Source organism: Dendropsophus ebraccatus, chromosome 12, assembly GCF_027789765.1.
Source record: "Dendropsophus ebraccatus isolate aDenEbr1 chromosome 12, aDenEbr1.pat, whole genome shotgun sequence".
In the NCBI taxonomy this organism is placed as follows: Eukaryota; Metazoa; Chordata; class Amphibia; order Anura; family Hylidae; genus Dendropsophus; species Dendropsophus ebraccatus.
The window spans coordinates 66631177-66775355 of NC_091465.1; the positions used below are offsets into that span (position 1 = coordinate 66631177).

Consider the following 144179-nt stretch of genomic DNA (forward strand, 5'->3'; position numbering starts at 1 on the left):
TGAACCTGGAGTACAGACGGCACAGGGATTGTCAATGCCAACCACCCTCAGAGCCAGAGTCTTGAAGTCCAGGAAAGGCATTGTAGGGTTTTGGGCAGCTAGCATACGCAGTTGGCTCTGGATGAGTCTAGAGTCCACCTCCGTGGGTGACTGTACCTCAAATTCTTTACTCAGCCGGGCCAGGATGTGTTGTACATTAGCTTTCTCCGTAGCTGGCCATGACCGCACCTCCTCTGCAGCGGGACCCTCAAGTTGTCCTAGCAGCAACTGCACCTGCTGAGTGGGAGAGAGTGAGACAAGTTCAAGGGTGCGGGAAATTTTTTCCTTGAAAGCAGCCAACGTGTGGGGTTCCCCTTTATAGCTGGGGAGATTGTTGGGCCCAATGAAGAACGGAACCACTGCGGTAGCCATAGCAACGGGAGCCGCGGGTGACGCCCGGGCCATCGGCGGACTGCCGGACCCGTCAGAGTCACTGTGATGGCCGGTGGACATGATGAGGGGTTCCGGTGTAAGGCGCCTGGAAGAAAGCAGAGGCGAGGAGAGCTTGCGGGAACAGCAGGCACCGATAGGAAGTCAGCACCAACACTTCCGGCGGTCCGGGCACAATCTTCTTGCCTCCTGCAACAGAGGCTTGGGTACTGCAGGGCCGGGGCGGAGCTTGAGCGGAGCGCGCGCGCGAAGACAGTGCGTCACCAGCTGACTTGACCCCTTAGCAGGCCGCAGCACGGCAATAGCAGAGTCTCTGAGGATGATGAGGGGTAGCAAATATGAACACCGCGGGGTGTATGTGATCCTGTTCGTGACGCCAAAAATGCGATGCCCTGGCCCCTGGGGGCCACTTCCGCAGTGCTGGTGTTATGAGCGGGCAATGACCGGGGCAGCTGCAGGGTGTATACTTGTCACGGTATAGGCCTGAGGGTGGCACAGCTGTAGAGCCGGTCTGTGGAATCTGCGGGTGATGATGGGCATGCGATTCTTCGCTGCACTTAGTCAGGGCACCAGTTAGTGGACACCAATGCCGGGGTTCAGTAACAGCGGTTTTATTATAGATGAGGTAACTAGTAGCAACAGTTCTGTCCGGATGCAACCGGGTATATAGCAGGCTTTGACCAATAAAGCAGGAGTGGTGCTGCATAGGCTGTGAGAATACGTGCCGGATGATGGGAGTAGGAGTATGAGAGAAATAGCGTTGCTGGGTGGATTAGCTTGAGAATAATACTTGCTGTGAATCCTTGCAGCGATGAGGAGAGATAACGGAATGACACCCAGATGAGAGAAGGAACTCCGGACACTTGAGCAGGCAGATACAGCCGAAGACTTGAATATAGCAGAGCACCTGATCCACACTTCTAGTGGTGAAGTGGGAGCTGCAGAGAAGAAGCCCAACTCCTCTGAGGCAGGAGAGGGACGACACACATCCTCCTTGCTTGGAAGCAGGGGGAAGACTCACTTGTTAGGAGGAAGTGGGAGGTCACATGGTTGCTCCTGGCCAGAGCTAGTCGGCCATTGGAGGAACCATGGTTACAGGGCACGTGATCAACAGCCTTGCATACCACTGTACAATGTAATAATACACAGGAATACATGAGAATACACATGAGAATGCACATTACCAGAGAATACTAGGGGAAAACCAGCAGCAGTTGCAGTGCAAACACTTACCAGAACAGGCATTGACACAGCAAGAGAAATGGCCATAATAGGAGTAGTAGTCTGCATGTTCTGGGACACTGCACGTTCACCTTTTCTGTGTCACACACAGACACGGTGGTTGGAGCCAAAGATCTCAAGTTTGGACTCATCAGACCAAAGCACAGATTTTCAATGGTCTAATGTCCATTCCTTGTGTTCTTTAGCCGAGACAAGTCTCTTCTGCTTGTTGCCTGTGCTTAGCAGTGGTTTCCTAGCAGCTATTTTACCATGATGGCTGCTGCACAAAGTCTCCTCTTACCAGTTGTTGTAGAGATGTGTCTGCTGCTAGACCTCTGTGTGCCATTGACCTGGTCTCTAATCTGAGCTGCTGGTAACCTGCGATATCTGAAGCTGGTGGCTTGGAGGAACTTCTCCTCCGCAGCAGAGGTGACTCTTGGTCTTCCTTTCCTGGGGAGGTCCTCATGTCAGCCAGTTTCTTTGTAGCGCTTGATGGTTTTTGCAGCTGCACTTGGGGACACTTGCAAAGTTTTGGACTGACTGACCTTCATTTCTTAAAGTAATGATGGCCACTTGTTTTCCTTAGCTGCATTTTTCTTGCCATAATACAAATTTTGACATTCTATTTAGTAGAATTACCAGCTGTGTATCCACCTGACTTCTGCACAACACAACTGATGGTCCCAACCCCATTTATAAGGCAATAAATCCCACTTATTACACCTGACAGGGCACACCTGGGAAGTGACAACCATTTCAGGTGACTACTTCTTGAAGCTCATCAAGAGAATGCCAAGAGTGTACAAAGATGAAATCAAAGCAAAAGGTGGCTACTCTTGAGAACCTAGAATATAAGACATTTTCAGTTGTTTCACACTTTTTTGTTAAGTATATAATTCCACATATGTTAATTCATAGTTTTGATGCCTTCAGTGAGAACCTACAATTTTCCTAGTCATGAAAATACAGAAAACTCTTTGAATGAGGTGTGTCCAAACTTTTGGGTCTGTCCTGTATTTCAGTTTCTGAAAATATTATACTGTCAGTGGGATAAAGGCGCCAAGAGATGGTACGGCTTATCCCGCAAAAAACAAGCTCTCATGGGGCTATGTTGGTGGAAAAATAAAATGAAATAGTGACAATTATTTGTGTCCTTACAGCTATTGCTCCAGAGCACCGATCTGGACTCCTGGCTGGGTCACACCACTGATGTGATCATTAGGAGGGGCGGTCGGACCCAGATCAGTGCTCCTGGGCAGTAGTCCTACCCCCAGTCCTAAAAACAGCCATACTGAGGCATCACTTTCCCTTTTCCTCTCCATCTGGCCCCGGCCTGCAGGATGATTTCTTCCAGCAACAATTCATCTCTTCAGAATCTGGCAGACAGACATCTCAGGCTCCACACATTTCTAGCAACTTTCTTCTCTTTCTCCCTCCTATAGGCTCCCAAATTGTAGTAATTGCCCTGTTTGGTGTTATATGCAGTAAAGCGAGTAGGAATGTGGGTTGCCCCCTGTATGTAGGATCCCCTGCTGTGCCCTCATATAGTAATAATGTCCCCTGTTGTGCCCCCTTATACTAATAATGCCCCTGCTGTGTACCCCCATACAATAATATTTGCCCCCTGCTGTGCTCTCACATAGTAATAATGCCCCCTGCTGTGCCTTTGATATAGGAATAATGCCCTTCATTGTAATAATACCCCCATGCTGTTTCCCACAATAAAAATGCCCCTGTGGCCTCCATAGTAATAATGCCACCCATTCTGTGCCCTATCATAGTAATGATGTACCCCCTGTTCTGCCCCTCTTAGTAATAATGTCCTCCATGCTGTGTCTTACAGTAATAATGTCCCGCATTATGTGCCCCCATGCTACTAAGCCCCCCACCTGCTGTGCACCAATAATAATAATAAAAAAAAAAACCCATCATACTCCCCTAATCCGGGCTGTGTGGTTGCAGGGAGCAGATCTTCTTTTTCGCCTGGCTCCAACTTACGAGCCGTGGGGACGGATCCTCCGGCAGGCGTGATGACATCACATCATCATGCATCCTGGAGAAATCACCTCCTGGCTGCAGACATGAAGTGCCGGCGACCTAGGGGATTGAATGTAGGAGCAGGACGCTGACAGTTCCTGCTCCTACATTCTGCTCACTGTGCGGGCAGAACATCAAAGTGAACGGTGCATCTCCAGAAGCTGAGCGGCTGAGTGACATACAATTCCCACCAAGATCCCTGGTGGGTTCTCTCGGCACCCCGGTTGGGAACCACTGGTCTAGAAGGTCAATCGCACCATGCATACACCAGCCTGCTTACGACAGACCGCTCCAGCATTCCCTTCTTATATGTACATACTACTCTCTGATATTACTTACTGTGTTTTCAAAAATTACATTTGCTTATGCTGCTTATTACGTTAGGCCCCCCTGAGGTGTCATGGTGTTGGTATGTCTTTGATCTCTCCGACTATACTTATCTAGGTGTGCACTTTAACACTGGAGTATACGAGGGTTGACTCTTAGCTAATGTACCAGTGTTTCTGTGTTTGACTTTTGGGACTTTCTTCTCTTTCCTTCATCCTCAGCACCCCATGCGCTATATAAGCGGGTTCAATATGTCTAAGCTGCTGATAGTTTCCCTTTAAAGGGGTTGCTGATGTCTTCCAAAGTTATCCAAAGGATTATAGGATGATGGGTGGGGGTCAGGGCATCTCCCAAGAACCAAGGGAAACTGAACCCCTGAATGAATGGGACGCCCCGCACATATATGGCCAGAGCTCCATTCATTTTCTATAGGGCTTCATAACATTGCTGAGCCTCATGGAGCAGACAGTATCAGAGAGCAGGCAGTATTTTAGATTATAGGATTGGATTGACTGGGTGAGCAGATAGTATCACATGTGATAGGGTTAGATACACTGGCTGAACAGATAGCACATGATGATGATGAAGTTAGATACACTGGCTGAGAAGACAGTATCACTAGTGATAGGATTAGATACACTGATTTAACAGAGTATCACAGATTATGAGATTAGATACACTGTATGAGCAGATAGTATCACAGATGAAAGGTTAGATAAACTGAGCAGATACACTGATTTAACAGAGTATCACAGATTATGAGATTAGATACACTGTCTGAGCACATAGTATCACAGGTGATAAAGTTACATACACTGGTTGAGCAGATAGTATCACATGTGATAAGATTAGATACACTGCCTGGGCAGATAGTATCACACATTATGAGGTTAGATACACTGTATGAGCAGATAGTATCGCAGATGAAAGGTTAGATAAACTGGGCAGATAGTATCACAAATTATAGGATTAGATACACTGCCTGGGCAGGTAGTATCACAGGGGATAAGATTAGATGCACTGCCTGGGCAGATAGTATCACAGGTGATAAGGTTGGATACACTGTATGGGCAGATAGTATCACAGGGGATAAGGTTAGATACACTGCCTGGGCAGGTAGTATCACAGGGGATAAGATTAGATACACTGTATGGGCAGATAGTATCACATGTGAGAAGATTAGATACACTGACTGGGCAGATAGTATCACTGATGATAAGATTAGATACACTGTATGGGCAGATAGTATCACAGGGGATAAGATTAGATACACTGTATGGGCAGGTAGTATAACAGGGGATAAGATTAGATACACTGTATGGGCAGATAGTATCACAGGGGATAAGGTTAGATACACTGTATGGGCAGATAGTATCACATGTGATAAGATTAGATACACTGCATGGGCAGACAGTAACAGCGGATAAGATTAGATACACTGTATGGGCAGATAGTATCACAGGGGATAAGGTTAGATACACTGTATGGGCAGATAGTATCACAGGGGATAAGATTAGATACACTGTATGGGCAGATAGTATCACAGGGGATAAGATTAGATACACTGTATGGGCAGGTAGTATCACAGGTGATAAGATTAGATACACTGTATGGGCAGATAGTATCACAGGTGATAAGGTTAGATACACTGACTGGGTAGATAGTATCACTGATGATAAGATTAGATACACTGTATGGGCAGATAGTATCACAGGGGATAAGATTAGATACACTGTATGGGCAGGTAGTATCACAGGTGATAAGATTAGATACACTGTATGGGCAGATAGTATCACAGGTGATAAGGTTAGATACACTGCCTGGGCAGGTAGTATCACAGGGGATAAGATTAGATACACTGTATGGGCAGGTAGTATCACAGGTGATAAGATTAGATACACTGTATGGGCAGATAATATCACAGGGGATAAGATTAGATACACTGTATGGGCAGATAGTATCACAGGGGATAAGATTAGATACACTGTATGGGCAGGTAGTATCACAGTTGATAAGATTAGATACACTGTATGGGCAGATAGTATCACAGGGGATAAGATTAGATACACTGTATGGGCAGATAGTATCACAGGGGATAAGATTAGATACACTGTATGGGCAGATAGTATCACAGGGGATAAGATTAGATACACTGTATGGGCAGATAGTATCAAAGGGGATAAGATTAGATACACTGTATGGGCAGATAGTATCACAGGGGATAAGGTTAGATACACTGTATGGGCAGATAGTATCACAGGGGATAAGATTAGATACACTGTATGGGCAGATAGTATCACAGGTGATAAGGTTAGATACACTGCCTGGGTAGATAGTATCACAGTTGATAAGATTAGATACACTGTATGGGCAGATAGTATCACAGGGGATAAGATTAGATACACTGTATGGGCAGGTAGTATCACAGTTGATAAGATTAGATACACTGTATGGGCAGATAGTATCACAGGGGATAAGGTTAGATACACTGTATGGGCAGATAGTATCAAAGGGGATAAGATTAGATACACTGTATGGGCAGATAGTATCACAGGGGATAAGGTTAGATACACTGTATGGGCAGATAGTATCACAGGGGATAAGATTAGATACACTGTATGGGCAGATAGTATCACAGGGGATAAGATTAGATACACTGTATGGGCAGATAGTATCACAGGGGATAAGATAAGATACACTGTATGGGCAGATAGTATCACAGGGGATAAGATTAGATACACTGTATGGGCAGATAGTATCACAGGGGATAAGATTAGATACACTGTATGGGCAGATAGTATCACAGGGGAAAAGATTAGATACACTGTATGGGCAGGTAGTATCACAGGGGATAAGATTAGATAACTGTATGGGCAGATAGTATCACAGGGGATAAGATTAGATACACTGTATGGGCAGGTAGTATCACAGGGGATAAGATTAGATACACTGTATGGGCAGATAGTATCACAGGGGATAAGATTAGATACACTGTATGGGCAGGTAGTATCACAGGGGATAAGGTTAGATACACTGTATGGGCAGATAGTATCACAGGGGATAAGATTAGATACACTGTATGGGCAGATAGTATCACAGGTGATAAGATTAGATACACTGTATGGGCAGATAGTATCACAGGGGATAAGATTAGATACACTGTATGGGCAGGTAGTATCACAGGTGATAAGATTAGATACACTGTATGGGCAGATAGTATCACAGGGGATAAGGTTAGATACACTGTATGGGCAGATAGTATCACAGGGGATAAGGTTAGATACACTGTATGGGCAGGTAGTATCACAGGGGATAAGATTAGATACACTGTATGGGCAGATAGTATCACAGGGGATAAGATTAGATACACTGTATGGGCAGGTAGTATCACAGGGGATAAGATTAGATACACTGTATGGGCAGATAGTATCACAGTTGATAAGATTAGATACACTGTATGGGCAGGTAGTATCACAGTTGATAAGATTAGATACACTGTATGGGCAGATAGTATCACAGGGGATAAGATTAGATACACTGTATGGGCAGGTAGTATCACAGGTGATAAGATTAGATACACTGTATGGGCAGATAGTATCACAGGGGATAAGGTTAGATACACTGTATGGGCAGATAGTATCACAGGGGATAAGATTAGATACACTGTATGGGCAAATAATATCACAAGGGATAAGATTAGATACACTGTATGGGCAGATAGTATCACAGTTGATAAGATTAGATACACTGTATGGGCAGATAGTATCACAGGGGATAAGATTAGATACACTGTATGGGCAGATAGTATCACAGGGGATAAGATTAGATACACTGTATGGGCAGATAGTATCACAGGGGATAAGATTAGATACACTGTATGGGCAGATAGTATCACAGGGGATAAGATTAGATACACTGTATGGGCAGACAATATCACTAGTTGCCGCAGACATGTACTCCCCAATCTGTGTTGCTCTGTAGCTACTACAACTCCCATCATGCACCGAGCGCCATGGGTGTGAGTTGTGGCTGTAGCGCCGCCATACAGTGATGGAGGAGAATCCCGGGGGATCCCATTGGTTGGCAGGATTAATGTCCGGTGGTTCCTCCCTATCCGGGCGTTATACACGGTGCAGCCACTGATCATACACGCCGGTGATCGGTAGATGCTCTCATGCAGCCCCCGGTGCTATAACATGTCCGCCCCCAGCGCCTCCATTTACAACCCCGCGCATAGAGACAGCAGAGCGGCATCTGCCGAGGGGCGGGGCTTCTCCTACTTACACGCCCACATTTCCTAGCTTCAGCCAATCCGGCGGAAGAGGCGTAAATCAAGACGGGCGCCAGAGGATTGCAGCGTGGGCGGAGCCTGCTCTGCCTTTATATACGGACGGGCCTCGCCGCATGTCGCAGTTGTCTCCCAGGAAGCCGCGTCTCCATCTTTTGGGCTTCTGAGCAGTGACGTGTAGGAGGCAAGGGCAAGCATGGCGGAGGCGAGCACCTGCAGCATGGAGGTAACGGTCTGCGAGCGGGCGCGGAATGGCGGCCGGTCTCATTCATTGTGAGGGCGGGAGCGGAGGCGGCGGCCTCTGTAGGCTTCTATAGGGGGTAGCTCGGGGCTTGCCGCCATAATATACGCGCTTGGTATCATGTAGCGGGGCTGTAGGTGCTGACGTCATTACGTAGGGGATGTGGGGGTTCCTAGCAGCCCCCCATCATGTGCTGGCCCCGGCTGTGTCACCAGGCTGAGGCCCCGCCCACTCGCCGGCAACAAAGGGCGGCCTTGTGTGCGCCCCACGTGTGCGCCTCCATCACTGGCCCGGGCTCTGAGAGGAGCAGGCAGCATGGGGCCCCTACAATAACCGGGCCCACAACTAGGGCTCCGCCATGCCGGGCCTCGTGCTGTGTGTGCTCCCTGGTGTCAGCCAGCTCAGTGCAGGAAGTCAGTGATTATAGGTGGGGATCAGCCAGGGAGAGATACAGAGCCCCCTTACTTACAGTAGTCGGGTTGGTCATGTGACTTGCTACCCCCAGTTATAGTTGGGGTGTTCCATGTGTCTCCCTGGTGTATAGATCACATGGCTGTGAGTCACACTAGGGGTTTCCTATGCTGTATCACATCCTGTGCATCCTCCATAGGTGTGATATGGGGGTGAGCACACACATGGCCTAGGATGGCAAAGGGGCTCTATAAATCCCTATAAAGGACACAGGGTAACAAGTAGATCAGTATCAGCTGCCCTCCCACATGAATGGAGTATATGCTGCCTGCACAGTCACTGCTCCATTCATTCTCTGTAAGGCTGCTGAGTGTCCTCGGGGTAGGTGTGCCCTATGCTCTGTGGGTGTCCTGGTGATCACCCCTCCTGTGGCTATTAGACAATGTTTGGGGGTGAGAGTACCCCTTTAAAGAGGGGCAGCATTTTTCCCTTCAGAGGCCTTCCTTCTGTCTCTGAGGCTTGCCAGTCATTGGCTGTGTAGACACTTCCTTTGGTGGTTTATTTTAATTTATTTCCCCCCCCCCCCCACTGAGACCCCAAGTATATATGGAGCACTCTAGAAGACATATATTTTCACCTGTCCAAAGATAAGATGGGGCACCACCATAAATGTTTTGTAGATCATATTGTCCAATAGGACTTAGTGATCTGGACAGTAGTTGGGTCTCCCCATTCTTCCCTATACTTACCTGCTTTGCTAAGTGTCCATATACTGAAAGGGGGCTGGGCAGATGCTGATCATGAACAAAAGCATCAGGAGTTGAAGCGTAACAGTTTTTCTTCACTGGTATCTGGGGGGTAGGGGGGTACCATAGACATTAGTTGGCCAGTCCTGCCAGAATTGATAACTCTGGTCAACTTTCCCTGGTCAACTTTCCCTGGTGTATATATGAGGCTGAATGTGCATGATGGGTGATCTGCTAGTCTACTTGGCTCTGAGCAGGCTACATCTACAATGGGGTCTCTAAGCAAGCATCACACATCAGGCTGTTACCTGCCCATCTAATACTCCTACCATTTTTTTACCCATTGACGTTACAGACCGTGAGCACAGGATTTGAGGTTAATACAATGTCTTTCCTTGTCACTTTCTCCTAGAACTTTGTAGCCAAGTTGGCCAATGGAATGAACTTGTCGACTGCAGTAGAAGATGTAAATATCCTTTGCATGTGGCTGGTTAAACCTTGGCCAACAGGGCTATGGAAGCTGTGGAGTTTAGTTCTGAGTGCATCCCATATATCAAAGTTGGCAAATTAGGGGGTCAATTAACTTAACCCCTGCACTCCCAGAGCCAGGGGACCTTCTTATATGGCAATGACTAACTCTATGTGCCCAGTGGGTTAAGATCAGAACCCTGTAAGCTAGTTATAGGAGGTGGTGTGTGTATATATATAGTCTTGTGGTTCTGCACCATCTTGATGTCATTGCCCTTCTGGACAGCGAACATACCCAATGGCTAGTTGTAGGCAACTCCTGGGTTCATAGATCACCACTGCTGTCAGTTTGGGTCAATAGCAGGTAGAACCTATAATAAAGCTACAAAAACCTCCATATTACATATCTGAAACCTGCCTGATGCCAATACACTGCAGCTGTCCTAGTATGTGAGGATTCACTCTGTAGAGACAAATGCTTATGTTCCACCATCTTTCTGACTAGGTTTCCTGTACACAACCAGAGAGCAGCGTGAAGCCATCAGCAGAAGAAATGACCTCTAAAGATTACTATTTTGATTCGTATGCACACTTTGGTATCCATGAGGTAAGATTGGCTCCTTCTAAATGTGTGTTTTTTTTTTTTTTGTTTTTATTTTCTTACTGGTCTCTAATGGATCTTTGTGGTTTGATTTTTGCAGGAGATGTTAAAGGATGAAGTTCGGACATTGACCTATCGTAACTCCATGTTCCACAACAGACATTTGTTCAAGGATAAGGTTGTCCTGGATGTGGGCAGTGGGACAGGGATCCTCTGCATGTTTGCAGCTAAGGCTGGAGCCAAGAAAGTTATTGGGGTAAGGATCTTTTCCAGTAGTGTGCAGACTGAACTTTTTTTTTTTTTAGCCTGGTTCCTATAGAACTTTAAAGGGGGTAGTGTGGCAGTAAGCAATTCACTAAATAACACACATTACAAAGCTATACAACTTTGTAATGTATGTAATGTTAGTGAATGGCCCCCACCCACCCTAGACCCGGAAGTGTAGTGCTCTTTACTCGCCTGTTCAGTGTCGACCCCTGTCCGCCATCTTGTGACAATGATGTCTCAAGATGGCAGACGGGGGTCGACACAGATCAGGTGAGTATAGAGCACTACACTTCCGGGTCTAGTGTGGGTGGGGGGAAACACAGGGAAGGGGGCCATTCACTAACATAACATACATTACAAAGTTGTATAACTTTGTAATGTCTTTCGTGAATAATTTAGCGCCGCGCTACCCCTTTAATTGCTAAAACTGTTTCCTGCCCTAAAGTATTGGAATTTGTGCTTAAAACTGCCTAGGTGTTTTCTGTGCTAGTGTATTGCGTAGACTTGGGGTAGACCTTCAATCACTAATGCCTTTACTTGCTTCATCCCCTTTAAGGGTAGCAAAGCTGCAGTAACCATGTGTGGTTACTACTATACATTGAATGGAGCCAACTCATGGCTTGAGAACATCCTCCCGCTAAACAGACATACAGGCTGGTTCTATGTACATGGGCAACCCTCTAATGCTGTGTTGTGGTAGCTCTTGACATTAGATGAATCTTCTACAAACACTTAAAGGGGCTTAGAAAAACATGACATGTCTACGTTACAGAAACAAAACCACTTGTCTTCAGTTTGGGTGCAGATTTGGCAACTTGGTTCCACTGAAGTGAATGGAGCTGAATTGTAATACTACACACAACCCAGAGATGGGTGGTGTGTTTTTTTTTTAAGTAACTTTTTTTTTCCCCCCTCTTTTTAATCTGGAATGTAACAATTCAACTTTCACATGGGCATAATGGAAACCACACACTGGCTTTTGAATCAGTCCCTGTGGTTTCACCCAATCTTTGTTAAGTGGGCAATGTTGCTCCCTGCCAGTTTAAGACCTGCAGCACTAGGGCCTTGTTACTATTGGGCTTTAAAGGAAGATTGCAATCTCTACAGGTACTGCTGCAGGGCATCTGCACTTTACATCTGCAGCCTGTCACTTTACTGCTTGTAGTCAGTGCTGCCAGCAAATTCAATGTAAACTGCCATTGAAGAAACAGCTCTATCTAGTTATCTAATGCTTGGTGATCCTCCTCTTTACTACTAACTTCTCACTTTCTTACAGATCGAGTGCTCAAGTATCTCTGACTATGCCATCAAGATTGTGAAGGCAAATAAACTGGATCACGGTATGTTTCATGTATGTTGGTCGTCTTGCTATGTCCTTGGGACACAAAGCTGAACTCTTGCTGATATTACTTCTACAGTTGTAACAATCATCAAGGGGAAAGTGGAAGAAGTTGAATTGCCGGTTGAAAAAGTTGATATAATAATCAGTGAATGGATGGGGTATTGTCTATTCTACGAGTCCATGCTGAACACTGTAATCTATGCACGGGACAAGTGGCTGGTAAGTACTGACCCCAGGCAGGTTTCACGTGGGTGTACCTACTTCTAAGGAAAACTTCCAAGGTTTCACAGCATCCACTCTGTGCTAAACTACTTTTTCTCCTTCCAGACACCAGATGGTCTTATATTCCCTGATCGTGCAACTCTTTATGTAACTGCAATTGAAGACAGACAGTACAAAGACTACAAAATCCACTGTAAGTTCTCTCCATTCCTTCTGTGACAAATCTTAGTCTCCGGTTTTATTTTGGGCAGGGAAAAGGTATCCCAAGGCTGCACAATATCTTGATTGATCTGGAATCATGGATACAGGGCCAAGGTTCAGGTTCATACGAATCTGAACATCGGCATTTGACCCACTGCCTTCTGTTCTGTGGGGAGGGTGGAGACAGCCCGAGTACCGCCTGGAAAACAGGGATACAGTCTAGGTAATAGGCTGTATCCCTGTTTTCCAGGCGGTACTCGGGCTGTCTCCACCTTCCCCATGGAACGGGAAGGCAGTGGGAGTCATTGGGCCCTGTAAGATCATCTCTAATCATGGACTGTATAGTACATGGGTTCTGGCATGTGTAGGTGGCAAAACAAACTGTATTGTAGCTAGATTTAATGTGGTTGGCACTGTTCTACCACTAATCTGCATTAAGAGGGTTATCCAGTGCTACAAAAACATGGCCACTTTCCCCCTTGTCTCCACATTGGATGGGTTTTCAAACTCTGTTCCATTGAAGTAAATGGAGCTTAATTGTCTCCAGTTCAGCTGTGGTTTGCAGAGGGGGAAAAGTGACTGTTTTTATAGCACTGGATAACCCCTTAAGGTAGTTTAATTTGCATGAATGTAGGCTTGATGAAACTTCTATAAAATGGTACACACCTTGCAGTTGGTCAGTGAACCCAGTCTTATTCTGTAGATGGTACTATTAGTATAGTTGGGAAGTAGTTCTGGCTGATAAACCTCTTGTCACACCTATTGTGACTTATGGGTGAACTTGCACTAATGGTGACATAGCAGTGTAATATCCTGATTACCATGAGCACCTTTGTCTGATTCATAATCAAATGGGGGTATGTAAATGCTTTCACTGAGCAGTCTTACTTTAAAGAAATCTACAAAGTGATGTAAAGTCTTAACACAAGCTTTTCTTATTCAGGGTGGGAAAACGTCTATGGATTTGACATGTCCTGTATTAAAGACGTAGCCATTAAAGAACCACTGGTTGATGTTGTTGACCCCAAACAGTTGGTTACAAATTCATGTCTCATCAAGGTATGTGTATTGTATATGTGGCTGACTTAATGTACAGTGCAAAAGTCCTTGAAAGTGTCCTGCACGTGACACTGATCCTGTGCTCTCTAGCTGTCCAGTATTAACAGTAACTCTGATTGTAGGAAGTGGATATCTACACAGTAAAGGTGGACGACCTCAGCTTCACATCTCCATTCTGCCTCCAAGTAAAGAGAAATGACTACATCCATGCCCTCGTTGCTTATTTCAACATTGAGTTCACACGTTGTCATAAGAGGACAGGCTTCTCTACTAGTAAGTGTATTCTATTTGAAGCTGAAGATTTTCTTGTCATGAATACAGTTCTCTCCACAACATAAGACCCGCTTCAATGGCCTGGCTAATGTGTTATATTTATAGGCCCAGAGTCTCCCTACACTCACTGGAAGCAGACTGTGTTCTACATGGAAGACTACCTGACTGTTAAAACTGGGGAGGAGATATTTGGAACAATAGGCATGAAGCCAAATGCCAAGAATAATGTAAGTTTGGTTGAAATGGTTTGGGGGCGGGAATATCTGCACCAACTGTCTATTCTCACATACGGAGAGATAACATTTAAATAGTTATATCACAAACTAATATACTTTTACAAGCTCTTGTCGGTGGTAAGAGGGGTTGTACTGACCCCCTCTGCCGCCACCAATGTTGGTGTCCGGGATTGCAGGGTTGTCTCATGTGCTGCTACACAGCATTGTTAGAAGGATCCTGTCTTCCATGTACTGTATACATGTACCTAGGTGGAAGGCTGCCCTTCACTATATAGCATTACAGCTTGGCCTGCTAGAACCACTAGCAGAGGCTGCCATGCTCAGCAGTGGTGAGTTTATCCAGTATACTCCAAATCTAACCAGTCTCTAGCTTTGCAACTCAGTCCATTGTCCAATCCTAAACTGCCACAATGCATAGATGTCAGGTATGACCCTGAAGTCTCCTAGATCTTACATACTGTTCTACAAAAATAACTTCCATGCAGTCTTGGCTCTAAGGCTGCATTTACTCATACAGATTTATCCAACAGTTTTGAAGCCAAAGCCATGAACAGACTAAATCAGAACAGGTCATAAAGGAAAGACTGATTTCTCCTTGTTCCTGGCTTTGGCTTCAAAAATCCATCAGATCTGTGTACATGCAGCCTTAGACTGCTGAACATATCCCTCAAGTCATTGCAAGTTGTTGGCTTTAGGCAGAATCTGGATTTGCTCAGTCTATAAACTGCTTGAAGCCAGAGGAAGGGAAAGTCTGCGACAACCCACTGTATTAAATGCCGTTATGGAGTTCGTCTTAAAATCGACACTGCAGGTCTCTTCATACCTTGACAAATCCCACTATTTCTATATAAGACTGGGGGTTGTAGTGCAGATCTGCCACGCTTCCATCCGGTGTTAAACCTGCCATAAAATGGTTGCATCTACTGTAGAATTAAAGACCTGACTTTTATTTTTTTTTTCTTACAGCGAGACTTGGATTTTACCATGGACATTGACTTCAAAGGTCAGCTCTGCGAATTGTCATGTTCCACGGACTACAGAATGCGCTGAAACTAAGATGACTAAACCATTTGACCAGACAGAAGAGAAACAATACATCAAATATACATTTAGCTGTGTGGTTTTATTTACATATAGCATACACCTTTTTAACTCCTTGCTGTTCTCGGTGGGGAAGAAATATTTTAAAACCCCTGGACCAGTCTGTAAATTGGGGCCTTGCCCACCCTGATGACTTGGTCTTTACCTCCAAAATGGCCACATGGCTTGAGAGAATATCTAGCTTTAGAAGCTGGTATAACTTGTAAATAATAACCCTGAATGGGTTTTGACTGTTCTCAAACTGTTTCTAGGCTTTGCTAAGACAGCAGGCATCACTCTAACGGAGGCCTCTGAACCCCCTTCAGAGACGCCTGCCAACATTGGCAACGCCTAAAACAGTTTGAACCAAATGTCTGCCCCTCTTGTGCAGTAGCCCCAACATGTTACATCACACTTGTCTTCTACAGTACCACCTCTTAAGCATATCTTGACTTTTCCTTTCCAACCATCACACATGGTGAAAGCCATTTCACAATCTGGATGCTGCCGGAATGAAAGATACTATTGGAACCTGATGTGGACACTAAAATTGGTTACTCCTGGCTGCAAGCAGTATTTGTCTCTAGACACCCCCCCAACCTGCTCTAAAGTATGTGGGGCTCTTAATCTGCCATTTTGTACAGTTTTGTACATCCTTTTCAGACCCTGACTTGGAAAGGTGTTTTTTGTTTTACAGATCAAATTCCCATTGTGATTTTCATAAGTTATGGTTTTTATATGGTTACATTCATAATGAAATTAAAAAGTGAACTGTGACATGACTTGATTTGTCTCTTTACAGACTTTCTATGTATTAACATGTTAGAGGAAGTCTGGGCAAAATTTTAAGATGTTGCCCAACAAAAGTTATGAAAATTTCTAACAGACACTACTTATGGGAGATGCACCTATACTGCATTTTCCCTGCACTTACTACAGCATGGTATGTTCAGATCTCTGTAAAGTTGGTGATGTCACATAAACTGACTCCTGCTGTTCCAGTCTGTCCCTCTGCTGCAGCAGGAGTCGGCAGTTTGTGACATCACCAACTACAGAGATCTGAACACGCCATGCTGTAGTAAGTGCAGGGAAAATGCACTATAGGTGCATCTCCCATAAGTAGTGTCTTGTTAGTAATTTTCATAACTTTTGTTGGGCAATAACATCTTAAAATTATTTTGCCTGGACTCCACAGTAGCATAAATTACAAGGACTGCCATGTTCTGCTGCTGTTCTAGAGCAGTACTAAGGTCTTGGTCTTCAGTTCGCTACAGCCAAGGGGAATCTTACACAAAATATGGACCGATTTGGTTAGAGATGCTTTCCATAGTCCATGAGAACTAAGTGTATAACTTACTCCCTTCCCCTCTACTATATCTTTGTAAGGGTGTAAGGCTACTTTTCTCTCAAAGAATCCCCTTTAATTGACAAGCAAAATCATAACCAATTAAGGATTACTCAGAATTAGGAATAACTTTCACAAGTCTCCTATCTAACCATGGAAATTTTCCTATAAAGGGGCATTCTCATCTGCAGTAGTAAATGCTATATGCACGGAATGTGGCATAACTGAGCTTTGGGGTTTTGACTTGCTGGGGCTCCCACAATTTCACTTGGACCTCAAAATGCTCATGGAACTGCTCAGCTCTCGCCTGGCAGATGCGCTGGCAGCGCTAGTTTGCTCCTCGGTTGCCCCATGTTATAGGTGCTCTGTACATGTGCGTGAGACCTATTAAATCAGAATAGGGCTTGTGCACAGAACCAAGCAGGAGTGATGGCACACCCATCATAATGACTGGTACATGATAAGCGTGGTGTGTTTTTACTTTTTTTGTTAGGTCATCTCTCCTGGCATACTCTACCGATATTGTGAAATATTGGCATTGATGCTGGTCAAAAATGTCTTTGTGATGTCCATGTAAAAGCTGTATCACATGGCACAATAATGAGGGGGAAGTGAGCGCCAGTCAGGTTAGTGCTTACTGACTGCTATTATAGGGTCAGACAGCAGGAGGGGGTTGCCTATTGAAGTTAGTGGATTTTTTTTTTTTTATAAACATGTTGGACCATCGTCAGCTGATTTGCTGTCTTTTAACACGTACTAAAAAAAAAAACCCCAATAACTGTTGTAATAAGGTCTTTGGCCTTCCATGGCCAGAATTGCACTGTAAACAAGTGCTGATCTTTCAGATTGGTGCTTGATTACATAGCTTGGCAATCATAAAGGAAGACAGTTGTTAAACCTGCAGCCCTCCAGCTGTTGAACTACAGTTCCCATAATGCATTTTGTTGTGCAGGATTGATGGGACTTGTAGTTTTGCTGCAGGCAGGATGACCTGTAGCAGCCAGGCCTGTGAACTCTGTAATTTGCAGCTCTGACTCCAGGGAATTATTTATCACAATGGTGTAAAGTAGATCTGGCTCAGCCAGCTACTTGCTTATGTCCTACATGATCCTGGGGCAACTTCTGAGTGAATAAGGCAAAGATATAAAGTGGAGTTATAACTAGACTACATGAAGCATGTAGTCTTATCCTGCTGACAGTCTTCCATGTAACTAAATATTTACCATATGCAAAGAAAAGCTGCTAACAATGTCCGATATCTGATATTACAGGCTTGGGAGCTTAGCAGGGGAACCTTGAGCCATAGTGCTGCAAGGTGACAGGTAATTGGACTTCATTAGGATCCCACACCCCCTGGACTTTTCACTGTTGCCCAGAATAGCCCTTTAATTTCTGCCAGTAACACACACGCACAGTCTGTTGCAGCCATAGCGCGTGTGCACACACAGCCTGCTGCAGCCATAGCGCGTGTGCACACACAGCCTGCTGCAGCCATAGCACACTGAAGAAAAACACAATCTCCCAGAGAGAAAACGCCACATTGAGGTTACTGCTTAACTACTTATGGCTTTTTCTTTATATTACACAGGATATCTTCATATTACACTGCTGCTCATTTACAATAATCCAGGAAGAGAACGGCACAGATCTCCCCCCAGACATACAATGGACTCTTCCAGCTCAAAAACAAGCTGCCAAATAGTGATTGAAAACTTCTCCCTGACCGCCGCCCCCTCCCCTTACCTAATAGGGACAGTGCTTTATTGATATATGGATAAAGGTTTTTATAAATAAGGGGATAGAACATAAACTATAGTAATGAGGAACATTTAAAAAAAATGCATATAAAAATTGAATTATAAAATTTTGAATTTTTTTTTTTTTTTAAAGGTAGTCAGTACAGTTTTTCCGACTCCAGCTCCAACTAGCTGTGTCTCTGACTCCACAGCCCTGGTAGCAGCTGAGTTTAGGCAAGGTGAGAAACATGGCGAATAAATACTTTATTATATAATTCCTGGATTTATGGATGGGAATTATCAATATAACAGACCCCTAAATATATAACAGACAACCAACTGAAAAGAACAAATATAAGGACAAGACCAAGCGCTGTCTGGTCCCATGTTACTTCTCTAATGGAGCGTAGTTCAGCAGCTTCTCAATAAGGTCGACATGAGAGAGCAGCATCCGGCGGCAGCAGTAACGCTTCAGTCCCAGAGCGTCCAGGGCATCCCTTAGAATAAAGGAACATCACATCACTTGATGTCTCATAAATATACAGTAACAACTATACCCTGACACTGATAAAGGAGGTGTACTACAGGCAACACACACACATTGACAGTCCTATTACTGATCTAAAAAATGGATCCATAACTTCAATGAGGTGGAGATGCAAAGAAACCCTATGGTGGCATATGTCCAGCAGCACCAGGGTCCTAGATAATAGCTGCCATGCAGTGTGGTTACACTAGATCAGGGGTAAGGAACCTTGGCTCTCCAGATGTTGCAAAACTACAACTCTCATCATGCATGGACAGCCAAAGCTAAAGCGGGCTTACAGGGGAGATTCCTACATGGAAGAGGGGCTTACAGCTGAGATTCCTACATGGGAGTGGGCTTACAGGGGAGATCCCTACATGGGAGTGGGCTTACAGGGGAGATCCCTATATGGGAGGGGGCTTACAGGGGAGATTCCTATATGGGAGGGGGGCTTACAGGGGAGATTCCTACATGGGAGGGGGCTTACAGGGAAGATTCCTATATGGGAGGGGGGCTTACAGGGGAGATTCCTACATGGGAGTGGGCTTACAGGGGAGATCCCTATATGGGAGGGGGCCTACAGGGGAGATTCCTACATGGGAGTGGGCTTACAGGGGAGATTCCTACATGGGAGGGGGCTTACAGCTGAGATTCCTACATGGGAGGGGGCTTACAGGGGAGATTCCTATATGGGAGGGGGGCTTACAGGGGAGATTCCTACATGGGAGGGGGCTTACAGGGGAGATTCCTATATGGGAGGGGGCCTACAGGGGAGATTCCTACAGTGGGATCCCAACTACATATTACATACAAGGGGGGCTATAGGAATTAACTAATATATAGGCTCACAAAGCAGTCTAAAGTACTATATTGGGGCACAGAGGGGTGCTACTTTCTATATGGAGGCGGGGGGGAACTCCTATATGAGGGTACAGATGGGGGCCTAACTACTATGTGAGGCATAGAGGGGGACTAAGTACTATTTAAGGACCCAAACTGTGAATAAATTGTTCATGGGAGCTTAAAATGGGCGTGAATACAGTATAGAGCAATACAGAAGGGGACTTTGTATAGAGGTGAGGACAGTGCTGGAGTAGGGAGCCCAATATGTTTGGCAGATTCTGTGGAGATGGGGGTAGTCTTTGTAATATCCAGGCCAAATAGGAAAGAAGAGGAAAAGTGAGCAACTCCGCTTAGTGAAGACGTGCTCCTGTGAGTTAATGGATCTAACTGCACTTATCTTAATCATCTTCTCTATCCACATTACTGATTATCACTGCCAGCAAGCAGCTTCAAAGGTCATCCTCACTCTGCTTGCTGGCAGTGGTATAGAGAACAGTAGATGGGGGGAGGGATGAAAAGGATGATCTCTGAAGCTGTTTGCTGCCAGTGGCATACTGGGGTCTACAATATGCTGGAGGCCTGATACTGAGGTGTATAATATTCTGAAGACCTGATACTGGGGTCTGTAATATCCTGGAGACCTGATACTGGAGTATATAATATACTGGGGACCTAAAAGTGTGTTGTATAATATACTGGGGACCTGATAGTGAGGTGTATAATAGAGTATACTAGGACCTGATAGTGAGGTGTATAATATACTGGGGACCTGATAGTGAGGTGTATAATATACTAGGGACCTGATAGTGAGGTGTATAATATAATAGGGCATTGATAGTGGGGTGTATAATATAATGGGAACCTGATACTGGGATGTGTAATGCTCCCTTTGTGTTGTTCTGACTGGAAAATTCTGAAAAAAAACCTCACTGGTGACAAGCCACACCCACAAACAACGCCTAATGTAGACCACACAGACCACACCTACAATAAGCCACACCCCTTGTTGTCAACGCTAAAGTGTCCCTGGAAAAAAAAATCTAATGTTGGCAACTAAGGAGTTATAGTTGTGCAACAGCTGGAGAGCCAAGGTTCTCTACCCCAGCGGACTAGATCAGGTGTTACAATTCCAGATGTATGTGAACCAATCCAAATAAAACCTTTAAGATATGCTATAAATGTATATGCATTACTGTGAAATATATATGTATATGTATTTTCATAGAAAGCAAAAGTTCATGTACACAACAAAGCTCTACACCCTCTTTATTAGGCCTATAGGTCCATGTTCTAGAACCAAAGGCACACTGCTGCCTCATTCCCTCCCAGTTAGCAATGTCTGCTTGCTCTGAGGTTGCCATGGCAACATCTACAATCTGCCTATGGCTGTATCCATGTTTTACAGGACTCCCTAGGGCTACTTCCAACTTCTCCAGGCAGTGCGAGTCAAATGCAGAGCGTCTATATTCGGACAAAACCAAATGTTCGGCAAGTTCACTCACCACTATTCTTAGACATTCTGCAAATGAGAGTAGTGGTCACATGACATGACTGAATGTTGATGCTGTCATGGAAACCCTAGAGCAAGCGCAATGTCTACATTACCACAATCCTTCAGGAGTACAGATCCAGGGCCGTTTCTAGAGCCGGGCGACCACATGGGCACCCACAGCTAGGGGGCGCCCTGTGGCACCCGACAGTACCCGGCCCGCACTTCCCACATGCTCAGATCTTGCCCAGGGATCTGGAATCTAAGTTCCAGATCCCCTGGCCAGACCAACATTTAGCTGTGCGTACACACGCACAGCTAAAGGAAACAGCACCGGGCAGAGACATAGAGGCTTCCTGTGCAGGCGTCCTCTGTATGACAGGTGGGTGCCTGCACCGGAAGCCAGAAGAGGACGAACTCACCCAGAAGAGGAGCTGGAGGCAGAGTGACAGGTGAGTATCTGGTCAGGGGAATCCTGCACCGAGGGAGGCCCAGATATGTCCCGATAAACCAAAGTTTACAGGTCACCCAGCTTTCCCAGCATCCTTTATGTCAGTGTAATGGAGGTCACCTAGCTCTCCCAGCATTCTTTATGGCAGTGTATAATGGAGGTCACCCAGTTTTCCCAGCATCCTGTATGGCAGTGTATAATGGAGGTCACCCAGCTCTCCCAGCATTCTGTATGTCAGTGTAATGGAGGTCACCCAGCTTTCACAGCAGCCTGTATGTCAGTGTAATGGAGGTCACCCAGCTCTCCCAGCATCCTGAATGGCAGTGTATAATGGAGGTCACCCAGCTTTCCCAGCATCCTGTATGGCAGTGTAGAATGGAGTTCACCCAGCTTTCACAGCATCCTGTATGTCAGTGTATAATGGAGGTCACCCAGCTCTCCCAGCATCCTGAATGGCAGTGTATAATGGAGGTCACCCAGCTTTCCCAGCATCCTGTATGGCAGTGTAGAATGGAGTTCACCCAGCTTTCACAGCATCCTGTATGTCAGTGTATAATGGAGGTCACCCAGCTCTCCCAGCATTCTGTATGTCAGTGTAATGGAGGTCACCCAGCTTTCCCAGCATCCTGTATGTCAGTGTATAATGGAGGTCACCCAGCTCTCCCCTAATCCTGTATGTCAGTGTATAATGGAGGTCACACAGCTTTCCCAGCATCCTGTATGTCAGTTTAATGGAGGTCACACAGCTCTCCCAGCATACAGTTTGGGACCTTGTAGGTGGGAAAAGGGAAGGAAGTTGCTGGAAATGTGCAGAGCCTAAGATGTTTGTCTGGCAGGTCCTAAAGAGATGAATTGTAGCTGCAAGAAACCGTCATGGAGGCGGGGGCCGGATGGAGAGGAAAAGGAAAGTGACGCCTCAGATCAAAGAAGATGTCACCTGTGAGTCACTGTATAATAGAACATTATTTGGTAGGAGCACTGCTCTATGCCGCAATGCTGTTTCTTCCTAATAACCCGAATCTTAAAGGAGAAGTCCGGCGAAAATTATTTTTTTATATGTTATTACTTATGGAAAGTTATACAATTTTCTAATGTACATTAATTATGGGAAATGCTCATATACTGCTATTTCCCTTAATTTAGTGTATCAGGAAGTGTTAGAATTATCTCTGAAGCAGTGACGTCACGACCAACGGTGTAATTCCTATGGAGTGTCCAGCAGGGGGTGCTCTATATATAGAAGTCAATGAGTACCATTGACTTCTATATATAGTGCGCCCCTGCTGGACACTCCATAGGAATTACAGTGTATGTAATGTAATGTAATGCACTGTACTGTTGTGACTTGTATGAATACATTTATGGAATACTTTGGGGAGCAAGTGTCCTTGCTCCCCAAAGTATCCCACAAATGTATTCAATGAATACATTTGCAGGGCACCGAGCAGGGAGGGAGAGAGGTGCCATCTACCTCCCCCCTCCCTGCTCGGTGCTGGGAACATATACAAAGCACTACTCCCCCATTATCTGCAGATAATGGGGGAGTAGTACCTGTGCTATCCCTATCACCGCCCGCGCCGCCGCCGCCGCTCACACAGGGGCTGCTATTCATCGCGCCGCTGATTCCCCGCCGCCCGCGCCGCTCCTAACTACCCGCCGGCTCGCTCGCCCGCCCGCCCCGTTCCTGGCCGCCGCTCTCTGCTCATGCCGGCCGCGTCAGCCCACCCCCACCCCGGCCGGGAGCACGGCGCTTCCTGGTGTCCCCGGCCGGGGTGGGGGCGGGCTGACGCGGCCGGCATGAGCAGAGAGCGGCGGCCAGGAACGGGGCGGGCGAGCGAGTGGGCGGGTAGTTAGGAGCGGCGCGGGCGGCAGGGAATCAGCGGCGCGATGAATAGCAGCCCCTGTGTGAGCGGCGGCGGCGCGGGCGGTGATAGGGATAGCACAGGTACTACTCCCCCATTATCTGCAGATAATGGGGGAGTAGTGCTTTGTATATGTTCCCAGCACCGAGCAGGGAGGGGGGAGGTAGATGGCACCTCTCTCCCTCCCTGCTCGGTGCCCAGCAAATGTATTCATTGAATATATTTATGGGATACTTTGGGGAGCAAGGACACTTGCTCCCCAAAGTATTCCATAAATATATTCATAAAGTCACAACAGTACAGTGCATTGCATTACATTACATTACATTACATTACATTACATACACTGTAATTCCTATGGAGTGTCCAGCAGGGGCGCACTATATATAGAAGCCAATGGTACTCATTGACTTCTATATATAGAGCGCCCCCTGCTGGACACTCCATAGGAATTACACCGTTGGTCGTGACGTCACTGCTTCAGAGATAATTCTAACACTTCCTGATACACTAAATTAAGGGAAATAGCAGTATATAAGCATTTCCCATAATTAATGTACATTAGAAAATTGTATAACTTTCCATAAGTAATAACATATAAAAAAATTATTTTCGCCGGACTTCTCCTTTAATAAAAGCCCCCCTTCCCTCCCCAGGGCTGAAGTAAGTACACTCTATGCACGATATGGTCCCCCTGATGCAGGAATCTTCTGAGGTCACTGCCAGCATCTGTCATAGATAACACCAGGTTGGCTTCCATTGCCGTCCAAGTTACAGACAACTGACATCTTACCCTTCTGTATATTCGGCCTGTAGGAGGCCCAGGTACGCCTCCCATTTGTTTCCAACCACCTTGCCGCAGGTAAAGCATCTGACCGGTATTATCATGGTGCACTACGGAAGAAAAAGGACAAACAGATCACACAAGGAGCCTCCTATTACATGTCTATACATATTCGGTGTAATAAGGAGACTGATAAGAATGTACAGGGCACAGGCGTCAAACTCGCCAAAGATAAAGCCAGTTTGACACCCCTGGTATAGGGAGGATTACAGGCCAAGCAATGCTCTCTGGCAAAGCAGCCCAAAAATCTACGACTGCCACTATGATGCACCCCACCCATAATCCACGTGGATCCTAGTGTCCTGGGATTTCACTACAAGGGGTAACCTGTCCTGGTAATCTTCCTGGCACTGCATGCAGCACTATTTTGTTTAGTAAAATGCTGGCTGCCATGCTGGAAACCTGAAGGACCCCATCATACTCAATCAGGTCGGATGGGTGCCATCGGTGACTGGCATTCAGCAGATCTGGCACTGGTGTCATTTTCCATGTTCGGCTTCTATGAATGATCAGAGCAATGGGAATACATGAGACAGATGTGAACATAGCCGGACCACCATTAGCAGTGTGTACCGTTACATTATGTGGTTATTTTCCACAATGCACTGGGCCTATCACCTGCACCAAGTGTGAAATCTATATGCATAATATATGATAACATACTGCGAAGGTGCAAAGGGGGGGGGCTTATAACATTTTTATATACAGTATATATATATATATGAAAAATAGTGCATATATTTTGCAGCTGGAATCCATGAGAGACAACACATGTGGCTGCAGGATGTCCTGTACATATCACTGAGCTGTTAGTGTCCCTCGTATCACTACTAGGGACGACCGACTTTCATATATGATGCCTCCCCCCATCATCACACCAGCAGGGAGCAGTGTCCCCCCCCCACACACACACACATCATCACACCAGCAGGGGACAGTGTGTCTTCTTGAAATCAAGATAATCTGGTTGAATGTGACTGCAAACGTGTCATTTGTTAAAAAATATAATTGGCAGTGTATCCTCCCCATATGATCACACCAGCAGGGGGCAGTGTGCCCTCCACATGATCACACCGACAGGGGGCAGTGTGTCCTCCACATCATCACATCTGCAGGGGGTGGTGAGTTCTCCACATCATCACACCAGCTGGGGACAGTGCGCCTTCCACAATATCACACCAGCAATGGGCAGTGTATCCTCCACATCATCACATCAGCAGGGGGTAGTGTGTCCTCCACATCATCACACCTGCAGGGGGCAACAGTGTGTTGCTCCACAACAGAGGCAGGATTGAAGCGCTCACTGTGAGGCCTCAATACTCCAACCTGAAAATCGACTGTAAATTTCCTTCTGAGTGCCTGGAAATGGTCCAGACAGGGACAGGGGGTTTAATGAGTAGGCCATCTGTGTCCGGTTGGAGGACAAAGAAAATTATGGGAGCTGCTTATGTTTCTTTTCAGAACCTTTCTACTGGTGGTCTATCTAGGCCATACAAAGCCTCTTTACCATGTCTGTGTGACCTCGTATAACCACTGCTCGCAACACTTCCTAACAGCTTGGTCAGAATGGCCTAGGTGGGCGGCCATTTTTTCAGGACATGCTGCCTCTCAGTCCAATGATATGTCTCCTCTCAAAGTCTGTCAACTGGGCAAAATGCCTTTAAAGGGGTTGTACGCCAAAAAAATGTTTCTTTCAAATCAACTGCTGCCATAAAGTGCCAGAGAATTGTAATTTACTTCTATTAAAAAATTTCAAGCCTTCCAGTACTTATCAGCTGCTGTATGCCCAACAGGAAGTTGTATTGTTTCCAGTCTGGAGAGCAGGAGAGGTTTTCTATGGGGATTTGCTGCTGCTCTGGACAGTTCCTGACATGGACAGAGTAGGCAACAGAGAGCACTGTGTCAGACAGGAAAGAAAACACCACTTCCTGCAGGACACACAGCAGCTGATAAGTACTGGAAGACGTAAGATTTTTTAATAGAAGTGAATTACAAATCTCTGGCACTTTATGGCACCAGTTGATTTGAAAGAAAAAAAACATTGGTGAACAACCCCTTTAAATGCATCGTAGAGCCATATCTACCACTCACCATGAGGTACACTACCCAAAAGTAGCCTCTATGAGTTTTTTAATAGGGTGGGGGAGCACTTTGACGTCCTCTTGTGGTAAGACCCAGTGTCTAAACATCAGACCCCACCTGTTATCATGATATATCTGCGTGATATATACCAGTATGATAGTCCATATGACAGCATATCCATCTGGACGCAGTATTGTTCCATCAGTGAGTGTAGTTGTATATAAATGTATGTGTACATATTCTCTATTGCCACTTCTGCCCCACTGTTGTGTGGGAATTGTGATCAGTACCAAGAGATGTCCTACAAGTCCTAAGAGCCAGGACCTGTGCCAGCACCCCTTCCTTCCAGGCATCAGTGGGGTCCTAGTGATGTTGCCTAATATAAATAATGTAGGGGGGGGGGGGGGGTGACTTAGTATTGGTATATGTAAATCTGTCTTCTATACCTCTGCAGTCACTATCATACTTCCTATACTACTATACATGTATTGCACTGTATATAAACTATACAGCATTGCATTGCTAGTGGTCATGCTTTTGAATGCCTTCTTCTTGCACATTGTACACTCACCAGAAGAGGGTCTTCAGCTGCTTTCCTCTCCGATTATCCTTACACTGGATAAGATACACTCACCAGGCAGAGTAAGGAACTTTCTGGGCCAAGCAGGCTTCAGTGCGCATGTGCATCACGCTGCTCTGCGGCCAAGTGCTGCAACTTGTTTTTGCAGCTCCTTCAGATTGACGCTAGAGGGCGGCAAAGGACGCGGATTATTTGTGGCTGCGGTAGGATCAGTGCTGCGGATATAACGCTGAGTGTGCAGCTGGTGGGCAGACTACTACTGCACTACATGAATCATGGCAGATCAGTGCAGGATAGGAGCGAGCACTCAGCCATCTAATACTAAGAACCACCGGAGCTGGGCAAAGTGGGGGTGATTAATAATTCATGCCAGTCTATGCCCAGTGCGGAGAATAGGTAGGAAAATGATACTGATACTTACAGCTCTTATGCCTTCTATTCCTCCATAACAGTGCCAGCCAGGGCCCGGCCATAACGACCCCAGTGCCAGCCAGGGCCCAGCCATAATGACCCCAGTGCCAGCCAGGGCCCGGCCATAACGACCCCAGTGCCAGCCAGGGCCCGGCCATAACGACCCCAGTGCCAGCCAGGGCCCGGCCATAACAACCCCAGTGCCAGCCAGGGCCCGGCCATAATGACCCCAGTGCCAGCCAGGGCCCGGCCATAACGACCCCAGTGCCAGCCAGGGCCGGCCATAACAACCCCAGTGTCAGCCAGGGCCCGGCCATAACGACCCCAGTGCCAGCCAGGGCCCAGCCATAACGACCCCAGTGCCAGCGAGGGCCCGGCCATAACGACCCCAGTGCCAGCCAGGGCCCGGCCATAACGACCCCAGTGCCAGCGAGGGCCCGGCCATAACGACCCCAGTGCCAGCGAGGGCCCGGCCATAACGACCCCAGTGCCAGCCAGGGCCCGGCCATAACGACCCCAGTGCCAGCGAGGGCCCGGCCATAACGACCCCAGTGCCAGCCAGGGCCCAGCCATAACGACCCCAGTGCCAGCCAGGGCCCAGCCATAACGACCCCAGTGCCAGCCAGGGCCCAGCCATAATGACCCCAGTGCCAGATGTGGTGACCCCAGTAACAGGCACTGTGTGCTGACTGCAGTGTTTATAGTGACTCAGTGCACCCCCCCCCCCACAGCATCAGTGTACCCCCCCACCCCAGCATCAGTGCACCCCCCCACCCCAGCATCAGTGCACCCCCCCACCCCAGCATCAGTGTATCCCCCCAGCAGTAGTGTACCCCCCACCCCAGCATCAGTGTACCCCCCCACCCCAGCATCAGTGTACCCCCCCCACCCCAGCATCAGTGCACCCCCCCAGCATCAGTGTATCCCCCCAGCATCAGTGTATCCCCCCAGCAGTAGTGTACCCCCCACCCCAGCATCAGTGTACCCCCCACCCCAGCATCAGTGTACCCCCCCAGCATCAGTGCACCCCCCCTTGAGAATCAGTGTACCCCCCAGCATCAGTGTACCCCCCACCCCAGCATCAGTGTACCCCCCAGCATCAGTGCACCCCCCAGCATCAGTGTACCCCCCAGCATCAGTGCACCCCCCCAGCATTAGTGTGCCCCCCAGCATTAGTGTGCCCCCCAGCATCAGTGTACCCCCCAGCATCAGTGTACCTCCCCAGCATCAGTGTACCCCCCACCCTAGCATCAGTGCACCCCCCCAGCATCAGTGTACCCCCCCAGCATCAGTGCACCCCCCACCCTAGCATCAGTGTACCCCCCAGCATCAGTGTACACCCCCCCAGCATCAGTGTACCCCCCACAGCATCAGTGTACATCCCCCCAGCATCAGTGTACCCCCCCAGCATCAGTGCACCCCCCACCCCAGCATCAGTGTACACCCCCCCAGCATCAGTGTACCCCCCCAGCATCAGTGCACCCCCCACCCCAGCATCAGTGTACCCCCCCCAGCATCAGTGTACCCCCCCAGCATCAGTGTACACCCCTCCCCCAGCATCAGTGTACCCCCCCCAGCATCAGTGTACCCCCCCCTCAGCATCAGTGCACCCCCCCCAGGATCAGTGTACACCCCCCCCAGCATCAGTGTACCCCCCCAGCATCAGTGCACCCCCCACCCCAGCATCAGTGCACCCCCCACCCCAGCATCAGTGTACCCCCCGCCCCGAGAATCAGTGCCCCCCCAGCATCAGTGGTTTGGACTAGATTTGGCACTGATATTTGTGTACAGTTTGGGACACTTATGTGCACACATAATCGTATATACACTGTATGGCACTATTATTCGAGCAGAGTATGGTAAGTTTACGCGCATAAAGCAGTATTAGGCTAGGACAGGGGTGGGAAATTAATTTTCCCATGGGGCCACATGAGAACTTGGAATGGATTTTCGACGGCCACCCACCGCCGGGATGACACCTCAGAGGGACCGGTGTACAATACCCCCGTCTCCCCCCAGGCCCTCACCATGTCTTGGGGCGGCTTTTGTTGACTCCAATAGCACTGCCCCACCCCTGGTAAGTAGTGCTACAAGTACCCGGCCGTGCCTGCTGTCCTTATGTTTACCTGGCCTGCCATAGTGGGGTATGTGAGTGGGGCAGGTACTTCGGTGTACACTATGTCACCATGAATCCTGTACAGCGTAAACCTAATGGTCAGAGTGCTGCAGGCACTCGGGGAGATTTATGAAGGGGTGTAAATATACACCGGGTGTAAATTGCCTACAGCAACCAATCACAGCTCCTCTTATATTCTACCAGAGCTGAAAGCTGAGCTGTGATTGGCTGTTGTGGGCAGTTTACCCCAGGTGTATATTTACACCCTTTCATAACTCTCCCCTTCTGAGATTATCATTCAGCAGCACAGATGCTGTGACACTGGCGGGTACAATGCCCAGGTCTGGGCTAGGGCAACGTGGTGATCCCTGGTCACACAACCTGGAACCTCTGTGTTAGGGCCCTATTCCACGGGATGATTATCGTTCGCATAATCGTTAACGATAAACGATACAAACGACGGCTATTGCGAAAGACCTGAAATCGTTCACCCATTTACATGGAAAGATAATCGTTACTTATGATTGTTCTTGTGTTCGTCTTGTCGTCGCTATTGCGTTCGTCACTACTGCGAACGACCGAACGACATCTTATTCAATGCGAACGATTGGTGAACAGGCAACGATAAAAAAAGGTCCAGGTGTTAGTAAATGATCAACGATTTCTCGTTCGGTCGTTAATCGTTAACTGTTATTCAAACGAACGATTATCGTTTAGATTCAAACGATTTAACGATAATCTGACCGATAATCGTCCCGTGGAATAGGGCCCTTATGCTGCCTGCAATACTGCCATGCTGCAACTCCATTTAAGTGTACGGGATCATGTTGCTATCCACAAGCGTCCGTGATTGTGGGGTCATATCATGGCCACTTGTGCAACAGTTTTTCTCGGTTGCACGACTAGAAATTGCCCCTGTAGCACTAGCTTTATATGGAATTACATATCACTATATGGCACTGTTATTTGAGCACAGAATGGCTATTACTGTATGTGCACATAGTGGTATTGTACACACAATAAACAACACAGTTATTTGAATGTGTACACAGTGGTATATGGTATTACATATGCACTATATGGCACTATTATTTGAGCATGGTGTGGTACTATTACTGTATGTACAAATAGTAGTATTATGCAGTATTTCATACACACTATATGACGCTATTATTTGAGCACATTATAGTATTATTACTGTGGGGGAGATTTATCAAACACGGTGTAAAGTGAAACTGGCCCAGTTGCCCCTAGCAACCAATCAGATTCCACCTTCCATTTTCCAGAGAGTCTGTGAGGAATGAAAGGTGGAATCTGATTGGTTGCTAGGGGCAACTGAGCCAGTTTCACTTTACACCACATTTGATTAATCTCCCCCTATATGCTCATATAGTGGTATTACATACACCATATATGACATTATGATTTGAGCACAGGATGGTACTATATGTTCATATAGTAATAATATACAGTATTACTTACACACTATATGACATTATTATTTGAGCACAGTAAGGTACTATTACTACATGTGCACATAGAAGTGCTATGCAGTATTAGGCTATGTTCACACAACGTAAGCTACGTAATAATCACGGCCGTTGTTGCCGATTTGCAACAGCGGCCATGATTACTACGTAGCTTATGTAGTGCTGCCTTCAATGGAATCCCGTCCAGAGTTTATACACATAGTATACGCTACGGCCGGGATCCGTAGCACCGCCGCGAGAAACTGACATGTCAGTTTTCTGCAGACGCTATTCATTGAATAATGGGCGCAGAAAACCATGTCAGTGCTCACAACGGAGGGTGCAGCTCTGGCTGCATGCTTCATTGTGAGCAGTGGAGAATTCTGATGCGGCCGCGCACGGATACGCCAGCATCAGAATTCATTGGCGCTAAAGATCATCCGTCCCATACTGCAGTACTGGCCGGGATGATCTTATCTGACACTGGCCGTTCCGTGACCCGTCCAGGTCACGGAATGGCAGGTGTCATACAGAGTCTGAACATAGCCTTACACAGTATATGACACTATTATTTGAGCACAGTATTGTACTATTACTATACAGTATGTTCATATTGTAGTATTATGCCGTATTACATACGCACTATATGACACTATTATTTGAGCACAGTATTGTACTATTACTATACAGTACGTTCATATTGTAGTTTTATGCCATATTACATACGCACTATATGACACTATTATATGAGCACAGTATTGTACTATTATTATACAGTATGTTCATATTGTAGTATTATGCAGTATTACATATGCACCATATGGCACCATTATTTGAGCACAGTTTGGTACCATTACTGTATTTGCACACAGTATTATGTGGTATTGCATGTAGTATTGTGCGGTATTACATATGCATGTTTAGACACTAATAGTCGAGCAGTATTATTTTCCTTCCTGAACTTCCCTATATCCTCCTTTGTGTACATATGTCAGCCTTCTCATGTATTTAGGATCCCCAGCATCTACAGAGGTGCAGGTTAATCACTTAAAGGGTCATACCGAATCTCCCCAGATCCCTTATCCCATCTCTGGCGATTCTCTGAGCTATATAATATTGCTATGTACTCGTTGTAGTTAATGGCCGCTCATAACCATTAGCTACAAGGTCACAGCAGTATATCTGGCGTCTGACATTCATTTCTTCCCGATCATTTCCAGGCTGCACCTTCCTATAATAAGATGCAGTAAAAGGCCTCATCCATGTAATGAAGGAGATGCATTATAAATGGTGGTGGCAGGTTTCTGTATATGGGGTCTCCTAGGTCAGCACTATTTATTCCTGAGATGTTCTGCCCTTTACAACAACATCTGCAGGTTTATGAAATATGGAGCTATCCGAGCGGCTGAAAAATAGCTGTAATCCTCGGTATACATCGGTGACATGTGTGTGAACCCATAAGGCTGATGCCTCCTGTGCTCTTGCATGCTTTTTGCATGGAGAACACATCTCATCTAGCCAAAATATTAAAACCATCTGATTGTGGGGTTCCCTTAATGCCACAAGAACAGCCATTAAAAAAATCTCAATACTTCTGTACTTATCAGCTGCTGTATGTCCTGCAGGAAGTGCTGTATTCTTTCCAGTCTGACACAGTGCTCTCTGCTGCCACCTCTGTTTGTGTCAGGAACTGTCCAGAGCAGGAGGGGTTTTCTATGGGGATTTGCTACTACTCTGGACAGTTCCTGACATGGACAGAGGTGACAGCAGAGAGCATTGTGTCAGACTGGAAAGAATACACCACTTCCTGCCGTACATACAGCAGCTGATATAATGTATTTTCCCCAAGTTATCCCTTAAATCTCTTTGACATGTTCCCCCTTTCTGAACAGTTTCGGCAGAGTGGCCGGGACATTGTCCCCCTGATAGAAACCACTGTTATTAGGAGGTCCTGCTGCCAAGAAACGTGAATGGTTACGTAGGTGGTATGTGTCACAGTAACATTCACAGAACATTGGCCCAGCCATAGGTCCAGATTTATCAGCTCTCTGTCAGCGTCCATGCTCCCAAATCATCGCAGCCCCAGAGGAACTACCCACTCAGCCAGTCAGTGACTGCAGCTGTGTCCCGCCTCACTCACTGATTGGCTGAGCGGGCATTTGTGAGTGGGGCTGTGACAGTAGGGGACCATGAGCCATGATGCTGCACCAGGATGGGTAAATAGGACTTCTTTATTATCATCCCATTACCTCCTGCACCCCCTGGATTTTTCACTGTGGCCCAGAATACATCTTTAATTTCTGCCTCTCTCACCAACACACACACAGCCTGCTACAGCCATAACACACACACACACACACACCCTGCTGCATCTATAGCACACACATCCTACTGCAGCCATAGTGCACACACAAACACAGCCTGCTGCAGCCATAGTGCACACACACCCTGCTGCAGCCATAGCGCACACACCCTGCTGCAACCATAGCACACACAGCCTTTTGCAGCCATAGCACACACACACATACAGCCTGCTGCAGCGACAGCACGCACACACACAGCCTGCTGCAGCCATAGCACACACACACAGCTGCAGCCATAGCGCACACCAGGGGCGGAACTACCACCGTACCGCCTAGCATCGGTAGCCGAGCGGGCCTCCCGGGTGTTCAGTGTTCTGATTGACAGCGCGAGAAGCCATAGGCTTCCCGCCCTGTCAATCACTCTTGTGACCGCAAGCAGCATTTTGCTTGCGATCACAAGAGTGTTGCCCCCGCCCCCGATAGATCAGAAGCTTCCAGGCGAAGTCCCGGGCAGCGACATCACTGAGGCCAGTGTGCGTCGCGGCGGCTGGGACTTCCGGTACAGGAAGTGACGCGCACCTTGTAGCGGAAGTCCCAGCCGCCGCGGCGCACACTGAGCTCAGTGGTGGCGCTGCCCGGGACTTCGCCTGGAAGCTGCTGATCTGTCGGGTGCAGATGAAGAGAGAAGAAGAGACCTGCGACCGACGGGGGATCGTGTGGTTAGGTGAGTTGTGAGGTTTTTTTATTTTTATCACAGGGGAACACTGGGGGCTGTATATATATGGGGGATGCACAGCACTAGGGGCTGTATATATATATATATATATATATATATATATATATATATATATATATAGCCCCTAGTGCTGTGCATCCCCCATATATATATATATATATATATATATATATATATATATATATATATACAGCCCCTAGTGCTGTGCTTCCCCTATATATATATATATATATATATATATATACAGCCCCTAGTGCTGTGCATCCCCATATATATGGGATGCACAGCACTAGGGGCTGTATATATATATATATATATATATATATATATATGGGATGCACAGCACTAGGGGCTGTATATATGTATATATATATATATATATATATATATATGGAGGATGGACAATACTGGGGGCTGTATATATGTATATATATGGGGGAGGCACAGCACTGGGGGCTGTATATATATATATATATATATATATATGGGGGAGGCACAGCACTGGGGGCTGTATATATGGGGGAGGGACAGCACTGGGGGCTATATATATGGGGGAGGCACAGCACTGGGGGCTGTATATATGGGGGAGGGACAGCACTGGGGGCTGTATATATATGGGGGAGGCACAGCACTGGGGGCTGTATATATGGGGGAGGGACAGCACTGGGGGCTATATATATGGGGGAGGCACAGCACTGGGGGCTATATATATGGGGTAGGCACAGCACTGCGGGCTATATATATGGGGGATGCACAATACTGGGGGCTGTATATATATGGGGAGGCACAGCACTGGGGGCTATATATATGGGGGAGGCACAGCACTGGGGGCTATATATATGGGGGAGGCACAGCACTGGGGGCTATATATATGGGGGAGGCACAGCACTGGGGGCAATATATATGGGGGAGGCACAGAACTGGGGGTTATATATATGGGGGAGGGACAAAACTGGGGGCTATATGTGGGAGGCTCAACACTGGGGGCTACATATATGGGGGAGGCACAACACTGGGGGCTATATATGGGGGAGGCACAACACTGGGGGCTATATATATATGGGGAGGCACAACACTTGGGGCTATATATATATATGGGGGAGGGACAACACTTGGGGCTATATATATGGGGAGGGAAAACACTGGGGGCTATATATATGGGGGAGGGACAACACTGGGGGCTGCCTATGGGGGAGGGACAACACTGGGGGCTGCCTATGGGGGAGGAACAAAACTGGGGGCTGCCTATGGGGGAGGGAAAACACTGGGGGCTGCCTATGGGGGAGGGACAACACTGGAGACTGCCTATGGGGGATAGACAACACTGGAGACTGCCTATGGGGGAGGGAAAACACTGGGCGCTGCCTATGGGGGAGGGACAACACTGGGCGCTGCCTATGGGGGAGGGACAACACTGGGTGCTGCCTATGGGGGAGGCACAACACTGGGTGCTGCCTATGGGGGAGGCACAACACTGGGTGCTGCCTATGGGGGAGGCACAACACTGGGGGTTGCCTATGGGGGAGGGACAATACTGGGGGCCATTTATAAGGGGAACAACACAGGGGGCAATCTATAAGGAGGACGTCACAGAGGAGGCATCTATAAGGGTAACTACACTGCGGGATGTATATAATAGGGCATGCGCAGAGGGGGGGGGGGTATCTATTTTAGTGGACTAAACAGAGGGCTCATCTATAAGGGGACTACACAGAGGGGGCCATATACTACAGGGCAGGGATAGGGAACCTTGGCTCTCCAGCTGTTTAAAAACTACAGCTTTAGCTTTGACTGTCTACACAAGAGGTTGTCATCTACTATAAACACAGAGGGGCTCTCTACTATAGTAGATGCACACAGGGCCATCTATATGGAAGACTGAACAAGGGACCATCTATAAGGAGTCAGGGCTACTGACTGAAAGAGTGCTTAAAGGGGCCAAAACAGATGTGCAGTGTGTATAGAGATGAGGATGGTGCCAGAGTGAGGAGCCTAATATGTCTGTCTGGCAGATTCTGTGGATTCGTGGCTTGAAGAAGTTCTCATAATGGCCCAGGACAGATGGAGAAGAAGATGAAAAGGGAAGAACTCCGATCAGAGGAGAAGTCCCCTGTGAGTCACTAAATATATTTGCACTGTAATTTATATGTAGTACAGACCCTGTGTAGAGCTGGGTGTGTTGACGGCGTAGTGGTCGGTTGAGGGGGGGGCCGCAATTAAAAGTTGGCTAAAGGGCCCAGCCATTTCTAGTTACGCCCCTGGCGCACACACACAGTCTGCTGCAACCATAGCGCACACACACAAACACACACACACAGCCTGCTGCATCCATAGCACACACACACAGCCAGCTGCAGTTATAGCATACACACACACACACAGCCTGCTAAAGCCATAGCACACTGAGGAAAAAATCACACAATCTTCTCCCAGAGAGAAACCACCACGTTGAGGACAGAGGTTACTGCTACACTACTTATGGCTTCTCCTTCTCTATATTACACAGGATATCTTCATATTAAACTGCTGCCCATATACAATCATCCAGGAAGAGAACAGCACAGATCTCCCCGTACACAATGGACTCTTCTAGCTCAGAAACAAACTTCCAAATAGAGACCGACAACTTCTCCCTGACCACCCTCATCTAATAGGGCCAGGGCCTTTATTACTAATGTATGGAGGAAACTAAATGTATGGGAGAAAATGTTTTTGTTTTATAAATAAGGGGCTTGGATTGATAGAACATAAAATATATTAATGAGGAACATTTATAAAATTCATATCAAAACTCAATTATGTTTTGGAAATCTCTCTCTCTCTTTCTGATTGATAAAAGATAAACTATATTGATGAGGAACATTTATGAAATTCCTATAAAAAAAAAAAAAAATTTCCCATTTTTTCCAACTCCAAAATTAACTTCAACTCCACAGTTCACACTGCGGTTTTGCAATTGTTTTTTTTTTTTTTGCATTTGTGTGCATCTGTTTTGATCCGTTTTTCCATTGACGGACTAGATTTTTTTAACGGGCACAAAAATGAGGTCGACAGCGATTTTGTGTACGTAAAACGGATCCATTTTGATCAGTTTTTTTTTTTATATAATGGAGGCCAATGGAAAAAACGGATCAAAACGGATGCACACAAATGCAAGAAACGGATGAAAAAAATGGATTGCAAAAACGCAGTGTGAACCCAGTGTGAACTAATTTATTTTTTGTGGATCAGCAAAAAAAGGAGAAGGTGATAATTAAATAAATGGGAATGGTTTAAAATGATTACTCATCCATACTTTTTACGAATTTGTTGGCGTTACAGACGTTAAAGTGACATATCCGCAATGCTCCTATAGACTTCTATGAGACAATGTATGCCACGATTATGGCTCGTACTGTAGCTTGTCCGTAATTCTTGCGGCAGCAATTTTTGCAGGATATAAATCCTTAAAACTACAGACAGTGTGAACAGCCCAATTGAAATCAATAGGCTCGAAATTTGCCGTAATTACGGACAAACCTAAGGAACGTGTGAATGTAGCCTTGAATGGGTGATTTTAGGCGACACACCATGTCAGAAGGATTCAGTACAAGTTTATGTAATACCCCTTTAAGGGGTTAAAGGTTAGAGTTAGAAAAGCACAATACTTTATTTTCCGTGTGCAATAACTTTATTATCTTAGTTACATAACCTCTATATGCGGATAAATAAGCACATGGCCGGTCATGAGATGATGTAACCGGCCCTTGTGATCCTCTGATGTCTATACTATATTACTTTCATCAGTCATAACTACTGTTCCCATAATGTGATCTTCTCCGTCTCACACGGCGGATGTGCAGCGGTTCCCTCATTCTGCCCCTATGACAACACTGCCGCACAATTTATCAAGATTTCAGGTTGTGAGAATGATTTATTCAGCGATCCAGACAAAAGTGCATTTCTGATACATTGCAAAAATTCAAGACTTCGAGGGAGACTTCAGAAAACACTGGTCACTTCCCCGTAAGAATAACCAGAGCGCCCCCATAACACTGTAAGCCTTTAATCCCCCATGAATACCATTGCACTTTCCCAGATACTGGTAGATCTCCTGTGATTTACTATGGGAAAAGCTCATGACAAAAGCCTCGGTTCAAGTAGTTCTGCACATAGCACATAACTCCCATTCCATCCCACCCTGTGATCTGGTGGCCACATGCTCCATATACTGGGACTCCAAATGTCACAAGGAAGGGGATTGCTGTCACATAACTCAAAGGAAGTCTTGTATTACTGAGCCCTGCACGCTATATATTGTGCTTCCTATCAATGGTTTCTGAGCATGAAATTTAGCGTTTTATAATCATTCTTTACATTTTCCACTCCTATAAGATCTGACAAAACAGTCTCTGTCTAGCTCATGACTTCAATGTCTGCTGGTTGGGAGCAAATATAGCTGGAGCTCATACCAACACTCAGCACTAGGTGGCGTCAGACATTGGCCTCTTGATACTGTATTATTATACAGACTAGATCTGCTGCAATAGTAAATTACCATATGGCCAAGTTGCTGCAGACTTCAGGTCAGGGATCTGTCCACTGGCAGAGATTACAGGCTCAGATCTTGTGTTCCTTCCCAGCACATTATATGAGACATCACAGATGGCCATGGCATGTCCTGTAGAGGATGCTGGGGGTTATAGTGAATGATACCAGGAGAGTGAGGATGCTGGGGGTTATAGTAAGTGATAACGGGAGAGTGTAGGATGCTGGGGGTTATAGTGAATGATACCAGGAGAGTGAGGATGCTGGGGGTTATAGTAAGTGATAACGGGAGGGTGTAGGATGCTGGGGGTTATAGTGAGTGATACTGGGAGAGTGTAGGATGCTGGGGGTTATAGTGAGTGAGACCAGGAGAGTAAGGATGCTGGGGGTTATTGTAAGTGATACCGGGAGGGTGGAAGATGCTGGGGGTTATAGTGAGTGATACTGGGAGAGTGTAGGATGCTGGGGGTTATAGTGAGGATATCAGGAGAGAGGAGGATGCTGGGGGTTATAGTGAGGATATCAGGAGATAGGAGGATGCTGGGGGTTATAGTGAGTGATATCAGGAGAGTGGAGGATGCTGGGGGTTATAGTGAAGGATACCAGTAGAGTGGAGGATGCTGGGGGTTATAGTGAGTGATACCAGGAGGGTGGAGGATGCTGGGGGTTATAGTGAGTGATACTGGGAGAGTGTAGGATGCTGGGGGTTATAGTGAGGATATCAGGAGAGAGGAGGATGCTGGGGGTTATAGTGAGGATATCAGGAGAGAGGAGGATGCTGGGGGTTATAGTGAGTGATACCAGGAGAGTGGAGGATGCTGGGGGTTATAGTGATTGATACCAGGTGGGTAGAGGATTCTGGGGGTTATAGTGAGGGATACCAGGAGAGTGGAGGATGCTGGGGGTTATAGTAAGTGATACCAGGAGAGTGAGGATGCTGGGGTTATAGTGAGGGATACCAGGGGAGTGAAGGATGCTGGGGGTTATAGTGAGGGATACCAGGATAGTGGAAGATGCTGGGGGTTATAGTGAGGGATACCAGGAGAGTGGAGGATGCTGGGGGTTATAGTGATTGATACCAGGTGGGTAGAGGATTCTGGGGGTTATAGTGAGGGATACCAGGAGAGTGGAGGATGCTGGGGGTTATAGTAAGTGATACCAGGAGAGTGAGGATGCTGGGGTTATAGTGAGGGATACCAGGGGAGTGAAGGATGCTGGGGGTTATAGTGAGGGATACCAGGAGAGTGGAGGATGCTGGGGTTATAGTGAGGGATACCAGGGGAGTGAAGGATGCTGGGGGTTATAGTGAGGGATACCAGGAGAGTGGAGGATGCAGGGGGTTATAGTGATTGATACCAGGTGGGTAGAGGATTCTGGGGGTTATAGTGAGGGATACCAGGAGAGTGGAGGATGCTGGGGGTTATAGTAAGTGATACCAGGAGAGTGAGGATGCTGGGGTTATAGTGAGGGATACCAGGGGAGTGAAGGATGCTGGGGTTATAGTGAGGGATACCAGGGGAGTGAAGGATGCTGGGGGTTATAGTGAGGGATACCAGGAGAGTGGAGGATGCTGGGGGTTATAGTGATTGATACCAGGTGGGTAGAGGATTCTGGGGGTTATAGTGAGGGATACCAGGAGAGTGGAGGATGCTGGGGGTTATAGTAAGTGATACCAGGAGAGTGAGGATGCTGGGGTTATAGTGAGGGATACCAGGGGAGTGAAGGATGCTGGGGGTTATAGTGAGGCATTCTATATATTGGGAGGAAAGCACATGAAATGCAGATTACAAAGCGTGTGGCGGTGGGCTTCACTCCCTTCCTAGCCACGAGATCTGATATTGAGATGTGAGATTCGATAAACTATAATGGAGCGAATCAGGCAATGACACACTGCACCCGGCTATATATCTGGTTGCTGGGGGTCCCAGGTGCAAGAACCAGGGTGATCTTTAACATGTCTGAGGACACATGTAAGTTACTCATATACTGCGCCAATATCCACATAAAATGCCACCACAATCCTCTGCCGCCACTGTGGAAAAAAATCAGCCATTAAATTAAGTGGCACAAAAGGTCTCCTGTAGTGATGGAGCTGTGAGTCACACATGGGGGCAACTACCTACCTCCTGGGGGGCACCTATGTGTACTGGGGCAGTACTGCTTAGGTATACTGGATTTGGCCAGTAAGAGTATGGTGGTGAGATAAGCTGTCCCTTGTATACTGGTATTATTTAGCAGCTTCAGTACCATCGCTTAAAGGTCTATTTTATATATTGTGTATATTTTGAAGAGGGGAAAGGGAATGCCGAATACCCCTTTAAGGCCGCCCATACACATTAGGAAAAAGTAAAACTTGCGGATTTTAACAAGACTGGACTACTATTGAATGTGTATGAGGGTCTCCTGAATCTTCCCCAGCCCAGCAGATGATGTTGGGGAAAGAAGGATTGGGCATAGTGGATGACAACTGCCTGATCATTTGTTCTTGGAGGGATAGAAACAGAGAGATAGCTGTCAGCCAAATAACCAGCAAAGATTGGGATGTGTGTCGCATCTAAGGTAATTGAAGTGGATGGGACCACAACCATATACTTACCGTAGCTGTGATACAGCATTATCCATTACAGTGCTATACGGCCATCTTTCGGTTTTAGGGGGAGATTTATCACACTGGTGTAAAGTAGAATTGTCTTAGTTGCCGCTAGCAACCAATCAGATTCCACCTTTCATTCCTCACAGGTTCTTAAAAAAAAGGAAGGTGGAATCTGATTGGTTGCTAATTCTACTTCACACCACTTTGATAAATCTCCCCCTTAGTGTTTTGTAAACGTAGGAAATCACTGGTTTTAAAGCAGATCTGAGAATTCTTTTCTTTACTTCAATATTTGCGGATGGTCTCCTGAGGGATCCCCTCCCAGACCTGGACTAAAGCATCCGCCAGCTCTTGGACAGTCTGTGGTGCAATGTGATGTTGGTGGATGGAGCGAGACATGATGTCCCAGATGTCCCAATTGGATTCAGGTCTGGGGGACAGGCGGCCAGTCCATAGCTTCAATGCCTTCATCTTCCAGGAACTGCTGCCACACTCCAGCCACATCAGGTCTAGCATTGTCCTGCATTAGGAGGAACCCAGGGCCAACCGCACCGGCATATGGTCTCACAAGGAGTCTGAGGATCTCATCTCGGTACCTAATGGCAGTCAGGCTACCTATGGCGAGCACATGGAGGGCTGTGTGGCCGACCAAAGAAATGCCACCCCACACCATTACTGACCCACTGACAAACCAGTCACGCTGAAGGATATTGCAGGCAGGAGATCCCTCTCCACAGCGTCTCCAGACTCAGTATGAACAGCTTTCAGCTATGAAGAGCACAGGGGCCAGTGGTGAATTTGCCAATCCTGGTGTTCTCTGGCAAATGCCAAGCGTCCTGCACGGTGTTGTGCTGTTAGCACAACCCCCATCCTAACTGGTTCCTAACTGTTTGTGCAGACACATGCACAATTGTGGCCTGCAGGAGGTAATTTTGCAGGGCTCTGGCAATGCACCTCCTGTTCCTCCTTGCACAACAGCAGAGGTAGTGGTCCTGCTGCTGGGTTGTTGCCCTCCTTCGGCCTCCTCCACGTCTCCAGGTGTACTGGCCTGTCTCCTAGTAGCGTCTCCAGTCTCTGGACACTACACTGACAGACACAGCAAAACTTCTTGCCACAGCTTGCATTGATGTGCCATCCTGAATGAGCTGTACTACCTGAGCCACTTGTGTGGGTTGTAGAGTCCATCTTATGCTACCATGAGTGTGAAAGCACCACCAACATTCAAAAGTGACCAAAACATCAGCCAGAAAGCATAGGAACTGAGAAGTGGTCTGTGGTCCCCACCTGCAGAACCCTCCTTTATTGAGTGTTTCTTGCTAATTGCCGATAATTTTCACCTGTTGTCTATTGCACCTGTTGTCTATTTTCACCTGTTGTCTAAGCACAGCAGGTTGCCCGTAACCAGCCCACGTTGCCCGTAACCAGCCCACATTGCCTGTAACCACCCCACGTTGCCTCTGACCACCTCACGTCGCCTCTGACCACGCCACGTCACCTCTGACCACCGCAGGTTGCCTCCGACCACCGCAGGTTTCCTCCGACCACCGCAGGTTGCCTCTGACCACTGCATGTTGCCTCTGACCACCCCAAATTGCCAATGACCCTCTCCAGATTGCGGTAACCATGCCAGATTACAGGTACCCACCCGAGATTACCTATAAGCACTTCAGTTTATCCGTAACCACCCCACATTGCCCGTAACCACCCCAGATTGTCTGTAAGCACTGCAGGTTGCCCGTAACCACCCCAGGTTGCCGTAACCACAGCAGGTTGCCCGTGACCACCCCATGTTGTCCGTAACCACCCCAGATTACCTGTAACTACCTCAGGTTGCCCATAACCACCCCAGGTTGCCCGTAACCACCCCACATTACCTGTAATCTCATTTTTTTTATTTTATTTTAGTAACTGCGCTATTCTAATAACCATTACTAGCTGCGGTTTTGCTTCAGCAAATTGGCGCTCCTTCCCTTCTGAGCCCTGCTGTGTGCCCATACAGTGGTTTATGCCCACATATGAGGTACCGTTTTACTCAGGAGAACCTGAGTTACAGATTTTGGGGTACGTTTTCTCTCCTGTTCCTCGTCAAATTGAGAAATTTCAAACTAAACCAACATATTATTGGAAAAATTTGAGTTTTTCATTTTTACTGGCCAATTTTGAATACTTTCCTCTAATACCTGTGGGGTAAAAATGGTCACCACACCCCAAAATGAATTCTCTGAGGGGTGTACTTTCCAAAATGGAGTGACTTATTGGGAGATTTTACTCTGCTGGCACTACAGGGGCTCTGCAAACGGACCTGGCGCTCAGAAACGTCTTCAGCAAAATCTGCATTGAAAAAGCTAATTGGCGCTCCTTCCCTTCTGAGCCCTCCTGTGTGCCCATACAGTGGTTTATGCCCACATATGGGGTACCATTGTACTCAGGAGAACCTGCGTTACAAATTTTGGGGTACTTTTTTTCTCTTGTTCCTCGTGAAATTGAGAAATTTCAAACTAAACGAACATATTATTGGAAGAATTCGAGTTTTTCATTTTTACTGTCTTCTTTTGAATACTTTCCTGTAATGCCTGTGGGGTCAAAATGCTCACCTCACACCAAGATGAATTCTTTGAGGGGTGCACTTTCCAAAATGGGGTGACTTATGGGGGGTTTTCTCTCCGCTGGCACTACAGGGGCACTGCAAACGCACCTGGCGCTCAGAAACTTCTTCAGCAAAATCTGCATTGGAAAAGCTAATTGGCGCTCCCTTCCTTCTGAGCCCCGCTGTGTGCCCAGTGGTTTATGCCCACATATGGGGTACCGTTGTACTCAAGAGAAGCTGCGTTACAAATTTTGGGGTGCTTTTTCTCTCATGTTCCTTTTGAAAATGAGAAACTTTAATCTAAACGTATATATTATTGGAAAATTTTAATTTTCCATTTTTTTACTGCCTAATTGTGAATACTTTCCTCCAGCCCCTGTAGGGTTAAAATGCTCATTATACCCCTAGATTAATTCTTTAAGGTGTGTAGTTTCCAAAATGGGGTCACTTATGGGGGTTTTCAGGATACCAGAGTTCTAAATCCATTTAAAAAAAGAACTGGTCCCTAAAAAAAAATCAGTTTTGGAAACTTTCACGAAAATGTGATAATTTGCTGATGAATTTCTAAGCCCCGTAACACCCTAAAAAAGTAAAATATGTTTACCAAATTATGCCAGAATAAAGAAGACATATTGGTAATGTGACTTAGTAATTAATTTATGTGCTACTACTTTCTTTTTTTAGAAGCAGAGAATTTCAAAGTTCTTAAAATGCAAATTTTTTAAAATTTTCATGATATTTTGATGTTTTTCACAAAAAACACACAAAGTAGTGACCAAATTTTGCCACTAACATAAAGTGCCATATGTGACGAAAAAACTGTCTCAGAATCGCTAGCATACGTTAAAGCATCACTGAGCTATAAGAGCATAAAGTGAGACAGGTCAGATTTTGAAAAGTTAGCCTGGTCATTAAGGCCCAAACTAGCTGCAGCACGAAGGGGTTAATGGTCCTTTTAGACGGAGCGATAATTCGCACGATCGCACGATTTTGAATGAACGATGTGTTTTTTATAACGATCAACGTTTAGACAGAACAATATATTGTTCGGAAAAATCGTTATTGAGATCGTTTTAAGATTGTTTCAGCCTATCTCACACATAGCGAACGACCCACAACGATTAGAGAACATTTTGAAAGATCACAATGAACAATTTCTCACTCGCCGCTTGATCGTTCGCTGTGTTTACACGAGCCGATTATCGCTCAAATGCGATCGTTTTCACGAAAATTTGAACGATAATCATTCTATGTAAACACACCATAAGTGTTCCCTTTATTTTTTTGAGCAGTGTTTATATGTATATATATATATATATATATATATATATATATATATATATATATATAATGCTCTTACGTACATCCAGCATTCTGTCATTACTGTAATATTAGCCTCCTGTGCACTGATAGGCAGAGCTGCAGTGTAAAGCATGGTGATACCAGAGCATTCCATTAGACTAGCTCTTTGCTTTGAGATTCACATACCCCCACAGGAGGCCTCGGGGTTAATCTTTTGCGCTTTAACATTACAGCTTTAGCCCCTCCAGCCGCCACTTGCTGTTCCATTAGATGTAAAATGTGATATTTTCTTAATGCAGAGTTTCCTCTTATTATTTCCTGATCATATTACTAAGTGTCCACAACCCAAACCAGATGTCACCAGACAATACACATTTCGACTTTAACATTTTTCCCTAAATAATCTTATATATTCCAGGAAGGAGCGTGCACCACACTGGTCTGAATGGCGTCCAAAACCGAAAAAAAAAATACCTTCAAAAAAGTGAACAAGGCAAAGCTCGGGGGACAGTTCTCGAATATTTCAGCTTGAGTCTCTTCCAAGTATGGAGAAAAGGTTGTTGTTGCTAAATAGAAATTCCTGCAGTGTGTGTGAAGTGGAAAAAAGTTTGGGCAAAACTTCTCGCCAGTATTAAAAATAGCCGCTCGCACACACACACACACATTGTCTGAATTAGCCAGCACCCCTTGTGCTGCTCCCATAGTGCCTACCCCCTCCCATTTCCTCCTGTAAGACCCTCACCTAACAACTCCCAATCACAGGATTAGTCCCAGCCCCTCTTTTTAGCAGTGCCACTACCCCTGCAGCCAGACACTGTGCTGAGCTGACTCTGGGGAACTACAGACACTCACAGCTTGCAACTGAAAGGGGATTACTGTATAGTTTATGGTGCTGTGGAGAAACACAGAGGAACAAGAATAACATCCTATCTGAGGAGTCCAGCCATCTCCGAGAGCCCATAGAGCCTTCCCCCCGTCTCTACATCCAGACAGAGGTAAGCCGCATCCATTGTTAACTTCGCTGGGAAGTCAGGCAGGGCTCCTTTAAAAAGTTGTACGGTTGTTCTGTACTGTAAGCGAGTCGTGTGTATTCCTAGCAGCATCTGTATAGAATCCAGTCTACAGCAATGTACAGAGAACCCAGGAGCTTACACTCTAAGCTGAAGTATTACAAACTTGGCATCTACTTAGAAGTTACACTAGCGCTTTCTCTTTTGGCTGTTAGTAGTTGAGTAGTTGGTTAAGATCTGTCTGTCGGTCTATCTATCTGCTGTATGTCTATCTATCTGCTGTCTACCAATCGATTAATCGTTCTGTCTGTCTGTCTATCGATCAATCGGTCTGTCTGAATCTATCAGCTATCTGTCTATCGATTGTTCAATCGATCTGTCTGTCTATCTATTGATCAATCATTCTGTCTATCTGCTGTCTGTCTGTCTATCTTTCTATCGATTGTTCAATCAATCGATCTGTCTGTCTGTTTATCAATCAATCGGTCTGTTTATGAATCTATCTGCTGTCTGTCTATTATCTATCTATCTATCCATCTTATATATATATTTTTTCATTCTACCATTCATTTTATTATATACAATTATACTATTTTATTATATACTATTATTATATATTAACATTATTATATACTATTTAAAGTGATCTGGTGAGCCTTTACCCCCCTCCATCTACCCATATATACACATGTATATTTGATTGACATGATAAATCTTTCCAATCACTGGCATATATAGCACAGAGGCAGATCATGGGGCCCTTGAATTGAAGAGGCCCAGAAGAATGTGGTTGCATCCAAGATTTTATTGTGGGACGAGGACCTTTTCCGACCCAACACCTTTACCCTGGAAAATGAGATGGGGCAAAAAAGTTCCCTTTCTCAAGTATTTATGGGGTAGGGTTATTAGGTGTACTAGCAGGGGGCTCTATTTTATGAGAGTTTTACACCCATATTAATAGTTATGAAAGTTAGTCTGGTGTAACATTTGCATTGTCCTAGATGAGTGCACCCCAACTTGTGCCTCTCTAGCTGGGCAAAACTACAACTCCCAGCATGCACTGACAGCCGAAGGCTGTCAGTGCATGCTGGGAGTTTTAGTTTTGCAACTACTGAAGACCTGGACAGGTTCTAGTTGGATCTTTACAGCTTCGACCACCAATTTCAGTGAACTCATCTTGATCATTGTGTCAGTGGTCTCCATAAGAACTTACTCCTTGAGTTACTGCTGGGTCCTATGGTTCCACAAGCCACATTTTTGCAGTAAAACCACAGCGCTGTGATGTGTTGTCTGCGGTCTTCTAGTGTGAGCGAGTTTACTAGCAGGTTAGGAACCGACTTCCCTTTTCTGACTGTCATTAAATAGACTGACATTTGGCCGGGCTCAACGCGCGAGTGGTGGATGCCAAGTGTCTGAAGAACACAAAGTTACTGGCTGCAGCTCCAAAGACATTTACAGCCCCAAATTCTGGAGTTTGTAAAGTTTCAAACGAGTCTCCATTGTTTTGTATCTTTTTTCTTGGTAATGCTCGGATCGTATAGAGGAAAGTAGTGGGACTTTTATTGACTGCACTGGGTGAGTGCACAAGCCTAGGCTGGGCACAGTTCTTGGCATTAGTAAGGCGGCATTGGGACGGTATTCTGTCCACCGCTGTGGGTTTTAGTATTTGCCAATTAAAACTTGGCAGGCGCTGAAACTATCAGAAGGTTTGGCAGGGTGTTCAGCTTCCTTACTGATACATGTAACACTACAGAGAACCGTCCGCCTTTACGCTGGCACTGGGCATTGAGCAGCAAAGTGTGATGTTTACTTATACGTTTACTTAGCTGGATGTGTAATGTCAGGGAAGATAAAGTATTGGCTTTGGGATATTTGGATATATTGGATTCAAGGATTGTATAGCTTATACTAACGTGGTCATAGGCTGGTTTGGTAGGTACGAAAATTAAGCTGCAATTCATGTTTCAAACTGCTGACACTGCTAGATATGTTAGGTCAAGGAGACACATGATACCTTTCATATATCTGTTTGTGCTTCTAGAATGTAGAAAATTTATTTTATATATAGTAAGAAGGGTCAAAGATGTTTTCCTGAGCTCCTTTGGTTTGGTAGGTAAAGTTTGTCTGTTTGCTGACGACACAAAACCTTTTTGACAGGTTACTGTTCATGATCATGTGGGCAAAATGTGATGTTAATGGGGCCATACAGGGGTGCCCTGTCTTTTCATGTCATAGGACAAAGAATGCCCACACCAAAAAGCTATGGCTACATGGCGGCCAAAATATTTGTGCGACTTACAGTTGCAGATTGTGGAGAAGTTGCAAGCAGGTTCCAGTTACATGAAACTTTAATCATGGTCGCAAAGTCACATGGGACGTGAGACCTGTGACCAAAAATCCCAAAAAACTTTGGGTGCAGTCACATTGTGTTGCAAGTTGTAACATGACCAAATTGACTATCATTGGATGCAACGTATGTCCTAGCCAGTTTAGCAATCTTAGGGTCCATCCCGGTTTGCATGATCTTATTGGTCGCATATGGTTTTCACCTACCAAGCTCCCTATGGACATATCCAGTACATAAAGACTGGTCAGTCGATCATTGTTGCAGCCATGGAGCCCAAAAACAAACCCCCCCCCCCCCCCGAAATGTTGTCCCTCCTAGCGAGTGGATATGTTTGCAGTCTTCTGCTGGAAAATAGGGTTTCCACCAAACTAGTCATCCATACTTTGCTGCATTGTTAAATCCTGCATTGTTTTTTTTGGAAGAAGAACTGATGTGTTTTCAACTAGATGGAACATCACTTTTTATGGGTGTTGGTGCAGCTGATTTTACAAGAAAACCACAGGACCAGTGACTAAGCATGTCAACTAATAAAACTGTCACTGGGATGGAAATACAGACACGGGGGAGGCGGGAGACGATCGGTAATGATTACTATTCCATGCACACACTCCCCTGGACTGGCCAGCGAGGTCCCCTGGTCTGCAGTGACATCATCTTGTTTCTCCAGCCGGCACTGTATACATCTTAAAGCCTGAGGCCTGAGTTCTCTGCATGTTTACTAGAATAGAAGAGAATAGCCAGTCAACTCCAATGCGGCAAAAGACAGCACATGGGAAAGCTGCAGATGTGTGCACGAGTAACACAAGAATGTCAAAGGTCACATTCAGATCAGACAGAAATAGCCGAACTTCACTTAAAGCCTAAGAATTTAGATTTGTTAATTTTTTTTTTTATATTTACCAAGAGCTCATTTTAACGTGTGCACTTCCTTGCCTATGTAATGGCCAGTCAGTGACTGTATTTTCTTCTGTCATATGAACCCTCACTAGAGCTTTTTGTCATCAATATATCCCCCTTCTCTTCAGAGAGAACATAAACTCTTGTCAGAAAGAGTTAATGGCTGGGCTTAGAAAAACATGGCCACTTTTTCACAGAAAAAGCACCACTCTTGTCCTCAGTTTGGATGTGGGGTTTTCCATCTCAGTTCCTTTAAAGCGAATCAGGCAGAATTGTAATACCACACACAATCTGAGGACAGGGGTGGCGCTGTTTTTGCAAGAAAGTAGCTCCTATCCAGCGATAGAAACATATAACCACTTTCTTCCAGGGACAGCACCACTCTTGTCTCCAGTCTGGGTGTAGGTTTTGCTACTCAGTAAATGGAGCAGGTAAACCGCACCTGAACTGGAGACAAGAGTGGTGTTGTCTCTGGAAGAAAGTGGCCATGTTTTTCTAATGCGGAATAACCCCTTTAAGGCCTTGTTACATGACCTGATAAAAAGCACCAGTCTCATTGATCGGTACTCGTTTAATGATCCTTAACATGGCTCCATTATCTTATTATTATGAGGATTGCTGGAACAGTCATAATTTCCTCATTGCGGCAACAATAATATTTCTTGCTACATTACCAATCCAGTCAGCCAATGAATTAGCGTTTTCTCATTAGATCATTGGCCCATTACATCGGTTATCAGGAACGAGCCTTCCTACATACACTTATTTGGCGGAGAATTGCCCAGTGTAAAAGGACCTATGTGTATGTGGCCACCTTTAGTTGTCCTTTGAGGAAAGATTTAAGGTGTCCCGCTGCTCTCTTGGGTAATGTAAGGTGATGTGATGCTTTATTATGACCTTAGAATTGGCAATGTAACCATACAATTAAAGAAATCAGATGTAGTTTTCATGGCTACCTTACAAGAACAAGAGATCATAAGTCTGTGAGTGAAGACGAACAAACGTTTTAGTGTTCCTGTTACCCTTTTAAATAGGAGAGACGTAGATAATCTTTGAGTTGGCGGGATTTTGGCAGCATTTATACATAGGGACCATAAAAAAAGATCGTGACCACACATTCCTTGGAAAACCCAGAGCTAAAAGCAAGGACTAGGTCAGAGAGCTTCCCACGTAGAGAACAGTGAAATCTTTCTGTTCTCTAAGACAAGCTTAGAATAGGACGAGTTGGTGGGAATGGGAGCTGAATGGTGAGAGGAAGGTATCCCCACCCTGGGGGGGGTCTTCCTTGCAGGAAAAACATGATACCGTATTGTGTTCAATCTGGACTCAAGGCTTCTCAATCCAGAGGTCAACAACTCAAAAGCCATTGAGTTTAGTAGTGTTCTAAGGCAATAGGGCATATGCATTATATAAGCTGAGCTTGCATGTGTTCTAAAATAGGTAGAAGGAAGAAAACCGATGCCAGACTCTTTTGCTGTTAGCTTACCTACCCAAGAACAAAAGGCTCCAAGAGTCAGGAGGCCGTCATACCCATTAGATGGTTAACCAACTCGTTGAAATTGATAGGCTTGGCCTATGCATGTCTATTGTGTATGGTCAGTGTTAGTAATATATTACACATGATTGCTGGAGAATAGCTAGGCTGTAAGCAGGATCATATGTGAAGCATATGTTTTCCATCAGACAGAGGGATCCTGAACACATCTGCCTGGCACCATGTCTCAGACCTGTGTTGTGTACTTACCATTAATGTCAGGGTTTTCCCCATGACCTCTCCATATCCTGTATGTCTGCTTAGTCACCACTTGTGTTCCCTGAATACAGTCAAGATTAAAGTCCCCACAACCCGGCAGCATCAACCAACACTATGTCCAAAGACAATATGTGGGCAGCTTACAGCAAACCTCCACTGGTATTCGGGGCAAGAAATTCACATATTTGATGTGGTCGCTTTGTGGTGTCAGTGTTCTTACTCGTGAACTCTATGGCCACTTCCGCTTTCTCATGTGAAAATAAATAGGGTTATATGCAGCTGCTGATAACTTTGTTATCCGGCACTGCACTTAAATGGTTAAGCAAGTGTGGGGCCCTTAGAGAAATGTATGGGACCCATACACAATGATGAAGAATTAAAACTTTTTTTCTAGAAGGAACTCTAAAACTATGAGAGTCCCTGGTGCCATTTTTTCCACCATTCATCCATTTCATCATAGAGTTCAAGCATTTGTTATTTCTCTTCTCTCTTTTTTTTTTAATTATAGGACTAAAGGGTGTTGTGACCCTTTGACCCTTTGTTTGCTCTTGTTTCTGAATAAAATGAATGAAGTAACCTGGGGAAGCTTCATGGGGAAGAGGATTGGCCTATAGGAGCCATGTGTCAAACTTTTTTTGTTTGAACTTGCCAATGCCGAGCCAAAAATGTATGGAATAAACAAGCATTTGTCTGAGATATCTAATGTCTATGGCCAGCTTAAGATCAATGGAGGTGCCAACTCTTAAACCTAGACGCCACCTAACTCAGGCTGATATTAGAGGCCCACCAGGTCCCCAAGGTGGTGGAGGCCCCAAGGCACATGTCCTTTTTGTACACCAGCCCTTTCCATTAGCAACATGGCAGCCATAACGTCTGAATCACTGATACGTTAACCCTTGACTGGGTAATTACCCCTTCAATATACTCCATAAGGAAAAATATAAATTTTCCTTTGTAAATTGTGGTCTCGAGCAGATGCTGATTTATTTCATGTCGTGGCGCAGTCTTCTACACAATATCCCACAAAACCCATTGAGGGCTGGTAAGATGACAATAAAATCTACATATCTGAAACAAAGCACAAATGAAGTTACACTTGTAATTCTTACTCCTGGATTACCAGAGGCCCTAAAGCAGTTACCGGTTGTGTAGAACATGAAGCATTGTCTGTCAGAAAGGCTTCCACCTAAAGCCTCGCTGGCTGCTGCACGCCTGAACGCCGAGGGGCCTTAGGTGGAAACGTTAAACTCACATCTGGAATTCACATGAATCAATCCACTTTTCAGCTTTTATTGAACACACGTGCTGCCAGCAGCGACTCCCTTGGCCAGTCAGTATGGAGCCGCATGAGCGCTAAGCTGCGTGCATTGTGTCTCATTCACCTCAGAGGCGCACAGATTTCCTGTTGCCTGTGGAGCCCCTGGGATCTCACTATTAGAGGTGTTCGCTGAGGCCTGTCCAGGTTGCCGCCACGTCCCACTTTATTTTTTATTACGGTGCTTTCAGCAAGTGCGAGGATCTCAGACATGGAACCGCTCACAAATGCAATTAGGGGAGAACCTGAGAATTTGACAGAAGATAAGAACCAAATGGCCCATGTGCTCTGCACTTTTTCCTATATAGTTCAAAACCATTTTCTCACTCTTTCTAGAAGGATAACAGCCGGTAATAAGGTCCTGTGTGTGAGCTGCATCTGAGTGATAGCTGGTGGATTGTTGGAAGCAGAACACAAACACGCCAATACTTTTTTTTTTTACTCATACACAATAGACTAAACTGGATCATTCCAATCAAAAGGATCATTGGGATATTTAACAAAAGGCATTGTAGCTGACCAGTGTTAGGGTCCTATTCCACGGGCCGATGGGGGCCCGATCAATAATGTAAACGAGCGCCGATCTGCTAGATCAGCGCTCGTTTACTGGGCCTATTACACGGCCCGATAATCGTTTAGCGAGGGCTGCAGGGACATAGTTACCGATGTCCTTGCAGCCCTTTTTTAAATACAATACTTTACCTAAACCTCTTTCGGGTCTTCTCCTGCGCTCCTTCTTCCTCCCGGTCCCGCACACAGCAGTAGCAGCTTTGGAGTGGCCTGTCTGAGCTGACAGACCGCTCAGCCAATCACTGGTCATTGTGGTCCTGGCGAGTGATTGGCTGAGCGGTCTATCAGCTCAGACAGGCCACTCCAAAGCTGCTACTGCACGCTGGACCGGAAGGAGGAAGGAGCGCAGGAGAAGACCCGAAAGAGGTTTAGGTAAAGTATTGTGTTTAAAAACAAGGGCTGCAAGGACATCCGTAACAATGTCCCTGCAGCCCTCGCTAAACGATTATCGGGCCGTGTAATGTTTAGGTAAAGTATTGTGCTTGTGGAATCGTCGGTCGCCCGCTGTGCATCGCTATTACACACAGCGATGCGTGGTTGGTGCGCAATGATTTTAGGTTTGAACCTAAATAAATGATCAGCCGATGACACAATCATCAGCTGATCGTTGTCTCTGTTACACAGAGCGATAACACTGGTCAACAGCCAAAAAGGTTCCGACATGAAAACAGTAGAACTTGTTTTTCATCAGTTTTTTGCGAAAAACGGATTAAAAAAAAAACAGATGCATTTGTGTGCATCCGTTTGGTCTGCTTTTCCATTGACTTCCATTATAAAAAAAAAACACTACTTTTGTGTCTGTTAAAAAAACTGATCCGTTTTTTTTTTTTATAATGGAAATCAATGGAAAAACGGATCAAAACGGATGCACAAAAATGCATCTGTTTTTTATCCGTTTTTTGAAAAAAAAACGGATGAAAAAAAACGGATTGCAAAACGCAGTGTGAACCTAGCCTAAGGTATCGGGGTAAATGGAACCCATCAATGCTTGCAGATTACTGTTGGACAGTTATCAGAGACAAACCCATGTATGAATACAAAAGACGTGTAAATGCACAGAGTAGCCATTGAATAAGGACCTACATTCCAGAGTTCAATAAACATTATTAATTTGTAAAAATTCTTAGATATGCCTGTAAATTGTAGTGGATTTCAGATAGAACTAAGTTTCCTATGAATACATTTCAAAGGTTTATGAACAGTAAACTTGCTTCCTTATGATTGCAGAAATAATAAATATGTCGGCTATTATACTGTATTCTATACAATTCACAATACAGTAACATGAGAACTCTTCCGTATCATAGAAACTAGAGCCAATTAACATTTTTCCTTGTGATATTTGAATTCAGCACATAAAAATCATTAAGAAATGGAAAATTTTATCTCTGAACCAAACAACTTTTGAAAATTTGCTGACCAGTGTAATCGGCCGAATTGGGCCGTTTCGGACGATTATCGTTCCGTGTAATAGTACCATTTAGACTGTCGCCTGGTTGCCTGGAAAGATATTGGCATTTGCCTAGAGATGAGCGGAGCTTCATTCAGCTTTGTACATAGCAGAACGATTGCCTTTTGAATCCCGGTGGCTTCCCGCTCCATGGAAAAGGTGGGACAACCCAAAGACCTCCTGGAACACATGGCTACAGTGATAGGCTGCATCCATGTTTTCCAGGGCTTTATCCATTCAGCTAATCTTATGTCTGCACCTGTTCAGACCTCAGTGTGGTCCTCTGCCAGTAAAGTATGGTCGAGACTGCGGTTTTATCCATGATTCAGTGTGCATATTTCCTACTAGTCTGAACTCTGTCTGATTACAGCACTTGCTGTGTGGAAATTGACAGGTTTCACCACACCCATCTGGTTTCTTATGCCAGCCCTAGAGGGGCTGCATAAGAAATGATGATTTAGACTGAGCAGTAATGGAAAATTGCCTTCTCCACTTTCCCCCCTCCTTGCCAGTCTGTGTTCTGTGTGGTCTGGATGTCAGAGGGATGGACCGAGACTCTTGTGCTCATGGACATGGCTTGCGATAATCACTTGTAGCTTAAGCTGACAATTCATATTGGTTTGCATTTCTGACCTATTCGCCTTCTAACCTTAGTATTTGCCTGCTGTTCTGCTGTACCATTCTATCTCCGGTATCTGCCTGACTTCACCTACCTAATGAAGGAAACATCTCTCAGTTGTCGCTGACTGCCTAGGGTCAGGCTGGCAGGGACAGTCCTGGGGGGCCAAGCGCTGCCGATCACATGGTCTGTCTGGCCATGTGTTCCATCCAGGTCCCAGGTTCCCTTATAATATCTTTTCGAGAGCAAAAAGATTAAGCAGTTGAAATCCTCCTCTCCATCGACTTCATCTGTCAAAGACTTTTTCTAATGTGCATGGGGTCTGAGGTTGGCTGCATTCTTTTATTTATATCATTAGAGATTAATTGATTATTTGGGAGGCGAGAAATTGCTGGTTGAATCTACATAGCAAGTGAATGGTGTCACAGAGAGAAGAGGATAGAGAACAATAAGACTCAGGAAAATGTTAGGTCACTTGTTATCAGGGGAAGCCTCTTTTAAAAACAGACAGCTTTCCTTGAAGCCAGGCATTAGATCTTGACATAAGTGGATGCAATTTTTCCTGTACATTTTATACACGTACTAGTAACCCTTTACTGACTGTACTATAATACAAAGTTTTTGTTAATGAGACCCAGTTGAGCTTGGCTAATTCATTCTTGTTGGTAAACATGTACATTGCATTTTGGATAACAAGACTTAGAGGGGCTATTACAAAAACATGGCTGCTTCCTTCCAGAAACAGCGCCACTTCTGTTCTCAGTTTGGGTGTGGGGTTTGGAGCTCAATTTCATTAAAGTGAGTGGATCTGAATGTAATACCAAACACAACCTGAGGACAGGGGTGGTGCTGTTTTTACTTAATCAGGCTGGTGACGGCATGATAACAAGTGCTGACCTAGATAATGAACGTTACATGGTTCAATCGCTTACAAACAATCGCTGGAACATTTTATGGATGAATCTGGAAGAAGTTGTCTGACATTCTAACATCTTTCAAATACACCCCAAAGAATATAATAAAACAGTCTGTAATATACCTACTAGGGATGGTCCGAACTCTCAGAGGTTCGGGTTCGTATAAACCCAAATGCTCGGCATCAGATTCCCGCTGTCTGCCCGCTCCGTGGGATACAGGGATACTGCCTATGGCTATGGCTGTATCCCAGTTTTCCAGGTGGTCCTTCCGCTGGATCCGCCTGCTGCACGGAGCGGGCAGACAGCGGGAATCATTACTAAGAGTTCGGGTACGTACGAACCCGAACCGAACTCGGTTCGGACCATCCCTAATACCTACCTCTAAAATTGTCACTGTCATTTGGGAAAACTTTTGACATGTCATAGAGACATGTCAAAAGTTTTGATTGGCCTGGGTCTCAGTGTTCAGACCTGTACCAATCAGGAGAACGAGCGGGAGAGAAAGCGCTGCAGCACATCCTCGCCCTGCTGTGTGTTAGAAAAAAAAGTCAGCTCATAATGGAAGTCTAAGGAACCCCCTTTTTTTTTTCTTACACAGATTCGGTAGAGGACGTGTTGCTGCGTGGTCCTCTCCTTGCTCATTCTCCCTATCAGTACGGGCCTGAACACTGAGACCTGGAAAACTTTTAACATGTTTCTATGATATATCAAAAGTTTTCCCAAATGACAGTGACACTTAAGACTCACCACACCATTTGCTTATGGTCTGTTCTGGGCTTGGTTATATGACATCCATTGTGACACACCACTGTGCAGCCATATTGTCCCATGTTACTTCAATATGGTGAACGTCAATGTGGACTGCAGTGATGTGACACCATGGCCATGTGGATGTCCTTGTGTATGCTAGGGGATGAGCGCAACTCGAACATGCTCAATTCTGATTGTTCAACATTTCATCATCAGTGGCTGAAGAAGGTCAATGCAGTCTTTGGGAGTCCTATAGCTCTATCCTTGTTTTTCTGGATTCCCAAGGGATGCATTCAATAGCAGAAAGTTCTAGTTGCGTTCATGTCTACTGATAAAGCTTGTCACCTTGGGTTAAAAAAGACAGATGTGGTGTAGTGTAATGTCCAATGTTTGCCACCAGGACATCTGAGGTGGGATTTGGGCACCTCCAATAGACAGTCTGATGTTGGGTTCTCACCATCATGTACTCTATGTTGTTTGAACAACTAGGCCTGAGGGGCTTAGAGGGCTCAATGCCATATGAGAAGACACTAGTAATGGCCCATGGTGGGTGGGGGCCCTGTTTCAGGTTTGCATTGAGACCCAGGAGCTTCACATTACACCTCTGGATAGAATGTTATAGCACATGGTGAGATGCTACACCATATGTGTACGAATGAGGCCTAAACAGTACAGTAAAGAACTAAAAGCCTGGGTCCTACCATATAAGTAAAGGTTGTTCAGCCTTAAATGCCAGAACAGAAGGATTAGGCCCCCTCCCCTCGTGTGCCTTGGAGCAGGGATTCTCTCCAGTCCTCTGGCATTCAGTCCAGAAGAACTAACATCTGGGTTGCATTACGTCGGGCTGTTTGGGCTTCTCGCTTCACTCCTTTTCTAATAATATCACTAAGAAAGCCCTAAAGTGTACAAACAATTGATGAAAAACATGCAACTTGCTTAAAATAGGAAAAGAATGCTAAGTAGCATCCCATTGGATGGCGCTGACTTCACAAGACAAGAACTTGGTTGCTCATTGCTCAGCGGGATTGGGGAAAAATATTTTTTTTAAATTAGGATTGACTAATTCTGAAAGAAATGTTTTAATGTTTTTTTTTGTAGATAATGATTATTAATAAAAGAGTAATTCCACATGTGGATGCAGCCTGACTGTCTACGAGGAGATTCCGTGAGACATCTTAAAGCTGATTAAGAGTACAAGAGAGTGGACTGTATTTAAAGGGGTTGTGCATGTCAGCACCCATGAGAGATTTTTGAGATTCAACATTGACTGAATCTAAAGAGCGATAGAAAATATCCAACTTTTCACAACAAGGATCAGCCTATGATTTATAACATAAACTCTGGTGTCTGTGAATAAGACAGAAGATCTAAATCCTACAAACAGATTATCCAAAGCCACTATAATTCTCCCCTGCAGGCTGCCTTAAAGTGTACCTGTCATTTGAACAAACATCTGACGTATTATAGCCACATGACAGACGTTTGTATTGGTGGGGGTCCGGGGGGTGACCCCTGCCGATCACTAGAACAAAGGGGCAGAAGCGCTTAGCAGTGCTCGCTCTGCTCCTTCATCTCTGCTCTCGGCAGAGGTCTCAGCACCCGGACCCCCACTGAGACACTTCTGACATGTCTGGCTATAGCATGTCAGAAGTTTGTTCCAAGGACAGCCATGCTTAAATTAGCCTTCTTCTCTTATTTAAGGCCTGTGTGAGCTATCCTCCAAGGTTCCCCCCCGCTTGTCCACATTCTGAACTAGTGTATAACCTTTCTCCCTCTTTGTTACTGTCTGTACATTAACATTGTATTTATATAGCTACCAACATGCCGAAATCAGGATATTTAGGCCCCACCATCGAATGCCTGATATACAGTTAGGGCCAGAAATATTTGGACAGTGACACAAGTTTTGTTATTTTAGCTGTTTACAAAAACATGTTCAGAAATACAATTATATATATAATATGGGCTGAAAGTGCACACTCCCAGCTGCAATATGAGAGTTTCCACATCCAAATCGGAGAAAGGGTTTAGGAATCATAGCTCTGTAATGCACAGCCTCCTCTTTTTCAAGGGACCAAAAGTAATTGGACAATGGACTCTAAGGGCTGCAATTAACTCTGAAGGCGTCTCCCTCGCTAACCTGTAATCAATGAAGTAGGTAAAAGGTCTGGGGTTGATTCCAGGTGTGTGGTTTTGCATTTGGAAGCTGTTGCTGTGACCAGACAACATGCGGTCAAAGGAACTCTAATGTGAACTCTGAGGTGAAGCAGAACATCCTGAGGCTGAAAAAAAAGAAAAAAATCCATCAGAGAGATAGCAGACATGAGAGATAGCGGACAAGCTTGGAGTAGCAAAATCAACAGTCGGGTACATTCTGAGAAAAAAGGAATTGACTGGTGAGCTTGGGAACTCAAAAAGGCCTGGGCGTCCACGGAAGACAACAGTAGTGGATGATCGCCGCACACTTTGGTGAAGAAGAACCCGTTCACAACATCAACTGAAGTCCAGAACACTCTCAGGGAAGTAGGTGGATCTGTCTCTAAGTCAACAGTAAAGAGAAGACTCCATGAAAGTAAATACAAAGGGTTCACATCTAGATGGAAACCATTTATCAATTCCAAAAATAGACAGGCCAGAGTTACATTTGCCGAAAAACACCTCAAGAAGCCAGCTCAGTTCTGGAAAACTATTCTATGGACAGATGAGACAAAGATCAACCTGTACCAGAATGATGGGAAGAAAAAAGTTTGGAGAAGAAAGGGAACGGCACATGATCCAAGGCACACCACATCCTCTGTAAAACATGGTTGAGGCAACGTGATGGCATGGGCATGCATGGCTTTCAATGGCGCTGGGTCACTTGTGTTTATTGATGACATAACAGCAGACAAGAGTAGCCGGATGAATTCTGAAGTGTACCGGGATATACTTTCAGCCCAGATTCAGCCAAATGCTGCAAAGTTGATCGGACGGCGCTTCATAGTACAGATGGACAATGACCCCAAGCATACAGCCAAAGCTACCCAGGAGTTCATGAGTGCAAAAAGGTGGAACATTCTGCAATGGCCAAGTCAATCACCAGATCTTAACCCAATTGAGCATGCATTTCACTTGCTCAGATCCAGACTTAAGACCCACAAACAAGCAAGACCTGAAGGCTGCAGCTGTAAAGGCCTGGCAAAGCATTAAGAAGGAGGAAACCCAGCGTTTGGTGATGTCCATGGGTTCCAGACTTAAGGCAGTGATTGCCTCCAAAGGATTCGCAACAAAATATTGGAAAAAAAAAAATATTTAGTTTGGGTTATGTTTATTTGTCCAATTACTTTTGAGCTCCTAAAATGTGGAGTGTTTGTAAAGAAATGTGTACAATTCCTTCATTTTCTATCAGATATTTTTGTTCAACCCTTCAAATTAAACGTTACAATCTGCACTTGAATTCTGTTGTAGAGGTTTCATTTCAAATCCAATGCGGTGGCATGCAGAGCCCAACTCGCGAAAATTGTGTCACTGTCCAAATATTTCTGGCCCTAACTGTATACCTGGGGCCCACTTTTGGGTAAAATTCAGATAAACCCTGCCCCTTATATGGGCTGTTTTTGGGGGGCTGATATTTACACACAGAATTATATCAATAACAAGAACCTCCTACTTACTATTTAGCCCTATAGCAAAATCTGTAATAAGGTCAACACCATGCGCCATTTATAATACCAGTGTTGCAGTGGAAAACTTCAAATAAAAGGGTCAGAAGTGACTATCCCCCTTCAGTCCCTCATTACCCCCTATACATTGGTTTCCTAAAAGTATTCTAAGGACAGTCTACTTATAATATCCATGGCGCTCCTCGCACACATCTCTCCGCCTTTAACGGCAGCGCCTTCATTTTACTTCATAGTAAAACAAGTTAATAGATTTCCAACATAAACACTGTTTTCTCTGGGAGAGTCTTGTCTAAAAAAAAAGAAATAATGAAATAAAGAAGTCAGGCGAGACGCTGCTATAAAATCCTCCCGGGTAAATTTATTGGCTCTTGGTAAAAACAAAATAAAGATGACTGTCTAGTTTTATTGTATCTCCTTTGTTCGGGAGATGGGTCAGAAATCGTATATATGTATATATCACCAGGAAGAGAAGACAATAGGCCAGAGAAGCCATACACAATGGAAACTGCCAACATTAAAGAGAAGATAAAATATTTATGGGGTCCCATAGTAAAAACGGAATGAGGGCCACACTTAGTAATGACTACCCCAATGACAATTTTGGGAAATAGGGAATGGCTATTATACGCAATGATGTATATCAGTGCTCATTGTAAACTACAACCCTAATATATAAGGTTGTGAAACAGACCATTTGGACCATCTAGATTTGTAAATTACTTCTATTAAAAAAAAAACAACCTCTAGTCTTCCAGTACTTATCAGCTGCTGTATGTCCTGCAGGAAGCGTTGTATTCTTTCCAGTCTGACACAGTGCTCTCTGCTGCCACCTCTGTCCATGTAAGGAACTGTTCAGAGCAGGAGATGTTTTCTGTAGGGATTTGCTGCTGCTCTGGACAGTTGTTGACATAGACAGAGGTGGCAAACGGAAAGAATACACCACTTAATGCAGGACATACATCAGTTGATAAGTACTGGAAGGCTTGAGATTTTTTTTTTATAGAAGTCATTTACAAATCTGTATAACTTTCTGACACCAGTTGATTTACAATTTTTTTTCCCTCCGGAGCACCCCTTTAAATGATTATTTTCTCCCAGCTTCACAAAGGTTGGATCTTAATACAAGATGGAAATAAGGAAAGAGCGCAGAAGAGGAGGAAAGGAAGTAATCTTTAAGTTATTTATTCGTCATATACATTCCTTATCCATGGCCAACATATGTTTTATTATCTACGGAATTTTTCTTGGTCCCAAGAGAGCAATATTTCATAGACCATGTGTTGTTTTATGCTCCATATAACTTTTAATGTCTTTGGTGGTGTTACAGCCTTAAAGTCTAGGTACTTACTTCTAAAAAATATATAGTGTAAAATCCTATGGGATTAGTCTGGTCTCTAGATTTAAAGGTGTTTTTTTTTTGACAAATATGAATGATGTTCTATGCACAGGACAGGCCATCAATTGTCCATCAAGGGGATTCTGACACCGGGACCTCTACACGTCAGCTTTTCACCTCCCACCATGGTCCAGAACTTTACCTTATGTCTATTAGTGAGCAATGCTGATCCCATCTACAAGGAGGATCAGCATTTAATTAGGCTGTTTAATATCTTTCGCCTAATATCTTTCCTACAGCCATGAAGGTTCTGAATGAGGTTTGCTCAGTAACTGGGGTAAAAGTGTCATCCTAATTTTCAAGATAGTTTTACCACTGATCCATTTGTAACTAATCCTGAGAACTTTTATCTTCAGTCATACTTTTCCATCTGGTGACTTCCTTGCCCTGTGGCTATAGGTGGTGAAGAGCGGCTTTAATCCACATTTGCTGCTTATGGTCAGGCAGATTTTTCCACCTCCTCCCATTACAGTTCCTCGGGGTCAGCAAGCATTCTTACCATGTAGGACAACCATCATAGGCAGACATGGAGAACCTTTGGCCCTCCAGTTGTTGCAAAACTACTTCATGCCTGGACAGCTGAATCTAAAGCCAAAGGCTAAGAAGAAAATGATCAGGATTGTTGGATTTCAACTGCTCGATCATTTTGCTCTTAGGGAGAAAAGTCTGCACGCTTGGCCTGGCTGGATGTGCATGGGAGAGATGGATTGTTAGGCTAGGTTCTCACTGCGTTTTTGCGATCCGTTTTTTCCATCTGTTTTTTGCAAAAAAAAACGGATGCATTTGTGTGCATCCGTTTTTCCAATGGCTTCCATTATAAAAAAAATGGATCAAAACGGATCTTTTTTTTTTTGACGGACACAAAAGTAGTGTCAACACTACTTTTGTGTCCGTTAAAAACGGATCCATTTCGATCGGTTGGTTTTTATAATGGAAGTCAATGAAAAAACGGATGCACACAAATGCATCCGTTTTTTATCAAATTTTCATCCATTTTAAAACGCAGTGTGAACCTAGCCTTAGACTGACAACTACCTATGACTAGGTTATGGCCAACTTATTCATCAGCGTCTGGAGATAGATAGATAGATAGATAGATAGGAGATAGAGAGATGGGAGATAGATAGATAGCAGATATATATATATATATATATATATATATATATATATATATATATATATATATTAAACATATCTATATGATCCTATTACCCAATAGTGCCATTTTTTGGCTTTTGTTTTGGCACTATACATCTCTTTTTTATTTATTTTTTTTGCTTATGGAATGTTACATCTTTTCTTTTACATTCGGTCTTATGCTGGGAAGCTAGAAACTGTCTATTCCTTCTGACCATTTTTCTGTTTTGTTTTCATCACAATTGGAGACAAAGCTTTTGTCGCTAGCCATATTACTTTCTGCACAGTGTCTACACCATGCATGCGCTGCTGTTATAAGCTCCAATACACAAAGTGTCATCTGCTTTTAAAGCACTTTTGGCCTTTTGATGATTACTTTGCCTTCCCAGCTTTCGAGATGCTGCAGTGTGCCTTTAGGTGCTCGTGTTTCTTGCATACCAATTGTTCACATTTCCCTTAGCTGACTTTTTAGATTTAGTTACATCTTGTGGTTATAATGCAGATTCTGCTCCATAGAAGATATTCATAGAAACAATCCTGACTCCCATTTGTTTAATGTTGAGAATGTTCCGGAAACCTAAATCCATTTGTCTTACTAGTTATCTTTTCCAAGAGGGCATTTTCTTTCCTCTGGGAGTTTTACTTTCATGTGTATAGTTATAGAGTCTATGAAAATGTTGTGCTTAGAAATATAACTTGAAGCTCCTGGGTCCTAGTGCAAAATCTGTAATGGAGCCCCCCATATACTAGGTGCCCTTTATAATACTGGGATCTTCTTATATGATAAAGGAAACGTTAGGCCCCCTCTGGCACCAGGGTCCAGGTGTGACTGCTGCCTCCCTGCCTCAGAACCCCCAATATTGTGTTAGTTCTTTTCTGTATATACAGTATTTGGCATCTTTTCAGTTATCTCTATGAGGGAATTGGTGGGTGTCCAGCTGATGGGATGTTCACCGATTACAAGAACGGGAGTCCCCTGTCTAAATAGAATAGTATAGTAAGTGTGATTGAAACTTGGCAGGAGTAATGAAGGTAGCCGAGCACTGTACTCGAGCCACTGTCTCTTTAGTCAATGGGGTACTGCTGCTGGGAACCTAAAGATCTTAAGGGCTGGTGTAGACCATCAATATTGGTGGGGTCCCCTGTCTAAATAGAATAGTTGTCGAGTAAGTGTGATTGAAACTTGGTGGGAGTGATGAGGGTAGCCAAGCACTGTACTAAAGCCATCGTACTAAAGCCATCGTCTCTTTAGTCAATAGGGGTACTGCTGCTGGGAACCTAAAGATCTCAAGGGCTGGTGTAGACCATCAATATTGGTGGGGTCCTCTGTCTGAATAGAATACTTATTGAGTAAGTGTGATTGAGACTTGGTGGGAGTAATGAAGATAGCCGAGCACTGTACTCGAGCCACTGTCTCTTAAGTCAATAGGGGTACTGCTGCTGGGAACCTAAAGATCTTAAGGGCTGGTGTAGACCATCAATATTGGTGGGGTCCCCAGTCTGAATAGAATAGTTATCAAGTAAGTGTGATTGAAACTTGGTGGGAGTGATGAAGGTAGCCGAGCACTGTACTCGAGCCATCGTCTCTTTAGTCAATAGGGGTACTGCTGCTGGGAACCTAAACATCTCAAGGGCTGGTGTAGACCATCAATATTGGTGGGGTACCCTGTCTGAATAGAATAGTTGTTGAGTAAGTTTGATTGAAACTTGGTGGGAGTGATGAAGGTAGCCGAGCACTGTACTCGAGCCATCGTCTCTTTAATGAATAGGGGTACTGCTGCTGGGAACCTAAAGATCTTAAGGGCTGGTGTAGACCATCAATATTGGTGGGGTCCCCTGTCTGAATAGAATAGTTATCGAGTGTGATTGAGACTTGGTGGCAGTAATGAAGGTAGCCGAGCACTGTACTCGAGCCATTGGCTCTCTAGTCAATAGGAGTACTGCTGCTGGGAACCTAAAGATCCCAAGGGCTGGTGTGGACCATCAATAGAGAAGAGGGCATGCAGTTTTCTATCTGTCATGTTCTCAGATTCTGTTGGGTACGAGGGAAAAGGCCATTACTGATCACACTATTATGCGATAGACTACTGCCTAGATGCAGCAACTAGAGAGAGTTAAATGACCCGCTCAGCTCTGCTCCATCCACACCTCTGTAAGCTTTCCTACCATACAGGACTGTTATGTGTTCCGCTCTGTAAATCCCACTAGTGTGGATGTCATTCACAAGCAAAGACCCAGATCCTGCAAAGGTGGATTTATGGACATTAATATAACATATATTACAGCGGCTGCAGGCACTGCTACTAATCCCATAATCCACATCTGAATGGAAATGCTTTTTGTCTTTCCAGGCTGCTAGTGACAGAGCGCCAGGCTGCGTTGGCACAGAGGAGATAGCATCGCTCCCAGCCACCCCTCCCTGCTCCCAGGGTTAGCCCCGGGCAACTGACAAGGGGACAGGCCAGGGAAATATGTGCCGCACAGGAAGCATTGCTGAGGTCTGGGAAGTGACTGCAGTCCGTCATGTCACAGAGCCATTGTTCCCCCATCATGTCTGCTTGTAGATGTCAGCAGTCGCTCAGGGGACAGCTTTTTTTTCTGTCTCTGGTTGATTGTCGCTCTGGTTTACATATCCATTCAGATCACGTTCCTGGTGAACAGCTGTATGTTCTGTGGTGACATTTATACACAGGGTTTAGCTCGAGGGACCAAATGAAACAATGGTGGTCTATGAAATGGGTGAAACGCGTCGGTTACGAGATATTGTGGAACTGCCATATAGGTAATTTCCCTTGCAGTTCCTAAAACTGAACTGGCAGTTCCTTAGAATTTATTTTGTAAAGGAATTGTCTACCATAATGCTCATAATACAGGGGATTTCTGAAACATTCATATAGATGGCCTAAACTTAGGATATGTACAGTAGTAAGAAGCAGAAGGGTAAGCGTGTCCATAGTCCACAACAGTAAATAACTCACTAGGTGGATTAAAGAGGCTCATTTTAGTTGGTTACACTATTGTAGGGGCCAAACAGATAATACATCTCAATACCCGCCAGGTGCCACCCCCTATTAGGAGAAAATCAATTATATTTTTATGGAGAACACACAGCAGAGAATACAAGTACATAGGGAATACACATCAAGGCTCGACCAGACTTCAGAGGGTTAAAAATATTTCATTACTCACATAAAACCAATGCGTTTTAGGCTCTGCAAGCCCTTTCTTTAAGCATAGCTTGTTTTTTGTAGGACAAAATATTTATTTGTCAGAAATTGGAGTAGGTAAAGGGAACTTAATAATGGTGGGATGTATGAAAAAAAAATTCTAAACAAATTTATTATGTTTTTTATTTCTTTTGAAGCAATGTTTGATTCAATTTTTTCCTGGTCTTGTTAGGGAACGTTTCAACTTAAATGTTATCGCTGAAATCATGGCCCACATACAATGACCAAAAAACATATTCTTACATAAAGCCGTATAAATTCCCATACAGTATACAGTACTGAATCTTAACATTTGAGTCCTAAATAATCAGACCTCTAATTTCCTCCCTGCAACGTCCCAAAAATTACATAAGAATGCCCTTTGTGGGCAAATTAACATAACCCGTCCCATGTGTGATCCAGTGAGCAGAACAGTCCCACAAAAGTTAGGCAAGTATGAATAACGTGACTCCATTTGGGATAGGATGAGATGACATTACCGTGTTGTGTCTTTCCTATAGGGCTCATGTAATAGTTTTAGGAGTGTGAGTTATTTTTATAAATGAGTAATCCTCAATATTCAGTGGAAACCTCCCCGTCTTTCCTTTTTCATTTTATCCATTGTTCCATAGAACGGTTTCGAGTTGAACAATACAAGGTTGGCAGGGTTGTGTGCGAATTTATGGATGACTCATACTTCCATCCTTACTACTTTCCTTCCTTGTCGTCATACGTTCTCTTTTATTCTCCAGCTGTTCTCTGGGACTTTGTTATACTGTTTGTAATGTGCACAATTATAGGTACTATAAGGAACGCTAAGGAGTAAAATAAAATAGTACTTAACACCTGAGGCGTAGGTAGAAAGTTCCAAGACCCATAGCAAATGTGCTTCAAAGAATAATAAAGCTCATCCCATACAATGCTTACGAGGGTTAAATTAACTTTGTACCCACAATCTGCCTCCCCAAACCTCTTGTACTGTCGGATAGCTGCTTTTAATCCAAGATCTGTCCTGGGGTTCGGCAGGTGATGCAGTTATTGTCCTAAAAAAACAAATTTTAAATTGCAGCCCTGTGTCAAATTGGCGTGGCCTAGAGTGTCTGTTCCATAGGCCTGCACCGCCCCTCCGTCCATCCTCCCCATCCTCTTCACCATTAGTAATGCCTCCGGCAGAATTTCTCCTAGTCATCACTTGTGTGAACACTGCACATGTGCCTTAACGATCCAACACTTGTGCAGTATTCAGACAAATGATGAATGGGAGAAAACCTTCTAGGGGTATTCCAGTGCTGGCCCATGCACAGCTCAGTGCTGACCTAGTGACAGCGGGATAGCAGTGATTGTCAATAGAAGGGACATATAAGGTGGAACTTAGGGCCCTGTGGGTAGTGCGACACTTACCGTGTGTAGTGCCGGTGGGAATTACTGCATGTATGCCACTGCCCTGTAGTATTCTTGATATATAGGTAGTGAAGAATAGAAATAAGGTCTGCCTTTTTTCAGGGTAACATTTCACACATGCTACTTTTGTCCATGGGATACATCTGGCATTGTATCTCATCTATATTCAAGTAAAAGGTGCTGAGCTGCAATACCAGACACAGCCCAAAGACAAGGGTGGCGCTGTATCTGTGAAAAGAAATCAAGAATATTACAAGTCAGCACCATCATGCTTTTTAATTGCTATACTGTATAACTTGTATTGTGTATTAACTCGCTTACTGACTAGTAATATTCTTATAATTTACAGATGAGCATACATATACCATATGTAATGTTACATTCTTTTCATAGGGATAATAACTAGCGACGCTGTATTTTTGGTGTATGCCAAGTATAACATGTTCTGTACAGTAGTTTAGTCTGTGTCCAGTTCTGCATGACTTATAAGAGCAGCTCGGTCAATTTCTCCTTTACCTTCCTTAGTCACATCACTTACTTCACATTGGGGAGCGGAAAAGGGAGTGCCGCAAAAAGTAATATTTATAGATAGGGCTGAAACAGGATGCAGAGGGTCTGGCAGAAATGACCTCGGTCGTCACCAGCTCCATGTCTTGGTGTTTTATATAGAACACAAGGTCTGACCTCACAGTGTTTAGTTGGCTTTTAACATACTGTCTGTCCTGATATAGGGACAGAAAACAAAGACTTATGGGGGACATGTCACATTGAAAATGCAATCCAGTCTACAGGTGCCATGTTAGGGAGCTGTAGATGGTGAACAGGATGATGTATAGTTTATGGGAAGAGTTTCAGGCTAACTTTTAATTTATGTTATTTTTTCGCATTCTGAACTAAGAAGTCATGTGGGTGGTCCCACTCAGTAACTGACAGCTCTCTGTACATAAGTATGTATATAGAGAGCTGTCAATTACTGAGTAGGACCACCCACATGACTACTAAGCCCAGAATGAGCAGATATTTGCATGAATAAATTGTTATCATCCTGGAACTTTTCCCATCAAGCTCCTAGGTTTATGCTGCCTTAAATGAGGGCAGTATAAACTAGTGACAGAAATGCTGAACAGAATGGTGTATTAATTACATGATTCTTTTCAGCCGTTCTTCTGATATGCAGGAGAATGGGTTTTAAGCCATGCCACTAACTCCTTCTCTGGCTGCTGATTGACAGCTGTCTACCTATACACTTTATGAATAGAGAACTGCTAACTGACAGAGTGTGCTAGTGCTTATGAATATCCAGGACTACAGAGCACACGCACGTTATAGAGACTACTTATTGCCCTTGTTATTCAGGAGGATATCTCTGTATCAGCTGCACAAAACAATGTGAGTGATACATGATTCTGTTCAGCTTCTCTGTCACTAGTTTATGCTACCCTTAGATACAACAAGAGTCTTTTTAAGCTCCCATTTTATCTTGTACTAATCTTGATTTAATTCCTGTATTATAGGTTGTATTCACAATTCTGCAGCCTTCAGAGCTGACATTTCCCAGCATTCCTTCTTTGTTTAGTAATTCTCTGGAGAAAAAACAGACATGGTCGCACATCCATATACTTATCACTAATCACTCTGCTTCTCAGCACTATATACTACTAACATCAGGAGTTAAGGCCCTATTCCACGGAACGATTACCGTCCGTGATCGGCCGTTACGGCCGATAATCATCCCGTGGAATAGAAGGCAACGATCAGCCGACGTCGTTGATGTTGGCTGATCGTTGCAATCGTTTGTTTTTCAAACATGTTGAAAAACAAGTGATTGTGATAGCAGCGACCTGCTGCAGTCGCACCGTGGAACAGGAGCGGAGGCAGCAGACCGCCACTATCCTCTATGGGCTGCCCTAGCGATCACCCGGGTAGCCACCCCGCAGCTCCCTGCGGCGCTTGTTTGCTCCTCTCTGTCGGCCTGTGGAATAGGGGCTTTAGTTACGTTTTTAAGAAAGAGCATAAGCCCATACACCACTCAAGGTTCCTAATATGTGCGGGTCTCTAACTAAAATATGGCGCATCCCCACCCAACAACCACCACCGCAACAGCAACAGAGCGCAGAGCAATCAGCCCCAATGCTGTTGGACATAGCCCCCTGGGCTCTGGGCCACACCACCCACCGACACTGCGCTGCCACAGCAATGGCAGCAGGTCCGCAGCAGATTTCATTTAAATAACTGAACACAGCATCAAATCTGCACCATCAAATCTGCTGCGGATCTGCTGCGGATCGTGTAGGTGTGAACCACCCTAAGGGTACAAACACACACACACACACCGTATACGCAGCAGATGCTGTGTTCAGTTATTCAGATATAATCTGCTGCGTATTTGCTGCATATCGCATACGGTGTGTGTGTTTGTACCCTTAGACTGTGACTTTGGATCACGAAAAGCTATATATTGCAAAACCCAAAGTCTGATGAGTCTTCTGTTTTGTAAGAATCTGTTTCCTTGTTTTCCAACCCCCATTTGTTGCAAAGCTACAACCATTATAATGCCTTGACATATGCAAGCTGAATGGCACCCATATAGATAATTCAGCATACTCTGCAATTGTTGCTTCCAGTAATTGTATTAACAATTATTATGTATGATAGTACTGAGATAGCTGAGATCTGGCTGCTCTGGTCAGTTCCTTAACTTCTCCTAACTACACTGACTATGCACAAGCCGCCTAGGGACATTTAGAGCTTGTATTTTGATTGATGAGAGGACACATGATGAGTCGGCACAATACTGTACGGTACAGCGCATACACTGTATACAATGCTTCACTTCCTCAAGTGACCCTGACACGTCCTCTTGTGAATAGGCATGCTGGCTCAGCATTTCAGATAATCATTATTGATACTGGGTCCAAAGTTAGCAAAGTTTTAATCTGACTTCCTCCTCCGCTGCTAAATTTCATGACCTTTGTGGTCACCAGAATTTCGCAAAACTGCTCCTCTGCTGATTTGTAAGCCCACAATTATAGGGGATTAGGCTTGGAGGGCAGCGGGAAGATCTTCATCGTGTGGCCTCTGGATGATTTGGTTTTCTGATATCTTCAGACGGATTATACTCCCCAAAAATTAAGTTTTTTACTGGAGTTAAAAATTAAGTTGGTTATGTTTCAACTACATTTCTTCTACTAATCAGGGTATTCCCTTCACTGAATATCTCCAACCTATGTCACTGTATATTTTATTTTATTATAGGATACAACACTGTTTTGGGGTCCACGTGGTCAGTGAAAGCCTAGGACACAATTCTGAAGTTGGTTTCTTACTTCTTTAATCGTCTCCTTCCAGTTGCTGTCTCCCCGCTAACCCAGATTGGTGTTTCTTAGCCTCCAGTTGGCAGCCCTGTCCTGGACACTATTTAGCACCACCTATAGTGCTGCCGCCTTCTCCCCTGGTTCATAGGCCGTCCCTCCGCACCCTGTCACACAGCAGTCTTTGATGCCATTTTTTTTTTGGCAGGTTCCTCTCCTCCTACATGCACAACTTCAATTGCTCGCTTTCATTTGTAATAGAGTAGTGTTTTATTTGCCCATACTTACATGCATTAGTTCTGCATGTTTTTCGACCCAACCTGGATCTTCCCCACAGTATGACGCTGTTGAGAAAGACCCAAGTGGGATCAGAACACATGCAGCAGTAATGGATGTAGCAGATCGGCGCTCGTTTACAATATTGAGGGTCCTATCACACAGATAATTGCTCCATGAGCCGCAGCCGTTACATGCCGCAGGCTGCTCAGGAGCTGTATACAGTGCTCCAGGGAACCATATCAGCCCAATTGGGATGAGTGTGCAGCCCTTGCTTTAAAGGGAACCAATCATCAAGCCATGTAGTAGGCACAGTAAAAGAGCACTGATCTTTTAGATCAGCATTCGTTTACTATATTGATCGGGCCATTTATTATGACCCTTACTTCTACTTGTATTTGTTGTTCCACTAGCACATTTGCCTGTCGGGAGTGACGATCAGTATATGTTTGTGTTGTGTGCCTTGGCATCTCTGGCCGGGAGTCTCCTTCTCTTCCTGCACCCAACTCCTATCATACTATGCTGGGAACTTGACTTTCTCTAATTCTGCAGCAATTTTTTCTCTTGTTTTAGGGGGGCTTCCTGCCTGTCAGGGGGCTTGTACACATTCCCCAGCAGTGGTATCTGATCACTCCTTTTCTTTTCTTACCTCCCCCTCTTCCTTTTTTTTTTTTTTTTTTTTTTTGAAGGAAGGGGGTGGGGTACTGGACCTTCCCCTCTTTTTGTATGTCTGGCAGCACTATTGAAATGGGGGCACCATTCTATCATAGGAGCGGCAGTGCTGCTTGCTCTGTCAAGGCCTCAGCCTTATAATATAGGGATAGTACACCTTACATACTCACAAGAAGCCTTATGTACTGCGTGTGTACTGTTTGGCAGCACAGTATGCAGCTGATCTTGCACTTTTTATAGATATACTTATGTGTACTAAGAATATTATTATTGATATTGTGCCAATATTGCTTTTTATTTTAAAGGGCCTCTTCCACATGTCAATGTTGAAGCGAATTCCAGTTATGACCACACATTCAGCCAATCATCGGCGCTTGTAAGAGGACGGCCGATTGGCACATAAAATCATCATTCTTGCCCCGATCAGTGAGATCAGCGCTCATTGTCCCGCCCCGGCTCTCTAAAAGGCCCTTAAGTGTTGTGGTAGTTAACGCTGATTAACTTTATGATATAGTTTAGCACATAGTAAGCGCAGCACAGCACCGGCAGATGTATCATCTCATTCATGAGACTGATCAGCACATTTTGCCTTAATGCATCCTGTATGAAAATGTATGGGCGCAGGCACTGCCACTGACAGAACCTTTACTCTTGATATAGGATGTGCCTGGAGTAATTGAAGATGTTGGCAGAGCTTCACAATGGAAATGCCTACAGCGATGTTTACTCTGAAGGATGAGACTGTTTGATGCCATATATTCTCTTATATACAGTACTACCTTTCCAAGCTCAGTTGATTCATGGCAGTAAAATTTTATGTATGTAGTAAAAGCTCCTTGAGTTTTTCTTTAATACGAGATTGTTTTGCTAGATCTGTTTTGGGAAAACCTGGTTATAACCAGTATGGCTTGGGATTTCGCTTCCACTAGCTATCACTGATGAAACGTAAGTTCAGAGCTCCGAGTGCTCTATGTGTATAAATTGCATGTGAAGACACATATACAAATGGCATGTAGATAAAAAGGAACAAAATTATTAAAAATCAGTACAATAACAAAACCTTAATCACATAGTCTCCTAAAGGGGAGGCGGGGGGAAACATAATAACCAGTCCTTACTTACCTCTCCCCGTGCTTGCGGTGAGTGGGGGACCACCCCTGGGACCCCCACCAGAAGGCATTTTCCTCCGAGTTGTGATGACGCCAGATGGACAGCCTGCTCAGCCAATCAGTTACTGCAACAGTGTCCCGCCCCAGTCACTGACTGGCTGAGCAACCAGTCAATCAACCAGGTTGTAACATCAGCTCTGGTTGATATCCCTGAGCCTGGGAGCCTGAGCGATCTGGCACTGAAGAGGCATGGGGAGAGGTGAGTTGACTGTCTGTCAGGGCTCTGCAGCCCAGGCAGCTTGAGTGTCCACTCATTCTTGTGTTAGATGCACTTGGTACGGCACTCTTGACTGGCAAATAGATACAGGGGTATATGTTCTGTTCTGACAGGCTTTTGTTGGTTTGAATCAAATGGAGCCACAAAGGCATGTAAATTTCTCAATTACTTCTATTTAAAAAAAAACTCCAGCCTTCCAGTACCTGACACAGCCAGAGGTGGCAGCAGAGAGCATTGTGTCAGACTGGAAAGAATACACCACTTCCTGCAGGGCATATAGCAGCTGCTAAGTACTGGGATTTTTTAAATATACACAAATTACAAATCTGTATAACTTTTACCAGTTAATAAAAAATAAAAAAAAGCTGCAGTTCCCCTTTAAGACTCTTTAGGCCTTATGTTGGAAGATATATTTTTGTTTTGCACAATACACATCATTGACCACTGGGTCGAGTTTCTGCGGGTTTTTACTGGAATTGTGCAATAGCTGATAAATGGAAGGTTTTTATCGCTACACTAAGCTCCTCATCTAGAGACTATGTTATTTTCATGTCTGTCTTTCCAGAGATGAAGAATAGATACAGCACAAGTTCTCTGGGGCAAATGAATCTATGTGTCTCCAGTTAAAAGCTGCAGGAGAGGATGCTGAACTGTCAGAGACAGCCTGCTCCATAAATGTCAGAGATGTAAATGTTTTTAAGACAGCTTAAAGGAACACTCCCCAGCCACCAACCACTAACTACACTAACGACATGTCAGCACTTAGTGATCTTGTTTTATGAGGGTGATATTTGTTTAAAGGGTATATCCAGTGCTACAAAAACACGGCCACTTTCTTTCAGAGACAACACCACTCTTGTCTCCAGTTCAGGTGCGGTGTGCAATTGAGCTCCATTTACTTCAATGGAACTGATCAGCTAAACCCCACCCAAGCTGGAGACAAGATTGGGGCTGTCTCTGGAAGAAAGTGGCCATGTTTTTGTAGCGCTGGATAACCCCTTTAATCTCTTTCTCTTCTAAGCTTAGACTATGGGGGAGATTTATCAAACATGGTGTAAAGTGAAACTGGCTCAGTTGTCCCTAGCAACCAATCAGATTCCACCTTTCATTCCTCACAGACTCTTTGGAAAATGAAAGGTGGAATCTGATTGGTTGCTAGGGGCAACTGAGCCAGTTTCTCTTTACACTTAAAGGAGAAGTCCGGCCATTTTTTAAAATCTGGCATCTGGCAGTGGGTAATTTAATAACGAATATAAACTTACCCCTCCCTGTTCCCACAGTGAGTTGTGATGATGCCAGGACTCGGGGGGATGGACTGGCTGCTTAGCCAATCAGTGACTGGAGCGGTGTCCTGCCCCAGAAACTGACTGAGCTGCAGTCCATCAGCCGGGTCTTTAAGTGTCAGTGTCTGAGATCCCAGAGCCTGGCTGGGTTCCAAGTGCGGTCCCGCCGCTCACTGTGGGCATGGGGAGAGGTAAGTTCATACTCCTAAACAAGTTCCCCCCTGCCCCTGCCAGATTTTAAAAATGGACGGACTTCTCCTTTAACATCAGTGGAACTGAGCTGCGATTCTACACACAAACTGTGGTCTAGAGTGGCGCTGTTTCTGTACAGAAACAGACATGTTTTTTCTAATCCTGAATCCTTTAAGCCTCACCCATTCTGAAATACCAGTCTAAAACAGAGACAACTTGCAAATATATGTGCATTAATGACACGCCGGACCTCTTATAGACCAGTCACCGGTAAGTTGTGACCTAAAGCATGCTGCAGATGTTTCACATAGCATCAACCGTATTGATAATTCTCCGCTGTTTCTTCTTGGTCATCTCCTCTATGATTCCCTCTGAGACAGTAAAAATTGATTGAAGTAAGTAAATAGAATCTTCTACCTGCAGAAGGAGTTACATGGTTGCTAAGCAGCAGGATATATTCCGGAGTGTTTTTGAATTTTCAGTTCTGTTCATTGTTACATTAGGAAGAAGCTTAGGTTAAAGAGGCTAGTCTGATGACAGATATACATTCCACAGAACACAGGCTGGGATCACTCACATCGGTCCCCACTGGGGCTCAAAATGTGACATCCAAGTTCATCTATCAGTGAATTTTTCATGCGTGAGTGGAAACGAAAAGCAGGAAGACCAAACAGGCATTGCCATAGACCCAGGACTCCAATTATGCAAGGCAAAAGTTCTAACTACTGTGCTAAGGTACTAGAATCTACCATTAAAGGAGAAGTCTTATATTGCCCCCCAAAAGTTATACAAATTACCAATATACACTTATTACGGAAAATGCTTATAAAGTGCTTTTTTCCCTGCACTTACTACTGCATCAAGGCTTCACTTCCTGGATAAAATGGTGATGTCACGACCAGACTCCCAGAGCTGTGCGGGCTGTAGCTGCTGGAGAGGATAATGGCACTAGGGATGCTCAGTTTCCCTCCAGTGCCCTGTGTCCCTCAGTGTCCCTCTGCCATCATCCTCTCCAGCAGCCACAGCCCGCATAGCTCTGGGAGTCGGATCGTGACATCACCATGTTATCCAGGAAGTGACAAGTGCAGGGAAAAAAGCACTTTTTAAGCATTTCCCATAATAAGTGTATATTGATGATTTGTATAAATTTTGGGGGGCAATACATTACTTTAATAAAAATTCTCACCTGACTTTTCCTTTAAGGTTTACTCACTGGGGGGGGGGGGCAACTGATAACAAACAGAAACCCAAGGGGTTGTCCCCCCACTTCAGGGTAACAGTTAAGATCCCAGAAGTTGAACCACCCTATGAAACCTTGATGACATATCCTAGCAGAATACAACATTGATATATTCCCTTAATGATAGATCAGGAGGAGCAAGCGAGTTCCAACCTGTCAGGTCAGCGCTCCTTGTTTCCCATTCTCCGCTCGCTGCTGGTGCTATTACACATGCCAACATAGAGAGGGTAAGTTGGGGGGGGGGACTGTGGGTGGCTTTACATCTTGCCCATGGATAGAATAGCGGCCCATTCCTGTGTACAGAAACGCTCTATTCATGGGCATCGGCTGGGGGTGAAGCACTGCCCCCAGTGGGAGGAAACCCCTGCTCCTCTATGATTGTTTCTAATAGAGCCGTGTCATAGAGGGTGAATAGAACGGTGCCGTACACTGGAAAAAAAGGACCACAGCACCTGCTTCCCCACGCCATTCCATCCATGAGCAAAACTTAAAGCGTATGTACCTGATTGTACATTTGCTTTAAGTGTCCTCTAGGTTTTTCACCCATTAAACCGCTCTACCATGTAAAGGGTGGACTTCTAGAAGGCACAGGGTGCCAGGAGGGGTTAGATAGACCAGAGAGCCGCGAATCCACAGGGAGCCACATGAGGACAGATCATAGCAGTGGACAGAGAAAGTACCTGCGGCGGTGAGAGTGCCCCCTCACAGAAGTTCTCTGATGAGCTATTGGATTGGGGTTTGCAGTAATACGAGTATAAATGCTAGATATGTAATAGTTGGCTACTCATGGCTGGATGGGCAAACAGGGCAATTGCTTTGAGGCCTCTTCACCTAGGGGCAAGAAGAAACCTTCAACATCCTCCTTCTAAGAATCACTCAGACAACTAAACCTTACCATCCAGCATTGGTCTGAAGTATCATGGTGTGAATTGTAATCCAGGCCTAGATATAATTGCCTCAGATTTAGATGGACATTTTCAGGAAGTTCTCAGCTCACTGCTACTTGTACTCATTAGTCTTCCGGATTCCTGCGCCATTCTTTGGGCACTGTGAAATGTTTACACAGATGTGGGACCCTCCCAGCTCTGCTAAGCTGTTGATACAGAAGTAAGAAATGCGCTCAATGTCAGAAGGCTCTCAGTCACCTAGCAACTAGAGAATGTGATGTAAAGGAAATTCCAAGTAGCCAAATTGATTTACTTTATTTAGAGTAATGTAAAATGTTCTACTGTCTGAGGTGGTTTCCATTTCTTTTTTCATCAAATTGTTTCGTAAAACGTAACTTTTTGGGTAAAAATAATAAAAAAATATATAGTGCCATTGTTCCTTGAATGGACAAGCAAAGCAGCCATTTTTATAAAGTTTTGGATAAGTCAGTGTAGACAGTTTTCTTCGTAGGACTTGCTTTGATCGATTTGGACTGACTTAGAGGTCAGAGATCGCCACTTGTTTCTAGCCTTCTGTTCCTTAGGATTCCTGAATTGGAACTTACAATTGCACCCACTGACTTACCTCTTTAAGGGCATCTCGTAAATTACAGGAGTTTGTCGAAGTGATGGATGACGCCCTTTAATGTCGGCTGTCCTGGTGACAGGCTCCCCTTATCAAGATCACGGTAAACCTTTCTTTCTTTCTTTTTTTTTGGGGGGGGGGGGGGAGGGGGTTAATACATTTCTTGGTAGCTTGATCTATGACTAAAGGCAGAAATCTGCTGCCAGTGATAAAAGGTAGGGGATAAGCTCTGTTCTCGAGCTCCAGGCTTCACGTCTTTATTGATGAATTGCATCGATTTCACAGTAGTAGCTATTCTGGGAGTGTTCTTATCTGAAACATTAACTGGCCCAGAGTAGAGCTTTTATTAAAAGGATACCATTTATATTGGAGAAAAAAAAACTGCAATCCCCATCGAAAACTTTTTGTAACATTCATTTTTCAAAAAGAGGCAGTTGAAAGTCATCCTAATTGCCGGGCAGATAAAATATGGGAATAGTTACTTTTAATTATATAGAGGCTTCATTAAAGTGACTCTGTACCCACAATCTACCCCCCCCCCCCCCCCCAAATTGCTTGTACTGTCAGATAGCTGCTTTTAATCCAAGATCTGTTCTGGAGTCCATTCAGCAAGTGAGGCAGTTATTGTCCTAGAAAAACAGCTTTTAAATTTGCAGCCCTGTGTCACATTGACATGGCTTAGAGTATCTGTGCCTTAGGCCTGCATCGCCTCTCCGTCCCTCCTTCCCGCCCTTTTCACCATTAGTAATGCCCCAGGCAGGATTTCTCACAATCACCACTTGTCTGAACACTGCACATGTACCTTAACAATCCAGCACATGTACAGTGCAGATTGTGGGTACAGAGCCGCTTTGAAGAAGCAAAAAGGTAGCAGAGAACATGGTAGGTACTTGTTGTAGGACTTGGTCGAGGTCTGAACATTTAGAAATCAACTAATCAAGACCTCTTTACGACATGGCAAAGTTTTCTAAAGTGACAGGTACACTTTAAATTAGGGGTATTTAAATCCCCCACAGTCTCTGTAACCCCCATACATGTCAATAGGGAGAGACTATGCATGTGTAGCTTACTTTCCACAACAGTAATTGACATTTGGGCCCCATGAGACCAAAAGTATCAGGCACATTAAATCCAACATGCCAATCCTTCTCTCTTCTTGGTGTCCACCATACACATTAGATTGTCTGCCAGACTCACTGAAAACGCATGATAATTTTTCTAATGTATACAGGGCCTAAGAACTCTTGGCAGGGCACTTTTTTTTAATATGGCCAGAGAGGGGATGGGTAAAAAAAACATCCACTGACATCCTTACTTCCAATGCTGCCTCCTACAGTCCACCACTGTAGTCTCCAGTCGCCAGCTGGTTCCTGGTGGTCAGAAGGGACCTGAGACGTGACATGGCAGGCCTGCTCAGCCATTCTGCGGCTGTAGCGGTGTCCCCCCTCGGACATGTAATGTCCCAGGTTCCTTGTCACCACTGGGCCCCACCACCGAGCACTGGGGACCCGATCAGTGGACTATGGACATCAGCGCTGAACCCAGGGAGGTAAGTGGATATTTTTGTTCTTTGTTATCACCCATCCCCTCCCTGGGCATATTAAAAAAGTGCCCTGCCTGGAGTTCTCCTTTAAGAGTGGTTGTGTATTGTTTATCTATAACTGATAAAATATAGGAAACATAAAAGCGAGAAGATCCACCTGTGTCACCCACAATCTATACCCATTGTTACCAGGCAACAGCCTTAGCATATTTAGGGCGCTGCTAAGCAACCATGACACTTGTGGGAGCACTTGTTTTTCTTTTCTTTTACTATTTCCTTCGCTTGAATTTTAGAAAGTAAGAATTTCTCATGTCCAGATGTATTTTACGTTTATGAGTCACACGGCCTATGGAGAAATGAAAAGACGATTGATGAGTCTCTTAGTGAGAAAGATCTTGAAGCCGGTGGAAAAAAAAGAAAATCTTGGCTTCAGCATTTAAAAAACTACTCAATTGCGTCACATGACACTGGCAAAGACTGAAGGAGCGCTCAAGATTACACACAGATGGGCAATCATCTGTAGTGCGCCTAATGTTTTCTTGCAGAGCGTGATTAGTTTGTATATGAAATGTGAAGCCATATATATGCAGGAGGTCATTCCGCTAGCTAAGTCTCTTTGGCTGCTAGGCCTGTTTTAGGAGATTGATTTGGGGCTTATTTAAGATTTTTTTTCGGAAATTCTATTTTGAGCTTCTAAACTCAATTTTTGGGCATAAATTGTGCATAGGACAAAAAAATCTAAATAATGTATGGGTCATGTCTCCGGAAAACTATGGGATAATCACTGAGAAGTCGGAAAACTGTGCCGGAATCCATATTTTTTAAGCATCAGGGACTTGTTTCTTATTATTAATTGCCTTCCCTGCCCACTCATTGAGAAGGTTTGTGGTCCTGCCTTCCCCAACCACTCATAGAGAAGGCTTGTGGTCAGGGCCGGCTCCAGGTTTTTGTGGGCCCTTGGGCGAGAGAGCCTCAGCGGGCCCCTTTGTATAGCACACCTCGGGGCACACCTACCAAATAAAGTTTGACAAAATATCGGAAAAAAACCCGTAATTCAGTAACTCACAGGTGACGTCTTCTTTGATCTGAGGCGATCGCTCTCCGTTTCCTCTCTATCTGGCCCAGACCTCCATGATGATTTCTTCCAGCTACAATTCATCTCTTCGGGACCTGTCAAACATGTTAGGCTCCGCACTTTTCCTGCAACTTCCTTCCCTTTTTCCCATCCATAGGCTCCCATACAGTAGTAACTCCACTGTTTGGTGTTATGTGCAGTAAAATAAGGAGGTTTGTGGGTCCCGTGCTGTGCCCCCCATATAGTAATAATGCCCTCTGTCCCCATAGTAATGCCCTCTGCTCTGTCCCCATAGTAATGCCCCCTGCTCTGTTCCCATAGTAATGCCCCCTGCTCTGCCCCATAGTAATGCCCCCTGATCTCCCTCAGCACAAGAAAATAAAAAAATAAAACATACTCACTAATCTGGGGGACGGGTCCTCTTCTCCCTTGTGTGCGCCTTGTGGATCCACCAGCAGACATGATGACGTCATCGCTCTGCGCCTGTTGGTGAGAGCGCATCCATGCTAGAATGGACTAGAATGGAGGTGCTAGAAGGAGGTCGTCCCCCTGGAGTCTGTATTCTAGCTTCTTCACCATAGAGCAGGCTAGAATGGAGTTACAATAAGAGACATTACATGAGGTATACCAAGGGGAACTACAACTCCCAGCATGTCCAGCCTGTTATTATGGGATATCAGAGGACATTACAGGAGGAGATATAATAGGACTACAACTCCCAGCGTGTCCAGCCTGTTATTATGGGATATCAGAGGACATTACAGGAGGAGATATAATAGGACTACAACTCCCAGCGTGTCCAGCCTGTTATTATGGGAGATCAGAGGACATTACAGGAGGAGGTATAATAGGACTACAACTCCCAGCATGGACAGCCTGTCATTATGGGATATCAAAGGACATTACAGGAGGAGATTTAAGAGGAGTACTACAACTCCCAACATGGACAGCCTGTTATTATGAGAGATCAGAGGACATTACAGAAGGAGATATAAGAGGACTACAACTCCCAGCATGGACAGCCTGTTATTATTGGAGATCAGAGGCCATTACAGGAGGAGGTATAAGAGAAGGACTAAAACTCACAGCATACAGAGGGAAGGTATTAGTGAGCCCCGCCTCCTCATGTCACATGACAATGATCACAGGTCCTTCATCCATATACAGCCTCTCCCGTTCTCAGCCCCGCCCCCTTATGACATCACCACAGGTCCTTCATCCATATGTAGCCTCTCCTATTTTCAGTCCCGCCCCCTTATGACGTCACCACAGGTCCTTCCCCAGTGCAGTGCAGCAAACACGGCAGGTCCTTCCCCAGCCCCTCCAGCCCTCCCCCAGACTTGGGGTCGGCAGCACCATCTCCCCCGGGGGTCGGTGATGCGGCGGGCGTCTGTCTCACTGCTTGGGCAAGTGTCGGGGGCCCCTTGGGCGGCCGTGGGCCCCGGCACTTGCCCGAGTATGCCAGGTGCTGACGCCGGCCCTGCTTGTGGTCCTGCCTTCCCCAACCACTCATAGAGAAAGCTTGTGGTCCTGCCTTCCCCAACCACTCATAGAGAAGGCTTGTGGTCCTGCCTTCCCCAACCACTCATAGAGAAGACTTGTGGTCCTGCCTTCCCCAACCACTCATAGAGAAGACTTGTGGTCCTTCCTTCCCCAACCACTCATAGAGAAGGCTTGTGGTCCTGCCTTCCCCACCCACTCATAGAGAAGACTTGAAGTCCTGTGTTCCCCACCCACTCATAGAGAAAGCTTGTGCTCCTGTCTTCCCCACCCACTTATAGAGAAAGCTTGTGGCCCTGTCTTCCCCAACCACTCATAGAGAAAGTGCCTTCCCCAACCACTCATAGAGAAGGCTTGTGGTCCTGCCTTCCCCAACCACTCATAGAGAAGACTTGTGGTCCTGCCTTCCCCAACCACTCATAGAGAAGGCTTGTGGTCCTGCCTTCCCCACCCACTCATAGAGAAGACTTGAAGTCCTGCGTTCCCCACCCACTCATAGAGAAAGCTTGTGCTCCTGTCTTCCCCACCCACTTATAGAGAAAGCTTGTGGCCCTGTCTTCCCCAACCACTCATAGAGAAAGTGCCTTCCCCAACCACTCATAGAGAAAGCTTGTGGTCCTGTCTTCCCCAACCACTCATAGAGAAAGTGCCTTCCCCAACCACTCATAGAGAAAGCTTGTGGTCCTGCCTTCCCCACTCACTCATAGAGAAAGCTTGGGGTCCTGCCTTCCCCACTCACTCATAGAAAAAGCTTGTGGTCCTGTGGTCCACCCACTCATAGAGAGAATATAGCAGTCTCTGCAGTCACATCTGTGAACAGGCTCATAAATGCACATTAAGATTGACTGCTTATACCTGCCTTGCTAAAACTTAGTTCCAATGCTCAGCAGTATATTGAAGTCTGTGCAGCAGTACGGAAAGGAGCAGAGGTATCACACAGGCTAGAGTTCAGAGAAGTAATGTCATATAACAAGCAGCTGCACTGACAGGAGCAGAGTAAATAAGAAATATTAGTATGCTAACCCCTGGTTTGTACGGACGCTATGGTATGTGCCTTTGCTTTCGAGCACTTTTGGTTAAAATAACTCATTTTAATTCTTTACGGTTGACAGGCAGAGAGATCTGTTAGTGGCCTCTCTGCCTGTCCATAATCCCCACACTGTACGTTGACTAGTGTTGTGACTAGTTACGGGCGGTTCCCCGCCCAGATGACTAGCTGACACCCCTCTCCTGGGCTCGTGCGCTGTACTAATACATCTTTTTCCCCATTGTAAAGCTACTGCAGCAGACGCGGCTTGTATGCTCCATGAGCTGCACAGTAGATCTATCTGTGCTGATGGGAACCATATCAGCAGAATCGTGCTGATTGGTTCCCTTTAAGATCATTTTGTCTATGTACATCGGGCTTGCTGTAAAGCATATCTCTAAACACTGTTATAAAAAGTTCAAACAAGATGGCGGGGGTGGGGGTATAATAGGGCATATAGGCAGGGGCTCCAAGCCTTTTAGCCAGTCCAGCCGGATAACACCTCTGTAATGGATGTGTAGATAAGGAACATCTTTCATTGAGTTCATCTACAAGCCATTAGATGTGTTTAGCTAACCTGGAGTCTTAAGGTCCACGTCTAAGAAGGTCAGGAGGCCTCTGGAGGTCACCTCATTGTTACAAACCCTAAGACAGTCTGGAATGTCCTACAGATGTGCTGCAGACATCTCTATGGTCACGTACATGCAGTAAGTTGTGGCTGGTGGAAATATATCTCATTCCAGCGCATTACTATCTCATCCTTCAAAAGAAACCAGAACCTTGCAGACAATGCAGGGAATGTGGGTCAGAATATGGGAGAATAAATATTTATACGGAGAGCGGCATGTCACCCGCAGGTGGGATACGTCTGACATAGCGGTGTAAAGAAACCATTCCTCAGCTTGACACTGTGGCGGCTGGCGCTGATTTCCTGGATAATATCTCCGTGCGGTAATAGGAGTTTATATTGGCATTTATAACGCAGCAATGGAGAGACAAGACTGTCAGCCAGTTTGTAAAACTAATACCAGATTATAACAATGAATGTTAATAACGTTATCCGTCTTTTCCCGTGTAACTTAGAATAAACTCATCTCGTGATGGATTAAACCAGAATATTAGCAAGGAAGGAACACACAATAAAGAAGAAGGAGTCAATGTCTTCCTGGCCACGGTCCTTGGTTTATATCTTTATAATAACCAGCTACAATGATAATGCACGTGGATAGCTTTTGGTTAGATTATTTTACCAACCCTTATAATAAACCTTGTTATGACATCCAGCATTTCACCTATAAGACCCCCATTTCCGCAGACTAAAGCCCCTATTACACGGGGTGATTAGCTGGAGCAAGCGAATGCCGACCTTTCAGGTTCCCCGCTCGCTGCCGGCTCTATTACACATGCTGACACCGAGCGGGTAAGTGTAGAGGGGCCCACGAAGAACTAAGGGGGGCCCATAGGAGAGTAGCGGCAGAGATTTTTCAGCCGGCTGCCTTTGAACTCCGTTTTGCTCCATGCCACTCTGCTCCGAGTGCCTGTAAAAGCTGGTACTAGTCCTTCTCCCATTTTTCCAGGACTGGATGCAGCTTTTTCAAGCACCTGGGGAGGCACAGAGTTCAAAGGCAGCCGGCTGACTAGCTGACAGCCAAGCTTTCGATTCACTAGTTCTGTAAATTAGCTCATCCCCACTGATCACTGTGATCGACACTCATTACCAAAAAGTACCAGAAACTTCTGCACTTACAAGGTGGAAGTAACCCTTAAAGGGAACCTGTCACCCCCCGTGCCGGGGTGACAGGCTCCCGACCCCCCGTTACAGCCCCCTATACTCACCTAATCCCGCCGGGTCCCGCTTCTGGAGGTGGTCGGGTGATGAAGATCTCAGCCGCTGCAGCCCGGCGTGCATGCTGAGAGATGAGTCCAACACCCATAGAGAATGACAGGAGAGTCCAGCGCTCCGTCATTCTCTATGAGCGTTGGACTCATCTGAGGAGCGCGCGCGCCGGGCTGCAGCGGCTGAGATCTTCATCACCCGACCACCTCCAGAAGCAGGACCCGGCGGGATTAGGTGAGTATAGGGGGCTCTAACGGGGGGTCGGGAGCCTGTCACCCCGGCACGGGGGGTGACAGGTTCCCTTTAAAGACCTGAATATAGATTGGATATGTTTAAAATAACATAGGTTCTAGTCTGGTTTCCCTGGTCAGTTCCCTGGTTTTCCCTAATCCCTTAATTTTGAGACCCTTTTCTAGGTCAGACTCTAAAGGGGTATTCACTAGAGATGAGCGAACCTGAACTTTCGGCATTTGATTAGCGGTGGCTGCTGAAGTTTGATAAAGCCCTAAGGCTATGTGGAAAACATGGATATAGTCATTGGCTGTTTTCATTGGATGTTTTCCAGACAACCTTAGAGCTTTATCCAAGTTCAGCAGCCCCCGCTAATCAAATACTGAACGTTAGGGTTCGGATCAACTCAAACCCGAACCCGGTTCACTCATCTCTAGTATTCACACCTCAGCTAATATAGATATACTCCTAATATGCCGCTCTTTAATTCCCATTGTTAAAAGCTCATTGTCTAGGTTACCAACCACCATTCTGCTCTAAAAGCAGTGGTCCAGCAGGTGTACATATAGCTAGAGTATACACATTATACATTATATATACAGTTTATCTTAACACATTTACATTATCGCTATATATACACTAGCCAGACTATTGCTCTTAAAGCAGAGTGGTGGTCGGTAACCTTGACAACAAGCTGTCAACAATTAAAGGGTAAGAGCCGGACATCTGGAGAAGGAGAAAAGTTTCCTAAATGAATGTATTTGCAATAATATCTTTCTTGAAGAGTATAACTATATAAGTATATAATCATACTCTGCATAGCAATCCATCTCTCATTGACTTAAACGGGAAACCCCCTCTATATCCACTCATAGCTTAAAAATGCGAGTTGTATTTTTTTTAAACTGCATTGCAGATTTTTTTGTGCTGAGAAAAAGTACCAGGTTACATAGCTGAGCATTTCCGCATGGAAATTGTAAATAAATCAGCATGTAAATCTGTGGTCAGAATGGATGAATTACATGGAATCCCGCAGATTACTGAAGCAGGTTCTGCATGGTTTTTGAGGCAGAACTTTATGTCTTTAAAATTAACTGTGTGAACAAGCCCTCATACTTGAAACTAATGAATGTAATATATGTAGCTGCCAACCTCCAGTGCAGCGATGCAGTGTCTTTAATAATGATGTCAGGTGACTGTGAAGGGTAATTCTGGGTCAAGGTTTCTGGCACTGATGCTATGTACAGTCCATGATGCTGCAGGATGGGGGGGGGGGCACCCCTACAATAGTTAATACTGTCCTTCCAGGGGGTTGCATGATATAGAAAAGACTGTGCTTGTGCACAGCATATATCAGTTCCATTTACATTAGGTTCTCTAGGAGCAATACATTTAGTATGCATACTCTACTTAGGTATCTTAAAGGGGAAGCAAATCTAAACACCATTGCTTACAAAATGACAAAGTGCCGCTTATGTAATTCACACCAAGGTATATAAATATGTCTGCAACGTTACAAAATCAGAGATGTGAAGAAATGGCTGATAACAGCGAACAATAGCAGAAAATGAAGCTATAGTGTGCTTTAGGTTTAGCTTCCTTTATAGGAATTCTATAACTCCATCTCCATAAATCTTCCCAGTATTGCAGCATGTAATCCATCAGTAAGGGACCTGCAGTATGACTTCCTTAGAGGGGCTCCCCCGTCCTACTTTGGGAGGAACAAGGACTGTTCATTATCTCCATAGCTATCCACATTGTGTCTGTCACCTTCCTTTGATCTACAATGACAGCCCCACAATAGATTAGCGGAGAGCTGACCCTATGGCTATGCAAGACTTTTTTTTCTGCATTTTCAGTCAAAAGTAGACATTGCTGCATTGCAGTGCAGGGTGACATCCCAGCCCCGCACTCAGCTCTGCTGCTCCACTTTAAGTAATGTTTTCCTACATGTATACGAGCGTGTTACTGCCTTGCTTTCTGCCTGCATCCCTTTCCCATCTGTCCCAGTTATCCGCTCTAACCCACTCTCCTCTCCTCTCTTCTCACTAAATATATTCCTCTGCTTTCCTTTGCTCTTTCTCTATCTACTTTGATGTCTCTCCAATCCCTCCTCTCACATCCCTGACCCTCTCTGTGCCTTGACTACCAATATTTCCCCCCTTTGGCTCTGCCGCCCCCCCATCTCCCATGCCCTCTTACCGATGTGCCTTGTAAGGAGCGCGATCACAAGCTGTCGGCACTGGAAGGATTTTTGTATTTTTTTTTTTTGAGCAGGGGGGCTAAAAACAAAGCAAGACTGGATGGTTGGTGTACCACAGATTCCTGCAGTTCCCATAGCCGGAATTCTTATTCTAATTGTTAATAATGAATTCATGAGCCTAATGATGAGATGCATCTGGAAAGTGCATTTGGAATACGCAGAGCTCCCTGAAGATTTCGCTGCCGAGAGCTGGAGGGTCTGAGAGCAAACTCCAGGAGAAAACAGGAGGAAAGTGGTTATTTGCTGAGAATGCAGAACAAGGCGATGAAAAAGATCCTCTGACGACAAGACAATCTATCTAAGATGCATATGGTTACTGCAACCATAGCCTGCAATTCGCCTTCCCTGCATCCGTCTCCTGGTGCTAGTTCCCTGTAGGATTTCTATTCATTAATATTATATTAATTTTTTTTATTATGCATTGTCTTGAAGGATACCTGGACCCCATTGTTCCAGTGCACAAGTTATTCTTGTAAATGCTGCACAGAACTTGACCTAGAATCTGGAGAAGCCAAGATCTAGCCTCCAGCAATCTCTCCGTACACATGTGTATGTGTGGTAGTAGCAGTTCCTTTTTACGTCTTGTAGACCTGCAATGTACCAGTGATCACCTTGGTGATCCCAATGTGAGGAGCACGGCTATTATTTCAATGCACCGCTATACCAGCTTGTTCCCCCAGGACAAAGGTCTATTCGGACGTCTCTGCGGAGAATGTGAGTGCATATCGCTTTAAGAAGTAATGTTCATTGCATAAAACCTGCAAGAAGAGGACCGCACTTTAAAAATAGGCACCCCACCAAGATCCTGTTACACACCAGGACCATCCACATATGGACGACTTTATCCAGCCGGATCAAGTGCTTCATCATGAATCTCTGAACAGTGGAGGCTAAATTAGGAGCACGCTGGGAAAACACGACCTCCTCACCTTGTCCTATCCATCATGTTTGCTTCTTGACCTCTCTTGTTCTCTGACTTTCTTCACAACTTTAGTTCTGCTTTGGAAATTCCCTTTTGGTTTTGGTTTTTTATCACCGTCTTCTTGTCTTTATTAACCTCTTCATCTATATCGTTGACCAAGAGCGTTCTCCTACAACTTTGTAGAGTTTGTTGTGTTGCGTCCAATTATATACTTAATATTGTTTTAGGAGGTAAAAATCTTAAGTTCTTGTGGTTATGTTCTGCATGGTGTTCCACCTAAATTTAATAACTAAGACTTAGAGAGTCTTATAGATGTTAAGTCTTTTTGATAGGTTTCTGTAACTTCTTAAAGTCATATCTATTTCCCAAGACATCCTGGATCTCCATATTTTATAGATTGTAGAATATATACATAGAAAGATATTTCCATAGGAATATTTTTGCATAATCTTGGTCTACAGTCTAGAGTCATGGTGGTGGGTGACAATCGAAAGGTCATGTCAGATGTCTTCTTTACAGCATGAATTACTCTATTCTATTGATTTGCAGGAAATACCATAGTTAACTTTTGTGGTTTCTTAGTCCTCCTTACAGAAACTCTGCAAGGGGCTAGAATATCTTTTGACATTTCCTACCATGACAGTCATGTTGTCTTTGGGACATAGATAGGTATACCCCACTGAGAACCACAATAATTAATTCTAATGGGTGGTGTTATCAGCTGTGATGTAGCATGAGGGGGTTATTCGATGTTAATGTGAATCCTGTAGAGATTTTCTATTTCGGGCTTGTCGTTTTCGGGACTTTAGTGCTACTAAAGACTTTATAATTATGGATAAGTTCTTGGGCTCTATTAGGAATCAGCTTTCTCAGCTTTAATTAATTTGTGCTGACATTTACATCGGAGCCGCTTGGAAATGAAGAGATGCTAGAATACTAGATATCTGCCCTTCTTTGTTTGCTGTTAATGACCATCTGGTTATCTCTTCCTGACTGTCCATGGAACCGTGCCATTGATTTAAAGGGGTCAGGATGAATGTGGATGTCTCAGCTTCCACTTTGACCTATGAGGAAACAAGATATCAGCAGTAAAATGGAAAGTTATTAGAAGCCAAACTCCATTCTCTCTTTTGTAGTCAAGCTTCAGCCATGGTCCAGGCTCGGGTGAAGGAGCATAACCTTTCCCCCATATGGTGAAACCTGTTAAGTCCTCGTTGTATGTTTTGGCATTGCTTTGCTAGTTCGCAAAATATTTTTGTACTTTTGTGTTGCCTTTGTATCTAATACTTGTGAGAGATAACATGAAAGACGGCCCAGGGGTATGTGGAAACTGAACTGCTAATTAGTGTGGGCTGTCAAGCGGCAGGCGGGGGACGCGCTACAGACTACTACAGGAGATCAAAGGCGGTAATGATTAGAATTTGATCATACTAAATACAGCAATGTTATTTCTCCTCTTTTTCTGGTAAACTAAATATATTCACTTTTACACCATGTATAATTTATGGCTTTCTTCCCTTAAAGCGTAAGCTCCGTGGCACAGTCAGGACTCGATTATGTGGTACGCTGACTCCTGTAGGGCATTCTCTGTACATTACTTGCTGGGTCTTATTTTGAAATGTCTAGGAGCGAAAATATTCTTATAGGAACTCTTGTTCTGGATGTATAGAAGAAAAAATGGAAATACATATTCCTATATAGGATTGTAAGCTCAGCCGCTGTGGACTGTAACGTGGACAGAGATTGAAGTGACTTTTTTGTAGTAGGATTTAGGCCTAAAGCAAAGACAATGCAAACGTCTAGTAGTGATGACCCCAGCTACAGTCAGAGCTCCCCACCTCGGGGCCGGAGGTCTCGATGGAAAGGAGTCTACAGGGGTCGATGGGGGGTTGCGGACAGCTGCTCCTTCAGTGGGGTGCAGTCTAATCCAGAAGAACCAACCACAGGGGAGACCAAAAAGGAGAACCGAGTTATTGTCCTGTATCTGGATCTGTCTTTTCTTTTGCTTCTAGAACTGAAGAAAATGAGTATGACGCGTGGGTGCCTACTCTGTATCAAAATCACTATGTTCATCTTTAACCTCATCTTCTGGGTAAGTAGATTTTTTTTCAATTATTACAGTGTTAATATAAAATTATAAACCTGAATATATAATTCATTGAGTCGTCTTCTTGTATCAAGTCTGAACGTTTAGCTTCCACAATTGTGGGGTGATACTACTGCTATGCTGTAACCAATGGCCACTTAACATAGGTGGCAACTGTAGGGCAGCCACTGGCCATTTTATGTGGATGTGATTTGGCTTGCAGGAAAGATCTTGATTCAATACCCTACCAGGCCCATCTTGGAAGTTATACCTCGCAGACACCAGCGAGGTAGAAGTGGAACCTCAGGAACCAAGGAAACATAATATGTTTGGGTATTCCCATTATAGACAGTTATGCCATATCCACAGCACATGACATGAAGGGTTATCGTGGGAATACCTCTTTCCTTCTCCCCTTCCCCTCAGGATAAGGGATAAACATGAGATTTTGAAGGGTCCAACCTCTGGGCCCCCCGGGATCTCAAGAACAGTGCCCCGACTCCTTTATTTTGAATGAAGCCATAGGTCACCACTCTATTCATTCCCTATGGAGCTGCTGGAGATATCTGAGTGTGGTGTCCCACCACGGGTGTTGCTAGTCTCTACACCCCTCTCAAAAGCCTGTACTCAAAGTTCAGTGGTAATAAAGTTATACCTAAGTTTTGCCACTAGATGTTGCTAGTATACATATCTGTACTTGTATATTGCACAGCTATAGTGAGCAAGGAGTTATTGTTTATTTGTGATCTGTGCTCCAATGAGAGCTCTTACTTTTATCTACCTATCTCTATCCTCTTCTTTTTCTACACTTTATTCTCCACCACTCACAGGAGTTCTAACATACCCTGTAGGAAGTTGTCACATGGGGAGAGGAAGTGCACACCCACACTTAGTCAGCCTTATCTAAGTCTCGGTAGAGAGAGGAAGTGTAGAGACACGTCTAGTCTTGAGTGTGGAAGTGGACAGACACACATGGGAGACGCAAAGACTCTTTTCTTCCAAGTTACCACTATTTCAACTATGCGGTGCTAAACCGCTCAAGAGAGGACAAGTCAGGGATCACCCCAACCCATGCCGTTGAACGTCTCTAAAGGTGCAGGACAGTACCCTAAAGCTAGTGGAATTGATCCGGATAGAGCAAAGTTGCTAGAAGCCTATGTACTCTATCTCACAGCGCAAGTGTAACCAGGCCACCAGGTAACTTGGCCACCTTGCTTAACTCAGCTCAGGTAACAAGGACTGGGGCTTGTGTCACCTTGTTAGGACAGGTCACTCGACACTGGAGGGCAATAGGTGGTATCATGACAGAGGTCAAAACACGGGCACAAGTATACTTCTACTCTCAAGTATTCTCAAGTATTCTACTTCTTCTAGAGTTCCGGCAGAGCACATTTCTAAACTGGGTTAGGACTCTCAAGACAAACTCCTCCCCTCTACTCTAAACTTAATCTACTTCTCAACACGCAACCAAGTTAGCACTACTATTCTACCTCTAAAGCTGTCAGCACAGATCTTGTCTAGTCAAGTCAGAAGTCTATTGTCAGTTGGTGTACTAAAGTGTTCCTTCAGAAAAGAAGAGTTTATTTATGATAACAGGACTCAGTGGTTATTGCTCAAGCACCTACACAGTAGATAAACTATCTTTGGATCATCTCCCCTTTCTGTAGGTGGCGGTACCGACAGTTCTGGTGGGTCACAACTCCACTTCAGACCACCGTGATAAGTACCCAAGGGACTCCCTCACAGCCCGGCAGGTCACCGACCACAGGGGAAAGGGTATAGCCAACCACCCTAAACTAGAAGCAGGTGTGCCTCCATACCTGTGTGCCCAAATGGCACTGGTGTCACGACAACCCCCTATCAGGCTGAGCTGTACTCCGACCAACCACCACAGTGGTAGCGTCACACAGCACCATCTAGCAAATGACTGGTCGAGCGCACCGCAACGTGAGTACAGCAGTGTCCTGAGGCTCCATAGAGGATGAATGGAGTGGCGGATCACACACCGATCCACAGCTACATTCAAAACAAAGGAATTGAGCGCAATTCTAGAAGTCGGACCCCCTGAAATTTCATATTTGTTCCCTATACTGTGAAAAGGGGAAAAGTGAAAATAACTCAGACAACCCCTTTAAGTTACAGATTGTGGTGACAACCACTACTGGCCAACCTTACAGTGTGTATTGGATTATCGTGGACTATATGGGCCCTATTAGACGGGCCGATGATGTTCAGTAATGTAAACGAACGCTGATCAGCTAAATCGGTGCCCTTTTACTGAGCCTATTACATGGCTGATTATCGTTTAGCAAGGGCTGCATGGACATTGTTTGTGATGTCCGTGCAACCCTTGCCCTAAGCTGTTAATACATTACCTCTCCACACTCCCAGTCTCCTCCTGCCCTCTGCTTCCTCCCCGATGCCACAGCTGCAGCTTTAGAGTGGCCTGTCTGAGCTGACAGGCCCTTCAGCCAATCACTGACCAAGACCATGGTGCCGGGGAGGAAGCAGAGGGCAGGAGAAGGCCAGGAGCGCAGAGAGGTAATGTATTTAACCGTTAGCCATCGGCCGCGCATCGCTATTACACATAGCAATTTGTGGACGGTGGTCGATGATTTTAGGTCCAGACCTAAAGACATGGTCAGCCGATGATCGTTGTCATTGGCTGATTGTTGTCTCTATTACCCAGAGTGATAATTAGCCAAATCTGCCTGATTTGGCCTTTTATCACTCTGTGTAATAAGATAATAAGACCTTAACTTTGTAAAACAATTAGAAGTTAGGTGACAACTCATAGCACATTATGAATGACTGGCATCAGTGGTTGTACCAATGGATGACTGAAGGACTTACAGTATTACTTTTATGAAGTTACAGTTAATATAAATGGAATGACTGTTGCTTTCCATAGAAATATCTCCTGCAGGAACAAAGGATCAGACATCTTGGAATCCAACAGGTCCAATCCATCTTTCCCCCAACAAGGGAATAGTTAGGTGACCCTAAAATAAAAGGATATGCAGAAACTTATTGTTGCCTCCTGCACCAAAGTAGCTCAGAAATTAATGTGGTCTGGACTCTCTTAACACGTACCTGTTATTTTTATATTATATTTTATACGCATATTATCATATTGAGGCATAGTAGAGGCCCTATTACATGGGCCGATCTGGAGGAGCAAGCGAGCGCCGACCTGTCAGATCAGCGCTCGCTTGCTCTTTGTTCCCCTTTCTCTGGCAGTGCTATTACATGCGCCGACACCGAGTGGGTAAGGGGGGAGGGGAAGCAGTGAGCCTCGGGAGGGGCTCCCTGGATGATCTTTCAATTGCCCGGGGAGCCCATAAGAGATATTACATGGAGCGACGACCAGCAGACCATCGCTATCGTTCAAGTTTTTTTCCAACATGTTGAAAGACAAGGACCAGCCGACATTGTGCTTGTCGGCTGATCGTTGCTTTTTAACAGGAGCTATTACACCAATCGATTATCGGCCATAATGGCTGATAATCAGCCGAATGCGGCTAATAATCGATTGGTATAATAGGGCCTTAAGAGGGCTATCCTAGGAGTATGGGTTATTCCTAATTCACAGGATAGGGGATATCAACCTGGGTCCTGACTCCTTGGAGGGATATTTCACCTTAGTTCTTATCAGTTCTTGTCACTGGGAGTCCAGGTGGTCAGATCGTCACAACCAGCTACTCATACCCTGTGGCTAGGGAATAACTTGTAATCTTGGGATAACCCCTTTTATCTTCACAGTCAAGCTAAACATCATCAGTTTTCTGTAAAAAAAAAAAACATATTCACATAAAGCCTTAAATTTAATGCAGTGAACAGAAGCACAAAAAGCAATTGGTTAATTACGATCTCTCAATCTGTCCACGGTTGTGTTCAAGTACAGGGCGACTGGCATTTTCAGACGTTCACGGCCCTGCTGCTATATGATCTTTTCCAGTCTAACCTTTCAATTAACATGCAGAGAAGATAATTGTGGGGTGGTGGGCGGCCATGATTACAGGAAGCCAGGGAACATGAATTTACCGTTTAAAATGTTCATTTCGGAAGGTTCAGATGTGGCCTTGATTTTACCTTTTTGCCTTCTTTCAATGGAAAAAAACATCCGTGACAAATCCACAAAGAATCTAACATAAATTAAAGGGGTACGGAGGTAAACTATTATTTTCAGATAAGCTGGTGTTAGAAAGTCAGTAAAAATGTAAAAATCAAAAGTCTTCCAGTACGTATCAGCTGCTGTATGTCCTGCAGGAAGTGGTGTATTCTTTTCAGTTTAACACAGTGCTCTCTGCTGCCATCTCTGTCTAGGACAGGAACTATCCAGATCAGTAGCAAATCCCTATAACAAACCTCTCCTGCTCTGAACAGTTCCTGTCACAGACAGAGGTGGCAGCAGAGAGCCCTGTGTCAGACCACACAAAAAAATATGCAACATATTATAGAGCATTTACTCTACTCTGGGCAAAACCCATGCCAAAAAGCAGCTGGTTTACCTTAATCTGTGTGAGCTTAAATGTGGGCCCCATAGCAGCTGCTTAGCCTGCTCCCCTGGCAGCTACTCCCTGTAATTATGTGTCATCTAGATGTTATGCACATTTTCTGTAATTATAGCGATTTATACTAAATAAACAGGAAAATCTCTTTAAGAACTGCCATGCTATTGGCTTCTTACATGACATTCGGCAATAGGAAACTTTCCCAAGTAGTTTTCTGCATCCTGAGACGCCTTAATACTCTGGGATGACAGAGAGATGATACATTCCGTAATAGCACATTCTGGGATTTATACTGCAGTAAGCATGTGCTGAACTATAGCACCTTCCTACATTGTCTTTGAAATTTTAACACCCACTTTAACTGGGCTAGGGGTGTGAGAGGGCGAGTGGGTGAGACCTACTGCACTCAGAGAAACAAAACTAGCCTAGTTCAGTTTCTGAGTATTGAAATGTAGGGAAGGTCTTTTAACATTGAATAGATAGTCTGCAATAGTAAAATTTTACATCTTTAGGCCAGGTTCACACTACGTAAAAACAACGGCCGTATTTTATAACAACGGCCATTGTTACGAAATGTGGACGTTGTTTTTACATAGTGTTAGCATAGCCTTACAGCAGACCTTATTAATTTCTATGGCTGTTTAACTTGTTCTTCATTCGTAGTAATAATAATAGTAACAATTATTATTATTATGTTTCCCTAGTACTTTGAGTGCACAAGGATGAATTTAAATGGGCTGTAAGAGTATTTAGTTCATGAACTTTTCTTTTCAAAACCCAGTTGAGAAATACTTGTCTCATTATTATTATTATTATTATTATTATTATTATTATTATTATTATTATTATGTTAGGTAACATTAGGCAAACAATAAATTTAAATGAGCTCTCATGTCTCCTTGGGAAGGATTGAAGGATGTCTCCTTGAGCATTCTTTCAGGTCAGTATTTTCCATCTAGGAGTCTTAGAACATTGACTAGGGAAATATGCCAAGCCAAAGGAAAGACTGTTCATTTTTGGCTTGGTGTATGTCCCTAGTCAATGTTCTAAGGGCCCTATTCCACCGGACGATTATCGTTCAGATTATCGTTAAATCGTTCGAATCTAAACGATAATCGTTCGGTTGAAATGCAGTTAACGATTAACGACCGAACGAGAAATCGTTGATCGCTTTATAAGACCTGGACCTATTTTTATCGGTGCTCGTTCGCAAAACGTTTGCAAATCGTTCGCATTGAATAAGACATCGTTCGGTCGTTCGCAATAGATACGAACGCAATAGCGAATAAATAGCGAAGCAAAAACGATCGCAATTACGATCATAAGTAACGATTATCGTTCCATGGAAATGAGTGAACGTTTTCAGGTTTTTCGCAATAGCGGTCGTTTGAGATCGTTAATCGATCGTTAACGATTATGCAAATGATAATCATCCGGTAGAATAGGGCCCTAAGACTCCTAGATGAAGTGAAACTGACTTAAAGGAAAGCCACCTTCCTGAGGAGGCATGAGAGCTAATTTGCATATCCTTTCTTCCCAGAGTTCCTAGAGGAGTAGGAACGGCCTTTGATAGCTGTTAACCGCTGGCCCTGGAATGTGATGGGACCCAAAATCTCATCTGCAACATAAGGCTGGGTTCACACTACGTATATTTCAGTCAGTATTGTGGTCCTCATATTGCAACCAAAACCAGGAGTGGATTAAAAACACAGAAAGGCTCTATTCACATAATGTTGAAATTGAGTGGATGGCCGCCATTTAATGGCAAATATATGCTGTTATTTTAAAACAACGGCTGTTATATTGAAATAATGGCCGTTATTTACTGTTATATGGCGGCCATCCACTATATTTCAACATTGTGTGGACAGAGCCTTTCTGTGTTTTTGCATTAGGTCTAGAAGCTGTAAACTACTTTTCTGAGCAGATAGAACTAATGTGAAACACACAGGGGCAGATTTATCAAAGGTGCACCCCTGGAGTACGCTGCAGAAAAGGCCCAGATTTTTACCTTTTCCATATTGACTGCTACAGGGCCCGCCACATCAGGGGGCCCGGTGGCCTGCTCAACCCTGCAAAGTCCCTGGTGAGCTATTCAGGACATTTCTTCTGAAACTGGCTAACCAGGGAATAGTGTGTACTACACTAGGGGGCCCGGCACTTCAGACTCCCCTCCTTCCAGCTCCATAGACACCTATTGCTGGACAGGCAAGGCCAGGGCTGCACACAGACAGGGAGAGAAAGCTGCGAGTCACATGACCAGAAGGTCCTCAAATTTAGTTTGTGGACATCAGCCTGATTTTCACCCGACTACACATGGAAGATGTTTGCCCTATATTTTGCCCAGTTTGCACTTCAGTAGTATGTATCAGGTGATTGACAGGTCTGCTACCAAAGAGTTTCTGCAGTAGCTGCTATTCATGCTGGGTTCTGATTTTAATGTTATGATCATCTGGTACATGATCTCTGCACTAGAGGATGTCTTCCCTCTATCCTGTGCCCCTTGCTTTCCTGCGGTATAATTCCACATAAAGTCCACTTCCAAAGATGTTCTGCAGCAGCAGCTATTATTGCTGGATTCATTATTAATCCCAAGGATCCCCACCACACACTGAAGGCACCATAAATATTGTCCAGACAGTCGCTTCATGTCACACTTAAACTTATTTCAGCAATCAGGTGATTGGCAGTTCTGCTTTTAAAGATGTTCTGCAGCAGCTGCTATTGATGGTAGGCTTGAATCTTTAATTAAATAATTGCATAATATCATATAGAATGTATTTAAATATAGATTGTGTGTGTAAATAAAATGACCAGTGCACAATGCAAACGACTGAGTATCAGCTGCTGTATGTCCTGCAGGAACTTGAGATTTTTAAATAGAAATAAATTACAAATCTATATACCTTTCTGAAACCAGCTGATTTGAAAGAAAAAGATTTTCGCTGGATAACCCCTTTAAGACCGGCGTACAAGTATGTATTATAATTCTCCCCTACAGTGTCTTATAAGATGTGTCAACTTTTTCTACCCTACTTGTTGATGGTCTCCAGATAGGAATAAGAGTATTTTAGTCTCCACATATATAATATAGGCTTGTGTATAATACTGTGCAAAGTATACAAAGCAATAGCATCAGATACCGAGACTACATAATGAGGGTAGAAGATTTTACATATCCTGACCACATACTCAGTGTTCACCTTGTGTTCGGCTTTCCTTTAATTTCTCTTCTTTTTTTTTAAGAGCAGTGTTATAGTTAACTAGGCAAGTGGAAAAAAATAAAACTTGCTGCTTCTAGATTTAAAGGTGCAATAGAAAAATGGCTTTAAAGCCTCTTAGTAATGACTTTTTCCTTGAAATAATCACCAGGCATTCATTATAAAATATTGGAAATGGTGCAGGAAGCCTGATTAGAATTACTGTTCATACTGCTGGAAGCTCGATAGGTGTTTATTAAGTTTACTGTGCATTCACTGGAGCATGAAATTCACAGCAATACTCTGCTAGCTCTCTGCATACATTTTGCTGAATATAATTTTTATGATTGCTGTTGGACTTTGGAGCATAAATTGGCACAGGTCTGCTGTGTAGAAGTTAGCGTATGTATGTGTATCCGCAGTATTGGATATTACTTTGGTGTAGCTAAAGCGGGTTCTGAGGTCGCAGTTATGGACAGGACCTGGAGCCTAAGGAGGCCCAAATGCCTCTCTACTGTATAAGTAGCACATGGTAGATGACGGCTCTATTATAGATTATGGTATAACTGACATTTCAAACAACTTCCTTACATGTGATAGCCTATGTGATTTTTGGCAAATCTATAAATCACTTCATCCACCAAAATTGACCCCTTACCCTAGAAAAATAGCTATGTGGCTTACTTCCCAGCAATCTGCTGTCCACTGCCTGTTGTTAGGAGAAATCTGTCTCTAGTAACAGTTTCCGTCTGGTCTCTTACCAAACATAAAATGTTACTGTCAAATAAATTACCTCTCCATGGTTCATACATTTAAAAAGTTAAAGGGATACTCCAGTGAAAATCTTTTTCTTACAAATCAACTGGTATCAGAAAGTTAAATAGATTTGTAATTTACTTCTATTTAAAAATCTCCAGTCTACCAGTACTTATCCGCTGCTGTATGTCCTGCGGGAAGTGGTGTATGCTTTCCGTTCTGACACAGTGCTCTCTGCTGCCATCTCTGTCCATGTCAGTAACTGTCAAGAGCAGTAGCAAACCCTCATAAAAAACTTCTGCTCTGGACAGTTCCTGTCTTGGACAGAGGTGGCAGCAGAGAGCACTGTGTCAGACTGAAAAGATAAATGCCACTTCCTGCAGGGCATAAAGCAGCTGAAGACAGTACTAGAAGACTTGAGATTTTTAAATAGAAGTAAATTACAAATCTATAGAACTTTCTGAAACCAGATGATTTGTAAGAAAAAGAGTACCTCTTTAAATCTTGCACCAAGTCTGATTTCTGAGACCCACTGCGATCATAACATATAGCCAGGTGAAGCACACGTCAGCTGTTCTTCACTCTCCATCCAGCCCTTAAAGTGGCAAATACATTTATTCTGACCTTTGGTGCCGCGTCTCCTGACATTATTTTCCTTTTGTTGCAGCTTGGAGGATGCGGGATCCTTGGGGTTGGAGTCTGGTTGGCTGTTACCCAGGGAAAGTTTGCCACCCTCTCCATTTCATTTCCATCACTTTCAGCAGCCAGCCTCTTCATGGTGACCGGATCGGTGATAATGGTGGTGGGCTTCATTGGCTGTCTCGGAGCCGTGACGGAGCACAGGTGTCTTCTGCTTACGGTAAGATTTTTTTTTTATGTATAACCTAAAAATTACATGTTGTTGTGGTTATACCATCTATTATTATAGCCTGTATGTAAATGTTTCTGGAGGGTCACTGAACCTATGACCTATGTCTGCATAGCAGACCTCCATTTGCCCCCTATTACCTCACCTTTAACCCAGCCTTGAGTATTCATACACACAGCATAGTTGGCGGATACATGGCATTTAGATGGCTATGTCTGTGATATTGATGTCACTTGTGATTTATGGATGGATAAAAATGTCTCCTCTTGTCTTCCCTCAGTTCTTTGTGGTCTTACTGATCATCTTCCTCCTTGAAATAATCAGCATGGTGCTATTCTTCACCTACAATGACAATGTAAGTGCTCAAATTTTATTCCATAACGATTTCTGAATACGATTTCGATAGACTCCTACTAAAACAAAATGACGTTTTATGACCCTTGAAAACCCATATGTGAAAGATTTCGCCCGGCCGTCAAATTTACAGGATGTGACATTGCAGATCATTTCGTGAAAATGGCTTTCTAAGAGAGCTGCCAGTATTTTTCAGAATATCCAGAGATTCTCCAAACTTTTTTACTAGAAAGGTTATAGGAAGTCTGATTGTTCAGCATTTAAATACCGGTGGCTGAAGAAGTTACGCCCTAGGGAGTCCTGGAAAACATGGGTACAGCCATAGGCTATTGTTCAGACGCTGTATGATCGGTCAAGAAACGGCCGGTGTCAGATAAGATCATCCCGGCCAGTACTGCAGTGATCTTTAGCGCCGCTGAATTCTGATGCGGGCGCATCCGTGCACGCCCACATCAGAACTCCCTACTGCACACAATGGAGCGTGTGGCTGGAGCTCCACGCTCCATAGTGTGAACTGACAAAATTTCTTGCGCCGCCGCTAGGGATCCCGGCCGGAATGTATACTGTCAGGGGGAGATTTATCAAACATGGTGTAAAGTGAAACTGGCTCAGTTGCCCCTAGCAACCAATCAGATTCCACCTTTCATTTTCCAATATGTCTGTGAGGAATGAAAGGTGGAATCTGATTGGTTGCTAGGGGCAACTGCGCCAGTTTCACTTTACACCATGTTTGATAAATCTCCCCCTATGTGTATACACTCCAGCCGGGATTCCCTCAGCCTGCAGCACAACGTAAGTTCCGTAATAATCACGTAATTCTGTAAAATAATTGCAACAACAGCCGCGATTACTGCGGAACTTACATTGCGTGAATATAGCCATAGGCTGTGTCCATGTTTTTCCAGGCTTCCTAGGGCTTCATCCAACTTCTTCAGCCGCCGTTTATTAAATGCTGAATGATCAGCAATCAGCCGACAAATGCTTGTTTTTTGGCTGATCGCTTCTTTTATGTGCACATTAAAATCATCACTTTCCCCTCATAAATCAGGAACGTGCTGTTGACAACCAATGTGAGTCTATGGAGAGGAGGGATGTGATTGAATGATTGTGAGAACAATCGATCGATGAAACCCCTTTGATAATTTGCATGTACAAACAAACACCGATTGATTCCTACATCATCGATCGTCGCTCATTCAGGCAATAAAGATTGGAAGAAGGAGCTAAAATGGACAGAGGAAATCAAATTACAGCAATCCGCTGGGATCTCTAGGGGAAGTCAGAAGCAAGTGTTCATATTGTCTACAGCGCCCCCTATAGGGGAAATTAGGCATTAGGAACATAGAAGATTGTGGGCAGAAAAAGACCACCTGGTCCATCTAGTCAGCCCTTATTTTCTTTCTTATTACCTTAGGATACATATATGTTTATCCCAGGCAGGTTTACATTCACTTACTGTAGATTTACCAACCACATCTGCTGGAAGTTTGTTTCACGTGTCTACTACTCTTTCAGTAAAGTAGTATTATGTTGTTTCTGATCTTTCCCCCAACTAATGTCAGATTGTGTCCCCTTGTTCTTGTGTTCAGTTTCTCATTAAAAACCCTTCTGTCCTAAGAACAATTGGAATACACAATACCTGAACCTTCTTGATTTCTTCTACAGTTTCACAGATATGCACAAGAGGACCTAAAGAAAGGACTGGCGCTCTATCAGACGGAGGGGAATCTTGGCTTGACCAATGCGTGGGACATTGTGCAGACTGAGGTATACCCTATCCATCCCTCTACATTGTATTATGTGTATGCATTAAGCATCTAAGCGCCCCCTAGTGATGGTTCAAGGTATTTAAAGGAGTAATCCCAGGATTATAATTTATCACCAATCCACAGGATAGGTTGTAAGTATCTGATCAATTCACTCGATCCCCTTTCTCGTGATTGGTGTTTGTCAGACCTCCATTGATCAGATACTTATCACTAGTGTTAGGTGGAGAGACTGAACTTTTTGGGTTTGGCAAGATTCTCCGAACCGGGAAGCTCAGCATTTGACTCTTAGCTGTAGAAGTTAGATGCAGCCCTGTCCTGAAACATTGCCGAACAGTTCAGCCGTTCTGCTCAACAATACGTATCACCTATTCCGTAGACTTTGGAATATTCCCTAGAAGGCCACGTTCACACGCTGTAAGACAGCGGCCGTTTTGTAACACGGCCATGTCACAGAACGGTCGCTGTCTTTGAAGTTCACCCCGGCTGCTACATTACTTCTTTGGAATTGGAATGCGGGCACATTTGAGTGTGCCTGCGTTCCAATTAGCCATTGCAGACAATGTAAAGTCCGTCAGGAGCCGCACTTTACATTGTCTGCAGAGTCGATTTTGTGCGGCTGCTATTAAAATGAATAGCGGCCGCACAAAATTCACATTTTTTTTTGCGCATACACAGTGTATACACTCCGGCTGGGATTCCATAGAGTTCAATGCGATCGGCCGCTGTCAATTAGTAATGGTGGTTATTTAATTAAATGTACGTTGTGTGAACATGGCCTAACTTTATATCTATGGAGGGGATTCTGCAATGCACCATTATAACTGAGCCCCCACCCTATAAAGACAGCTCCTTGTAGATTGGTTGCCTGGAGACACAATCTATATATTGTCTTTGATGCTCTGCTGCCTCTTTAAAAAAAAAACAACATAAAAAAAAAACCTATAAATCGCATGCAGTCATCTGCCACGGCAAATCTTTAATAAATCTCAAGGCAAATATGAAATATGGATGCCTTGGAAAACCAATTCTCTGAAGTTCCCAGTACATCAGCGCTGAGTAAATCTATACGTAATAAAAACAATCAGTCTGAGCATTGCGGTACGCCGTGACAAGCTCAAAGCCGCACACTTTACTTGATCCATTACTCACGGAGTGCTCTTGTCATATCATTTGTGGTTAACAAATCCCCCAAACCCGCCAATCCCTACCGTAGTGGCCTGTGATGTATCGGAGCTTGTGGCGTCTTCTGTAATCAGATAGGACGAGGATGGGAAATGGATAATATTGAAATAAATTGAAGACATGAACTAGGCTGATATTCTGTCTAAATGCTTTATCACTGGACGGAGTGTGCGGCGGAGACGAGCGGCCGTGATATGCTTCAGTGACGTCCTCCTGGGTGTTTTGCATGTCTGTCATTTTAGCTCGAATTAATGGAAGTGAAACTACAAAGTGCTATGGCAGTGACATAATATGGTATGGGTATAGGAAACATTGTCAGTTCGGTCAAAGAAGTCAAGTATAAAATATATTCTATAGCCGCGGTCTATAATAAATGACGTCTCTAGTGTCAGTATTGAAAATCAATAGAAGAGCACCATAGAGAATCAGAATTATGCTTTGTTGTTGGGTCCCCCATCAGTCACTGGGGCCACCTGTTCCTACTCGCTGTGGTCATGTGATGAGGAAGAACAGGTGGCTTCGGACCTTTGTTATTCAAGCATGTTGGGATTCTCCACTCAATGTCTATGGGACTGATGACAACAGCTTTCAAGGGCTTGGGACCCCTTATCCCCCAGAACAAAGTCATTTATCAACTATAAATATTAATTTTTTTAAACGGGGATGGGGAACCTTCAGCCCTCCAGCTGTTGCAAAACTTCAATGCCCATCATGCCTGGACAGCCAAAGCTTTGTAGTTTTTTAACAGTTGTGTAACCCTTTAAAGAGAACCCGTCACAATGACAATGCTAAGCAGGAACAACTGAGCAGATTGATATATAACTTCATGGGAAAAGATTCAGTATAACTTGTAACATGTTGATTGAACTCCCTGCTCATTCTGTGATAAGGAGTCCAGTGGGCGGTGTCACTCAATGGACTGGACTCTTTACCATGGAAACATCAGATATTTCCATCAATAAATTAGAAGTTATACAGAATCGTCCCTCCCGTCTCCATAATGGAGTCCCTACACAGGATTACCACCGACTTTGGGCCCCGGACGCGGTCCTCTGACCTGCTCTTCCGCGTTTTTCCCGCAGTCCTCAGCACAGGGATTTTTTCTTGCGGACGGTAGTCCCTTGGGCTCCCATCCCCCCTAGTGCTTGGAAGGTTTTTGCCTCCCTATTCCCTTTCAGTCTACCCCTCCCCCCATTTCTGGTTTTCTCTCCCTCCAGCCTCCCCCTCTCCTTCCCATCCCTTTTCCTCTTTCTCTCCTGTCACCTAGGCTTGCTCCTCACTGAGTCATGTCAACAGTGCTCTGTGTATCGCTGAACGCACAAGGCCTAAACGTCCCGGAGAAGCGCTCCTCTCTGCTGCGTCTTCTATGGGCTAAAAAGGCTGCTGTGGCCTTTATCCAGGAGACCCACTTCCGCAGTGACCAAATGCAAAGGTTGTCCAACCGCCACTTTCCGGATGCTTACCACAGTTGCTCTCCAGACTCTAAAACAAAAGGGGTTACGATATTGTTTGCTCATACGGCCCCCTGGGAATTTATAGATCAGAGAGCCGATGCAGAGGGACGGTTCCTTTTTGTGAAGGGGAAAATGGCGGGTATCCTTTGCACCTTCGGCACGGTGTACCTTCCCAATGTGGGGCAGGCTGCCTCTCTGCAGAGATACCTAGCGGAGATCGAGGATTTCCTAGAGGGGGTGGTTGTTCTTGGAGGTGATCTCAACATGGCTCTTGACCCTCGCCTGGACTCTTCTTCCGGCCACTCTGCTCTCTCTTTCTCTTCTTTAAGACAGGCAAAACAATCCCTTCACTCCTACCAGCTTATGGACACCTGGCGGCTGCTCCATCCCCGCGATAAAGACTACACCTTTTTCTCGCATCCGCATAACGTATATTCCCGTATTGACTATTTTTTCATTTCTCATGCAAACTTGGACTGTGTAACGGCGGCCTCCATTGACCCCATCTCTTTTTCTGATCACGCTCTGATCTCACTCTCTCTCTCCTTCGCTCCTCCCCAACCGCGAAGCTGGTCCTGGCGTCTCAACGAGACCCTGCTAAGGGACCCAGGGGTCCTGGCCGAAGTCCGGACCGACCTCTCTACATATTTCTCTGTTAATACTTCTCCCGAATCTTCTCCGTTAGTGGTATGGGAGGCCCACAAATGCTTCATAAGGGGGACGTTTATTAAGCTCGCCACTCGCCTTAAAAAGGAGCGACTGGCCAAAATACACTCTCTGATAACGCGTATTGCGGACTTAGACAAACGTCATAAGGCGAGTCTGGATCCTGCCACAGGGTCGGAATTAGCGGATCTGCGCGGAAAGCTGAGAGATCTCACCTTTGCAAACGCCAAGGCCTCTCTAGCGCGATGCCGCCGTCACTATTTTGAATTTGGCAACAAACCGGGTAAGACCCTAGCCCGGGCACTGCGCCAACAGAGAGCCCGCTCTTTCATCCCCCAGATTACTTCCTCCTCCGGATCAAAACAGTCCTTAACTTCCCAGATAGCAGAATCCTTCAAGGACTATTATACCTCCCTCTATAGCCTGCCAACCCCTTCGTCCTCACTGGATTCCCCACCCTTTCACGCGGCAGTTGCCTCGTACCTGGCAGAATCGGGACTGCCGACGTTGTCAGAGACGGAAGCCGCCGCGCTTGAATCCCCCATTACAACCTCAGAATGGGATTGGGCTCTTAAGACGTCCCCTTCGGGCAAATCCCCAGGTCCCGACGGGTTCACCTTGCCCTATTACAAAACCTTTGGGCCTCTCCTCCGGGACCACTTCCTGTCTGCCTTTAGCTCGGTACCCACTGGCTCCACCCTCCCCCTAGATGCCCTCCGCGCCCATATCTCCGTCATCCCCAAAGACGGCAAAGACCCCTCATTGTGCCAAAATTACCGTCCCATTTCCCTCCTGAACCTGGACCTCAAATTCTTTTCTAAAATTCTGGCGGCTCGTCTTACCCCATTTCTCCAAGCCATAATACACCCTGACCAAGTAGGGTTTATGCCCATGCGAGAGGCCCGCGATAATACCATTAGAGCCATAAACATCGTCCATCTAGCCCGCTCCTCTTCCCTCCCCGTCATGCTTCTGTCCACAGACGCGGAGAAGGCCTTTGACCGTGTAGCCTGGCCCTTCCTCTTTGCCACACTGAGGCATATTGGTCTCGGGCCTCACATGCTGGAGTGGATAGGCTCTTTATACTCCCACCCCTCGGCCCGGGTTTCGGTCAATGGCCTTCTCTCAGCTTCCTTCCCTATCACGAACGGTACACGACAGGGCTGCCCCCTCTCCCCACTGATCTTTATCCTGACCCTGGAACCCTTCCTCAGGCATGTGAGGCGTAATCCGGACATCTCTGGGGTACGGGTGGGGCCGGTGGAACACAGAGTTGCGGCTTACGCGGATGACCTCCTGTTCTTCCTTACCCGGCCCATAATCTCACTTCCTAACCTGCTGTCAGAACTCTCCCGCTACCAGGCCCTCTCTAACTATAAAATTAATCTCCAGAAGTCGGAGGCTCTCAACATATCCCTCCCCCCCGAGGTAGCTTCCTCTCTCGAGGCGTCCTTCCCCTTCCGTTGGGCCCGCTCTTCCCTCAAATATTTGGGGGTACAGCTCACCCCTTCCACATCTGACCTGTACAAAACGAACTTCCCGCCTATGCTCCAGACGATAGAAGGGGACTTGCTTCGCTGGCACAGAGGCACCTTCTCCTGGTTTGGCCGTTGTGCAATTTTTAAAATGAATGTCCTACCTCGCTTACTCTACCTCTTTCAGGCCCTCCCGGTCACGGTGCCTCTGTCATACTTCAGGCAACTCTCCTCACTTCTTACTAAATTCATATGGGCTCACAAACAACCACGCATAGCAAAGACAGTTTTATATCGCCCCAAATCAAAGGGAGGTCTGGGACTGCCTAACACCTATCAATACTATGTCGCCTCTCACCTGTCCAGAGTGCTGGACTGGCACCGTCACTCCTCCTCGAAGCTATGGGTGGATCTGGAAAAGGCAGTTGCTCCAGTGTCTTTGCTGGCAGCTCCCTGGCTCCCGGCCTCCGCCAATCTTGTGAGCTCCCACCCCACTATTGCCCCGACACTCCGGGTCTGCCATAAGCATCTCTCCGCTAGCTTCATGGCCCCTCACCCTTCTCCCCTGTTCCCAATTCTGGATAACCCCTCGTTCCGCCCGGGGATGGAAGACCCTGCCTTCCGCACTTGGTCCCGGGAGGGTCGCTTTCGTGCCCAATCCTTTCTCAGGGGCACAGCATGGCCCTCGCTCTCTGACCTTAACGCCCTTAATGACCCCACCCCCTTTGGGTTCTGGAGATCACTTCAGCTCCATCACTTCCTACGTACCCTTCCCATGCCCTCCTGCTTTGCCCGTCCACACACACCTTTTGAATCCCTGTGCCTGGGCTCCGGCCCTCTCCGACACTCTCTTTCCACCCTCTATGCCATGTTGGGCTCACCCCCCGATCAACCATCTCCCCCCTTTCTCGGGGCCTGGGAGGAAGACTTGAACACCTCCTTCACCGCTGTACAGGTGGACAGAGTGCTCCGGTGCACGCATTCCTCCTCGATCTCCTCCCGCATACAGGAAGCGGGCTACAAGCTCCTCTCCCGTTGGTACCGGGTGCCTGTTCGACTGCACAGGATCTTCCCTGAGGTGTCCCCACAATGCTGGAGGGAATGCGGCGAGGAGGGCTCCCTCCTCCATACGTTCTGGAGTTGTCCCAGGTTGGAGTCTTTCTGGAAAGAGGTTTGGCGTATTGCCTCCACTTTTACTGACTACCCCCTCCCTTTCTCGCCTGCTCTTTTCCTCCTGCATGTGTCCGACATCCCTCTCAAAAGTTACCGTACCTCGATTCTCCGCCACCTGATCAATGCCGCCCGGGCCTGTATACCCGCTCTGTGGCGCCAACCTGACCCCCCTAGCCTTGCACTGTGGATACGGAAAGTGGAGGACATCAAACATATGGAGGACCTGACTGCTCAACTTCATGCCCGAAACTCTAGGTTCTTTAAGACCTGGTATTACTGGGAAAGGTTCACCGAGTCTCCTGAATATAGGTCTCTGCTGGCTAAGTGAGGAGCAGCCTACCTCCTTCTACCACCCCTCTCTGCACTTCCCCTCTTCCCATCCGCCCCCCCCTCACTTTCCCCCCCTCCCCCCCCTTCTTCTGTTCTCTGTTGGTCTCCGGACCTTTCCAAGGTCGAGCGCTAGCTCACTCCCTATCCTTTATGTAGGTTTGATATGCCAAATGAGTGTACTTTATGGGAGCCGTGGTTAGGTTTGTCTGCATTATGTGTCTGTATATGATTATTTCAGCGCCCTGCGAGTCGCCAATTGTACCCCCCGATGTATAAAAATTTAAAAATGTAATAAAATTTAGAATTAAAAAAAAAAAAAAGAAGTTATACAGAATCTTTTCCTATAATGATATATATATCAATCTGCTCAGCTCCTTCAGCTCTTTAATATGACCCTGATAGCGTAGGGAGCATTTTCATGGTGACAGGTTCCCTTTAAGACTAACATACAGGGTCTAAATATTACAGTGCCCAAATAACAATGCTATATAGAGAACTAATAAATAATACTAAAATGTTTACATCCCCTTCTTCATTCCTATTCATTGGATTTCTTTATAAGATGGGAATACCAATTTACAGTGCTATGAAGGGTTTCTATAATACCAGCACACAATGTCCATTTCTGGCATACAGTATATTACCACATAAGGCTATGTTCACACACATGTACAACATCCGTGATTTATACGGAAATATATGTCCATTGCTGCCTATGGGATCCTGGCCGGAGTGTATACACATAGTACACGCTCTGGCCGGGATCACTCGCAGCGCCGCAAACAACTGACGTCAGTTTTCTGTGGCCGCTATTCATTGAATAGCGGCCACAGAAAACCATGTTAGTGCACACAATGGAGCGAGCGGCTCCGGCCGCAAGCTCCATAGTGTGCTGTGGGGAGTTCTGATGCAGGCGCGCATGGATGCGCCCGCATCAAAACACTGTGGCCAAAAAGATCATCCGGCCGGTACTCTTATGCTGTGGGAACATAGCCTAATACTACAACTGTTTCCTAAAATAATACTGCTATGTAGCTGCCTGAAGGTAATGTATTACAATGATAATCATAATAATGGGTATAGGGTACGTCCTGCTACATGTCATTTTCCCAGAGTTTTTGACCTGATCAATTACGACTTTAATCTTCCAGTTCCGATGCTGCGGAGTGAAGAACTACACGGACTGGCTGGAGATGCGGAATAGTTCACTTGTGCCCCACTCTTGCTGTATGGAACACAGCGCTTCCTGCCAAAGCAACCCCAGCACCTGGTGGAAGGACGTGAGTGCTTTATACTTCTTATCGTGTGTGATGAAGTAGGGGGCTCCCTTAAAGGGTCTCTATCATTTCAGGGAGGCATAGTGACATCAGAAATTCTGATCATTGATAATCCTGGTGCTGAAATGAAGGGGAAGACGTGATGGGCTCAGTGTTATGCTCCTTTTCTGATCATAAAAAAAGGTTGCACAGCGTTTAAGGGCAACTCCAGCAAAAATAAATTCTTGCAAATCAACTATTGTCAGAAATTGCCAGAGATTTGTAATTTACTTCTATTAAGAATCTCAAAACTTCCAGTAGTTATCAGCTTCTGTATGTTATAGACATAGATATGCAAATTTCCGCCACTTTCTGACACCAGCTGATTTTAAAGAAAAGAATTTTGACTGGAGTTGCCCTTTAAGCTCAGTGCTTTCATGAAACCGTACCTATGAAAATGTAAACTGATGGGTATTCTAGTCATTTTTCTTTTTTAAAGACATGTCAAGTATTGATCAGTTGGGGTCTGGGTGTTCAGACTCTTAAACATAGAAGCTAGCACCAGCAGGGAGAAGCACATAGCTAAGTGCTTCTCCCATTGTCTCCCCATCTTGCTGCAGCATTAGACTTGTTATGAAAGTCTGCCTCCTGCTACTAGAAGAGGGATGGGGAGAGAAGCACTTAGAGGGCGCTTCTCCCTACTGGTTCTAGAGATTAATGTACAAACCTTCACTCGTCTCTGTTATAAAAAGTGTTTGTTTTTTTAATCTCAGCAGATTAAGCAGCAAATGTGTGATTAAATGTGGTCCTTTAAATTTAGACGTTCACTGAGATTGGAAAAAATGGGTTTACGATTTCAAACACAGCGCCTCTCTTGCCTACTGGCTGTGTCTGGTATTGCAGCCTCATTCACTTGCTGTTTCTAAATGAAGCAGATACATTTTTATAATTGCATACTAAGGTAAATCTCATTCTTATCATGTAACTATTACGATACATTACATGTAATCATTACATATTTAGTGTCTCTGTTGCAGCCCTGGCCTCTATATGCCCAGTCTCTTGAGCCCTTTATACGCCATCAGCATTTCACCTAGTTTCCAAGTAACAGATCTGCAGAGCTTGAGGGAGTCATCTCTGCTGCTCACCCCTGTTCATCCTGAGTCTCCTGGTTCATGAATCAGAACTATAATGAAGGCTGACACTTAAGGCCCTATTCCATGGAACAATTATCGTTCATAAACTCGCTCCAACGACCGCTCGTTAACGATAATCGCTTCGTGGAATTGGTGTAAACGAGCGAACGACAAAGGCCAAATCATTATACTGTTGTTCAAAATTGTTTTTCAGCATGTTGAAAAAAAGTCGTTGGTCTTTGAAAGATAATTCGCTTATCGGTTCGTAAAATTAGAAATCTTTCAGTCGATCGTAAAAAGGTTTTTAAAAAGTAGGTGTGTCGTATGGTCATGATCACCCCGGTGAACGTTTTAAACGACCATGTAACGACCGCAAAATAATCGTTACACTACATATATCGTTCACGTTATGTGTTATCGTTCGCTAAAAAAAAAACGTTTAGTGATCGTTAACGAGCGGTCGTTGGAGCGAGTTTATGAACGATAATCGTTCCGTGGAATAGGGCCTTTACACAGGCAGAGCTATTCAAACATGTTGTCAACCCATAAATACTAGGGAAGGTGGAATCATCAAATATCACAAGATCCCCGCAGAGCACTGACATCTTCGACTTGTTTCTAGAAAGTCAAAAGCAGGTGTTTAGTTATTTATGAAGAGATGACGGCCGTGGAAAATCATGGATTATCCCTCAGGCTTAGGTTATTTCTGATTCATCTGAAATCCACATATAAATCCTTCCCGCTAACCTGGCGGTGGACATGTTAGATATGGTGATTTAGTGGTTAGAGACGGCGGATTGGACAGCCATGAATCTATCAGGGCAGTATATATATATATATATATATATATATATATATATATATATATATATTCTCCCCACCTCCTCCTTAACTCATCCACTTAACATAAATACTTCAAGGATCTCGCTATCCCATGAATACAGTATTCCAGGTGATCTATAGCCCCCCGAATAGAAGTCTTTGAGGAACATGCTGTGAAATATTAGGCCATTCTCCACTATATTTGCGTTATTGAAATGGCTGCCTGTATAAGTGTAGGGATCCACTAATAGAAAAAGATTTTCCGCTCACAGCCTCTCAGGACAATGGCGGGGAATTGGATTTTTCCACTTCTGCCCTGCTGCATTATTAGATCCGTCATGGTAGGGATTGGAATGAGTTTTATAAAAGAGCATAGAAAACTAGGCTGCAGGTAAAGGAGGGATATTGGACAGCTACAATATAATAAAGAAGAGAGACATGGAAATAGCAATACTAGCCTATCAAGTACTACCAGACAGTTCTGGAATAATAATACTACCGCCATTTACTGCTAGTGAAGGGTTTAGCATAGTTGTAATATGAACAGTAACAAATCAGGTCAATACAAAGCAAGTCTGATTCTAGCAATAAAAATATGCAAGGTGAATGGGTCAGAGAGATCGTAGTAGTAGTGCTGAATAGACAGCTAGGGGCAGGGAGGTAAGTACAGACTATTTATATTGATCACATAGCCTGGCCATATTTATGAATAAAATGGTGTCCTGGACGGCCCCTTTAAGGGATTTTAAGAGATACTCCAGAGATTTGTTTTCAAATCAACTGCTGTTAGAAAGATATACTTTTATTTAAAAAAAACTCAAGTCTTCCAGTACTTATAAGCTGCTGTATGGCCTTTTTTTACATTGTGAAATAGTGCTTTATGCTGCCACCTCCTGACAGGAACTGTCCAGAGCAGGAGGGGTTTTCTATGTGGATTTGCTACTGCTCTGGACAATTCCTAACATGGCCAGAGGTGGCAGCAGAGAGCACTGTGTCAGACTGGAAAAAATACACCACTTCCTGCAGAACATACAGCTGCTGATAAGTATGGGAAGACTAAAGATTTTTAAATGGAATTTAAATCATTTACAAATCTGTATAACTTTCTGACACCAGATGATTGAAAAGCAATTTTTCTTTCTCTGGAACACTTTTTCAGTCACCACGGGCAGGGGGCGTAACTAGAAATGACAGGGTCCCATAGCAAACTTTTGATTGGGCCCCCCTTTAAGCCATCAAGTCTACCTGCAAGTGCTCATCAGAAGTGTATGCAGTAAAAGGGACATTTGCATAACACAGGATCTCCACTTGGCCACCTGGTGCTGCAAATGATGACAGCTCAGGAAGCCCAGTGTATTACAGGAGTGGACAACAGGGCCCCCTGATGTTGTGGGCCCCATAGCAGCTGCTATGGCTGCTACAGTGGTAGTTACTTCCCCTGACCGCTGGAAGGAGTTAACTCCAGAGCAAAGTCTAGATTTCTAAAGAGTGAGGCCGCCATTTTATAAGATAGGAGCAGAAGGCTAACTCGTAGTTTGTCATAATGAGAGCAAATGGGACAGGTTAGGGCATAGTCTATGGAAGAAGGTCTGTTGGGAGGTTGGGCAAGTTCTTTCCATGTCAACCCACTGATGGTCCCGGGCCCCCATAGGAACCTATGGGCTTATCTGGCTGCTTGATAAATGTTAGGCACCTTTATTCATCTCTGGTGGCAGAGGGTATATAAAGTAGACAAACCCATTCGATGTCACATGCAATGATACTTTGTACGCATGAAAACTTTGACCTTTTTTTTTCTAATAATGGAGAATCCCTTTAAGCTTTTGCCCTTTGAACAACTCGGAGCAGGCTAAAGCTTAAAATGACTTGAGGAAGAAGCTGAGGAATCGTATAACACATGCTGACGGTGCCCGGATATTTCTAGGTATTGTTAAATACACAATATTGTACTTGGCACACAGGTCACAGTCAATTTTATTGGCAAACGCCAGAAAACAATTTGCCAAGTTCCACTTAATATACACTTTGGCAGACACTGGAGACTGTACATGATCAATGACTGGTTTCTTTGTGTACATTATATGAGTCTTCTACAAACCATGGATCCTGTTTCCCACAATGTATTTTATTACTCAAAATATAAGTGGAGGAAGGACAAGGTGACATTGTGCCAGGCAGGATGATGCATTGGCAATGTGTCTGGAGATGAAATACATTATAAGGGGTGTATATTGAGCAAAGGGGTCCGCATAGTGGAAAAACTAGACCTCCTCCTATTGGGCTGGTTCAGACCTTCATTCCCCATCATCTCCAGACATCACACAGATAAGCCAATAATTCCTAAGGCCAGAGTCGGCTCCTGGTTTTTGTGGGCCCTCAGGTGACAGAGCCTCAGCAGGCGCCTCATCCATCCACTATGCACCCATCATCCACACACTATGCACAATCACTTGAGACACCACTAACATACACAAACACATTATTGACGCGGACACTGACTGACACTAACACTGACTAACAGATTCACTGACTGACACACTGAAACTGAAAGACTGACACAGACTGACTGACTGATACTCTGACACTGACAGACTGACACAGACAATGACTGACTGACACTGACACAGCACTTACAGCTCAGTCTTCTCTTTCTTCCTCTCTGTCGGGCTGCTCTCCACACTGTAAGGTTGAGGTCCTTCAACCTTTTCTCTCTCTGTAAAGCTCCTTCTCCATCTCCTGTGTCTTCTGATGTTCAGTCCACTCTCACTGCACTACAATGAGGGGGCTGAACATCAGAGTACTGGGCCCCTCGAGATGCGGTGGGCCCCCGACGCTTGCCCGGGTAAGCCCTGCGCTGCACTGGCCCTGTCAAAAGCATCATATTACCCCTTATATACTAGTGCTGAAGCCTTAAAGCTCATCAGGACTTAAGAACTGGTCACCATCTTTCCGAAAGGTGGGAAAATCCCCTTAAGGGTACAAACCCACACACCGTATACACAGCAGATACGCAACAAATACGCAGCAAATACGCAGCAGATTTGTTGGTACAGATTTGATGCTGTGTTCAGTTATTTAGATCTAATCTGCTGCGTATTTGCTGCGTGTTTGCTGCGTATTTGCTGCGTATCGCAGCAGTAAATACGCTGCTTATACGGTGTGTGGGTTTATACCCTAAGAGTCCATTATCAGAGCCCATATCGTCTAGTTCTTGTCCTATACGTTATGCCTCTTATGGCCAGTATTATAGAAGAGAAACATATGTATACACGTATTAACATGTATTTATCGACCGTAAAGTATAAAGGATCCTCTAGGCCCAAATGTGCGTCAGTGGCGTCAATAGACACGGCCGGCGGCATGATGACATGTATCGCAGCAATTAGATCCTGAAAGCATTCTCCATCTGCCGTGTACTTGTCTATGGATTGATTCTGCTCTTTAGTCCTGGGGGGACTTCCTCATGTTCCTTGTGATAAATACATCCGCTACGTGTTCAGAGTACATATTGTTTTCTTTCTTTCACTTTTCTGTCCAATTGGCTTTTACAGCTTTCCACTCTTTTACTTTTTGATGCATTTTTAACCATTGACAACAGGAGGCCTGGAGACCGTAACCCCCTAAAAGTCAATAGGCCATAGGGAAGGGGACACCAGTATTTACAAGAGGCTCTTTTAAACAATTTTGCATTGGGGCCTAGGTGCTTTACATAAGCATAAACGTCCCACCTGAATTCCCAGAAAATTGAGTCGCATAGGTGTATAGGATTTGTGTTTATTTGCATAAGGGGCGTTCCTTTGTTTTGAGCCTTCCCCCAAGGAATTAGGGTGTGGCCTTACATTCAAATGTTAAAAGCTAAATAATAATAATAACAATAATAATAATAATAATGTTTTCAATTGATTTATAATGTAATACACACACCTATGGTGTAGAGTGCATGTACATATATAAGCCTGCCACAGACAGCAGCCTGTAGTGTGAAGAAAAAAGTTAAAGAGAAACTGCAGCAAAATGTTTTGTCTTTCAAATCAATTAGTGTCTCAAGTGAATTATCAAAACTTTTAGTACTTATCAGCTGCTGTATGTCCTGCAGGAAATGATGCATTCTTTTCAGTCTGACACATTGCTCTCTGCTGCCACCTCTGTCCATGTCAGGAACTGTCCAGAGTAACAAATCCCCATAGAAAATTCTGTTGCTCTGGACAGTTCCTGTCACGGACATAGGTGGCAGCAGAGAGCACTGTGTCAGACTGAAAACAATGCATCACTTCCTGCAGCACAGACAGCAGCTGATAAGTACTGGAAGACTTATTTAATAGAAGTAAATTACAGATCTATATAACTTTCTGACACCAGTTGATTTGAAAGAAAAAAAATCTGAGTGAGTGAGAACCCCTTTAACTATAGGAATGTTCCCATTTATAACAGGAAAATATATAAAGGGTTCCAGGTTGACACAATATGGGCCCTGACCTCAGTGTTCATTTTAGGAAACCAATAGCAGGCACATTTCTTTTTCTTTCCCCCCTTAGACTTCTATATGCCCCTATTCTGATGGTAGTATTCAGTAGGTATATGAGCCTTTTCTTGGAAAGCATTGCTATATGTAGTGATGGACGCCCATGGTCTATGCGAACTGGCAGATATTTTGTTTTGTAAGAGCTGTCATCATTACCGACATAGTGACTAGAACTGTCTGGAAGTATCTGCAGGCTGTGTGTAGGTATCAGTGCATTGAAGCCAGTCTTGTATATTATACCTGAAATATCTCCTGACTGCGGCACATGAAGCTTTGTAGCTGAAGTGACAGAACGCACATTAAAAGATGAGCAATTTCCAACTCCGCTCTTTCTTTTCCTTCAATCCTTTACTTACCTGGGACTCGGTGATCTTGGAATTTTTTCCACCGGAAGATAAATTTCTTGGGTGACTAAATGGGGTGTTATATGCCAACCCAGGGGCCTATAGGTGGTGCAGGCAGAAGTAGCATCGTCAGCTGGGATCTGTGGTCCTCATACAGTCAGGTTTCTCAGTGTGGACATTCAATTGTCATAAAGAGACCCTTTTGTACACACATATACGGTATATATATATATATATATATATATATATATATATATATATTTACATCAAACACCCCCCCCCCCCAAAAAAAAACAAAAAACAAAAATTCTAAATTGAGAAGACTTGCTCCATTTACAATGTCATCCAGACTGACAATCCTGCATTGTCCTCTATTCCAGTATTTACTGTACAATCTGTAGTAAAATTGCGCTGCCAAAGCCTTGCGCGGGCTGTCTGCAAGCTTGTGCCGGATAATATGAAGCTATGTACAATATGGCGGCTTATTTATGCCAACTCATTTATCTTTATGCGCCGCCCCTACAAAATGAGATGGTTTGGATCTAGCTGTGCATGTACAGTATACGGCTCGCATATATTAAACCGGGGTGGGGCTGAACCGTTGCACATTGTGTCAGAGCTCGGGGACATGGTTAAATCTGGATTTAGAAGGAAGGGATGGTTTGAGCAGTCCATCTCGCCCGCCCTGCCATTGTCTGCTGCCCACGTCTGTTCCATAAAGTGTCTGCCGGCTGCAGCTGATTACACCCGGTTCTTACTCTCCCACGCTATGCTTGTCTCATGTCGATAACAATGCTCCCCCTCCCCCAACGCCACCACCCGACTTTGCGTATTTGAGTTTAACAGTCTTTAAAAACAGTCACGATGTCCCCGCAACAGTTGTCACTGCAGAATGCAGCATGACTTGCATCACTCACATCTTGTTTTCTGCTTCACAGGGGATTTCCATTACACATGTAAAAAACAAGAAGTAGGCTGTATTCCAGCTTAACATTCTACTATACTTTATGTCACTGTTTTCAAGATCTCTGCTTGCTGTCAGTGACAGAGAACATTATTGCTCACTCTTAGGCTACTTTTACACGGAGCGATAATTGGCCCAATTGATCGTTTAACGATTTTGAAGCAATGATTTGGTTTTTATAACGATTAGCATTTAGACGGAGAAAAATCGTTGGAAAAATCGTTATTGCGATCGCTTAAGCCCATCTCACACATAGGGTGAATCTTTGGAAGACTGTTTACACGAAGTGATCTACAAATTTTTTAGCGAGCGACCAACGTTGATTTGAGAACATGTTGAAAGATCACAATGAATGATTTCTCGCTCGTCGCTTGATTGTTTGCTTTGTTTACATGGAGCGATTATAGTTGAGAAGAAAAACAGATTCCTACTGGTCTGCAGATTCAGGTGACAAATAAAGAATCAATAACCCTTTACATCCTTCAGCTGTGCAGCTTCCAAATACACATATATAGCACAGTGACATCTAGTGGCAAAACTTTAGTACTACTTTCATCACCACACAAGTACAATAAGTAAGGACTTTTGTGAAGGGTGTATATAACTGTACCACAAATCATCTTGCCTTTTACGCATCGCTTTGACCTCTTCCCATTGAGCGGCATCCATGCAGTTGTGCTGGTTGCACTTTAACTAGAGAGAAGAAGTTCTTCTTGCAAGCCTGCTCCAGGTTGGCCCATTCCATGCCATTGTAAAATCTGTAACAGATACCCTCAACTACCAGGTGCCATTTATAATACTGGTGTCTTGTTATATGGCAGGTGAACTAGTATAGCATATATTAGCTATTCAGCTGAACTGATCAAAAGTGAATGTTTGAATCGCATTTCAGTCTTTGATGTTGACGCATTTCTTCACCTTTCAGCCCTGCTATGAGAAGGTAAAGCGATGGGTCGGGAGTAACATTTCTTCCGTTGGGATCTTCGGCATCTGTATCCTTATTGTGCAGGTGAGTGACTCCTCCTAGGACTGTTTGGGACTGAGTTCATAGAATGGCCATGGGAATAAACTCAGTTCTTCCTCCTTTCTTTGCAGGTATTCGGTTTGATCTTCTCCATGTTGATGTACTGCCAAGTTCTCAAGGCGGAAAAGTATTATGAATAATACCAGATATTGTGAAGGAGTCTTAAAGATGAGCCCAATACTGTTCTTCCATGTGCTGGTATGACTGCCCGTATCCAACCAACGGGATGGAGGACTATCTTCATGCTTACCTGGAACTGCAAGGCTGGATTCAGCACCTTCTCTCTCGGCAAGGGCCAGTGACTGTTCTTCCTCCTACCCTGAACTCTGACTGAAGTTCTGGACTTTGTGCGGCTCTCTTCTTACCCCTATAACAATAAGCACATCATACCGGCTTTTATAATGCGGCTCCAATATGTACATAGAGCTTCAGAACTCTTAAGAAGAGGATAAAGGGCTTGTCTTCTCCTTTTCTTTAAAGCACCAAAGCCATTAAATGGACCCCTTCCCCCCCCCCCCCCCCCCACCTCAGATATGCGGATCCGATGTGGTTTGAAAAAAAATGCCCACAATGATCTGCACGGCATCGCCACCCGGCATCTTAGCAAGGTTATGTAGAAATAGCACAATGCTTTCAGTCTTAAATATAGAAATAGCTTCATGCTGCGGTGATAAACACCAGAGCCCCGTGACTAGGCTCAGCTGACGGCAGAGAAGGACGCAAGTGTTTAGAAGGGTTTGCAGTGGGTATTTTTGCTCTTTTTTTTATCTACCAGTATATATCTACGAGATGCTCGATTTAAGGACTAAAATCAGTGGGTCAGTGCCATGTAGCTGGCACCATCTCTAATGGGGTCATTGGGGGTAAAAGTGAATTCTTACATATGGACTTTCCTTGTATTTCATCATTCTATATTTATAAAGTGCCAATTTACGTCACAGCTCTACATCCCAGCATGGACCCAGGCCTACGTGACCTAACCAAACCGCAACATATCTTCTTTTATACTAACCAAACATCTGCAGGCACGGTATGATGTGGGGTATAGAGCGTATTAAATGGCATTTGGATGCTGTGATTAGGTGGTTAGGTTTCATTCCCATATGGCATTATATATAACATAAATTTTTCCTGCATTAGGAGGTTATAGGATTATATACTGGGTAATGCCATTGGTTAATTTCATTGATCAATGGGGTTTGTTGTTCATTGGCTTTGGGCAACCATTAGGATTGGTAAAATGGTTACATCCTATATAGCAACCAATGAGCTATCAGCTTTATACATTGAGATTAATTAAAGGGGGTACAGATGTGGTTGGCTCTCCTTAAACTATGTGAACACTTTCCCAGCATTGAATTGGAGTTCTTTGGGCACAATGGAGGAGATGGATCTAAGGGCCCATTCCTTATCTATAAAAAAAAACATGTGCATGCTCACCATCAAATGCATCATAGTCTTTGCTGTTATCATTGTACACATGGGATATGTCATCGTTTAGGTAAGTCAGCCCATAAGTGATTAACCTTAGCGGTAAGTGATGGCGTCCAAATTCACCTCCAAATGTGGTTGGTTTTATCTAGACCAGTGAAGCAGTCTGGTCTCTAGCCCTCTAGTCTCCTGTCGCAAATAATTTTCTAAGCTTATATATGTTGAACTTTGATCTGTTCATAAATAAGCTTGGAAGATTGTTCAGGACAGGGGAGATAAGAGCTGGAGACCAGATTGCTGCTCTGATGGAATGAAGCACAGTGGACAGCCCCTACAACAAGAAATATGGAAAGAAGGCTTTTTGGATTAAAATACATACAAAGAAAAGAAAAGAGTCCACCCAGGATTAGAAAAAAGCTCTACTACTTTCTTGCAAAAACAGCGCCACCCCTGTCCTAAGGTTGTGTGTGGTATTACAATTCAGCTCGATTCCCTTTAACGGAACTGAGCTGCAAAATCCACGCCCAAACTGAGGACAGAGGAGAGGTGCTGTTTCTAAAAGAAAGCAGCCATGTTTTTCTAAGCCTAAACAACCCTTTTAAAGGTGTCCATAGCATTTAAGCAGCAGCTTTATTACTATTGACTGTGTAACTTTTTCTAGCCAGTGTCTTTGTGCCCTCTGCTGTACCCAGTCTATATATCCTTCATATATCCTCTGCCAGATCAGCCGTTTTCTTTCTTTTTTTTTTTTTTTGTTATTTACTCGGATTGTAAATATTAGCGGTAACTCGGCACAATGTCAATTATCCAGATCCGTGGTGTATGCCAATAAAACCTGTATTATACTTACCCCCTGTCTGTAGATTGGCTGTGCCTCGTGTGATTTGCTTTGCAGCACTTTGTCATTTATAAGGCTCATCTTTTCTATTTGACGCAATATTATCACCTTCTGCACAAGTGATAATTGTATTGCTTTCCAATGAATGTTCCTGTGGTTTCCACATTGTACCTAGACGAGGGAGGTGAGAAGTCGCTGATGTGAAAACAATTAACACTTCTGAACTGGTATATTAAATCCTTATTATTTCCTTTTATTAACGTCAATGCACGAACCTTCCTATGTAGACATATGTAGATTTGCTAATGCCAGGTTCACCTAAGTGGATTAGGCTGGCTTCACACTGCCTTAAAATCTTGAAAAAACGCCAATAAAAACTCCTTTGTCATTAGCAGGTCAATGCACGTTTATGATTTGCACCTGTAATACAGACAAAAATGTTGGTCCAACCACAGGTTACTGACCTGAACTCACATACCATTCAAGTTTGGCCAATTCCTTATACGCCCTGTTATAAAAAGGGAAGTTTCACACAAACCCCAAATCAGAATTGATGCAAAAAACAAAAACATGTTAAAAAGAATCTGTACCGCCTATCTCTTGGGTCGGTATCTGGGGTGAAAATAATTTTTATTTCATCGGCACGGCGGGGTGTCATTGAGGCGGGGCCTAGAACTTGCCACAAAAAACGGTGTATGAAGCCACCCTACGGCTATGTTCTCACCACGTACTAACAACGGCCGTTCTCTAGTGAACTGGTGTTCTTTAATGTTAAACCATGATCATTAATTCCTGTTGTTGTAAGTGACGCTGGTTTAGCGTTAAACAATGAATGTTCACTAAAAAACGTCCGTTGTTAGTGCGTAGTGGGAACATAGCCTAAATCTGCATCCCATAAGCCAAAACTATAGAATAGCAAGTTAAAATTCCCTGCAAAAATCTGAGAACATGACTGGGAGTTGAGGCCAAGCTAGAAATCTCATTAGAAGAAAAATTACCTTCTCAAGAGAAAACATTACCCCTTTACCCAGAGCAAAGATTTGCTCTTCTTCCTTAGCCCTGTGTCTAAATGCCCGGATTAAGGAGAATGGTTTATTGTTGCCCTCTTGGCACCTACACATGCCTCGTCTACCCTTCCTTAGCCGTGTCCTTGGCCTGCTGATGGATATAGAGTGTGATCATGGGGACTATTGAGTATTCCTGCATTATAAAGCTACAATTGCTTATATAATGTGACTATATACGATACGCTTCATTACCTGTCCAATGACTGCGGCTAGTGCACCATTACATGTCATTTCCATTATTAATAGAGGAGGACACGGTAAATGGATTACATAGAAATTTAGGTTAATAATGTTATTCTGTGATCTGATTACAACGTCTGTAGAAAGAAAAACGGCCTCAATATGACGTGAAGAAGTGACTGACGCCTGGGAAGACTCTATACTCCTGGTATTAACTCCAAATCCTATAAAATACATTAAGGGCCCAATCAATAGACGCTGTCAGGTTTGAACGTTCACTTAGCAACCTGCCAAGGTTCCTATGTTCTGTACATTATGGAGCGGATCAATGAGGAGACTGCAGTGTTAACTCCTTGGCTGTCAGAGGGAATGGGAGGCTGCGTGATGAATAAGAACCAGTATCATCCGAACATTCATTTTCCCCTAAGGGCTTTTATATAGAGAGCAATTACAGGGAACACATGGTTAAAATGATTGAGAGCAGGAGACTGTAATTACTCGGGAGTGAGATACAGACAGGATGTTGCCATAAGGACCTTGTTCTGTGATCTTACAGTCTGTCTCACATAGTGCTGACAATTTAATTAAAATCAACCTTCCCCCTTCCAAGAAACAGCGCCCCTATGGGTTATTTCTGGTATTGCAGCTTAGCATTATTTTCATGAATGGGACTGACCTGCAACACTAGAGTCAGCCAGTAATATGCCAACCTGTAGCCAGCAATATTCTTCCCTGCATCCATTACTATGCCCCCTGTAGCCAGCAATACCCCCTCCCATGTGGCCAATTATATGCCTCTACCCCTGCAATGAGTAATATGCCCCCCTGTAGCCAGATATATCCTCTGTATCCTGATAGGTCCCCTGTAGATAGCCAGTATTATGGCCCCTTTAGCCAGTAATATGCCCCCTCCCATGCAGCCAATAACATTCTCCCTCTGTAGCCAGATATGTCCCTGTAGCAAGGTATGTCCTCTGCAGGTAGATATGCCCTATATAATGCGGTACTGTATGCCTCCTGTAGCCACATATGCTCTCTGAAGATAGCTGCTATCATGGCCCCGGTAGGCAGATATGTCACCTGCGGAAGGCGAGCAGCCATATGCCGGCGTAGCTTGTGCAGTGTTGAAGCAGCACTGTGGGTGTAGGGTTACTTGGGCACTTGTCACGATAGCCTGGACTGGTGTTGGAACCCACCCCCAGCACTTCTGCCGAGGTTTCAATAGTACAATAATACTTTGGCAACTTTATGTGCAGGCAAGAGGTAGTAGTAGTAGTTTGTAGACAAGAGGAAAGTGAAGTAGAGGAGCTTCTTCCCTGTCGAATGTAACTGTGTACTCTGCCGTGATAATGTAGTAAAGGAGAAGGGAAAATATTCATACTCATAGATCCCTCTGATGCCCTGTAGTGTAGGGGTACCCGTCCTGCTAGGGTAGTATGAGGTCCCAGGTCCCTGTGCTGGGTTGAGCAGACTTTGCAGGGTTTCCCAGAAAAGCCGTGCATTACAGTAGGATACGTAGGCTTAAATTGCAGCTTTGTCCTATTGGGGAAAGTTCATAGCCTTAGGTATATACTGCCCTGTTTCATGTAGAGAGTATCCCCGGTGTGGTGATCCTCAGAGGACGTCCTACCTCCTGAGGGGTCTAGCACTGCATGCTAGCAGTGGTGAACAGCATAGAAGAAAACTTTCACACTGTGTCTTGCTCCCGCTCCAACACTTCTGACTAGAGACCAAGAACTCCTAAGGGTTCTGGCCTAGGCCAGGCCCTGACTGTTCTGCAGCAGGAACTGTGATCTTGCATTGCTCTCTCTAACAGAACCAACTAGAGAACTCCTCCCACCAGGAACTAACCTCTTTTATAGGGGCAACCTAAACCTACTGATAATTGGTGGGGCTGTGTGGTACAAAGAAAGAAGAGAACTGATAGGGCAGAAAAAGAGGGAAAGAAGACCTGTATCTGTAACAGTATAGAAAACCACATGTGACATAAATCAATTAACCCAATGCTTCCTTCCGCTGTGCATAGCATACGACATACAAGTAATACAGTAGTGACACCTAGTGGGAATAACAAACACTACACCTCTCCTTTATTCCACTGTTAGAGAGTTGCTTTGCCTAGGTGCATAGAGAACTTAGTTGCACACCTGTGCTGGGACACTGCACACCTATAGCCATGTATATTCCTGTAGATAGCCAGATATGCCCCCTGTAGCAAGGTATGCTCCTTGTACATAGTCAGATATACCCCCTACAGTAAGATATGCCCCTGTAGCCAGCTATGTCCCCTTTAGACAGGAGACAGAGACAGTGGTTGCTTTAGTGTACAGAAGAATGGGCTTCTTAGTGGGCTGTGGTTGGAACTTTAGGATGTTCCAGTATCTGCAATGGAGGGATGGAGGTGGGTGGCTGGGTAGGCAAATTCAGTAACTGCATTGGTGTTCTGGAATGTTGCTGAATGCTACATGCTAGTTCCAGCACCATATGAAAAGAGCAGTGCAACCTCTCAGCCTGTCATACACACCTCTGTGGTATGAGTAGTGCAAGTTAATTAATGATTTACAGTACACTGCTTTAGAATAAATGTGGGGGGAAGAAGAGGTTACTGATGCACTGGCTTTGCAAGGTGCTATGTCAGCAGAAAAGATCCCAGGATGAAAGTGGTTACACAAAGCACTGACCTGCTGCTGCTGCTAAGATTAAAAGGAAGCCTTGATTTACCTTTGAGAGACAGTGCACATAGAACTGCAGCTACTCCCCATCTCCACTTCCTGTGTTTAGTCCTGGTTTGTCTATTATTAGAGATGGATTTCCCCCAACAACAAGCAGCGAACAATAGATTGCAGAAAAGTGCGACACCCAGTGGTCAACACTAGTTTTGTTTTTCTGGGGTAAGGAGTCATTTTTGGTAACTAAAGGGATTTGCAAACACCTTAGGAATCACATAGGCAATACCATGGAGGGAAGATGGTTGAAACCACGTTGACTGCATAAAAGCCCCTTTAAAGTGTGGCAATACTACTATGACTTGATACCTCCCAAATAATTAATGCTCACTATTACACATCCCATTGATTAGAATGTTGTATGCGGGGGACACTACTTAGTTCTTCTCATCCTCCTGCAGGTCAGGTAATCTAATAACCATAAGCTTCTTCTGTTTTAGCGTAATTGCCCTTTAAATGTTTGCAGTCATTTTATTAGCCATTAGATATGCACATTTTTGCTTTCCTTTCGATTCCTCTGAACGCCGGGAAGAACGAGTCTTAATTTGTTCTCGGTGAAGCCGTGATTAGAGGAGTACATACTGCTAAACTGTTGCAGTTTATGGTCATTAACTCCCTTTGCTTTAGCAAACCTCTCTCTCTCCAACCACAAATAATTCATTAATGCAAGCGGTGCAGAAATCCGTGCAAACAGCGGCTCATCTAAACAGAACCGGGGGCGCTTCTGCTGCTTGATAGATCTCTCTAATAGGGCAATGAGATCTGCTACCTGCAGTTTGGTGACAGGAAGGAAATTGATGCATCATTAAATTTGCATTAGTCGCATCTCCCTGACATACACAGACCCAGGTTCAGCTAGCACTGTGGGGAGATGTGGAGCTGTTAAACTGCCGGATGTGGAAAGATAATGGACGGGTTTTTTAAGATTCAGTTTACTTAATGATTCAGAACCGACAGCTAATGGCCGCCCTCCTATTATAAAAGTGAGAGGTGCCTAAGAATCTGTTGTAATAGTCATTGAGAATGTGTCGAGTAAAAATAGTTCAGTTAATGGGTTTAGATTCCAAATTACTGGATGATCAAAAAAAACTCGAGAAAGAAACCACTGTAAAACCATTGGTAATGCTAATACATTCCTATATAAGGCCAGCTCCATAGGCGTTTATATCATGGCTGCTACGCGAGGACCCCTCGTAGTGCTAATGAACTAAACTTAGATCATTGTGATCTATGACCAGTACAGGAGAGAGTCTGAGGGTTACTCCATCTTATCAGAGAACATTCTCAACTTCTATAGTTTCTTGATCCATTAAAGGAGAAATCCAGAGAAAATAATAATTTGCAGCAGGCAGGGGCAGGAGAGACCATAATAGAGGCATTACTTACCTCTCCCCTTTCCCCCCGAAGCATCGGGTCACAGGCTCCAGGATTCCCACCACAATTCATTTTCCCCTGTTGTTATAATGGACCACAAGGATGATGAATTGCCCACTCAGCCAATCGGTGACTGCAGTAGTGCCCCACCTCAGTCACTCATTGGCTAAGTGGGCAATCCATTATCCGAGTCGTGACGTAGCTGGAGCAGGAGATTCCCGAGCCCGGTGGAGGTACAGAAGAAGTGGTGAGAATTTGCTACGGAGGCACAGTGAGAGGTAAGTAGAGCTTGTTTATTATGTTCCTCCCTGTCCCTGCCTGCATGAAAATATTTATTTACTTCAGACTTCTCCTTTAACTACAATTACAATATAGGCAGATACAGACTGGCAATCTAGCGGATGGGGCAAATGCCGGTGGGCCGCCCAGCTTGCCAGTCAATGGGCTGTACATTTGCACTGGCCTTCAGCAGTGGTTGAGATATCAACTTGGCCGGCTCCAGCAAGTGGCGCCACTCCAGAATTGTTCCTACATAGGCCTCTGGAATATCTATTCTGTGATCTTGAGCAGGTCAGGGCCGGCCTTTGGGGTGTCCGACCTGTGCGCTTGCACACTGGGGGGCGCTCCAGCAGAGAGCTGCACTGCACATCTTTCTAGAAACAGAAGTTAGATGTGCAGTGCAGCTGGGATGTCCCACCACGGGTGTTTCTACTTTGAACACCCCTCACAAAAGCTTGGTATCTGAAAAGTGAAGTTGCAGTGTCCCAGAACAGCCCTTCTTATGCTCACACTTTTATTATAACCAGTTCTGTTCTGGAAAGCTACTGTCCACTGCAAACTGCGTGTATTGTGTCACCCTTCTCAGTATTCAGGTCTGCTATTTCATTAATTTATTGCATGTATATTCAGGTATCAGTGCCCAATGGTATTATGTCGCCTCCTAGTGTTCAAGTATGGTACTTCTCATGTATATTTCTCTGTATATGCCTAATGGTGTGATGATGCAATGGCTGGATGTCACGTGACTGTGCCCTGCTTCCATGGTAACTCCAATGGTCATCAAGCTTTTGGCTGGGGTTTACCATGTGACTTCCTGTTCTACCTCAGTCTATTCCCTGCCCCATAGGGGATAGGTTGTGTGTTTGTCCTCTCTCCCTGCTAAGAGAGAGGCCTGCGTGTGCTCTGCTGCTCCAGTCCACTGGCTGTGTTCCTGTCTCAAGTCTCAAGATTCTCATCTTCAGTCATTCTTCAGTCATTCCTCTCATCATCTTCTCTAATCATCAACAGCAAGTGTTTCATTCAAGTCTCATTCCACCCAGCATCTCAACTTCAATTTCACTACTACTCCCATCATTCAGCAAGCTACTCTCACAGCCTATTGCAGCATCACCCATTACTCTGCTTTATTCAAGTTTGCCTTATTCCCGGTTGCATCCGGAGAGACTGTTGCTACTAGTTACCACCGTTACAATAAATATACAACTACTGTTGTTTCTGAACCTTGGCATTGGTGTGATAATTGGTGCCCTGACTAAGGACAACGAAGAATCGCATGCCCAGTATTCCCGCATGGTCAGGAGCCCGGTTTCCAGCTGTATCACCCTCGTGCCTACACCGTGACCACATTATCCTAGAGCTGCCCCGATTCCTGCCTGTTAGCACCATCTATACTGCGGAGTGGCCCCTAGGGGTCAGGGCATTGCAAAGTGGTAATGAAGTCATATATAAGTTTTGCCACTAGTTGTCACTATGTGTAGTTATGTATATCTGTTGCACAGCTGTAGTCATCTAAGGGTTACTGTTTATGTATCACTTGATCTGTACCAGCCTATAAGAGATGCTGTTCATTCCCTACCTATCTCTGCTCTCCTCTCTTCTGTGCAATTTTACTTACACAACACCACCCCTAGGGTTCGGGGTAGTCTAGTATGGAGTGTGGTAGTATACAGACACGTATGAAGAACACAGAGACTTTCTTTAAAGCAACACTTATCCTCAAGATGCAGTGCTAAACACCTAAAGAGAGGACAAGTAAGGGATTACCCCAACCCATGCCGTGAACATCTTAACACAGTGCAGGACAGTATCCTCAAGCAGAGGAACTGATCCGGATAGAGCAAAGCAGCCAAGAGCCTATGTACTCTATCTCGCAACGCAGGTGACACTGGGACATGCTCGGACACTTAGCTCAACTTAGGTAACCAAAACTGGGGCTTGTGTCACCCTGATAGGACAGGTACCCTGACACTGCAGGGCAAAAGGTGGTATAGTGACAAAGGTCGAAACACGGGCACAAGTATTCTTCTTTCAAGTATTCTTCTTAAGTATTCCTCTCCTTCTTCTAAAGTTTCGGCAGAGCACAGTCCCACATTGGGTTGGGACTTTCATGACCTACTCCTCTCCACTACTCTGAACGCTCTCTACTCTTCTCAGCATGCAACCAAGTCAGCACTGCTATGCTACTCTACTCTACCTCAAATGGGGGTGGTAGTTGTGTGTGGGGCTATAGTTGTGTGGGGGCTGTAGTTGTGTGGGGGGGCTGGGGTTGGTAGTTGTTCCTTCCACCCTCGGACTTCAGCACTGATACCAACCCTCCCACCCTTGGACCTCAGCACTGATACCAGCCCTCCCACCCTCGGACTTCAGCACTGATACCAGCCCTCCCACCCTCGGACCTCAGCACTGATACCAGCCCTTCCACCCTCGGACCTCAGCACTGATAGCAGACCTCAGCATTGATACCAGCCCTCCCAGACCTCAGCACTGATACCAGCCCCCCCCCCCCAGACCTCAGCACTGATACCAGCCCCCCAGACCTCAGCACTGATACCAGCTCCCCATCCCTAGACCCCAGCACTGATACCAGCTCCCCATCCCTAGACCTCAGCACTGATACCAGCTCCCCATCCCTAGACCTCAGCACTGATACCAGCTCCCCATCCCCAGTCCTCAGCACTGATACCAGCCCCCCCAGACCTCAGCACTGATACCAGCCCCCCCAGACCTCAGCACTGATACCAGCCCCCCAGACCTCAGCACTGATACCAGCCCCCCCCCCCCCCCGGACCTCAGCACTGATACCAGCCCCCCCCCAGACCTCAGCACTGATACCAGCCCCCCCCCCCCCCCGGACCTCAGCATTGATACCAGCCCCCCCAGACCTCAGCACTGATACCAGCCCCCCTCCCCCCGCTGATCAATATCAGCACTCTACCGTTTGGGCATGGTGGCACATCATTTGGGACCGTAGTACAGGTCATTTGGCCATGGTTGCACAGTACATTAAAGGACAATTGTACTGTTCATTAGGACACGATGACACATTAGGGCATAGTGGCACAGCTCAGTAAGGGGGTCAGTGGCACAGTTAGTTTCTCCAGAAAGCTATCATCACTTGTTATACCGGCCATGTCCAGTTCTCCCGCCTCTGTGCCCTGCTACCACTGCTTCCCTCATGTACTATACTGCTATCCACTATTACTACCCTCATCTAGTATACTGTTGTTTACTACTACTCCCCACATCTACTATGCTGCTGCCTCTAGATTTAATTTAGTCATCTCCCCCATTGGGGGAGATTTATCAAACATGGTGTAAAGTGAAACTGTCTCAGTTGCCCCTAGCAACCAATCAGATTCCACCTTACATTCCACACAAACTCTTTGGAAAATGAAAGCTGGAATCTGATTGGTTGTTAGATGCAACTGAGACAGTTTCACTTTACACCATGTTTGATAAATCTTCCCCATTATATATCAGAGAAATGATTACATTTAATCTAGAATGATAAAAATAAAAACTGCTTATCATGGTGCAAAAAATGAGATTTCATACAGCTCCATATAAAGGGTTATAGCGGCAAGAACACAAGCTTAAGCATATTTATTTTTTAACAAAAAGTTGTAAAAATCCACCAAAATGGCTGTAAATTGTGTACTGTTGGAATCATACTGACCCTCAGGATACAGATCAGCTAGTATTACTATAACTTATATGGGATTTTTCAGCTTCACCCCACACAAAATTTTATTTTAGTTTTGTAGAAAATGTTATAATAAAATGAAAGCTGTCATTAGAAAGTCCTTTTGGTCCCACAAATAACAAATCCTCATACGTCTCTGTAGATGGAAAGAGTGAAGGTGAACACAACAATGAAAATAGTTGTGGTTCACCTGTAACCATAGATACACAGCCAGAGGAGAAAAGGTTCTATTGTGACATCATCACTGAGCTGTGATGTCATAGCTGGGGCTTACATTCCGCTGTCAGCAGCTCAGTCAGTCTGTGGATTGTCACATAGCGGTTAGCTGCTATCTCTGTGCTCTATGTATTATGGAGATCAGAGGATTGGGGTTTATTCCCCTGATTTTGTTTGCTTGGTGTGTGGCCTGGCTCTCAGCCAGCTATACTGTGACCATCGTCATCGGTCATAAACCCGCACTGATGTACATCAGGTAAGATGGACCAGCACAAGCCCCTTATATCAGGATGGGATTGGGAATAGATTATAGGTGATTATAGGAGACAGGAGATGTGTTTGTCATAGCCGTATATATCAGGAGGTGACATCAGTGCATCATATTCTCCTCCCTATATATAAATATACATTATTATTATCTGCTGATTATTATTCTGTACATTTCCCATAGTAACATTGGTTTCTTCTCTCTTCTTATATAGGGGGATAATACAGGGGGCCATCTATAGGGGGGCACCATAAGGGGGCATTTATAAGGGGACCAAATGAGAGGGCATCTATAGGGGGACAACATGGGGGACCATCTATAAGGGGGATGGACAACACGGGGGGGGGGGGGTAATTTATAACGGGCCAACAAGGGTGGCATCAGTAAGGGGGAATACACAGAGGGGCATATACTATAAGGGGATCACATAGTGTCAGGGCTATCCACTAAACAAGGGTGTAAAGGGGCTAATAAAGATGTGCAGTGTGTATAGAGATGAGGATGGTGCCAGAGTGATGAGCCTAATATGTTTCTCTGGCAGATTCTGTGGATTCGTGGCTCGGAGAAGTTCTAATGGCCCAGGAAGGATGAAGAAGAAAAGGAAAAGGAAACAACTCCGATCAGAGAAGATGTCCCCTGTGAGTCGCTTAATATAACTGTACTGTTATTTATATGGTGTACAGGACCTGTGTAGAGCTGAGTGTGTTGATGGCGTAGTGGTCGATTGAGGGGGTGGGGGCCCCAATCAAAAGTTTGCTATGGGCCCATCCATTTCTAGTTACTCCCCTGCTCCTGGCGATATCTTCAGATACTCCGTACCTCATCTTCTTCTTTGTGGATCCAGCTGAAGATCTCATCTAGTTTATTATGACCAATATGGGCCACCTCTTTTCAAAACTTTTCCAAAGAGTTCCCCCTACTTGCAGAATCAGTCTTTACCAAATCTGAAGACATCCTCAGGTTGACAAGACTGGATCCGGTCTCAACTTCTGCATATCTTCAGTATCTCAGTTACTCCCAGCATGGATCCATTGTCTGCAGGATCAGAGATGTTACCACATCTGATTTCTGGATCTGTTTTATCTTCTCTCTCTTTATATATGACGCAGCACCAGCATGGATTTATGAGGGATCGGTCCTGTCAGACTAATCTGATCGGCTTCTATGAAGAGGTAAGTTATAGACTGGACCTGGGGGAGGCTGTGGATGTTGTGTATCTGGACTTTTCAAAGGCATTTGATACTGTGCCGCATGAAAGGTTGGTCTACAAAATGAGGATGCTGGGACTTGGGGAAAATGTATGCAAATGGGTAAGTAACTGGTTGTGTGATAGAAAACAGAGGGTGGTCATTGAAAAATATTCAGATTGGGTTTGAGTTACTAGTGGGGTACCACAGGGGTTAGTGTTGGGTCCACTTCTTTTTAATATTTTTATTAATGATCTTGTAGAGGGGCTACAGAGTAGAATCTCCATTTTTGCAGATGATACTAAACTGGGTAAAGTAATCAGTACAGAGGAGGATAATATCATATTACAGAGGGATTTGGAGAAGCTAGAGGCTTGGGCGGAGAAATGGCAAATGAAGTTTAATGTGGATAAATGTAAGGTTATGCATTTGGGCCATAGAAATAATAAGTACAGTTATGTGCTAAATAATAAAACACTGGGTAAAACTACTTCCGAAAAGGACCTGGGGGTATTGGTGGACAGTAAACTCAACTTTAGTGATCAGTGCCAGGCAGCAGCTGCCAAGGCTAATAAAATAATGGGATGCATCAAAAGAGGTATAGATGCTAAAGATGAGAACATAGTTTTGCCTCTTTATAAATCACTAGTCAGACCACATATGGAATACTGTGTACAGTTTTGGGCACCGGTATATAAGAAGGACATAGGTGAACTGGAGCGGGTGCAGAGGAGGGCAACAAAGGTCATTAAGGGAATGGGTGGGTTACAGGACCAAGACAGGTTATCACGCTTGGGGTTATTTACGCTAGAAAAAAGACGTCTTAGGGGCGATCTGATCACAATGTACAAATATATGAATGGACAGTACAGAGATCTTTGTAGTGGTCTTTTTACTCCTAGGTCTGTAACAATGACAAGGGGGCATCCTCTACGTCTAGAGGAAAGAAGATTTCATCATCAGCACCGACGCGGGTTCTTTACTGTACGAGCGGTAAGACTGTGGAACTCTCTGCCACATGAGGTTGTCATGGCCGATTCATTAAATAAGTTCAAGGGAGGCCTTGATACTTTTTTTGAACAATATAATATTACAAGTTATGGGCATTAGATTTCTGGTGATACGTTGATCCGGGGATTGTTCTGGTTGCCATTGCAGTAGGGGGGGGGGGGAGTTTCTCCCTTTGGTGGGGCGGTTGTCTTCTGCCCCATAGGGGTTTTTCACCTTCCTGGATCAACACAGTAGGATTCTCCTAGGTTGAACCTGATGGACTCTTGTCTTCTTTCAACCTTATTTACTATGTTACTATATATTATGAGGGCCCCTTACATCTTTTTCTTCTTGACATGACGCACGATAATCTTGACTAAATAAAAACCGGGTCAGACATTTTTTTGCATTGTAAAATGCCCCGAATCACACCAGAGCTGACCAATGTAAAAGGTATCATACATGAATCTTCATAAGAGTACAACAGCTTTAAGGAAATGCCATCTTAAAGGGGCTATCCAGGATTAGGAAAAACAAACATATTTTCTTGAAAAACAAAAACAAAACAAAAAAAAAACAAAAAACACAGTGCCGCCCCTGTGCTCAGGTTGTGTGTGGTATTACAATTTAGCTTCATTCACTTTAATAAAACTGAGCTGCAAAACCCACACCCAAACTGATGACAGGAGATGTGCTGTTTCTGTAAGAAAGCTGACATGTCTTTCTAAGCCTGGACAACCCCTTTAAAGCGACTCTGTACCCACAATCTGTCCCCCCCCAAACCACTTGTATCTTTGGATAGCTGCTTTTAATCCAAGATCTGTCCTGGGGTCTGTTTGGCAGGGGATGCAGTTATTGTCCTAAAAACAACTTTTAATCCTACAGCGCTGTGTCTAACTGCCGGGGCTTACATTTGTATATGCATTAGGCTGGCACCTTCCTCCCCACCCTCCTCATCATTAGGAATGATCCAGGAACATTTACTGCTGTTTGAGCTTTGCACATGTGTATTAACGATCCAGCCTATGTTCATTATGCACACAGGTGGGGAATAGGAAGCAATCTGCCTGGAGCATTCCTAATGATGAGGAGGGTGGGGAGGAGGGACAGAGAGGTTGTGCCAGCCTAATGCATATACAAATGTAAGCCCCGGCCGTTAGAAAAAGCGCTGCCGGAATAAAAGTTGTTTTTAGGACAATAACTGCATCACCTGCCGAACGGACCGCAGGACAGATCTTAGATTAAAAGCAGCTATCCGAGGCTACAAGTGGTTTGGGGGGTCAGATTGTGGGTACAGAGTCGCTTTAAGAGCAGAGCTTGTGTCCTGATAGAACGACGGTAAGCTCCTCAGATGGTTTTATTACCATAAAGTCCTTAGAGAAATACAGGAGGAATAGAATTCTGGCCTGCTGCCGGTTATACAGATACATTGTGGCATCGGGTTTAAAAGTCAATTGTTCTGCACGGTAAAGCTGCGCACATTTGGAAACATCCTATCAAGAACTGTTTTATGGTGACCTTAAGAATCAATAGGAAGGAAAAGAATACAACGCTCAATGTACCGTGAAGGTATAAAATGCTATATCCACAATGCTAAAACCACACAGTGAGGGTTCCTCAGCACTGTCATATACTCCGAAGGTCCTTTGTGAAAACCCATCCGTTCATGATAGCACTTTTAGCATGGAAAAATTGGACCCCAATGGCAGTAGATGCTGCTGCTTGGTGGGAAATCTTACCTGACTGTAAGGAGGGGGGTCCCATTGGAAAGATGCTAAACTTTCATTTCTGTGCACAACTGTTTCTAAGTGGTCCTTGGACCAGGGACCTTGCTTTATCCCAATGGGTCTATAAAAGTCAGATTGCAGCCTGGCCTCCTTACCACTTGGGGCACAGAATCTTCTGCTATAGCCTGCTGTGTTTACAGACAAGCCAAAACCTTAAACCACTAACTTAAAGTGTACCTGCCGTTATAACTTTCAGAATCTAAATCAACAGTAGATGTGATATAAAGAAAGTTTGCAAAGTTTTTCTAGTTATGAAAAACACAGCACTTCCTGTTTCTCAAAAAACAGGAAACAGTCAGAAAACAGGAAGCCCTGTGTTCCCCAGGCCATTCGAGCGCTCACAGAGTGAAGGCAGTCATGTGATTGATGGACACATTGAGCCGTTACTCTCTTTACTGGCCGGAATTCCTGTGTTTAGTCTGTTTTTTTTTTCTATACCAGCACAAGTCAGAAAATCTGCCATCAGGAGGAGACTGGACCTGGATTTCTGGTATAAGTTCAGCTTTGTTTTACAACATGAAAACAAAAAAATTTTGTCTTTATATCACATCTACTGTTGATTTAGATTATTGAAAGTTATAACAACAGTGACACTTTAAACCACTAACTTAACCTCTTAAGGACATAGGACGTACCGGTACGTCCTATGTCCTCATTAGCACTTCAAAGCGGGGCCGCGCGGCGGCCCCGCTTTGAAGTGCCGCGATCCCGGGTGCCGCGTGTAGCCCGGGACCGCCGCTATTAGCGGGCACGGTCCGATCGCCGTGCCCGCTAATTAGCTAATCGGAGGCAGCTGTCAAAGTTGACAGCTGCCTCCGATTACCGGAGGCAACGTTTCCCTGGTGTCTAGTGGGGGAGATCGCTCCTCCGGGACCTTGTCCCGGAGGAGCGATCTCCGTTACTGATGCCGGCCGGGGACGCGTCCAAGATGGCGCCGTCCTCGGCTCGGCACTCGTTTGTTTCCGGCTGCAGCAGCCGAAAGCAAACGAGTGCCGATCACATGGATCTCTGCAGCATATCTATGCTGCAGAGATCTCAATGAGAGATCCAAGTGTATATACTAGAAGTCCCCTAGGGGGGCTTCTAGTATATGTGTAAAAAAAAAAAAAACGTGTTGTTAATAGTAAAAATCCCCCTCCCCTAATAAAAGTCTGAATCACCCCCCTTTTCCCAGGTTTTAAATAAAAGTAAACAAATAAATAAATAAATAAACATGTTTGGTATCGCCGCGTGCGTAATCGCCCGAACTATTAATTAATCACATTCCTGATCTCGTACGGTAAACGGCGTCAGCGCAAAAAAATCCCAAAGTGCAAAATTGCGCATTTTTGGTCGCATCAAATCCCGAAAAAATGTAATATAAAGCGATCAAAAAGTCGTATATGCGCAATCAAGGTACCGATAGAAAGATCACATCATGGCGCAAAAAATGACACCTCGCACAGCCCCATAGACCAAAGGATAAAAGCGCTATAAGCCTGGGAATGGAGCGATTTTAAGGAATGTATATTGGTTAACAACGGTTTGAATTTTTTACAGGCCATCAGATACAATATAAGTTATACATGTTATATATCGTTTTAATCGTAACGACTTGAGGAACATGCATAACAAGTCAGTTTTACCCCAGGGGCGAATGGCGTAAAAACACATTTCCCCCAAATAAAAGAAATGCGTTTTTTTTTTCAATTTCACCACACTTTGAATTTTTTTCTGGTTTCGCAGTGTACTTTATGCAAAAATTCAGCCTGTAATTGCAAAGTACAATTAGTGACGCAAGAAATAAGGGGTCATGTGGGTTTCTAGGTGGAAAAATGCAAGTGCTATGACCTTTTAAACACAAGGAGGAAAAACCGAAAACGTAAAAACGAAAATGGGCCATGTCCTTAAAGGGTTAAAGCGTAACTGTCATTTCAGGGTCATTTTTCTGAAAACAATAAATATCAACAGTACAAGCGATTTTAAGAAACTCTGTAATAGGTTTTATTAACCAAAAGAGTTTCCTTCTGTACTGAAAAAGCAGTTTTTCTAGCGCCCCCCTCACTGCAGAAGAAGCAGGATTTCTGTGTCCATTATGCTCTATGGAGAGGGGAGGGGCTGAGAGGAGTGAATGAGCATGGAGCAGTCCTGCACAGCACAACACCCTGCAATCTTCTCTCAGTAAGTTCATAGATAAGCACTGACCTTTCTGACCCCTTAATCCAGCGTTTTTAGGTGTCTACAAACAGCTGACCTTCATGTCACCTCTTCCTGCTCCCTCATCTCCCTCAGCCCCTCTCCCCTTCATAGGAGATAATGAAGAAAGCAGAACCCATCTTTACTGGCTTCTCTGTAATGAAGACGGATTTGCCTGATAATGCACAGATGCACAGAGAGGGGGGGGGGGAGGCTGGGAGATTGCTTTTTGAGTACAGAAGGAGGCTTTTTTGGCTAATAAAACCTATTACAGAGTTTCTTAAAATCTCTTATAATACTGATTTCCGCAATAAAAAAAAACATGACAGTTACGCTTTAAGGAAGTTGTCTGGGCGTGTAATGTATTTTTATGTGGCTGGAGATCATACTCACCTTCCCCAGTTCCCTGAAGTTCCTGGTCTGATGTCTTCTGGTTCCCATTGATCACCGTTTCTTCCTTTTTTCAGGACCTGCCCACTGATTGAGAAACTGCTGAAGCGACTGATGTTCAGGCTGGGAGGTGTGGGATCGAGAGAGGTGAGTACAATGCTAATGTTGGTATGTCCAGTACCTTCATGCTCCTTGTGGCTGCCAAACCACTACCTTTCACAAATATATGTATATTAACTGTAGGTATGTCTAGTGCTGTGGTACTGGTCCATGTGATAGCGCTGAAGGTCAGCACCTCCCCCTGCATACTGGCAGCCAGGAAACTAGTGCACTCATACTTACAAGGGCTGACAACGCCTCCACACCCAGCAGCAGTCCTTAAAGTGTCACTGTCGTGAAATTTTTTTTCCAGAAATCAATAGTCCAGGCGATTTTAACAAACTTTGTAATTGGGTTTATTAGCCGAAAAATGCATTTTTATAATGAAAAAGCAGTTTGAAGCTCTCCCCCCTGTTTTCATTGTTCTCCTATGGAGAGAGGTAAATAAAAGACCAAAACAGGACAACAAAGAGTTAATCTACAAATACATCACCCTTTATCTCCTCTGACAGTCACCACTGACCTCTCTGAGCTCTGATTACAGCTGTCCCCCAGCTCTGTGCCTCTAATCCTTTGTTCTCAGCTTTCTGCTGTCGGCTAGCTCCCTAAAGGGGTTGTTCCCCACAAAGTTTTTTCTTACAAGTCAACTAGTGCCAGAGATTTGTAATTTACTTCTATGAAAAATCTCAAGTCTTTCAGTACTTATCAGCTGCTGCATGTCGTGCAGGAAGTAGTATTCTTTTTAGTTTGGAGAGCAGGAGATGTTTTCTAAGAGGATTTGCTACTGTTCTGGACAATTCCTGACATGGACAGAGGTGGCAGCAGAGAGCACTGAGTCAGACTGGAAAGAATACACCACTTCCTGCAGGACATACAGCAGCTGATAAGTACTGGAAGATTTGAGATTTTAAATGGAAGTAAATTACAAATCTCTGTCCCTTTCTGGAACCAGTTGATTTAAAAGAAAAAAAATGGTGAACAATCCCTTTAATCTTGGAAACCCACGGGGAGGGAGGAGTCACTTTCTTCCAGCGGGGAGTCACTTTCTTCCAGAGAGGAGGCATGCATGCCCTCGCTGCCATCACTGGGAAGAGGGGGTTTTGTACTCAGAGATGGGAAGTGCGCAATGATGTAGAAGAAAGAGAGATGGCTTCAGCTCTTTCAAGACCTGAGTTACTTGGCGAATGACCCTCTTCACAGAGTCCAAAAAGGTCAGTGAGGGACAGGACCAGAAGATGTGCAGATGCCGAGCCACAACGCCAACACAACGGGTCAACATGAGGCCAAATAGCATGGAGTTTAGTCAGAACTCTGTACCAGCAGGTAAGTATCTTATAGCCGGAGCACATGGACGACTTATGTACCAGTATGAAAAGCCTCTCTCTCTGTGCCAATGAGTGTCAAATGCAAATCTTTACTGCATCTATTGAAGGTCATGGTGAATACCTTTTTTTCCACACTAGGTGGCGCTGATCTCAAGGTAACTCATGTACCATGGAGCTCAGTCTATTTGCACGCACAGTACACTGTGTACTCATGTGAATTGTGTTACGGTTGATAGGAAGCAACAAAATGTTTGCCTTTCATACTGTACATATTTCTCTGTGTTTTACTTAAGTACTTACCAACTTTGTAAAGGAAGTTTATCATGAAGGTTTCCTGGTAAGTTGTTCAGGCGCTCACATACTACTGTGTCCCCAGTGGCAAAATCTCCAGACTTTAGGCCGGGGCCACACTGTGACTTCTATGATTGATTCTAACTATTTAGTGACCGCTGCAGTCCACAGGATGGCAGACAGCTCAGTGTATTCCTTTGTTAGTTTGATGAAAGATTTACCCTTCTCCCACCTCTACTTGCCCCTCTCAGGGGTGATTGACAGCTATGTGTTGTGTTTGCAGATACATACCGGCAGGGCAATCACTGTATAAAGTAAAGTGGGATGTAGGCGGTAATCCACCTTATGAATTCAGTGGATATATTTTCTACGCACCCTAGTGGTTGTGAAAAATGAGTACAGTCTCTGGTGATCCAGTGGGGATACACAGTTCCCGTCCTGGTGATCTAGAGGGGATACACAGGCCCTGGTGATCTAGAGGTGGATACTCAGGCCCTGGTGATCTAGAGGGGATACATAGGCCCTGGTGATCTAGAAGGGATACACAGGCCCTGGTGATCTAGAGGGGATACACAGGCCCTGGTGATCTAGAGGGAATACACAGGTCCTGGTGATCTAGAGGGAATACACAGGTCCTGGTGATCTAGAGGGGATACACAGGCCCTGGTGATCTAGAGGGGATACACAGGCCCTGGTGATCTAGAGGGTATACACAGGCCCTGGTGATCTAGAGGGGATACACAGGCCCTGGTGATCTAGAGGGGATACACAGGCCCTGGTGATCTAGAAGGGATACACAGGCCCTGGTGATCTAGAGGGGATACACAGGCCCTGGTGATCTAGAAGGGATGCACAGGCCCTGGTGACCTAGAGGGGATACACAGGTCCTGGTGATCTAGAGGGAATACACAGGTCCTGGTGATATAGAGGGAATACACAGGTCCTGGTGATATAGAGGGAATACACAGGTCCTGGTGATCTAGAGGGAATACACAGGTCCTGGTGATATAGAGGGGATACACAGGCCCCTTTGACTTTTGAACAGCCCATAAAAAATGCTAATTTTGGCAAAATACAGACATGGAGGCATCATCTGTATGATTTTATTGCATTCTGTGTAAGAGGGTTTGAAGAGTGAATGTCCAGGTAGCTGATTAACTGTAGGGGTTCATTCACACGTAAAGTGTCTTCAGCTGCGGGGGATGAAGCCAAAAACATGCAGCTGAAAATAATAAAAATGAATATATATATATATATATATATATATATATATATATATTAATTTCTTTATTTTTTACATTTCTAATTTACATAACTAAGGTTCCTTTTTCACAGAATGATTATCTGACAGATTATCTGCTGAAGATTTGAAGCCAAAGCCAGGAATGGATTTGAAAAGAGGAGAAATCTCAGGCTTTCCTTTATGACCTGATCTCTGTTTATAGTCTGATTCTGGCTTTGGCTTCAAATCTTTGGCAGATAATCTTTCTGTGTAAATGGACCCTAATATTTCTCTATTAACACAAGTAAAGGGCAACACCTCTGCCAGCAGCAATGGCTGTATTGGGAACTGCAGGGCTGCTCAAGCCCTGGTCCTGTCCCAGTTACATACAGCTAGTGCTACTGTGTGCAGTGTTAGTGATCCTGAGCCCTGAACCTCCACTGACGTCTAGTCTAATACATGTCATTATTAGAGTAGACATTATACTGTCTGGCAGAAAGCTGCAGTGGGCATGATGGGAGATGTAGTTTTGCCCCAGCTGGAGAGCTACAGGTAGGGGAATGACTGTTATATAATAAAGTGCTGGCAGCCAAACCTCCTGGCTCTATGCATGTCATCTGTGGATGCTAAAATGAAACTCAGATTATCATTCTACTTTATGGACCGGGTGCTAGAGCAGAAATAGTTCATAATATTTGATTAAACATGGGAGCCAATCTGTTCTGTTGCCAAACGACGGCCATAAGTCTTGTGAAGCGCGGCTCTTATCAGGGAGAGATTACACGGTTTACCCAGCCTCCTTCTAATGGGGCATTTATATACCAGCCGGGTAAACATTACCATCCTACATGTGTATTTAATAGAGTGCAGCTGCTGGCACCCGGCCCCGCATCTCCTGTCAATGCTGTTTTAAGCAAAATTAATCTTTCATATTTTCAATATTTCTGTACTATAAACCAGACTTTATTCTCACTTTATTAACACTAAAATCCTAGAAGCGGCTCCTGCTCCGATAAATCAGCACTCAGCAATGTAAGCGCATGATAGGAAATCAATGTTGTTCTATGGACACGTTCCCATATCTGATATTCTGCCCAGATGTTTTCCTGCACTGTGTTTTTTTCAATACAGATTCCATCAGGTGCTATATAACCCACCCAGGGCCGGACTGAGGCTATAAGCATCCCTGGCACCCATACCTATACCTCACCAGCCCACATATAATACCCAAACTGCCCTTTGCCCTGCTGCAAATTATGCCTTGCCATGTCCTTTTAAGGGGTACTCTGCAGACTCAAGTTTTTTCTTTAAAGGGGAACTCCAGGTAGAGGTTAAAAAAAATGAAACTTCTGCAGAAGCGTAACGCATTACTTACCTATCTATCCCAGTTTTGAAACTACAAAAAATCCATTTTATTTTTTTTGGGGGGGGGGGAATGTTCTGTATTGTGTTTCTGTACTTCCTGGTTAGGCAGTTCCCAGAATGCAGTACTGGTTCCAGAATGCAATGTTTTCCCTCAGCAGTTCATCACAGTCCACAGTCCTTGCTGCACCTGCTTCTGGTGGATCACTCAGGGGATTGGGGGATCCAGCCACGCCTCCTGTGACATCACGCCTTGCCCCCTGTCTGCATCATCAGCCTGTGCTCAGCAAACACACACAATGTGAGACAGAGGCATGGAGGATTTGTCTCCTAAGGGGGGAGAGCAGTGGGAGCAGGAGACAATGGCACAGAGGCCATTTTTCTTCACTTCCTGGATTTCTATCAGCTACCAGTGTGGCCGAACCGTAAAGATATGGTAATATATTGTATAGACACTTTATGTAAATTTTAATAGAAAACAAATTTTCCTTATGTGGTGTTCCCCTTTAAATACATTACTTTAATAAAGTTAAATTACTTTTTATTATACTTAATTAAAAAAAGTATAGTTTTTTAATTTTATTCATACACTTGCATTAAGTGACAGCAGTAAGGGGTGACATGGTCTCCTCTGCTGCCACCATTTGTGTTAGGAACTACAGGGCTGTTGAAGCCCTCAGCTCCCGATCCCATGTTTTGATCCAGCACTGCGGCACAGTACCATACAGAGCAGGGTCCTGTTCACCCTGTATACTGTATATTCAAATATATACAGTACCCGGGGAAGGTGGGGGGCTGCTTAACGTAATTGATGTGTGCAGCAACCTCTGTAAAGTGAGGATGCTGCCTGTTGTGTACTGTATATTCTTGAAGTTGGTTTATGGTGTCCTAAGTAAGGGTAACATAAACTAGTGACAAAGAAGCTGAACAGAATGATATATCACTTACATTGTTCTGTGCAGCTGATTCTGAGATATCCCCCTGAATAACATGGACAATAAGTAGTCCACTGCTGATTGGCAGTTATCTATCCATGCTGTATATAGTCAGTCAACTGTCAATCAGCAGCTGGAGGGTGAGGGGAGGGGTGTGGTAAGAATACTATTCTCCTGCATATTAGGAGAACGGCTGAACATAATTATATAAGTAAAACACCGATCTGTTCAGCATTTCTGTCACTACTTTATGCTGCCCTCATTTAATGCAGCATTAACCTAGTGACAGATTCCTTTAAGTTACTCATCACTGTAGCAGAGTGTGGCAGCCTCTCCACAGGGAGTGGTGATCATTATCATAGTAATCACTGCTTGCTGTGCTGAGGCTGCTGAGTTTTGATAAAGTGACTTGATTGCACTTTTGGGTAACCCCGTCACCACAGACTGGTCACTCTGAAGAAGTGTTCACTGCGGCTTATCTCTCCCAGAACAAAGGGGTCGGGCGATGATTTTCCATCACCCCGATCCTATTACCACAACATCATTTGCCAGTGGTCGTTCTAGAGAACCCCATACAGGTCATCCGCCCACCCCCCTCTTCCTTCATACCCCAGACTAGTCACCCTACCCTTCGGCACAGAAAGTATATATTTGTTTTGGGCTGCCATGGGTCCACCAGGATCCTAGGGCCCCAGAGGGCTGCCAAAAACAGACATATTACAATCCGCCACTGTTCTTAGTTTAGGGATATCATATTCACTGCCTAAGGATGAGCTGCTAGGTCTAGAGAGCAAAAAGTAAAAAGTCGAGAGTTCTCTAACATTACAATAGATCAATGTGTCTTTCTTCTTCTGTATGACATGAGATTGCCAGGAACAAGCACACAACATCTCACGCGCTACTATTATATAATCTTATATATTCATCATGTACCAGCGCTCAACTGCTCTTTGTGTTGAAAAATCAGAAACAAAAAATAAAAAAAATAAAAAAATTGTGGTTGAAATTTGTTAAACACAATGTAATACATGTAATATATCAGGGTAATCTATTAAAACAATAATAAAAAGAAGTGGAGGACATGTAGCACTAAATAAGCATTGCAGCCCGTTTATTCGTTGAATTGGCGGGGGTCCCTGACCCATCTTGTAAACCATGTAAACCATGTAAACCATCTTGTGGAACGCAGTCTGTGATGACAAGCTATGTACTGCGCTGCGGTATAAGTTGGTGCTATCCAACTCAACTTGGTTGAACATTAAAAACCCTTCATGCCCAACCCCTCTCTCTACTGTCATCATCTGTTGGTGGAGTGACAGGAGGCCACCATACATCTTATAGTCAGCCAAACCCATGGTGGGATCAGGCCACCATGTGCGAGAAGCCATCCTGTCCACATGGACCCATATTCCTGCAAAATGATTTAACAGATTCAAAATGGAATCTAAGCCGCAATTTAATATCTTTAGTTCTGAAAGCAAAAGTATAGTAGGTCTAATGCAATGATACATAGAGGTTGTACTACAGGGGCCAATCAAATTCCAATGGGACAGGCACAGGTTTATCTCCTCTCTGCGGGGAGATGTGAAAAATAATACTTTCTCCCTATGTAAGCATCATCTGAACTCCCACCATGCACTGCTCTTGGGGAAAGAGGAAACCAGCTTCCCTGCCCCCATGAATTATGTCATTTAATAAAAACATAAAAAAGAAAAAAAAAAAGGAAGCTAGCAGAAATCTGATTTTAGCTTTGGACATAAATGGAGAAGAAAACGTGACTCAAACTCAGTACAAGAGGAATCAAGAAAAGGTGCATAAAGGTTCCAGAGATGTTGTGTATCTTTCGTATATTGATATATAAGATTTCCTTTATTGCAGCTCGATAACACAATAGCATGTGCGATATTTATCAAATAGAGCAGGAAGGTTTGGAAATAAGCCATTCTGTGTCAGGATTTCATTAAAAACAGGAATTCCAGTCTGTACTGAAAATAGTGCAGAAAAAAGAGCAGCTTAAAGGGGTTATCCAGCGCTTCAAAAACATGGCCACTTTCTTCCAGAGACAGTACTGCTCTTGTCTCCAGCTTGGGCAGGGTTTTGCTGCTCAGGTCCGTTGACGTGAATGGAGCTTAATTGCAAACCGCACCTGAACTTGAGACGAGAGTCGTGTTGTCTCTGAAAGAAATTGGCCATGTTTTTGTAGAGCTGGATAACCCCTTTAAGAAAACTACTCCATAAACAGCAGCTGTAGGCTTCCAGGGCCTGCTGGGAGTTGTAGTGATGGAAAAGATCAGTGATCAGTGATGTTGAGTGACTGGCTCTTTTTAGAATCGCTTTAAAGGGAACCAATCAGCCCAATTGGGCTGCTATGTTCCCTGGAGCACTGTATACAGCTCCTGAGCAGCCCGCACCATGTACCGAATGCGGCTGCAGCAGAAGCTGTATACCGGAGAAAATCATCCAATCAATCATCCCCTCTGAGTGTGCT

At 44.7% G+C, this 144179-nt stretch overlaps 3 protein-coding genes and 1 long non-coding RNA gene across 9 annotated transcripts; 2 read left to right on the top strand and 2 right to left on the bottom strand.

Moving 5' to 3' along the window:
* The first annotated feature begins 8236 nt into the window (after positions 1-8236).
* On the top strand, positions 8237-16226 carry PRMT1 (protein arginine methyltransferase 1). 2 transcript variants are annotated; one of them, XM_069947459.1, is made up of 11 exons: positions 8237-8528; positions 10113-10166; positions 10674-10775; positions 10870-11025; positions 12313-12376; positions 12455-12597; positions 12706-12793; positions 13745-13860; positions 13983-14133; positions 14239-14360; positions 15336-16226. In XM_069947459.1, the coding sequence occupies exons 1-11, from the start codon at positions 8499-8501 to the stop codon at positions 15417-15419; spliced, it is 1110 nt and encodes a 369-aa protein (XP_069803560.1). In that variant the 5' UTR covers positions 8237-8498; the 3' UTR covers positions 15420-16226. The 2 variants fall into 2 exon arrangements, with proteins under 2 accessions (XP_069803560.1, XP_069803561.1); XM_069947460.1 differs by lacking the exon at positions 10113-10166 and having other exon boundaries at positions 8354-8528.
* Positions 16227-17268: 1042 nt separating this feature from the next.
* On the bottom strand, positions 17269-41386 carry LOC138769998 (DNA-directed RNA polymerases I, II, and III subunit RPABC5-like). Of its 4 annotated transcripts, XR_011359370.1 has the most exons (4): positions 29745-29851; positions 24495-24595; positions 18277-19027; positions 17269-18243 (listed from the first exon to the last, which is right to left on the bottom strand). XR_011359370.1 is itself a non-coding variant. In XM_069948810.1 (3 exons), the coding sequence occupies exons 2-3, from the start codon at positions 24587-24589 to the stop codon at positions 18919-18921; spliced, it is 204 nt and encodes a 67-aa protein (XP_069804911.1). In that variant the 5' UTR covers positions 24590-24595; positions 41366-41386; the 3' UTR covers positions 17269-18918. The 4 variants fall into 4 exon arrangements, 3 of the variants coding, with proteins under 3 accessions (XP_069804911.1, XP_069804908.1, XP_069804910.1); XM_069948810.1 differs by lacking the exon at positions 29745-29851 and adding an exon at positions 41366-41386 and having other exon boundaries at positions 17269-19027; XM_069948807.1 differs by having other exon boundaries at positions 17269-19027.
* A 4532-nt stretch (positions 41387-45918) lies between these two features.
* On the top strand, positions 45919-118360 carry LOC138769997 (tetraspanin-4-like). 2 transcript variants are annotated; one of them, XM_069948806.1, is made up of 8 exons: positions 45919-46246; positions 89964-90043; positions 99175-99366; positions 99656-99730; positions 101395-101496; positions 108930-109058; positions 117748-117831; positions 117918-118360. In XM_069948806.1, the coding sequence occupies exons 2-8, from the start codon at positions 89975-89977 to the stop codon at positions 117984-117986; spliced, it is 720 nt and encodes a 239-aa protein (XP_069804907.1). In that variant the 5' UTR covers positions 45919-46246; positions 89964-89974; the 3' UTR covers positions 117987-118360. The 2 variants fall into 2 exon arrangements, with proteins under 2 accessions (XP_069804907.1, XP_069804906.1); XM_069948805.1 differs by lacking the exon at positions 45919-46246 and having other exon boundaries at positions 89726-90043.
* Positions 49260-99875, bottom strand: LOC138769999 (uncharacterized). The gene is made up of 3 exons (XR_011359371.1): positions 99521-99875; positions 99132-99391; positions 49260-49326 (listed from the first exon to the last, which is right to left on the bottom strand). It is a non-coding gene; the product is annotated as an uncharacterized lncRNA (long non-coding RNA).
* Positions 118361-144179: the final 25819 nt, after the last annotated feature.

Bases quoted from the DNA above. Each gene is read 5' to 3' on its own strand.
- PRMT1 (XM_069947459.1), top strand. From the start codon at position 8,499: ATGGCGGAGGCGAGCACCTGCAGCATGGAG. The intron at 10,167-10,673 runs GTAAATATCCTT...CTTTCTGACTAG, and splicing joins TGTCGACTGCAGTAGAAGAT to GTTTCCTGTACACAACCAGA. The intron at 12,794-13,744 runs GTAAGTTCTCTC...TTTCTTATTCAG, and splicing joins CAAAGACTACAAAATCCACT to GGTGGGAAAACGTCTATGGA.
- LOC138769997 (XM_069948805.1), top strand. From the start codon at position 89,741: ATGCAAACGTCTAGTAGTGATGACCCCAGCTACAGTCAGAGCTCCCCA. The intron at 90,044-99,174 runs GTAAGTAGATTT...CTTTTGTTGCAG, and splicing joins TCTTTAACCTCATCTTCTGG to CTTGGAGGATGCGGGATCCT. The intron at 117,832-117,917 runs GTGAGTGACTCC...CTTTCTTTGCAG, and splicing joins TCTGTATCCTTATTGTGCAG to GTATTCGGTTTGATCTTCTC.
- LOC138769998 (XM_069948807.1), bottom strand. The intron at 19,028-24,494 runs GTAAGATGTCAG...CTTTATTCTAAG, and splicing joins CAGGCCGAATATACAGAAGG to GGATGCCCTGGACGCTCTGG.